The sequence below is a fragment of the Scomber japonicus genome, chromosome 12 (genome assembly GCF_027409825.1).
Source record: "Scomber japonicus isolate fScoJap1 chromosome 12, fScoJap1.pri, whole genome shotgun sequence".
NCBI classification, from domain to species: domain Eukaryota; kingdom Metazoa; phylum Chordata; class Actinopteri; order Scombriformes; family Scombridae; genus Scomber; species Scomber japonicus.
Genome location: NC_070589.1, coordinates 28,159,460 through 28,277,419, shown reverse-complemented (window position 1 = coordinate 28,277,419; position 117,960 = coordinate 28,159,460). Strand labels below are relative to the sequence as shown.

Sequence of the window (117,960 nt, the reverse complement as noted above, 5' to 3'; positions counted from 1 at the left end):
GTTTCGGACTGTGACGTTCAGAAAACTAAAACTTTGGCGGGAGTTTTCGTGTGGATGAAAGGCAAAAACACATATCAATATATGAATATATGAAAATATCAGTTTTTCCAGATACCTGGCTATGTGTATATGCCTGGTCCTCCTTCACTTCAGATTGTCTTGTGCAGTACTAGTTTTGTGGCACTATTGAGATGCACGTTTAAAAAAAACAAACATAATGTCTACTCTCTCTGTAGGGACAAACATGAGTAATTCCCTCCAAGTCATCATGCCAGATATTTTATTGCGTGACTATTTTGGTACAAACCTTAACCTGACAGTGTGGTAGATAGCTTTCCGAGATTTATGCAACCGAACGGAAATTCTACCCAGACTTAGCGGCTCGAGGATGTTAATTTTGGATCCTGACCACAGTCTTTAGGATTGGTGGTGGTCGTCTGGAGACTTTAAATATCTGTAGCAAATTTCATGGCAAATCAATAGATCCTGAGACATTTGCCACAAAAACCAAAACTCTCAACCCCACAATCCCCCTAAAATCACTGACAAACCAATATTACTAGTTTGGTTAAATAAAATATGGATTAGTAGACCTTTTCAACTTCACCGTTATCCAGATCTTAACAGGCAACACATCACTAATCCACTCATAGTTTGGTATAATGTACAGAGAATAGCTATTTGACCCAATCCCAATGTCCCACCTCATGGACTTAATTGACATTACCTGGCAAGCTTTAGTGCAAGAAGCTGCAAGGTCTAGAAATAGTACATAACCTTTTTTTTAAAAACACCTTTTGGCTTCCCCTACTAATCCTATATTTAACATTACAACACTTGTAATTCCCCCAGGGCAAAATCTGCAGAAATGTGTACTTACTAGGCTTTACACCATCAGGATTTTTGGGGCCAATCACCGATCAGTGAGTTTAAATAAACCGATCACCAATCCGATCACATCTTCTTTGTCCACGCTCCGTTTCTTAAACTCGGCATGCTCCTCCTCGTGTTCCCTATCCAGGTACATTTGTGCTGTTGAAACATTTTGCAGATGCTTCTCCACGAGGTTCTTTAGTGTTGCACAGATTGTTAAATAGCTTGTGTTTTATCTGTCTGCCCACAACACCCACATGTTTGTTTGAATCCGACAGCTAATGATTCAATATTCAAAAAACTTTATTGTCCGTCACATCGTGACAGGGCTCAAAACTAACTGTCGGATTCAAACAAACATGTCGGTGGTGTGGAACTTCTTCAGAATAAATGAGACAGATAAAACACAAGCCATCTGTAATCTATGCAACGGGAGCATCTGCAAAAAGTTTCAACAGGACGACATTGATCAGATCGGTGAATTAAGACATTGCAGCCGATCTCACACATTGCATAAAATGCTAAATATCGGACGATCCGATATAGCCGATCACATCGGTGTAAAGCCTAGTACTTACAGAAAGTGTGCATAAATAAAGAGCTCAAAAAGTCTGCGAGAGAGCCCTAAACCCTTGAGGACATAGTGGGAACATGCCTCAAAGTCCGCAAGTCTTTGAGTATGGACAGTGGGATTGATTGGGCTTGACCCTTTTTATGTGAAAGTGTAGGACCAACCTCAACAGGGAGCTGGGTTTTAGTACTCACTAAATCTGCCATGAGTGCTACAAAGACTGAAAAAGGAATGATGAAAGTTTAGGTGACTATTAAGACACTGCAAACTAAATAAATCAACTTTCAGGGGGCTTCACTTTACAAAATATTGCTTTTATCTGGTCTTGAACACAGCCAGGTGTGGTCGTTGGAGGGCTAGACCAGGCAGACAATTGAGACCAGGTGCTGGATGAACCTTTTTTTTTTTTTTTTGGTCTTGGCTCCACCCATGAAATGATTACCCAAATCTGCTTTAATCAAGAAGCAAAAAAGACCTTGGTTGGGTTTCTGTTTTTCTCTTTTAAGCTCCTTGTCTGACTGTTTTTGTTGCTTTTTGTCAATTTCCTTTCAGGCCGTCATGATGCAGTCAGTGGATTTAATGGATTTAATAATGAAAAGCAAACCTCAGTTCCCCTGGGAGGACCCTGGCTAAACCTAATGTCATCAATGGGTAAGGTGTTTTTATTGATTGTGAAGTATTAGTCTGACCTTGATAAATGTTATTTGTTAACGTGGTGGACGTCTTTGGCTCTGGTTGTGTTGTAAAGCCTCAAATCTGTGGGGAAATGGCAAAAAACAATGTGTGAAATATACTGAATTACAGTTTTTTAATTCAGTGAGATGAGCTTTGTGAGGGTTAAAGCTGGACTGGTTCAGGCTGAATAGTGAATGCATTTGCAGAGCTGCAGTATTTTATATGTAAATATTCGGTGTGTGTATGTGTGTGTGTGTTTGTACTCTATACACACGCCATGTTGGCTCCCTGAAAGATTGATCCTTTGCCTCTCAGGCCAGAAGAGGGCGACATTGTTCACATGGTGGAAATGAAGCGCCTCACCTGGAATAAGCATTCATTTTTACTGCGGGCTGTGTATATGTATAATACATATATTTAGTGGATTGGAGTTGTTTTTTCAGGTTAGTTAGCAGAAGCTGATACATCTTTTGGTATTTGAGGTGATTGCCTGTAATGGATACTGTGGAATTTTCCCCCACACCCCCTCGTTAAGGATTTCAGTTCCCCAATTTTACACCAAATTCATGAAACTACCACAAAATAAAACATAATAGGATATAATAGTGTTTTAATGAAATGGGTAATTGTTTTAAATTAGATTAAATATAATCTTTTGAACTGTGTGTATTGTTTAAGGCGTTTTAGGATAGTTATATTTCCTAAAAATAACATTTAATGGACCCAGAAGACACCCTAATTGGTCATTTTGATAATATCAATGCATTTCTAAAGAGTTAAAGTTAAAGGATAGAATATTCAAAATGAGCCTTATTGGATTTTTAATGTTTTTGAGAGATGTAGATTTAATATCACATCATAAACACATTTAATTTAATGAATATTTATATTTAACAGGTCTTTGTTTTATAAATAATGCTCAACTAACAACACTTAGCATGTTTATTGAAAGTGACTTTTTCCCGTATTTAATCTATACTTTTATTTATTTGGTCTCTAATAGTTCTTCCATTCATAAACTACAATATAGGTTATATTATTTTTTGTGTATATCTTTTTTTACTCAACTAACATTAAATTTGAATAATGATAGTAGTAATAATAATAATGCATTTTTACCAGTAGAAATCACACATCTATTAAAAAACGTGACTTTATTTTTTCCCTGTTTTGATATCTTCTCTTTAATTTTATTTATTTGGTCTCTATTAGTACTTCCATTCAAAAAATTACAATATAGGTTATCAACTAAACACTAAATTTGAATAAAGATAATTATAATGCATTTTTACCAGTAGAAAATGCATAATTACCAAAAAATGTGACTTTTTTTTTTTTTTTTTTTTTTGTTAAATATTTGGTCTATTTTTATTTATTTTATCTGTATTAGTTCTTTCATTCAAAAAATAACAATATAGGTTATCAATTTCACTTTTTGTGTATATATTTTACTTATATTACTCAACTAACAACAAAATATTTGAATAATAATAATTTTAAGAAAATGCATATTTATCTAAAATGTTAAATATTATGTTATATATATTGTTTTCCATTTGATATTTGCTTTGATCCTTTATTAGTTCTTCCATTCATAAACTACAATATAGGTTATAAATCTTTTCTTTTTTTTCTAAATCGTTTGTGTATATATTTTAATTTCATATTTTTTCCATCTTCATATTTTTATTTGAATTTTTCACTTTAAAAAAAAACAATTCCTTTTATTTACTTTTAAATTTATTTATTACATCTCACCAAACGCATATATATATCTCAGTCAGTCATGCCTTTTTAATGTTTTATTATTTCAATAATTTATTATATATGTGTGGGGAGAGAGGAGTTTGCTAAAAAAAATAAAAAATAACCCCCTTCCCCCTTTTCCTCTCTCTCTCTACACACACACTCACATACACACACACACTCAAACGCGCAAGCGCTCGGGACCGTGTGGGAATGGTCGGTCCACGATCAGGGGGGTTGGACCGCTCCGAGAGAAACAGAGCAAAAAAAAATAGTTTTAAATGTCCGCCATGTTGTCCATGGCGCACTGAACCACCGATAGGGAGCGGAGCATCGGAAAAAAACAGTCCGACAGAGAGCGACCAAGATCCGGGCCTTTTCTCTCCTCCTCCGCCCTTGCCTGCCTCGCCTGGCTCCGTTGTTGGCGACGCCCTAAAAAAAAAAATTTTTACTAGCGAGTAGTAGAGACTGAAACCCTGCACAGAAACATCCATGAAAGCTCCACTCGTTACCGGGGTGATTTTTAGGAGATCGGATAGATTTATATTGCATCTCGACTTGTGAGGAAGAGGTGGAAAAAAATATAATATGAGTAAATTGTCGTTTCGGGCTCGGGCTCTGGACGCAACCAAGCCACTGCCTGTCTTCCGCTGCGAGGATTTACCCGACCTGCACGAATATGCATCCATTAACCGGGCTGTGCCGCAGATGCCTACGGGGATGGAGAAAGAAGAGGAATCGGTATGCTTTTTTTATTAACAATATTTTTTTTTATTTACATGATCTTTTTTTTTTTTTTTTTTTTTTTTTCCTCCTGCGCAAGCTTTCACAAAATGGCTGCCACTTTTTCTTCATCAGGAGAAACACGACGGATTTATGTTGTAAACGTTGCGTACGTGCCACTGAGGTTATTGTTAGGGGGAAGCATGCATGCATTGTGTCGTTATCAGGCAAATTTGTCCCGGTTTGGTCGGGTTTATTTGTGCGTGAGGTGGTTTTCTGAGTACAAAGGAGTCATGTGACTTCAGCCATTCCGACATTTTGTCTTCTTGTCTGTCAGGATTTTTTTGGGGGGGCCTTGTGTTGGCGTAATTGCGAAGGACCGGTGCAAGGGGGAGCTAGTGATTTCAGATTGTGTGGTGGCATCAGTGTATGTGTGTGTGTGTGCAACTAGCTAGACAGAAATGTCAACATTACTTCCCATGCATTGTGGAAAGAGAGAAAATAGAGATGCATGTGTGCTTTTATTATTATTATTTGTTAACATAATTTGCAGTAGAGCAGGTTGTCATGGTTGCACATTACCATGCTCATGCACCTCCATGTTTATTTACCTTAGAGGCTGGGTTGAACCCCATATAGTGTGTGCATGGGTGCTTTTTTACTATTATTATTATTTATTTACATAATTTGCAGCAGAGCAGGTTCCCACAGTTGCACACTATCATGCCCATGCAGCTTCATGTTTATTTACTTAAAGGCTGTGCTCAGACATTGCATGAGTGTGTGTGTGTGTGTGTGTGTGTGTGTGTGTGTGTGAGTGTGAAATGTAGCTGATGCCATTCACTTATTGCAGCTTTTACAACCATTATTTATCACCCAGTTGTTGCTTCCCATGCATTGTGGAAAGAGAGAAAAGGCACTATCTTGTTGTCATATTGAACTGGATACAGTATGTGCATGTGTGCTTTTATTATTATCATCATTATTGTTGTTATTATTATTAATAATATCTATTTGCATAGTTTGCAGTAGAGCGGGTTGTCACAGTTGCACATTATCATGCTCATGCACCTTCATGTTTATTTACATAGAGGCTGTGCTCAGACATTGCATGAGTATCTCTGTGTGTGTGTGTGTGTGTGTATTTGAAATGTAGCTGATGCCGTTCACTTGTGTTTTCAGATTTTGTGTGTGTGCAACTAGCTAGAAAGAAATGTCAACATTGCTTCCCATGCATTGTGGAAAGAGAGGAAAAAACACTATATTTTTGTCATATTGAACCGGATATGGTGTGTGCATGTGTGATTTTCATTATTATTATCATCCATTGACATAGTTTGCAGTAGAGCAGGTTCTCACAGTAGCACATTATCATGCTCCTGCACCTTCATGTTTATTTATGTAGCGGCTGTGCTCATACATAGCATGTTTGTGTGTATTTGGAGCTGATTCCGTTCTCTTACTGCAGCATTTACAACCATTATTTATCATCCAGCTGTTGTACCTGTCAGCCAGGTGTGTGTTTAATCTTGTAAATCTGACACCACTAACCTAAGGGATTGATCTTTTGTTTTTTTGATGTATTACCCCCCCAATGCTGGCTTGTCAGAGCAGGTTACTGGATATAAGAGGAGGGGGCAGGGGTGCAAGGTGGTTTTTTAGATAGCTGTAGTTTCGATATTTACTTCTTCTTTCTTTTTTTTTAAAAGTGGATTGAAAAATAGATTTGCTGCATTTATAGTCTCCCCCGTTTGCAACTACATGTCACCCATTCATACATATATTCATTCATAACGCTGATGCCAAGCTGCTCATTCACACACTGATTGCACCGCGCAGCCTTCGGGAGAGATTTTTAGGGTTTCAGTATCTTTGTCCAAGGACGCTTTGACATGAGGGCTGGAGGACCTACCTGTTTTTAAATTGGTGGACTCCCCCGCTGAGCCACAGCCGCCCCCCTTTTGAACAGTATTAAACCCTGCTGAAATCATCTGGTGCTAGATAAATGTCTGTCCTCTTGTTGTTGTTGTATTTTGACAGTTGAAACAGTGATACATTTAAGGTGGAGTTTACTAGACGGGTAGAGTTGTGTAGCATCCTGCATCAGAGTGGAGGTTATTTGTAAATTATATGGACCCTTTGGGATTCGTAGTGTGCCGTTCCTCCCATTTTATTCAGATAACAGTGTAAACAGAGAAGGGCCCCTTTATTCTGGGTCAATTTTTAGCGATATAAATGGGTCAATGACGTGATGTAACTCAGTGTCAATTGGTGTAACCAGTATTTTTTTCATGAAAATCGGATAAAACATACAGGAAAATAAATGTGAACTAAAATGTGGAATAAATGTAATCCACTTTTAGCAAAGCAACACTGTTTTGCCACACACTTTTACATAATTTGTCAAAACGTACATGTTTTGACATGCTTTACATGTTTTTGTCATGCTCAAAATTGATAAAATGCTTTTAAAATTTATATGGAGAAATACTCCAAAACCTTTTCTGTTCATTTAAAGTCTTTTTAAATGAAGTAATTATATGTATAAGTACACTTAAATACACTGTAGGTGGATAAAATATTTAATATTTATGCTTTTGTGGTTACACCAGTTGACATTTTCAGCCGCATTCGGTCTTACTTTTGGTTAAAATGGTTTTAAAACTTATTTTTTTAATATTTTTTTTAATTGCTTATCTTGCCAACCCTTATTTGTCACTGACCCTTATATAAAAAAAAACCTTTACATCCTTACTAAAGCTGTGAGTAGTAAAGAATTGCTATAAAATATGTACAGTAATCAGAATAAAGACCTTGATATGGTTGATTTATTTTTAATGTATCTGCTTCACACCTTCTCTAAAAGCTGCTGTTTTGTCGCTGACCCAGCAGTCTCGACTCAGGTGTGAATTAGAGTGGGGGGGCGGGGGTGTAAATGGGGAATATCTCCAGACGTTTCCTCACAGATATAGCTGCTGTTTTTTTTTGTTTTGTTTTTTTAGTAGTATGTCTGCATGTTTTGGAGCCAGTCTGCCTTTTTTTTTTTTCTTTTCCTCTGCTTTTATGGAGACTTGGAGTCAGGGGTTCAGTGTGTCAGATGGCACAGCAGGCTGGCAGACCAGCGGCACGTGGCGCTCAGGAGGAGATCAGGGCAGCAGCAGGAGAAGAGGGGGAGGAAGAGGAGGAAAGAGAGGAGGAGGAGGACAGGGCCGGGAGGGGGGGGGGGTGCTCGCTGTCACTTTAAAGTCTGTGCTCCGCTCAGCTGGAGTGCTCGTTATGTAACAGTCATATTATCATAAGAGGTAGGCCAAGGTCTGCCGCTGCGTGCCAACCGCTCCGTGTTTACAACGGCAAGCTTTTCAATCCAGTCAAGATTGTTTTAATGCCCAAAAAACAAGACGATATAACCCTTTAAATTTCTTCTTACTGATTTTGATGCTTTTATGGTGCAGCTAAAGGAAGTAAGGGCACACTGAGTCTGGTGGTTTTGGAGTTTTGGAGCCGTGCTTTGACCTAGCCGAGCTGTTGTTCCTCGACCGCATCGCCAACCCCACGCTGTGTTCAGCGGTCTGTGGGGAGAACGTGTGGTTTACCCCCCACCCACCCCCTGCTCTTCTTTCAATGTCTGCTTAAAAAGAGTTGTTCAAGTTTCTTTAACCCCTACACACTGCTCAGGGTCTAATTTGACACGTTTGTTTTTACATTTGAGAGGAAAAAACACTTTAAAGTTTAAAATTTAACACTTTGATGACTTTTTGTTGAGTGTTTGACTCCATATTTATTTAAAACATCATAAAATACTATTAATTCATCATTCGATTGAAAGTGATCTCCAGTGTTAGTTTAACGGTAGATTATTATGTAGTGTGATTGCAAATACTTTCTCTATCAACTTAAAGTGTTTGAAATTAAAGATTACACTCTCTCTGCTCTCGCAAAACCAATTTATGAACAACTGAGGTATTCATCAATGATACATGGTTCCAAAATTATGTATAGAGACTAAACTATGAGGCTACCATGTGAATAATAAATAATAATACATTTAATTTATAAAGCACTTTACATTTTCAAAATAAAAGTCAAAGTGGTACAAGATAAAACATAAACCTTGAGAAAATAACTAAAATATGGAAGATCTATTAAAAATGTTTTTTTCTCTGTAAAGCATCCTTGGGTTTGTGAAAGGCTCTTTTATAAAGTTAATTTAATATTTTTATTATAAATGTGAAGTGTGTGTGTGTGTGTGTGTGTGTGTGTGTGTGTGTGTGTTGACTGCGACCACAGTTGATGATCGCAGGCTCAGTCCTTCCTCTGTTCGCTACATTTAAGCAAGACCAAGGCTCGTAGTCGGGTCCTGCATGTGGTTTTGTAATTTACAGACACTCTCTCTGTGTGTGTGTGTGTGTGTGTGTGTGTGTGTGTGTGTGTGTCGTGTCGTGTAGTGTAGTGTAGTGCGGTTTGACTAAAGAGCTGTCATCGCCATAACTCCCCGAGCACGTGCTGCCGTGTTTGTTTTGGAGCGAGACACTTTGTCTTGTGTTTACGTTTGGGTGAAAGTGAGGTCAGTGTCTGCGGCCCTGGTGGGAATCCACAGGCATCTGTTGTGTTTGCCCTTTTTTTTTCACACACACACACACTCTTACACTCTTAATCTGGCCGGCCACCAGTTTCTCACCGTGTGTGACCTTGCTCTGAGTTTAAATGTGTGCAGCACGTCACCTGTTCAAAGTCTGAGTCGCTAACAGCTTACATTGGAGGTTTTTGACGTCACCTGTGTTTTCTGTCTCACTCCCTCTCTTTCTTTCTTCTTTTTTTTTCACTTTTATTTCGTTGTTGACACTCTTTTTTTTTTTTGGGGCAGCGTGGGAAATTTATACCAGCTTCTTCTTCTTCGTCTAGTTTGCTAAGCTAGGAAAGTCCTGAAAATGAAACCGCACATCCTCCTCTTCTTTTCTTCTTTTTTTTTGTGATAATCGGTTTCACTGCATTAATTACGCAATAGTGGGCTTATGTTCAAGTTTGGAAAAGATTGTGTTACCTTGTTTATAAGCTCCATATTTATTTGTGAAATGGAGAATAACTTTTGAATTTAATGATAATAACTTTATTTATCCCTCATGTTGTCTTCCCAATGACGGTGCAACTTTTGTTTTTCCGGGTCAAAATTGACTGTTTTTATCAATCATATAGGTCACATAGGTACAAATGATCACCCCAATTGTGTGTTAGACCTCTTCAACCAACTTATTACCTCCAGGTTTTACACCTATGTTTGGAAATGATGGTCATTAGGCCTCATTAAAATGAAATTATAAATGAATTTGAGTTAACCCCTAGCCTCCTGGGTCAAAATTAACCCAAGGATACAGGAATAGTTAAATAGCACCTTTTTGTACATAAAAAGCAGCTCAGTGTTTTTACATTTAAAGCAATAAAATAACAGATTAACAGCATAGATGAAAAAGAAACACATTAAAACAAATAAAAGTTAAAAAAAACGATTTAAAAAATGAAACTTAAAAACAAGTTTAAAACACAAGCGTCATTTTCCAGACATTGGCCCACAGAAGGAAGACCGTACATTAAGTTTTACAGCAACATTACACATTAATGAGCCTTTTTATTCAGGTTTGTGCAAAAGTATTTTGGCTTGTAGACACAGTTTTTAATATCCATTTTGGAAAATGTCTCAGTTCATGCTCCGTTACTTTTAGAGTTAATTTCCTCCCCTGCTTTACACACACTGGGTGTTTATCATCTGCTTTGTAGTGTAGATATACGCATCCCTCGACACGACGGCCCCCCCCCCGCAGCCAGACGTTTACCCCCCACCCCCCCTCTCCTTTCTCTGACTGTCTGTCATGTTAAGTGGCATTTACTGTGTCTGGGACTGTATCTGTCAGAGGTGAGACTGGAGGAGGTGACAGTGATGGATGTGTTCATTTTAGACGGCTATTTCTGGACGTGTGTGTGTGTGTGTGTGTGTGTGTGTGTGTGTGTGTGTGTGTGTGTGTGTGTGTGAGAAAGTGTTGGCGGCTAATGCTACGTGTTTTCACCTCCAATATAAAGTCTTATTTATTCTCAGTGAAACACTCATTCTACTTGATTACGTTTGACAGCTGACATGTTATTTTTTATTTATTTATTTTTATGAGTCCGCTTTTATTGTGGAGGGGCCTGAGGATGCGGAGGGTTCAGGCACATTCTCCGGGGGAATTGGAGAGGAACATGGAGGTTATGCAAGCGTACATGCACTGTAGGCGGAGGGGGGAGGAAGAGGAGGGGGGGAGGGGGGGGGGGGTCACAACAAATGCTACAGATAGAGGTTGTATTATTATGTTTCATAAGCAGATGCCCGTCGGGGGGAGAGATCTGAAATGTTTGTCCACATCCTGGGATCAGCTCAGTGGAGCACATGGCACACTTACTGTAAAATATAAACGACCGCCTCCGGTGTACAAAAGCAGATTTTCTTTTTCTTTTTTTTTTAGAGGTAATATGTTCTCTCTCGCTCTCTCTCGCTCTCTCCAGAGGTTTTATGATATAAAATATTGTTGTTATTGATGCGCGCTTTGCTCCTGGACACAATAAAACAGCTTTAATATACAGTAGATTTATTCTGAAAGAGATGATGACGAATGACACGGCGCCGAACTGAAGGTTACGAAATATAAAGGTTGACTTTATTCCCGCTTCTCTCTGCCAGATTACAGCTCTGCATCTTGTATTGTATTGTATTGTTGTTATTATGAGGTGGTTATTGTGCTACACTGTGCTCTAGATGATGATGATGATGATGATACACTTATTTTATAGATTCAAAGGCCAATTGAAAACAATGCAGAATAAATGAAAACACTATCAAAATAAAAGCAATGTAGAGAGAAGAAAGAAAAATAGAAAACAACAAAATAATCGAATATTAAAAGCAGATTTTTAAAAAGGCGGGTCTCTTTAGAAGAGATTTGTATTTGATTAGGTCAGTACCATCAAGATATGTTTATTTTATAACCCTTTATTATTGTATTTGACCCATTTTTTACACTTTAGAGCTGTAAAAACACCACATACACATTATAAATCTACTATATACATAATTTCCTTTATACTTGTGTATATATAATTTTAATGTAATTATGTTTGTAGCTAAAATAGTTTAAAATAATTAGATTTCTGTGATGTTTTCTTCACATTATTGCAGCTCTGTTTAGTAAATGAATGTAAGTGCTGTGTAGTGGAGCAGTATAGAGACTGTACTGTGTGTGTATTTAAGGTCTCAGTTCCTAATATGAGAATAGCTGGTCCACCTTAAAGGTCAGTCCGCCTCTAGTCAGTCTGGGCCAAAGTTGTCTCGACCCCTTCAACCTTCAACCCTCCCCTTTCACTTCAGCTGGGGGGCAAATGGGACTCAGGAATTTGGTTTTGGTCTTTAGGAGTTCTAAGATGATTAGTTGATGAATGGCTTTAACTATACTCTGTCTCTCTCTCTCTCTCTCTCTCTCTCTCTCTCTCTCTCTCTCTCTCTCTCTCTCTGTCTCTCTCTCTCTGTCTCTGTCTCTGTCTTTTTGTTTCTCTTTTCTTTCTCTCTGTCTCTGTCCCCCCCCCTTTCTATAATAAAACATGTTTAAAAGCCAAACTCTTATCATCTTATCCCCCTGGTAATAATCTGTATCAGATTAGGAGTGGCTGATATGGAGAAGTGTGAGAACCGCTCCCTTTTTTACCGGAGCCACACTACTTCTATAACACATTTTAGTTATTAAAAAAAACAAACATCTTAAATAAATAAATCCCTGGCGGACTATCTTGACTTGTAATTAACTGGCGGAAACCCTGCGGAAAGTGTCAGAGACCATCTGGTAAAAGGCCTCGTAGTATTGAAAAGCTTTGCATGTTTGTACTGTTATAAAAGCAACGCTCTCTCTTACCTGATCTAACCCTCTGAGACAAGTCTGCTGCTTCCTCTCGTCTCATAAACAGTCCCCTCTCTTCTTCCTGCGCTCATGTGGAGCCACAAAGGGGGGGAGCGGGCGGGGGGGGGGGGGGGGGTCAAACCACAGTTGACGTTAAAGGACTAAGCTGAAGAAATGACCTAATATAGTCACATATTGATTACAAATGGAGCCAAATGAACAGCAAAGCCTCTTTTTATACAGTAAAAATGTAGTATGGAAAAATTAAAGCCCGTCTAATAGGCATTTGGCGTTTCCGTCCAAATAACAACCCCCCCCCCCCCCCCCCCCTCTCTCTTTTTCTAGCGTCTGTGTGGAAATAAAGCAGTAAGTGGAGATGTGATTGGAAAACCAGACGTGTTGGGTTTTATTTTGTTATTTAGAGGTTTGGGTTTAAATGAGATACACAGCAACACTCGCCTCTCGCCTCAATGTGGGAACGATTTTTAAATGATGGATAAATGATTTGTTTTTTTACATATGCTGGAGAAAGCTTGTAATTTGATGTTTTATTTGTGGAGCCTGACCAATATTTGAGGTTTTTTAGGACCGATATTAATATTTAGGGAGAGGAAAAAGTCTATTGATATATTAGCTGATAATATATGTGCACAATATTTAGATAAACACATGGTCCCTCAAATATAATGAAGGTAGGATATTTTACAGTTTGATAATAAAGCTTACTGTATTAAATTACATCAATTTAATGATTAAACTAAAACAACATGCATAATAAACAAGCAGTATGAAACTTGAATTAAAAAGTGTCAAATATACATAAAATGCTGCCAACATAGCTTTTAGAAAATAAAAAACATTATCGGCACATATCAGACAACATATTCGTTGATACCGATATATCTGTGCTCAGTCGATATCAGCTGACTGATACATCGGTCGGACTCGGTCGGTTTATTTGTGGAGAGTAGATAACTCCAGTATAGTTAGATGGTGTTAACACGTCTCTAAAAATAGTCACCAGCTGCCCTTAAAACAGAAGTGCTGCTTATAAATGGTGAATTTAGAGCTGACGGCTACTTAATTCAGTATATAGGGTACCAACAGATCCTTAAAAAGGCTTAGAATGTCTTTAGAAATGTTGATTTGTGTGTAATTATATTTGCTTGGTTTATGTTATGTATCATTATTTGCTGATTATTTTACATAACCAACCAACCAATCAACTTATTAATGAAAGTAAGAAAATAATCAGCAGCTGGAACTGCTAATGAAACTAATCATTATAAATAACTTCAAATTAAGCTCCATTTCAACCCACTGCAACAGTAAAATCCTGCATGTGCATTATTATTATGTCTCATAATGTATTATGTATGAAAACCTAACCTCCACCAGTGTTTAACAAGCTATTTTAACATAAGAAGCAGCAATGGTATTTGGTCTTAAGTCATTCAATTTGTACTTGAAAATGTGCAGATACCCTGAGTATAGTATCTAGCTTTGTGTTGTTTTTTGTTATTGTGGTGTCTCGTGTTGGCAAAAAAAAAGCCTCACATTTCCGATTTGACGTAACTGTAGTTAGCACGCATTAGCCTCGAGGGCTAGCTTAGTTTGTTTACTGTATTGTGTGAATGTCGCTGTCACCCTTAAAAATCCGGCCAATCCCGTTCAATAAAGTGTTGCTAGTTGCCTCACATGTAATATTCAAGTAGTGAAATTATGTTGCTGATCATGATCCTTAAATGAAGCTCATGTCAGTGGATCTTCTTACTGCTTGTGCTGCTGTTGTTTTTACATTAATGTGATGACGTTTAATTCAGATTTGAGCACGTTTACATGCTGACGTTTGCTCGCTAACATGACTGGCTAAATAGTGATAGAATAGAGTAGAATAAATGGTGGGAAATGGTCTTTTTCTCACCAATAACAGACATAGAATAGACAGAAATGACATAAAAACCATTAACATCATTCTTAAAATAGATAAAATAAGTAAGGTATACAAATACAAGTGCATATGAGCTCCTGTGTGCATATTGTGAATGTATTATTTTTGGCTCGTCAGTGTGGTTGCTATATCAGTAAACTGTCAGATTTTTACCATCTGGTTTATAACATGGTGTTGAAGTCTAATGTTTCTTGTTGTATTACATCATTGAGAGACTTTTTCTGTGTTTTTATCTCATGTGACTGATTATTCCCAACTTACTCGTCTGCCTGAGGGTTGTCAATGTCTTTTTATGAAGTTACTTTTGAAGTTAGTGCAGTCTCAAACTGTTAAATACAACTCTGAGATAACGAATTACACCTGATCGTCATGTGAAACACTATTATGAGTCATTTAAAGCAGAGTTGGGAGCGCTCGCCTCATGTATAATGGAACATATGAGATCAGATATCAACAGCAGAGTTTCATTCTTACAACCTGTATGAAAGATCTTATCATCTGTGAATAAGAAGCTGTGACTTTTTGTAACGCTTTTACTGCATTGATTGTAGAAACTAGAAGTACAGAAACTGATTTTAAAATCTACACCCCCACTCCTCTCCCTCTTCATAGAAAGGCTGAATCTAAATCGAGCTGTCCTATATGTGGCTAATGTAACACATCTTCCTCTCATATATCCTGTTAGAGAGCCCGTATTTAAAGTCACATGGTTGTCTTGGTTTTAAAGAATGTGTGCCATGCAACCCCACACACACACACACACACACACACACACAGTGGCACACTTATTAATCTACACACTCATACTCATTCATTCTCTCCGTCTACCGTCTCCAGGCGCTGATATTCTCCTCCTCTCTCTCTGCCCTCGCTTATACCTACACTTATGTGTCTGACAGCCTGCAGGGAGGTGTGGGGGGAGAGGGGGTGGGGCGACAATAACCACACACACACACACACACACAGAGTCGTCTACACAGAGCTGCAGCACGCCGCCTTGTTGACAGATTGCCTGCCAGTGGGCTCGGTGCCCAGCTCCGGGCCAAAAGGCTTCTGCTGCTACTACTACTACTACGACTTACTGACTGACTGACTGACTGGGGCTATTAAGAAAAGCAGACTGCCAACAAAACCAGTTAGTCAGCCTCGTCTGCCTTGCCTGCGGCGCATCTCGTCTCCTCTTCCTCTCCCCCATTTAGCAGGTTTGGCAGCGTCAGGTTCGAGCAGCCATCATCACGCTTTTGGCGGGTAGATAAGACCAACTGACAGCAGCAGCAGCCATGAGAGGACAAACACAGTGTCAGGTTTCCCATCGTGCGTTTTGAGCTCTAGATAGATAGATAGATAGTCACTTTGTTGATCCCAATGGGAAATTTAAGTTCCCAGCAGCTCAATATAGAAGTATGAAAAGTAATAAAGCGATAAAACTACAGATAATAAAAACACAAGAGGTGTGAGAGTAAAATAAGGCCACAGCAAGATAAAAAAAAAACAACATATGCATTGTCTAAAAATAAATAAGGTTACTGAAACTGAAACACATGACCTAATAATAAAGTTAAAAAGAAAACCATTGTACTGGTTCAAAAAGTGCAAATGAAGTATAAACCATTTTCATCTTTTTTTTTTTTTTTTGGAAGTCAAGATCAGATTAATCCTCACACACTGTTCATATTCAGTACTCAAATAATTAGACTCAATAATAAACTTCTGAACCACAAATCATTCATAAATACCTCTTCAATCACAGATAAACATGATGTATCCTTAATGAAGCTTTCAAAGAGCAGAAAGTTTGTTTGTTTTAATGAGGAAAAACTATATTAATAAAACACTAATGGTCCAAATGTTACATAAACCAGAAGAAACTTTTTGGATGAATATGTGTCAAATATATTTCCTCCTTTTGTATGTGCAGTGCTTTAAAAAACCCCTTCAAAACAGGCAGGAGTAGGAAATCAGATGTTAATTAGTTCTTTTTATTTACTTTGATGTTACTAGGCATCTCAAGTAAAACATTTCCACTCATAATTTTAAAGATTTTTTTGTTTACTTTGGACTTTATGAGTTGTATGTCCACCAGGATGCAATGCCCCCCTATTAAGGTATAAAAAAATGTCTATATGCTTGTATCTTCTGGTGCATGTTGCCTGTTAAAGGGTTAAATTTCAGCCTTATGGAGGGAAACATGTTTTTTTACTGTTCTCAGATGTAAAAATGGACACTATGTTAAGGGTTAAAGTCGGTGATTCCCTCCGCACGTTAAAAACTGAAAAATATTTATCATTAAGGATTTCCAGTGAAGCTTTTAGCGTCAGATGTTTTTAATATGGCTTTGTTGTTTTTCCTGTTCAGGCTGTTTGGGGTGTTTTGGGTTTTCCAGTTATCGTAAGGTCTGGATGCCAAATGCTCCTCTCATTGCGTAACTGGATAATCATCCGTTTCCTCCTCCTTCCTCTTCCTCGCAGCTCAGTTTTTGCAGGTGTACGTTTTTGGCTCGTATTTATGTACATGGGTTATGGTGCGTGTTGTCCCCCCCCCCCCCTTCCCCGATTCGGCGTGACAAAGTTTACTTGGCTCGGTGCTTTTTGTGTTTGTGGCAATTACTTAGAAATCTGTCTTTAGTTGTGAGCTGTTTGAACTGAGAGAGTTGTTTTTGCTCTTTAAAAACCTTTGTATCAATACTATGACTGTCACACAGGTTGTTTTTCTATTATAACTATAGTGGAGCATTACAAGAACACATAAGCTTGAACTTTTCTACACATTTAAGTAGAGATGTGTAACTTTGACCCAGTTTTTTAATGGCTGTAGTAAAAAGGGTTAACTGGAACGTAGCATCCAGCTATTTCAGGAAACTACCATAAAGTTTTATCTGTGATTAATATAAGCTGTATCTTTTCATGGTGTAACGATCACTACGCTCATTCATGGCTGTGTGTGTGTGTGTGTGTGTGTGTGTGTGATAGCAACGGCTGTTAGTAACCCGATCCCTCAGCCTCTTTTATGCTCTTTATTTTAGTATTGATTTAATGTAGGTGATAAAAGGTGGCATCAGTTTACTTTACAAGCTCCCAGCTTCTTCTAACAAGTCTTAACTGTACAACTGTTGGTTATACACGGTCACAGCTTTGACTTAAGTGTGTTTTCAAATCTGTTTCAGATTGTTTTAAAAATGTTGTTTTTAAGTCTTTTTAAATTATGAAGCACCAGCCTTTTTTTATCTAAAGTGTTTGTATCACAAGCTGTAATCAATCTTTTTTAATGTGCCACTTTTCATACAGACTAGTGTAGTTTAAAGAGCTTTAAAGTGAGCTGATTGACAAGCTGATAATAAGACAGAGCTAGTGACAAAATGAAATAAAGATAATAAGAAAGTGGAGACCAGTGCACCAAAGCAAAATAAAAATGATTTAAAAATGCTTACTAATATGGCTTTTTAGGGCTATGGCCCAATACAGTGTGTTTTTGAGTGAAGGCTTGTTGTGGTAGAGTGTGTGCGTTACCAGTGTTGGTGTTTGGGTACACACCAATTACACAACTTGCCCACCTTAGTTAATAGAAATAAAACCCATGTCATCATATCTTTGAGTTATGAAGCAGCAGCCTTGTTTTATCCAACATGCTCGTGTCACATAAAGCTGTAGGACTCCAGGAAGACATTTGTTGGGTTCAAATTTGGTGTTTTGGCCGTACAATGTGTGTTTTTGAATGTTGGCTCGGTGTGTGTGTGTGTGTGTGTGTGACCAGTGTTGTAGCGTTTGGGTATGCATCAGTTACACAACTTCCCCACCATTGTTTTATTGAAGAAATAAAATCCATGTAGTAGCTTTCTTTTGCATATCAGTGAGGGCTGAGCGTTATAACGATTTATATCTATCGTGATATGAGACTAGATATCACCTTAGATTTTGGGTATTGTAATATCATGATACAGCACAAGTGTCTTTTCCTGCTTTTAAAGGCTGCATTACAGTAAAATTATGTGATTTTCTTAACTTTTCAGACTGTTCTAGCTGCTCTATTATTTGCCTTTTTAAAAAATCTCATTGTGTCAATATTTTGTGAAAGCACAGTAGTTGTAGTAGTTATCCCTACAATATTGGTGTGATATAGATATGGATGTATATGGCCAAAAATATCATGATATTGGATTTTATGTATATCGGCCAGCCCTTTATATCAGAGCCTGAATTCATGGTATTAAAAAAAGCTCTGATTTGTAAAATATTATGTGTTTTATAACAGAGTAGCTACATCAGATTTTACTCATCATGTCAGAAAGAGTAAGAAGAGTTGACTGATTTTGGTGTTTGGGTCTCCTTAAATTAAATTAAAGAGTACAGCGTAGACCTGCTTTATGTGAGAAGCGCCCTGAGATAACTGTTGTTGTGATATATGTCGCTATATAAATAAACCTGAGTTGAAATTGGCATTATTTTGGATTTAAAGCCAGTGCTAATAGTGAACCTGATCATGTTAAACTTTATCTGATGTAGAAAGAAGCAGCAGTATCTTAAGAGTGAAGCATTGACCCTGCAGCAAAAGCTCATCAAAAAAAAGAATCATTAAAAAATAATAATGAACCAAACTTCTAAGCATTCGTATTTTATTTTTTTCAAATGCATAAAAGATCTAACGTCGCAGATCAAAGTGAGCGCTCTGCAGATATTGAACATCATTGACGAATATTTCACCAGTTTATTAAGCAGTGTGGAAACTTCTCTTGTAAAAACACATCCTTCATTTCTTTCTTTAAGAGTTTCTGACCTTCGTTTTTGTCCCCCTCTCTCTCTCTGTGTAGGAACACCATCTCCAGCGGGCCATCTCGGCGCAGCAGGTGTATGGCGAGAAGCGGGACAACATGGTCATCCCGGTCCCCGAGGCGGAGAGCAACATCACCTACTACGACTCCCTCTACCCTGGGGACTACAAGATGCCAAAGCAGCTAATTCACATACAGCGTAAGTCAAGTCTCTTCATCTAATGCTGAATATGTGACGCAGAAAGCAGAGAAAATGAGTTTAATGTAGAAGATTATAGAGACCTCAGCTGTATCATTAATCCTGCTGTTGTCCTCGAGTCAAGGAAGGGAGGGAGGGAGGAAGGATGGATGGAAGGGAGGAAGAAGGAAGGAAAGGAGAGTGGGAGGAAGGAAAGGAGAGAGGAGGGATGGAAAGGAAGGAAAGGAGAGAGGAAGAAGGAAGGATGGATGGAAAGGAAGAAGGGAGCGAGGGAGGAAACAAGGAAGGAGGGAGGGAGAAAGGAAAGGAGGAGGAAGGGAGAAGGAGGGAAGGAAGGACAGATGGAGGGAGGGAAGGAAGGACAGACGAAAAGAAGGCACAGTCAAAACAGACGGGGTCAATTTGACCCGGGAGGACGACAGGAAGGTTAAGTTATAATAAAGTTATCAGTTGTTTTTGTGTTAAATGAGACTTTTGGGTTTTATTAAAAACATAATTTAATGAGTAATATTCCACAGTGGGCTTTTTCTTAGTATGTTAACATCATTATAAACTTGTCATTTTAAAGATTATACTCATATTTACGACTTGAACGCGCCACCCTGAAGTACCATTTTAAACCCACACAAGATTAGAAGTGAAACACTGAATGAAGAGTTAGCTCCACACGTTCACAGTAATGAAATCACAGAAAATGAGTTTGTTAGATTGCTCAGTTCAGAGTGTCTTGTGTGTCACAACCGGCCTTTTCTCCGTGATTGTTTCTCCAGAAGAAAAGTAATTTTCTCAGACCCCGAAAGTCAGGCGCGACCGCTGCTATCAGTCGAAACTGAAGTGACGAATGTTTTTGTTCTGAGAAATTGGCTTCTGACTAATTTGAGAGTTTCCTTTTTAGTGGTCTAGACAGTTTGAAATGTGGTGAAATATCATTTTGAGGATTTGGAGATTAGCGTTTAGTATAAAAATATCAGCTAGCTACAAATACAACAAGCAATTCATGTAGTCATTAACAAGTTTCTGCACAAATATATTGAATTTAATGTCTTTTTAAAAGTGGGTAAATTCATAAAGTTATAGAATAGACTTTTCTGTCATTGCACAAGAAGTACAGCAACATTTGGCTGAATATAAACAAAATAGAAAATAGTAATAAATACACAAACACACACACTTACACAATAATCTGAATCCATTAAATATATTAAAATAAAAAGCATTTAATAGCAGCTCGAAAGCAGGTTACCCTTCTTTTATTAAATCTGAAAGAAGGTTAACATAGTGTTTGCTCTATAATGTTTATTAGAGTAGTTGCACATATTTAATACTGAGGAGCCACGTCGATGCTTTCCAGTCATTCACAGTTTGGAAATGAAGGACATTGATTTTCACGGTTGCATCGTCCTTCATTGAAAAAAAAAATCAACTGTAGATTTGATAGTCGATTTGCTTTTATGTTTTTCCGCCTCAGGGTTCAGCAGAAATGTGCTCAACTTTAAGAGCGTTAAGAAAGGGCAGCGAGTCGTCAACATTTTATGGTTAAACAAACATTAAACTGACGTAACTTTGACCTCCCAATAAATATTCATCGAGCATTAGTAATCGCTCGTACAGAGGGCCAAGTTGGGTCCAGACTTCTGACTCCTGACTGTGGTGCTGTATGTCTCGTAGTAAGGCAGACTCCATTAAAACTGTCTGTCTGATAATGGTTTTACCCTCCTGTTGTCCTCGGGTCGATTTTGAGCCTTTAAAAAAAGAAAAAAACAATATTTAAACTTTGACATATTACCTGTCTGGCATAATCCATCAACATATTCTCCTCTGATCTTCAATGTAGTCCAAATTAATTCATCATTTCTGCTTTGTTTAGCTCAAAAATAAGATATTTCATTTAAATTTCCATACATATGTGTAAAACCTGCAGTAAGAAGTAAGAATGAAGTTGGCCTTAAAAGGTCAAACACAGAAGTGACTCGTGAGGACAGAAGTTTCACCGTTGACAGCAAAGATAAGATTGCTATTTGAGTTACTGGATTATATGGGACTGAATGAATTAGCACAATCAGATAATGTTTCTGTCATTATAAGGACAAATCTAATGTGATTATACCTGATAATCATCGAGTGTGTCCCAACAGATGCTGAGTAGACATTAATCTCAGTGAACTGAACCAATGGTTTGTAGCTTCATCAGTGGTTTAACTGTTGTTGAAAGGAAGTGAATCAGGTTCATATAAACAGACATATCTGATTAAATCTTAAGATCTGCTTTGTTATCATACTAACGGACTGCTCAGCCATTTGATAAAGTTTGTTAAATGCTGTTTATGGTTGTACATGTAATATTTTAATTCCCAGATTAAACAAAATGATCTTGATTTTGACTGCAGCTGCTGTGGAGTCAAAGTGTAGAAGTCTGACTCACCTGATCGCTTCACTAACTTCCTGTGTCCATAGTCCAAAAGCTATTTAAAGAGATCCTTGAGCCTTTTTATTGATCTCATCCATTCTGTATCACTTGGATTAACATATAAACTACAACTCGTATAATGATCAACTTTTAATTGGCTGTCACACAAAATGAAGAGAAACTGAGGCAAATGCATCTAAGATATATTCATCAATACCAACTTTACGTTCTCTGCACCTTGGTGTTCTTAGCCCGGCTAACGCCAGAGGAGCCGTTCATTTCCTCCTATTTGAGGCGGGATCAATGAATGTCGATCAACTGCTCCTGTACACAACTGGACAAACTTGCAGCCAATCATATCAACAATAGACGATGATGTATTCAGAGCCTGTAGCAGCGTGAACACTTCCTGTTTATGAATGAAAAATCATGTAGCGCAAGTTTTGTTCTATTTTCAAAGTGAAGTTGCCTTCCAATTTATTTAGCACACAATCTACTGCTGCTTTGAACGGTTGCTGCACCTCCGTGGCCGCCATGCTGGATGTAAACAGAGTCGCTCTACGTTCGTCATCACCTTGAGCCCGCCTCCCCGTTCTGTGATTGGTTCCCTATCTCAGGCGAATTTTTTTTCTTGGTGGCCATGCTAACTTTCTGAGCGAAGTGGAATGTCACTTGAATGAGAGCATGGGTTTATCCAGGCTATGGTTTTCTTACATTAATTACAAATCTGCACTATTGTCTAAACTCTGTTCCCTCTCCTCCTCTTCCTCTTCCTCTGTGCAGCTTTCAGCTTGGACACGGAGCAGCCCGACTACGACCTGGACTCGGACGACGACGCGTTTGTCAACAAGTTGAAAAAGAAGATGGAGATCAGCTTCCTGCAGTTTGAGGAGATGATTGACCGGCTGGAGAAAGGCAGTGGACAGCAGGTTGGCACTCTTTGTGTCTCCATCGCCATCCACCCCTCACTCCCTCCCTCACGCTCACCTTAAAACACAGCCACAGCTAAAAGCAAGGCCCTTGAAATACTGTACAGACTAATGCACCAATGGTTGCAAAGTGAGATCCACCTTAAAAAAACTGATACATGCATTAATAGTTGATAAGCTTTCATGGTAAGGCAGCCTCAGCGTAAAAAAGCCCCATCATCCATCACAGCTGTTGTTAAGTGCGTCTATGAGAGTCTAAACTCCTGTCTGGTCTCTCAGCTGGTGAGCCTTCCCGAGGCCAAACTGCTTCTGAAGGAGGACGACGAGCTCATCAAGGAGGTCTTCGACTACTGGAGCCGCAAGAGGAAAAACAGCAAGGCCAACTCGCTCATCCCCAACGTCAAGCAGGAGAAGCGGGACGGCTCCAGCACCAGTGACCCTTACGTGGCCTTCCGTCGGCGCACGGAGAAGATGCAAACCAGGAAGGTGAGTAATCTGTTGCTATGCTACCAGGGTTTGACTTCTGGTGCACGCTGGTGAAATCAGGTCAAGCCCCTTCTTTAAAACATACTTAAGAGTCTTTTACTGATTTAATTTGAGTTTTTTTTTAACTTTCCTTGAAATGCCTTTATCTCCTTTTTTAAAATATGTTTTGTCTATTCCTTTTTTTCCTGCTTTGAAATTATTTTTACTCTTTTAAAACACATTTATTTTATGATTTGTGTGTTTTGCTGCCTTGTGAAGCACTTTGTAACATGGATTTGTGAAAAGTGCTCTAACTTTACGTTTATTTATTATTATTAGTATTATAAAGTATTGCTTAACTTTTTGGGAAATGTGATCGCTGAAAGGCTTTGGGGCATCGAAACTCTTAAATGTTTTGAGATTATTTTCTTTTTGGGGTTTTTTTTTTTTAGTAATTGGTGTTTGGCAGGTAGTTTTATTTAGAAGGGTGCTATAGTTCAAGGATTGGGTATCAATTTTATTACGATTCTGATTATTTTTGTTCTCCTGGTTGTAGATCTAGCTTAAAAAAAACACTTTATTTTCATATAATTTGGGCTATAACACATGACTAAAGTTACTTTGTGGATCCTTTGGTATCAAGATAAAAATCGCACAAGCTGCCAAAGTTTGACATGCTGCTAGTTGACTCTATTATGATATGAACTACACCAAAGGGAAGTATATACGATACGCTCTCATACCTAGAGTTGAGGGAAGTTTCAAGTCGTATTAGACGGCCGCTTCCTCATTGCATTAATTCATTTTCACACAGTGATTACATTCTGCTGAGTCATCGTGTTTTGTGGAGCCGTGGCAGATTAGCCAGATCCGGTTTGCCGTATTGTAAACAGTGTTCATGTGTCATTGAAACAGACTTAAACCTGTGACCTAGACAGAGAGAGAGAGAGCGAGAGAGGGAGAAGTTACTCAATACTTGAACTTGATAGGCTGACAAAAGAGGAATGTGGTCAGACACCTTACAGAGACAGGTGTTGGTACATAGTGTTGATCGGAAAATACAAGTTTAATTTCCTCTTTAACTCCCCTTGTTTTTTTATTAGTGATGTAACGCTGCTGAGTACAGTGGAAACACAGCGTGGCTCCATTCATTGTATTGTTTCAACCTTCTTTTATAAAAGGCTGTAGGTGCCACCAAGTGGTCAATTAAGTATTTACCATAGATGTTTAGTTTATGATCTTTGCAAGCAGTTTGCTGTTATACAAGTAAATGTTTTCATATTGGTAATGAATGTAGAATATAGAGTATAGTCATTATATTTTACATATAATGAGATCTACAGGAGTCACTCCATTTGTGCTTTAAAGACCAATAACAAACACATGACAACCAGAGACAAACAAGACACAAGCAGCTAATGAAAGATGAGATGCAGCTATAATAGTATAATCAGGGTTCCCATGTATCCTGGAAAACACATGGAAAATGATTGACCAATTTTCCAGTCATTGTTTAAACACAAGGAAAAATAAAAATGGCTTGGAAAATGATTTCTCCTCCCTCTGCTTCTCTTTGAGTGAACGCAAATGGTTCAGAAGGGTTCATATTGCTAATGTTGTTAGCATAAATGAATGGGATTTAACATGGCAAAATTAGCATCACAGCTGTCAATCACATTTTCTTTTGTATAGCACCTTTCAAACAAATCAAATGCAATTCAAAGTGCTTTAGAGTTTGAAAGTAAAAATGTACTTGGTAACTAATGCACACTGAGCAATAAAATATGAGTAGAAAAAATAATGCAAGATAAAGACTAAAAGATAAAAACTCATTAAAATAGTGATAATAAGATACAGCTATATTATTTACTTGTCTGTTTTACTGTAGCAGCTGAAAACACCTGGAAAATTTCAAGAAAAGAGTGTGAACCCTAATAATATGGAGGATATTGTACTTAAATAAAATTAATGGAATTAAATAGAATAAATAAAAAGCAGCGGTCAAGGGTGTATGGCACAGGATTGTTGTTTGTCACAGTTTTGTGTTATTTAGTATTGTTTGTTCTTTTTCTACCCGTCAACAAACAGAACCGTAAGAACGATGAGGCGTCCTACGAGAAGATGCTGAAGCTACGCAGGGATCTGAGCCGAGCCGTCACCATCCTGGAAATGATCAAGAGGAGGGAGAAGAGCAAGAGAGAGCTGCTACACCTAACGCTGGAGATCTTTGAGAAGAGGTGAGTTCGCTCCCTGAGAGACACACACACACACACACACACACACACACACACACATATACACATATATATATATATACGTATATCACATAACACATCAGTACAGAAATAAAACACAAAGCAGCAGCGTGGAGAGAGCAAGGCGTCCTTGGAAGGTGAAAAGTTGAGTAACAGTGTGAAACTGAGATAAAAGGAGAGATAAAGCAGGGGTTTTTTTCACACTTTGTGGCGTGCTGTGCTATTTGGCGCCACTTCAAAATGACTTTTCATTGATGTAGTTTTAAAAGGAAAAAGCAAACCACTGTGCCAAATTAAGCTGTTTTTTAAAATGTGTTAACAGCTCATCAGCAGGGAGACAGTTTGGTTTGACAATCCTCTCTCTCTCTCTCTCTCTCTCTCTCTCTCTCTCTCTCTCTCTCTCTCTCTCTCTCTCTCTCTCTCTCTCTCTCTCTCCTCTCTCTCTCTCTCTCTCTCTCTCTCTCTCTCTCTCTCTCTCTCTCTCTCTCTCTCTCCTCTCTCTCTCTCTCTCTCTCTCTCCTCTCTCTCTCTCTCTCTCAGAAATGTCATGTCGGACTACAGCGGTTGAAGTGATGGCAGAGGTGCTGGCTGAACGGGCGCTGGTGAGGCCACAGATAATTCCCCTGGTCCCACTCACGAACCGAGTACCGACACCAGGACCACATGGACCTCAAGGACTACAAGTCCAAGGTGCGGACTGCCATTTAGAAATAAAACTCATCTCATTTGGAGGATGTGTGGAAAGTAAATGTGTATATTGTCACATATTTTGAGCTCACGCAGAGTTTTAAAAGGTTGTTTTTGAAATTGAAGTGAAAATGAGGTAATTAGAAATGGTCGCGTTGGGAGTATTTTAGGGAAACAGTGTTGAGAAAAGTAGAGTTTTTATGGGAGACGCTTTCTAAATGTGTTGTTCACATGGTGCTCCCACAGTATCATAACATGTCTTCTTCTTCTCCTTCTTCTTCCCTCCTCTAGCCCGAGAAGACGGAAGTTCCCCGGCAGAAGAGGAAATACGAGAAGAAGCAGAAGGTGCTGCCTCTGTCGTCGAGCACCCCCCACCATCCGGGTCCGGCCGTCTTCAACGCCAAGGACCTCAACCAGTACGACTTCCCCAGTTCAGACGACGAGCCCTTGTCCCAGGTACGAAACAAGCACAGAAAGAAAAAAAGAAACTCCTCTCCGCTTTCTCCATTCCTCCATTCTCGAAAGCGATTTTTTAAAGACACTGACTTGTATCGCTGTCACTGCCTCTGCCCTCTGTCCTCATACATCTGCTCAAAATCACAAAAACCACATGAGACGTGCGGGGTGAGAAATTTTGTTGCTGCACCTCCAGTTGACCCCAAACTGACGTCTTGACTTGTGTGTGTCCACAGCTGCACTCAGGCTCATCAGAAGCAGAGGAGGAGAACGACCCAGATGGTGCCTACGCTTTCCGCAGGAAGGCAGGCTGCCAGTACTATGCTGTAAGTGATGTCATCGTCTACGTAGTTTAAAAACAATGCATATGGCGGGGGCCCGAGGTCGTTGGTGGGTTTTAATATCTGATGTTAGGAGATTTGAAAGTGTGTCCAGCAGATACATTTTGGTGGTTAAGATTTTCATATTTGACAGATTTCATACTGTAGGTTTATCTCAGTGTTTAAACTTCCTGTTGTCCTCGAGTCAAGGAAGGGAGGAAGGAAGGGAGGAAAGGAGGGAGGGAGGAAGAAGGAAGGAAAGGAGGAAGGAAGGAAGGAAGGAAAGGAGGGAGGGAGGAAGGAAGGAAGGAAAGGAGGGAAGAAGGAAGAAAGAAGGAAAGGAGGGAGAAAGGGAGGGGGAAAGGAGGGAGAAAGGGAGGGGGAAAGGAGGGAGAAAGGAAGAAGGAAGGAAAGGAGGGAGTAAGGAAGGAAAGGAGGGAAGAAGGAAGGAAGAAGGAAGAAAGAAGGAAAGGAGGGAGAAAGGAAGAAGGAAGGAAAGGAGGGAAGAAAGAAGGAAAGGAGGGGAGAAAGGAGTAAGGAAAGGAGGGAGTAAGGAAGGAAAGGAGGGAAGAAGGAAGGAAAGGAGGGAGGAAGGAAAGGAGGGAGGAAGGAAGGAAAGGAGGGAAATGGGAAGGAAAGGAGGGAGATGGGAAGGAAAGGAGGGAGATAGGAAGAAGGAAGGAAAGGAGGGAGATAGGAAGGAAAGGAGGGAGATAGGAAGAAGGAAGGAAAGGAGGGAGATAGGAAGAAGGAAGGAAAGGAGGGAGTCTTTTTCCCCCCCAGACAATATGATTAAAAGTGGGTAGAAGTTGAGCGTGTTTTTTGTGGGTGTCCAGGCTCGTCAGGATCGTGTGGGTAGCTGGCCGTGGTGCGCAGCCTGGGACGACGGTCTGGCCGAAACTCGCTATCGCTACAGTCTCACTACACTCACCGTGCCGCGGCGCTGCCTGGGAATGGCTCGACGCCGCGTGGGACGAGGCGGAAGGTCGGCTTCACATCCTCGTTTCTCTCAGATTTTGTTTGTTTGTCTTTTTTTCAAGGTTTTGGGTTTCTTTTTTTTTGCTTTTGTATTCAGAACATCTTTCCCTCTGTCTGCCTTTTTGTTTGTTATTGATTGTCAGGATCATCAGTGGAATACTTGATAATGAAAATAATAAATCGTGGCAGTCCTAGTATGAAAGCTTGATGCACAAACAGCTTATGAAAGACCCTGCCTCTGTAACAATACTTGACAAATGAAACCAGTTGATTCTGACAGTTCTGACCTCCGACCCCCCCCTCCCCCCTCTTCTCTCACAGGGTGCTGCTGGACAGAGCGTACACGGACTACGACGAAGTTTTCCACCGACTGGATCCAGAACTGCTCGACCTGCCTCTTCCACCCTCCCCTCTTCTTCTTCCTCCTACTCCTCCTACAACTACTTCACGCACGCCGGCCACCGACAAGTTTGCCAGTACCTCAGAAACAAATACCTCGGACGGAAGTTCCCACACCTTCAACTCCTCTCCTCTTTCCTCTTCCTCTCCCTCTTCCACGGACCTCAGTCAGATACTGTTGAATATAAAGTCGTGCCGATGGAGGCACTTTAGACCACGGACACTACCACTACACGAGCTGGACAATGCCCACCCTCTATTCAGGAGGCTGAGCCGAGGCCTGAAGCGGCCGGTCTCTGCCTCCGCAGCTGGAGGACAGCCCTCGCGACGCCCTGGGAGGGTTGTCCCAGCACCCCCACCCATCGCTGGTAAGTGGCTCCGCTGCTTTCAGACACACAGGTTGTGGATTCAGTTTGTCGGGGGGCTTTTTTTGTTTTGGTTTTGGCGGCTTCGGGTTGCAGATCACCGTTTCTGCTTTTGGTTATGATCCAACTTACCTCATAAAATATTTGTTGGGTAGAAGTAGGGATGCAAATGTCCAGAAACTTTCCATGGGATTATATGGGAATTAATGGGAATTAACTGGAAATTTGGGCAAATGTATACAAACTGTATACATAAATGCATGCAAACTAATGCAAGTTTTTTTTAAACAACATTTTGACTGATGTACTTGTGATTAGAACTTTAGTTATTCCGTTGAACAACAAAAACATCATTTGTTGATTACCCCCACCGCCCCCCCCCCCAAAAAAGTCCCATTCAAAATGTAAAGAAACCCCTTCCCACCCCAGTCCGATGTGATGGCGGAAAAGCACAGTGCATGTAAATCTGGTTGTTTTAACCAAGATTATTCCGTTAGATGGTTTTTTTCTAACTACATTTAAGCTCCCTGTTATAGGCCAACATGTAGTTTTGTACATTTCCACTTTATTTCCCATGGAAAGTTTCCAACTTAAAAAATTCCCAGAATTTCACAACCCTTTGAACAAGTCATACATACGCCCATCTGTGCACAACCCATTTGTCTTCTGTCTGTGAGTGTGTTTTTTAAAGGGTAAGCCCCTGTGTTATTGTCTTAGTTATTTTAAGTTTTGCTTTCATTCGTCCTGCTGTTCAGATATCCCCTACTTTAGATTCCTTCCATCACTCCTCTACTATGGAGAGGAATTAAATTAGTTTTTGTCCACTGAAAAACAACCCTAAAAAGTCATTTGATAAATATAATGATAGTATTTTAGACATTTCCTTTCCTGGAAAATGTCTAAAATACTTTCCTGTAGAAAGTAATGCCTATGAAAACTATAAAGTAATTTGCATTATGGAGAGACTTGAATTGAGGTTGACTTGGTTTTATGTTTTTAGGTTTCGACATATTCTTGATGAGTAAAAAGAGTCTAAAATGTGTATTTTTGTTATTTGGGTGACTGAACTTCTCTAAGAGCTAATTAGCAACTATCTGTCCATTCATTAAATTATTCTAATTATACACTCATGTCACATTAGCTTCTTTTATTTCCCATTGTGTCTTTTTCCCTCTCCTTTTGTGATCATTGTTCAGTGCTTTATTTGCTGCGAGTGTTTTTAATTATAGGACCGGTCTCTCATCTCGTCCACCAGTTGCATTGTTCAAGTTTGAATATTTTTTTGTTTTTTTGGGTTGTTTTTTTTTTATCCAGCTGTTGCAGCTTGACATTCATGCTGCATCTCCTCCCCAGTCCACAAGGGTTCAATTAAAAACTGGGTTTGACAAATGAATTCATGAGATGCACAGGAGTTGTTTTGGACGGTGATGTGTGGATGAGGATTGAAGAGGTTGTGCGGTGTTGAATACAAACTAAATGCCACCGCTCCCTGGTGGTGTTACCGCGACGACAGGCAGGCAGGCAGGTGGTCAATCGGTGTCTCAAAGCCTTCAGGAGTAGTATACAGGTGGAAAACTAATGAATCTACTTTTCTCCTGCAAAAACTGTGATCTTAGTCTGCTTGAGTTTAATCTTGGTGAGTTTTTTTTTTTTGTGTCAGATACCAAAAAGATGCTGCTGGTGTAATGTTGAGTTTTAATGCTGCACATTAGCTGTCTGCAGCCTTCGGAGAGCCTGAGGCTAAAAGAAGCGTGAATAAATGGTTGTAGATTTTTTTATATAAACGAGACGTCAGATTTGCACGATAAGACTGTTAAGTGCTTTCCAGATGGGACGAGCTATGATTCAAAACTAAATAATCAACAGAAAACTTTTGGTTGCAGCTTAATAATCAGATTTCTTCTTTTTTTATAAATATATTTTTGATCCCAGGCTGGAATATTTAACTCTACTGTGAACGCAGAGTTGTTTGAAGTGCTTTTTCAGAGTGCTAATCAGCAAGAACTAACATTTGGTATCACTTTTTGGTAAGTTGGTAAAAAGGAAACGGCCTCGTCATGGCTTGTCCAGGCCTGACACACTCACATTCATTTTCATAGTCTGACTACAGGCTTCATATCTGTGTTGAAATACTGATACTCACAGAGCCTTAAAGAGTGGAGCAAATGAGTCACAATTGGGAAGCTGACAAACATACAAGTTGTGTTTTTTAATAATTTTCTTTTGGACATTTTTAAAAACACGTATCATCAGTCAGCACAGTCTGATCTAACAGTGAGGAGACTATCAGAGGGTTGATGTTGTGCTAAGCCTCCTTATCAATAGTAGGCAGTACTGGTTGGGCGTTGGTTGCTTGGTTTAGATGTTTTTGTGTCTTTGCGTGACTGTATGAATTTATCAAGCAGCTGTACAAATCACCAAATGTTGAAAGGAAACTATCAAAAAATGGTTGGAAACTTTGAAACATGACTTCACCCCGAAAAGCAATCAGAAAACAAATATTTAGGACTGTTATGTATTATTGAGGGACCTCTTTAGTGGTGTGTGTGTGTGTGTGTGTGTGTGTAGGAGAAACTGGATTTGTGGATCAGCGATGAGATTTTGTGTGAAGTAAAGCTTTTTCTGGGATTTAATATGAGGCGGATGTTCTATTATAAGCGCCTGGAGTTGCCAAAAATTGCAAGCAGGTGTGGCCAAATCAGTCTGACAATAAGAGCCAAAAAATAGACACACACACACACATGAAAGACCCTCGTCACATCACACACACACACCATTGAAGGTCGTGTATAATGGCTCAACGTGTCATCCAACCCTCCTTTTGACCCTCGTCCCGGCTTTGCTTGATCGCCAGTCGAACACATCTGTCATGTCTCTCTGTCGTAGAAGAGAGAAGATGCATTTTGGTGTTTTTTGGGGGGGAAAAAATCCAGTTTGGATCTTGAAGAAATATGTTAACCCTTACATACTGCTCATTTTTTACATTTGAGAGAAGAAAAAAAACATTAAAAACTTTTCTTTTAGCCAGAAATTTGACATCTTATCCCAGAATATTTAAAAAAACAAATACAGCAGATACACTAAATTGTGTATAGAGACTAATTAACAGGAGATACCAGTGTTTCCTATTAATTATATAAACTGTGGCGGCCCACCATAGTCTTAATTTGTGCCACCACAGTTTCATAGTGAGCTAAACATGTCTGTACTAAAGCACAAAATTGTTTAGAATACACATTTTTTATGTTTTATTGATATAACCTCTGCACCAGAATGATGCATTTGACTTAAAAATTTGCCCCTAGAGGGTCTGACTCAGGTCCAACCACCATAGTCTCTCAAAACTCTGTGGGAAACACTGGAGATACTGAGTAATGACTCAATACGATCAGTATGTAAGGGTTAAATGTACAAAAACTAAGTTAATCTGAGGCAGTGTGTGTGTATCTTAAAATTGAAAGAACCTGATATGAAGCTGTATTTAAAAGAAAACAAACAACTGTATATTTCCCACTTTGTAACAAACTTTGTCTCTGTCTCTCTCTCTGTCTCTGTCTCTGTCTCCCTCTCTCTCTCTCAGCTTTCACAGCCGAACAGTACCAGCAGCATCAGGAGCAGCTGGCTCTGATGCAGAAACAGCAGCTGGAGCAAATCCAGCTCCAACAGCAAGCCAACAGCACCGCCACTGCCAACAGCACACAGGTCAGCCTCCTGCCGGGTTAAAGCCGCCGGCAAACAGCTCAGCCTCTTCCAGTTCACTGCTCTCCTTTTTGCCATATTAGTTGTTTCTTTACCTCCTTTACTTAAGTTTCCCTCTCTCTCTCTCTCTCTTTCTCTCTTTCTGGCGACAGGGCCTGGCGAACACGTTGGACCAGAGCAGCGCACAGTTCGCTGCCTCGGCCGTCGTCACCGCCGACCAACTACTGGCTCTCCAATCAAAGGAGGAGCTAGGCCTGGGAGGCGGAGTCAATGGTGTCCTCTCCCCCTCAGGTACGGCAAAACCCCCCAACCCAACCCCCTCCTCTAAAAAGAGAAGATAAGATATTCCTTTGTTAGTCCCGCAGAGGGGAAATGAGTAAAAGTAGAAGAACAAATAAGTATACAAGCAATAAAACAGACAATAGTAGTAAAGAATTGTCTTAGTGTAATTTATATTTTTTACTTTGTTCATCATGTTGCTTGGATTTGTATATTTTTTTTGTTTTAAGTAATTCCTAATGATGTCTTTTATTTTGGAAAAATAATACAACTGCACTTTTGTTATAAAACAACTAAAAAGCACTCCACGTTTCAAGTGCACTTCACCCGAAATGTTCCAACTGAGTGACATTGAACAGAGAAATCAAACAATGATGGTAAACTAATTAGAGTCCTAAAAACAAACTAATGGACCGCACAAACAAAAAGCAGACAGGACCCTCGATGCAAAAGTGACATTTATTCAAGATGATTATGCAGATGGAAACGGTGCACTAAGGATTTGTCCTTTTATCTTTTAATAGAACAGTTTTCACTAGTTTTAACTATAATTTTCATTATGCATGAACTCTCTGATGAATATGTAAATAAACTGAGCTCATAAAAGACATTTCTACCTTCAGCACACATTGAGGTGACGTCTGTTAAACCTGAGCTCTCACACACACGATCAACAGGCTCCTTTTGAATATGTTTAAGATGCTTTTTAAGGCTGAGCGATATAGACAGAATTAAATATCATGATATTTCTGACCAAATACCTCTATCAATGTTTTGCTTATATTGTTGGGATGACTGTCGGTGCTTCCACAAAATATTTACACAATATTTTATGATAAATAATTATCAGTAATGTGTTTGTAATGTGGCTAAAGGCAGATAATAGAACAGTTTAAGTTCAGAAACTGAGTTTTGCACATACAGCGAAAAGAGAAAACTTAAATACATAATGCAACAAAAGTAATACATGCATCTTTTAGATTAAGAAAATAACACAATAATAAAAGAGACACTTAAACATTTAAGAATAAAGATTTACAGACCAATATAAACTTAATATATAAACTCAGTTTAATGTAATGCATCCTTTTAAAACCAGGAAAAGACTACACTCAAGCCATATCCCAATATTAAAAGTCTAAGACGATATTGATATATTTTGGATATAATATTGATATATTGCTCTGTCCTAATGTTTTTTATTTACTTGAGTTGTGGTGTTTTAATTTGCCTGTTAGTGTCATTTTAATGCTTCAGGTTTCCACTTAAATGAGTTTAATTAAAGAACAGTTAATAATAAAAATCCTTCCATCTCCAAATCTCAAACCCCCACCCCTGTAACCACCCAACCCCCTCCCCCACCACCCACCTCTTTGACCCCTCCCCTCCCCCCTCAGGTGTCTACAAGGGCTTGCACCTCTCGAGCACAGTGTCCCCATCCCCCGCTACCACGGCCCCCTCCACCACCGCCCCGAGCCACGCCTCGCTCCACCCGTGCACCACCACCACCAGCTCCACCAGTAACAACAACGGCACCGCCCACCCCGCCAACACCACTACCACTAACACCGCCACCACTCAGGTCCTGCTGGGGAACAACAACAACAACAACAGCCTCCGTCTGGGCGTCCCCACCGGCAAGCGCGTCCACGCCCCGCGGACGCTGAGCTCCACCATGTCGACATCCGCCTTAAAGCTCGCCCACGCAGCCGCCGCAACCGCCAACTGTCAGAAGCCCAAGGTCACCGCGGCAACGGCATCGCCGCTCGACATCGTGCCCAGGTGAGACAAAAAGGTGCCAACAGGTGTGAAGATGCGATGAAGGAGTAAAAATTATTAGAGAGGAAAACATCAGTTATTCTGGTTAAATATTACAAATATGACGTGTATTTGGGCCGTATGTATTAAAAATAAATAAATAATACTCATCTGGAGGAAGGGGGGTTGATATTTTTTAGAAAAAAACTCTGAATTACTGAGATTAAAGTCATTATACCATTATTAGTTTATCATTGTGCTTTTATTCTGAAATCCAGCTGCACCAGATACTAAATATCATCTTAGAGGACAAAGGAAAAACCTCAAGAATATTAGAGTGGAAATGACTTATTCTAGATAAAATATTAGAAACACTACATGTATCTGTGTTGGAAAAGATGTGTTCAGCACTTTATACTGTTAATAGTTTATTATTGTGATCTAAATCCAAATCATCTTTAAGTGGAAGAGAAAGTGTTGTAAATGAGTGTCTTCTCTTTCTAAATGTCTATTTTTTGGCATAATACAATTTTTAAGGCTGTTTTTTTCCATTACAGATTTTCAGGTTTTGAATTATATCATAAAAAGTTATGTGATCTAATGTGATTTTAAAATAGAAAGTACATTGATATTGTCTTTCATAAGTTTTATTCTGATTTTAAATGCTCCATTATAATATACTATATATCATTTATTGACTTAATTAAATCAGTAGAGGGAAGAACAGCAGCAGTAACTTCTTGTAGTAAATGTTTAGTTTGTTAGTTTATGTCGGTGGAGGAGGCACTTGTTCCTTTTTGAGTTGCTAGCTATTGGTGTAAGAAGGGTTGCTAACAGGTATCGTTTGATGGGAGACGTTTGGATACTACTTTGGTATTGATTTATTTGGGTCCATTACCGAGCCTTAATTTCTTAAATGCATATAAAAAGGTTGGTTGCCTTTTTTATTTAATTGTGTGTATTGAAAACATCCCAGTCTGTGAAAAGTGGAAATGTTAAAAACAGGAACCTTTTTAAAAACCTCAGATAATGAATAAATGTTCCTGCGGTGGAAATTAAAAAAAAAAAAAAAAAAGGGTCGTCTGTATGTTAATGAAGATGATTGAAATAATTACCGCCTCATGCTGACTTTGTGTCTTTTTGTGTCTTCTTTGGTCTGCAGGGAGAATCATGAACAAGACAAGCCAGCACTGAACAGTCTATCAGAGAACACAATGGCCATGGAAGTTACGTAGCCTCCTTGAACGCAGCACGGGGGAAACGTAACTCCTCCTTTTTTGTTTTGTTTTGTTTTGTTTTGTTTTGTTTTTTTGTTTTTTTTTTAGGTGCTATGCATCGTTTGTTAGTCGTGAATGCAAGTGGTGGCGGAATGAGCACGGCAAGGCTGGGTTTCCATGGCAACTGTTTTGGGACTTAATTGCAATGCTCGTCTCGTACAATTTTTTCCCCCTCCTCCCCTCTCACTCCCCTCTTCTCCCCCCCACTGCCCCCCGCCCCCCCCCCCCACCCGTATTTCCCTATTTGTTACTGTTAATAAGAGATCGTCTGTAAATTCTTAATATGGCAATTATATGTACAGTACTGCATATTTGTAATACCCCCCCGCCCCCCTCCCACCTCCTCCTCCTACTTCTCCTCCCTCCTTACCCCCCTCCAATCACCCCCTACCCCCCACCCCTCCACCCCCCCACACCCCCTTGTTCTTGTATATAACATTACTTGAATACAGAATTGTTCATTTGTGATGTTTTGCACTCGAGATATAAAAGAAAGAAAAAGAGAAAAAAAAAAAACGACATAAAGAAAATCAAAATTAAAAAGAGAAAACGACAAACTGCAACTGGTGCGAGTATGAGGTGTGAAAGTTGTACCACAGAAAAAACGATGTATGTCATCATCATGCATGGTGAGGAACCTGCTGTTTGATCTATTTATTGTGCCGTGTTTACAAAGGGTTTTTTTTTTTTTTTAGTTAAATTTTCTCCCTTTTTTTTCCTCAGTTTTTTAAAAAAAAGCATTTTTTAAACATTTTTTTATACACTGTACCCCTCACTGGTTCCCCGTGCTGTAGTCAGTGTTAAGCTAGATTTTTAAAAACAAGAACTCTATGTAATTTTTTTTTTTTTTTTGGGATGTTGTGAACATGGCCGGGAGCTCGCCTCATTTTTAATTTCAAATTTTTATTTTTTTTTTTAAATTTCCCCTATTTTTTTAAAATTTTATTTTGAAATTTTTTTTAATCGTTTTTGCTCCATTGGGCGTTCTTCCAAACTGTTCCCGGTGTGTATGTGTGTGTCATGTTGAATCCGTGATGGAGACATACATTCATACAGATTGAAGCGCAGGGCAAATATAATAGAATAAGAAGAAGAAGAAAAAGAAAAAGACGAATAAGAAGAAGAGACGAAAGGTGTGTGAATTTGTTAGTTTGTAGGCATCAGTTTGTCAGTGGGTTCAAATCAGTTTCCACAAAGCTCTTCCATACATATATTATTATTCCTGAGACAAGTAACAAAACAATGGGGATGAAGACTCTTTCCCAGAAGACTTTGCTGCTTCTGACTTATCTAAGCACTATATAATTTGTTTTTAATTGATTGATTTTTGCTGCTTTTGTATGATTTTTTTTTGGCGTCTGGTTTGTATCAGACGGCCTCATTCACTTTGTTTTTTATTTTGGTTCTCTAAAAGATAATCCCCCCTCTCCTCTCACCCTCCACCACTTTATCATTTTCTAAAATAAATATTTTTATATCTCCCTCCCTTTTTTTTTAATTTAAATTTCCCTCACGAAAGACTTCATTCTTTTGTTACTTGTTGATCTAAAAAAAAAAAAAAAAAAAACTATAAGGGAGTTTAAAAATGAAAAAATGCAGTAACTGACATTTATTATCATTCCAGCTTTCTACATAATAAAGAAGAAAACATGTATTAATTGAAAATAATAAGAAGAATAATAATAATAATAATAAAAAGAAGACAGTTTTCTCTACTTTTAAAAACTCTCCAGAAGGCTGCGAGGCCATGAACCACAAGTTATCGGGTGCCTTCATTTGGGAAAAAAGAAAAAAGAAAAAAAACCTTGAACAAAAAAAAAAAGCTCTCTTCTGTGAAGAGTTTGGTACTGAACAAGGCTACTTGTAGTTTTTCTTTGTCTGTACCACAATCCCAATGCCCATTCCAGTGGCCCAGCTGATTCATGAGTATATTTTTTCTTTTGTTTTTTTTTTTGTTGGTTTTTTTGTAGACCCTTCCACCACACACACATGGGAAAGACTAAGAATCCTCTTGAATTGTCACAAAATGAAATAAAAATCCAGGGCATTATGTGTTTGGACCAGCATGTCTCGTTTTTTTATTTATTATTACCTCATTACATGACCGGGGGAACACATTTAAATCACATGACCGCCAACCAACCAACTTCAGCCATGAATATTAAGTCTCTGCCAACCAAGACTTATGTGTTTATTTTCAGGTAAGGACTTTATATAAGATAAAATACCTTTTTATTGTCACTGTACTTAAAATACAATGAAACTGCTAGTTCCCATCACAGTGGTATGATAACATACTAGTACATTCATTCAGCATCATGCACAATCAATTATGACCCCTCATAAACTATATAACAAAGGCAGGTAAGATTAAAAAAAAAAAGTGCTGCGAGTTGAATTTAACTTCCTGTCATTTTGAAATCTTTCTTGCTTAACCTTCGTGTCGTCCTCTGGGTCAAATTGACCCCGTCTGTTTTGACTGTTCCTCCCTTCCTTCTTTCCTTCCTTCCTTCCATCTGTCCTTCCTCCATCTCTCTTTCTTTCCTTCCTTCCTTCCTCCCTTCCTCCCTCCCCCTTCTTTCTTTCCTTCCCCCCTCCCTACTTTCCTTCGTTCTTCCTCTCTTCCTTCCTTGACACGAGGACAACAGGAGGGTTAAAAATGGCAGCAAAACTGTGGTGGTTAAATATGAGGTGAATCACTTCCTGTGTAAACAAGTATCCACATTTAATCAACTTTAAAAGGCAGATTTCTTAATGAGTTTTCCCAATATCTATCTCGAAAGATGGAAAAATAACCACATTTCTGACTCTTGATGCTGTGCAGTTCCTTCTTGTTCACTTTAATGGTCATTCTTGTAGTCAGAAGTCAGTCATGTCCATTTTTAAACAGAGCAGCAGCGGTGTCAGTGTTTCTGATGATCCTGCACTTCATAACTATTATACTCCATTTCCATTTCTACCATCATCTTTTACTTTTTCACAGTCAGTAATTACACAGATGTAGTAGAGCAAACTCTTATTTTCTATCTTCAGAGGCGGCTGCTGCACCTGTTGAGGATAATACTACAGTATATGTTCAGTGTTGGTAGTTTTTCAGTGGGGAAATATAATAATTTGGCATCTGCACAGGTCATTTATGTAATGTAAGTGATTTTATAAGGAGGGGAGGAAGTAGTTTAGGAAGTCTAATAGTAGTGTATGAGCACCAGAGCTTGAGTCCTGATATATAAAGTAAATGTGAAGTCTGCAAACAAGCTAGATTTTTATATTATGTGAATGGGCTTTTTAGGTCAAGACAATATCTCATACACAAGAAGAAGAAGAGATGCATCTGATGCCATAAACAGAATCAGACAAGAAATAAATGCAGTAATATTCATATAACATCAGATAAACATGAGCGTCACAAATCACAGCCTCAGTGGTTTATACACACTGGAAGAGAAGCACTGCACCAGTGAAATGTGACCTGAGTGATAAATCAGACACTGTAAGCTGAGTGAAGGTCTGCATGAGATGATCTGTTTAAAGGCACAATTATTTATTTGACCTGCTTCTCAGTCTGCAATCTTAACCCTCCTGTTGTCCTCGAGTCAAGGAAGGAATGGAGGGAGGAGGAAGGATGGAAGGGAGGAGGAAGAAGGAAGGATGGAAGGGAGGAAGAAGGAAGGGTGGGAGGACAGATGGAAGGAAGGAAGGGAGGGAAGAAGAAAGGAAGGAAAGGAGGAAGGAAGGAAGGAAGAAAGGGTGATGGAGGAAGGAAGAGAGGAAGGAAGGAACAGTCAAAACAGACGGGGTCGATTTGACCCGGGAGGACGACAGGAAGGTTAAACTCTCCTCTCCAAAACTGAGTTAAAACTAGTCATGAAGAACATGCTGTATTGTTTCTGCTCTGATTTAATAAATGACCCCAGAAAGATGCAGAAACTCAAATACTTCCACAAACAGGATTTAGTGTCCATATCTTTATCCAGAACACTTAAAAATGGTCACCACATCTTTTATCATTGGGGGAATTTGTGCTGAGGTTATTTCACCCAGCTGTTATTTCATCCAGCTGTTATTTCATCCAGCTGTTCTATGTTTAAAAAGCAGGCAGACTAACTAAATCTCCACCTCTGCAGGAGAAGTCTTTTGTCAGCAAGTATCACACATTTAACAGCTTTCTGCTCTTAATGTGAAAGTTGGCAGCAAAGCTTCGTCTTAGCAGCGTGTGTGTTTTTTTAATCATAGATAAAAGAAACCAAGAGGATAGGAAAGGAAGGAAGGACGGAGGAAGGAAGGAAGGAAGAAAGAGGGATGGAGGAAGGAAAGAAGGACGGGAGGAAAGAGAGAGACAAGGAGGGAGGACGGAAGGAAGGAAGGATCCTATATGTATTCCAATAATACATATACCCCTTTTCCACCAAGCTGGAGCCAGTGCTGGTTAGGAGCTAGTGCTAGAGCCAGTGCTCAGTTGGTGCTAATCCAAGCACCTCTTACAAACCTGTTGCTTTTCCACCAGCAAGGAGCCACGCGATTACATCACTGTATAACGTAGCCAGCACACGCCTTTGAAGCACTTCCATGATTCACCAGTGAGAGGCAGCAACATGGCGCCAGGCATCTAGCCTGCCGGAAACGAAGAAGAAGAAGGAGAAGAAGAAGAAGAAGAAGATAGCTCTGGCAAAAAAAATGATGAAAATAATCAACAAATCTTTAACCACCACGCTAGTCAGCTAATGAACGTTAACCTCGTTAGCTGGCTAATAAATGTTAACCCTGCTAGCCGGGTAATAAACGTTAGCACCGCCCCCAGTCCGCTAAAGTAATCGGTTCTTGCTTTAGACCAGCAAAGAGTTGGTGCTTGCTCTGGCTCCCGTTCTGAGTCTCGGGGCTGGAGCTTTGGCGGTGGAAAAGCAAAGAACCGGTGCTTAGTCAGGCTCTGGCTCCGAACCAGCACCAGCTCCAGCTCGGTGGAAAAGGGGTAATGGAGGTGTTTTGTGTGTTTATACTGTTACATCTCTTTATGCCTAATATGCACATTTTTATCAAACTTTTTAACCTTTAAACAGGCAACATGCACCAGGAGACACATACATACTTTTTTTTTTTTTAATACTCAATAGGGGCAACGCATCCTGTTGGAGATACAACTCCAAAATAGGTTCAAATGAGAAAACTAGTAACATCAAAGTAAATAAACTCCTGCTTCCTGTTTCAGGATGAATTTAGTGAACAGACTTTCAAAGTGAATTCACTTCAGAAACTTGTTTTTAAAGCTTTGTTCAAACCATAGATGAAGCTGTACGTAGGAGTAGAGAGTACAGGTCACCAGATAATTAAAGCCTATCAAATATATCATTATCACAGCTTTTATTGTAATGCATCAAACAGAAGCGCTGCCGTCCATAAATTTGAACCTCCATCTTTTCACAGAGCGTAACCTTGACTTTATTAAAGTTTAGAAAAACATAAATTTAGTCTAACTTTTCTCAGCATCTGAAAAATACCAGGGAGGAATACTGTAGCTTGTTTACCTGTGGCTCTTATTCACCAGAGTAAACACAAATTGGGTCGGATAAGAGATGGCATTTAAATGTAAATTCTACTTCTTAGAGGAGGGAGAGGGGCGAGTCGATAAGAGACGGGAAATAAATGAGCAGAGCGGAGAGAGCAACTCCTAGAGAGAGAGATTGTGTCCTCCGTGTGTCTGACTTGATCATATTTGGATATTTGCCTGTAATTGCTTCTACCGACGACAAAAAAAAGGCATGAAAAGGAGGAAAAAGTGTAAATGAGAAAAGTTTGAAGAGATACGAGAGAAGCTGATATAACTTTGCTTTGTGTACATCTAAAGGTGGAGAAGTAGTGCAAGACCCAAAACGTCTGAAGGTGATAAATCTGTCTTCAGTTTTAATGCAGCGATGCAGCAAAAAGGAATAAATGGATAAAACTGACTGGAGGTGTGTGTGTGTGTGTGTGTGTGTGTGTGTCTGTTGTCCTCGTCTGTTGTCCTCGAGTCAAGGAAGGAAGGGGGGAAGAAGGACAGAGGGAGGAAGGGAGGGAGGGAGAAAGGGAGGAAAGAAGGCTGGATGGGAGGAAAAGAAGGAAGGAGGGAGGGAGGGAGGGAGGGAGGGAGGAAAGGAAGGAAGGAGGGAGGGAGGAAAGGAAGGAAGGAGGGAGGGAGGAAGGGAGGAAAGAAGGAAGGAAAGAAGGATGGAAGGGAGGAAAGAAGGAAGGAGGGGAGGAAGGAAGGGAGTAAAAGAAGGAAGGAAGGACGGAGGGAGGGAGGAAAGAAGGATGAAAGGGAGGAAAGGAAGGGAGGAAAGGAAGGACAGAGAAAAGAAGGACGCAAGGAGGGAGGGAAGAAGGAAGGGCAGAAGGAAGGAAGAAAGGGGGAGGGAGGAAGGAAAGAAAGAAAGAAAGAGAGAAGGAAGGAAGGAAGGAAGGAAGGAAAGAGAGAAGAAGGAAAGAGAGAGAAGGAGGGAGGGAGGAAGGAAGGAAGGAGGGAGGAAAGAGAGAAGAAGGAAAGAAAGAGAGAAGGAGGGAGGGAGGAAGGAAGGAGCTGCAGAGCAAGAAGTTGAATGCATATTTTCCATTTGTGGGTAGAAATGTCAGAAATTCTGAAAAAAAGAGCAAATAAATTAGAGTTAGGGTTAAAATTGGTGTATATTTGGCGATTAAAACATAACATATCTGCACATCTGTTACTTAAACATCACCCAAACTTCCAATGAAGAGACAAAAGCATCAAATCTGTGTGGAGCGATGAGAACACTAGTGATTTCATGCCACCACCTGTTTCTCCTAATATCTATATTTCATTAATTGTTGGGTTTTTTGCAGGTTTTCTTAACATTTGGTTAAAAATTCTTCTATTTATCCGTCTTAGCATCTAGCTCAAAGCACAGTGTGTACTTACATATAGCATCTGGTTAGCATCTGGTTTCCATTTCTTTATGACGGTATGAGAAAAAATTCCATGCATCCAGATAAACCGTTATTGCAGAGTCAGCAGCTACTTCCTCAAACTCAAATATTTATGGAAAAAGAAAAAAAGAAAGAAAGAAAGAGGGGAAAGAGTTACATAGCTCTAAATGTTTGACTGAGAAATGATCTGAGAGATCATACCTCAACCTGAGACATTTAATAAGGTTTAACCCTCCTGTTGTCCTCGAGTCCAGGGAGGAAGAAGGAAGGAAGGGAGGAAAGGAGGAAGGAAAGAAGGAAGGGAGGGAGGAGGGAAGAAGGAAAGGAGGGAGGAAGGAAGGGAGAAGGGAGAGAGGAAAGAAGGAAGGAATGAAGAAGGGAAGGAAAGGAAAGAAGGACAGAAGGAAGGGAGGAAGGAAAGGAAAGAAGGAAGGAGGGAGGGAGGAGGGAGGGAGGAAAGAAGGGAGGAAGGAAAGAAGGACAGAAGTGAGGGAGGAAGAAGGAAGGAAGGAAGGGAAGGAGGGAGGGGGGAGGGAGGAAAGAAGGAAGGAGGGAAGGAAAGGAAAGGAAAGGAAAGAAGGACAGAAGGAAGGGAGGAAGGAAAGGAAAGAAGCAAGGGAGGAAGGACAGACTGAAGGAAGGAAGGGACGAAAGAAGGAGCAGTCAAAACAGACGGGGTCAATTTGACCCGGGAGGACGACACGAAGCTTAATAATATTCATTAAATCAAGCAGACTGAAGTTTTGAGTCGTATTCTCAGATTTCTACTGCTGACCACTGAGCAGGGTTTTGTGTTGAAGGATATTTAGACCAGCGTTGTTGTTGTTGTAGGTCAGACAATGATTTCTTGTTTACTGCCATGTTTCACCAGATGTTTTAGGATTCAGACTGAGTGTAAAACACAAGTGAAAAGCTTGTAATGGATCTGACCTTCAGACCTTCAGACCTGTAGACCTGTAGAGATGTAGAGGTGTAACAGCAGCTTTAGATAGAAACACAACTGAGGAAGTGTGTGTTATTATGTTATTGAGGTACAGAAGAGTAATAAGAGAGTTTAACCCTCCTCTTGTCCTCGAGTCAAGGAAGGAAGGGAGGAAGGAAGGAAAGGAAGGAAGGAAGCAAAGGAGGGATGAAGGAAGGAAAAAGGGAAGGAAGGAAGGAAATTAGGAAAGGAAGGAAGGAAGAAAGGTAGGAGGGAGGGAGGAAGGAAAGAGGGACACAGGAAAGAAGGAAGGTAATGGGGAGGAAAGAAAGAGATGAGGAGGGAGGAAGGAAAGAAGGAGGGAGGAGGGAAGGAAGGAAGAAAGGGGGATGGAGGAAGGAAACAAGGAAGGGAGGAAAGAGAGAGAGAGAGTGAGGAAGGAAGGAAGAAAGGGAGATGAAGGAAGGGAGGAAAGAGAGAAAGAGTGAGGAAGGACAGACGGAACGAAAGAAGGAAGGAAGGAAGGAAGGAAGGGAGGAAAGAAGGAACAGTCAAAAGAGACGCGGTCAATTTGACCCGGGAGGATGACAGGCAAAGTGCCAAAGCTCCATTTTCCTTTAACCCTTAAATACTAATCTTGTCCAAAAACTGTTAAAACACATCAGTGAGTGACATGCTATTTCAAAAAAGTTTATTTAGACTCAATCCTGTCGCCAGAAATACTCACTAGAGCACCAAATCCGGATTTATCCACAGCTGGAAATAGTCTGTAACAAATGCAACGATTTCCTCCTTTCTGAGTAACATTTGATAAAAACTACTGCTCCCAGCTGTTTTTATAGGAGATTACTGATCTTTTTTTTTTTTATAAATGAAACTATATATTTTGAGCTGTTTTTAAAGGCGGGTTTAGGATTGAGGGCATTGTAGAGGCTTTAAAGTATAGAAATGGACAGAAAGCTTTCTTCCCTTCCTTCATCCCCCTTTCTTTCTTCCTTCCTTCCCTCCCCCCTACCTTCCCCCTTCCTTCTTTCCTCTGTCCTTCTTTCCTTCCTTCCTTCCTCCCTCATTCCTTCTTTCTTCCTCCCTCCCTCCTTCCTTCTTTCTTCCCTCCCTCCTACCTTCCTCTGTCCTTCATTCCTTTCCTTCCATCCTTCCTTCCCTCCCTCCCTCCTTCCTTCTTTCTTCCCTCCCTCCTACCTTCCTCTGTCCTTCATTCCTTTCCTTCCTTCCTTCCTTCCCTCCCTCCCTCCTTCCTTCTTTCTTCCCTCCCTCCTACCTTCCTCTGTCCTTCCTTCCCTTCCTTCCCTTCCTTCCTTCCTTCTTTCCCTCTCTCCCTCCTTTCCTTCCTTCTTCCTCCCTTCCTCCCTCCCTTCCTTCCTCAATCCTTTCCTTCCTTCTTCCTCCCTTCCCTCCTTGACTCTAGGACAACATGAGGGTTAAAAAGGCAAAGGTTATTATTTTGTCATTACTTTGTAAAAACTTTTTTAATTTTTTTAAGTAAAATTTTTTTTTTGTTTTATACTTAAATTAAATTGTCACCACTGACTCAGATAGTTGTCAGTTGTATTGGCTGCTGCAGTAAATGAGAGTTGGCACCTTTTTAAAGAGAGGTTATTTTCTATATAGAGAGCAACAATCAAAGCGGAGGCCAGCGGAGTGATACAAAAGACGCTCTCACACCCCGGCCTCATTATCCGCGCGCTCTCGGCTCGCTCTTGGCTCGCTCGCATGTACATTAACTTAATCTTCCCCACAGCCACCATCGTATCTTCATCTACACTCGCTGCTTTCAATTACCGGGGAGAAGAAAAGCCTTAATGAACAGCAGACATGCTCAGTGGAGCCAGGGTCGGACTGGCAGGCTCATTAAAGGCTGATGAGTCAGAGGCCAAGCTAAGGGATTGATCAAGGTTGTGTGTAAATGTGTGACCGCTTTGTTCAGGTGAGCACGAGCCGCTCTGTTGTCTGTCCGCTATACGATCTGTTAGTGTTAGTGTAGCTTTAATCAAGAGCCTGAAACCCTTAAAGGTCTCAGCATGCTCCTTCTTTCCTCCTTCCGTCTGTCATTCCTCTCTCCCTCCTTCTCTCTCTCTTTCCTCCCTTCCTTCTGTCTGTCCTTCCTCCCTCCCTGATTCTCTCTCTCTTTCCTCCCTTCCTTCTTTCCTTCCTCCATCCCTCTTTCTTCCTTCCTTCCTTCTGTCCGTCCTTCTTCCCTCCCTCCTTCTTTTCTTCCTTCCTTCCTTCCTTCCATCTGTCTTTCCTCCCTCCCTCCTTCTCTCTTTCTTTCCTTCCTCTCTCTTTCCCCCCTTCCTCTCTCTTTCCTCCCTTCCTCCCTTCCTTCCTTCCTTCTTTCCTTCCTCCATCCCTCTTTCTTCCTTCCGTCTGCCCTCCCTCCTTCTCTTTCTTTCTTCCCCCCTACCTTCCTCCCTTCCTCTTTTTCTTTTTCCCTCCCTCCTTCCTTCCTCCTGTCCTTTCCTCCTTCCTTCCCCCCTCCTGTCCTTCCCTCCTTCCTTTCTCCGTCCTTTCATTCCTCCTTTCCGTCCTTCTTCCTCCCTTCCATCTTTCCTTCCTCCCTCTCTTCCTTCCTTCTTCCTTCCTTCCTTCCTTGACTCAAGGACAACAGGAGGGTTAAAGGAATGATGTGAGATGCCCACCAGCTCCCCAATCTCTCTCTCTAAGAAGAAGACGTCTCTCTTGTGTGTGACTCTGTATTTTTTGTCCAAATTGGGCTGACGGTGCACTTTTTGGACAGTTTCTTGTTAAAAGCAGTCGTGGTGTTTCGCTTGATTGTTCACACAAAAAATGGAAAGTAGTCGTAGTAGTTGTGTGAAGAACAGGGGTGGTGCTGGGGGGGGGCTGCTGACTGTTTTTCGTGGTGCTGGCGGCTTTGTTTCTTAATGACACTTTGATCTGATTGGCCCATTTTTGATGCGATGCATTTGATTAGTGTCTCATCCACGACAAGGTTTTTTTCCGTCAATCATTTTAACCTCCTGCGACTCTGCGTCCTCATATTGGGACTTTATATTTTGGCATTGCTGGATCTTAAACTTCATTCTGCTGAACTTTGACCCATTGCCCTTGTTCGTACTTTACCTTTTTTGTGCCACCTAGTGGTCGCTAAATCACATTACATTGTAAAAATCTGTGTAAAAATAATATGGCAGGCATATTCCCTAGTAAAAGTGGATCAGGTACAAAACTATATCCAATTTTATGGTTAAAACTTGTTTATTTATGCTCAATAATGTCTGTAGTTTGACATTGGGAGTCTATTATGCAAAGAGAAGGGGCAAATGTAAGGAAATAAATAGTTTTATACACTGGTGAATTAATTGTGTTATACAGTAAAATTAACTAATTGTCCCCATTGTACAGGACATTATTTTAATAATCCCAAATATCTAGGAGAAACTAAAAATGTATACATGCATAGAAACTTATGGGAATTAACAGGAAGTAACTGTAAATTTGGGGTAATTTATACGAACTGTATCAACTATATACAAACATAAATATATTTTGACTGGCATTTTGACTGATTTATTTGTGATCAGAACTTTAATTCTTTCATTGAACAACAAAAATATGAATGTTGAGTAAAATAAACATATCCCCTTTAACCCCTCCCCACCAAAAAAAGTCCCATGTGATGGAGGAATGCACAGTGCATGTCGAGGCCTCGTCAGATACAGAAACACTGCAGTAAAATCTATTAAACAGAGGCAGGATTTTACACGTCTGGATCATTTTTATCTTTTATCGTTAGTTGTGATGATCATTGATGATGCGTTCACCTAAAAGCATAATATAACAGGAATGTTAATTGGACAACTTTTATGTGACTCTTTTCTCTTTTCTGGTCTGCCAACCACTCAAAGTGCAGGAATGTGTGCCTTCACTTATTTGATTGTCTGACTTGTTGGATCTTGTTGGATTTTGCATGTCGCTGTCCGGCAGAAGTGAAAAAAGCCAGGCTGAACTTTTCCATCTGCGTTGATCGGTTGACTCAAACAGATGATGTCACTGTGTTTTTCCCATGTAGGGTTTACTGTTGTTCTGAATTTTGCCTTTGATGCACTTTGTTTGAAGCATATCGAGGTATTTAAGATGATGATGATGAAAGAGGAAACATCAGTAATCCTTTAGAGCAGGGGTGTCAAACTCATTTTCATTCAAGGACCACATACAGCCCAATTTGATCTCATGTGGGCCGGATCATTAAAAAGATGGAAGGAACGATGGAAGGAAAGAAGGAAAAAAGAAAGAAAGGGAGGAAGGAAGGAAAAAAGAAAGAAAGGGAGGGAGGAAGGAAAACAAGACAGGAAGGAAGGAAGGAAGGAAAAAAGAAAGAAAGAAAGAAAGGAAGGAAGGACAGATGGAAGGCAGGAAGGAAGGAAAAGAAGATGGGAAGGAAAGAAGGAAAAAAGAAAGAAAGAAAGGGAAGAAGGACAGATGGAAGAAAGGGAGGGAGGAAGGAAGGAAGGAAGGAAGGAAGGACAGATGGAAGGAAGGAAAACAGACAGGAAGAAAAGTGGGCCAGATTGGATACCTCGTCGGGCCGGTTCTGGCCCACGGGCCGCATGTTTGACACCCCTGCTTTAGAGCGAACTGGGCCATTGTGTCAGCAAATAAAACAATACCCTGAAGAGGACTTTTCAATTAAATTACAGCAGAAAATGGTTTATAATCATTTTAATAAAAAGTATAATTGGAAGAAGAGGAATAGGTATAATGTATTATTCAGCTTTTAAATGTGAGGCATGAAAACCGCAGCAGGAGATGAAATTGGGAATGAAAAGGTGAAAAGATGAGTGAAGGGTTGTATGAAAAGATGTGACAGGTAAAAGAAATACTAGAATAAATGAAGGTTGAGCCTGGAGGTAGAGTGAAGTCGTCTCAGCTGGTAGTCTTGTGTCAGACCGGTCTAAACTCCTTCAACATTGGGTCATGATTAATGCGTCTCCAGTCTCAAAATAAGACCGATGGATGCTTTGAAAAGTTACGATGTACCACTCGAGAGCATCATTATTCAGAGTATGACCGTAGGGCACATAAAGCCATTTTCCCCTAAATACACCGAAAGAGAGTACAAACTTAAAATCTGTCTCAGTGCGACCACAGAACAGGACTTCAATTACAAGTTTGTAGTTGGTGTCAGCAGAAAACATCCAAACAGCAGCTCTGTGGTGAGGGAATCCTAATTTCACAGACGCCCACGTGCTGCGGTTGGGTAGATCTCATACCACCCCCCCCCCCCTCCCAACCCCCCGTTTCCCTGGAGTGGAGCAAGATGAAGACAGGATTATTGGTTACGTGATTGTGTGTGTGTGAGGGAGGATGTGACAGAGAGGGTGAGGAAAGGAGATATTTTTATGTAAACTTGCTAAATGAACGTGTGAGAGATGAGAGACAGCGTGACTGTGTGAGAGAAAGAACATAATTCATGTTTGAGCTTGCTTAGTCAAAGTGTGTGTGTGTGTGTCTGTGTGTGTGTGTGTGTGTGTGTGTGTGTGTGTGTGTGTTATTGCTAGTCATTTTTGGAAGGACATTTTCTGTTACAGAAAGGATTATGGGATGTCAGGTTGTCCTCACTTCATCTCTGTAATGTTTGTTTTTTGTCTGTATTTTGTTACGAACACACACAAACACACACACACACGCACACGCACACCATTTTAAAAACATTACTTAAATGATAGATTGTTGAGTCATACCGGAAACAGAAAGAAAAATATCCATCATCACATCCATAATCGAGCATGACAGACCGATACTAGATTTTTTTTAAACCAATACTAATTACTTTTTGGGATTTTTAATATTTTTGAAACACATAACCTCCAAACAGCTGTGATGGATAGATAGATAGATAGATAGATGGATGGATAGATAGATAGATAGATAGATGGATAGATGGATAGATAGATAGATAGATAGATAGATAGATAGATAGATAGATAGATGGATGGATGGATGGATAGATAGATAGATAGACAGACGGATAGATAGATAGATAGATATTTATAAAGGGACCACGTACAATATTAAAAATAAAGGTTGCCATTAGGTTAAAGCTAATTTACATCTGCAGTCCCTTGGCAGATCACAAGTAAAACATAATAACAAAGAGCAATACATAACACACACACACACACACACACACACACAAGTCAAGTGTTGGCTGCAGTGAGATGTTTGAAACCAGTGGAGTGAAGGTTAGAACTCACAGATCCTGAGCTCAGAGAGAGTGTGTGAGATGTTTTGGTGCATCACGCTGCAACACTCCTTCCCTACTGGAGCAGCCTGTCTGATACGTGTTTCTCCTGAGATGAGTGTAAATGAAGCAGATCATGTGTTTTGTTTATTTTAACCACAACAGCATTTTTACAACCAGATGATCTGTAGGTTGAATAAAAGGATTTGGCTCATCTCTCTTCCTGGAGCCAGCTGCTAACTACATCCAGTTTACCATGTGTGTTGAATATGCAGAGACACCTTGGCAGGCACCAGCACTTTTTTGGTAGTGGGCATCAAAGCAGCATATTAGTAGCTTCATGATTCATGGGATTTTAATCCCAGAGGATTACATAATCCCACTTGTGTTCGGAGATAAAAGAATCCCTCAATTGAATTATTCCTCTGTGGAAACAGTGTGAAGTAGGAAGGCAACGGCAAGCGTGGAAAATCCTGTTTTAGCCCAAGTGTGTGTGTGTGTGTGTGTGTGTGTGTGTGTGTGTGTGTGTGTGTGTGTGTGTGTGTGTGTGTGTGTGTGTGTGTGTGTGTGTGTGTGTACTTTGAGGTTTTTAATATTAAGAAGCTCAGCAGATGTTCAACTGTCTGTAGTTAATTTAATATCTGGCACCACCTGGTGGTTGAATGAATGCTGTGCAGTCAGTTTTCAATATGAAACACAAATATAACAAATTCCTGTTTTAAAGCAAAAATATAACATTGCTGTATTTTGTTGCTGCAGGATTTTGAATCACACACTAGTATAAAATATTTCAACAGATCCACAGATTTGTATTTCTCATGAAAGGATTGAAAAGGTGAATTTTCTGTATCCAGTATGCATGTATTAGTCAATGTGTGATGTTGGTTTTCTTGATGTTTTGTTATGTTTGGAGTAAGTAATTCAGTCATCTCTTAAATATGTCCATAAGTTATCTATTAAGAACAATTATAATGAAACATCTGTCCTTCAATAACAACCGTAGCTGCATCAGAGCCGTAGACTAGAACTTAAATTTGATTTAATTTGCAAAAATGACTTGAAACTTGATTCGGACTCAATTTTTGACTTGTTTAATTCCCAAAATATGTCTATGTAAGAAAAATGGTAAAGTCCAAAAGCTGTGCCTCTTTTAGTTTTGAGAGATATCAGTTATAATATAAATACATTTGATTCATAGTGCTTTTCAACAATGTCTTGCATATGTTAAAAGGATCACTAAACCCACACACACATAATCTAAAGACTCACACTTATGAAGACTTCTGATTTTGCCTGAATTTCCTCCAAAGTCTTCAAAACTCACGACGTAAATCATTTCACTGGAACATACCAGGAGTGGAGACGAATCCGAATACAGTATTCAGAAAAGCTCAAATGTTGGGATTTTATGAGCGTTTATTTTTTTGTACAAATATCTTAAAAATGTGTTTTGAGGCGTGCAGGTCAGGACTCGTATAGCTCAGCGTCTCTTTGTGTGTCATGGCTGTTTAAATAGCTGCAGGTCTGTGTGTTCAAGCTTCGGCTGAGAGGTCAGAGCAGTTCTCCGTAGTCTGAGAGCTGGTGTGGTTGCAATATTACTTATTTTAATAAAAAAAATAATAATAATACATTTTATTTATAATGCGCTTTTACAAGTGCTCAAAGACACTTTACAGAGGACACAAAAAATATAGAACAAAGTGGAGTAAAAGGATAAAAAACAGTTTACAGGTTAAAAGCCAGTTTAAAAAGGTGTGTTTTTAGGAGTGATTTGAAGGTATGGGGGTCTGTACAGTCTCTGATGGGTTTGGGGAGTGAATTCCAGAGGGTGGGGGGGCGGCAGCGGAGAAGACTCTGTCCCCCCAAGTTCGGTGCTTGGTCCGAGGGGGTAGGGCAAGGAGATTTCCCTCTGAGGATCGGAGGGCACAGGAGGGGTGGGGGGGGTGGGGGTGTAATGGTGGAGCAGGTCTGTGAGGTAGGTGGGGGCCAGGTTGTTAAGTGATTTGTAGGTGAGCATTTCAACTGTCTTAAAATCAGAAGTTTAATAAAAACAACAAGAAACAAGAACATGACTGTTTCGCCTATTTCCACTTTTATTCAAATACAAATACTCTGATGAGCTCTCTGCACAAAAAATACACATTATTATTATTAATATTATAACTTAGTGTGAGGAAAGGCATGCTGTTGCTAGTAAATTTTAATCTTTATCCACTGAGGATGAAATAAAGCATCTAGTATCTCTTCAGTTTCTCAGTAACACTTCCACTGTCGTTCCTTTGAGAAACTGGTCGTTGTTTCAGAACAGCCACAGTCACGGTTTGTTAGATATCGAGCAAGTACACTGAAATATTTAACCCTTCTGTTGTCCTCGAGTCAAGGAAGGAAGTTAGGAAGGGAGGAAGAAGGAAGGAAAGCAGGGAGGGAGGGAGAAAGAAGGTAGGAAAGGAGGTAGGGAGAGAGGAAGGAGGGAGGGAAGGGAAGAAGGAAGGGAAGGAAAGAAGGTAGGAGGGAGGGAGGGAAGGAAGGAAGGAGGGAGGGAAGGAAAGAAGGACAGAAGGAAGGAAGGAAGGAAGGAAGGAAAGAAGGAACAGTCAAAACAGACGGGGTCAATTTGACCCGGAAGGACGACAGAAAGGTTAAAGGTTGGGTGTCTTGCTCAAATGAGACACAAGTTTTTACTTCCTCTTCTCTCTTTTTTGTTGTTTTTTAAGCTTTTATTGATGATTTGTATACTAGTAAAGTGTCTGTGATAGTCAGCTGCTGGTTCATGTGCAAGCTTTCATTGGATTTAAAAGATCATTATATAACAGAGCACTATACTATTTGAAGGGTTTTCTTAATCATTGATCAATCACATTATTCCAATGCGTTCTTCTGTTGAGCTATTAGAAATGTACAAATCCTTAAAATACAAGAAAACCTCAGCCAGTTGGTTTAGATAACTCAACTTTCCCCCTGAAACTTCACATAATTCAAAATGAAATGTGTTAAATATAAAATATGGTGTTTTTAAAAGGATTTTGTCATTTTATGTCTCGAAAAATGCTTTAAAAGTGTTTAAATATTGATGTTAGTCTCATAAAGGCTGAATATGATGTTCACATGATGGTTTCTGCTGTTCACAGTAACATGTAGTGGAGGAGACTCAAGAGTTCATAGTTACAAATGTTTGCTACTGACAATACATTCAAACAACCACAGTATCAAAAGGCCATTTCCTGTCAGAGAAATACAGAAAATAAAACACTAAATTATAAAGTATTTTAAAACAGATGTTACACAATTCCTCCATATTCACTGATGTGTGACTTAAACTTTAAACATACAGCATTAAAAATATTAAGTATTAAAAGAAACCCTCTTGTATGTGGCAGACAGGTACAAATAACAACCAAAAAAAAGTGAGATTTATAGATTACATCATCATGCACTGTCACTGAAATAAGTAAACATCTGTTTTAAGTATTACAAATTACACATTAAAATATACACAGTATTAAAACCTGTTTACTTCAATTTTGCAGAAAGATTCTTGAGATCAGTGAATCTCCTGTCGCGAAAGTTTTAAAGACAAATGTAATTAAATCAATGTTAAAATACATTTTTACTGCTACGCGGAGTCAGTCCCTGTATGGAGAACTCTGTCAGATGGTGAGTGATTAACCCTCCTGTTGTCCTCAGGTGAAGGAAGGAAGCAAGGAAGGATGGAAGGAAGTGAGGAAAGAAGTAGGGAAGGAGGGGAAGAACGAAGGAAAAATTAAAGAAAGAGGGAGGAAGGAAGGAAAGAAGGAACAGTCAAAACAGGCGGGGTCAATTTGACCCGGGGAGGACGACAGGAGGGTTAAAATGAAACGGAGTAACAAAAAAAACCCAAAAACGAGCAGTTCAGTTGGCAACGTCTGAAATCACAGAATAAATCAAGTAAGTAGTTGAATGTTGAATATTTATAGCAGCCTTTGAAACAGAGGTTACAAAAAACCACCTTCAGGCAGGATACTTAAGAAATTAAAGGACCAGTTCAACAAAACCACAAAAAAAAAAAAAAGGATTTTCCGACCTAATCATAACATTATTCATCCATGCGGACAGTTTCCATTTCATTTAGCGAGGTTTTCTATTATATTCTACTCAGATACGACTGCCAGCCAGCGTCCGTCTAACCAGTGAGGTAACGCTCGGAAACAATGTCCCAAGTACTGAAATTACTTAAGATAATTCACAGAGGTTACGGTCATCAATTTTCAGTGTTTCCACATTGAAAACCAATAACTGTTAAACTGTTTTTCATGTGATTTCTTGAGCTTCACAAGCCAAACTCCATTTACCTTCAATTTAATGGGGGAAATTAAACAAGACCAGGTCAAAACCTAGACTGTGTAGGGCCAATTTGTTCCAGGGATAGCCAATAATAGTGTCTATAATGTGAATTCCTGGATATTGAATGTTTATCTGCAGTTTTCTGTAGTGATCCCAGTAATATTTGTTAATAAAGTGTATTGAATTAGCATAGCAGATACTTCTGAGTTGTACATTTAGTCACAAGAACACTTATATCTTGGGATGTTTGATTTGAAAGAGAACTTTTTAATTCTCATTTTAACTATTTTAATTATGTGTCAACTTCCCCCTTGCTCTTTCATCTTGAGCTTCACAAGCCAAACTCCATTTACCTTCAATTTAATGGAGGAAATTAAACAAGACCAGGTCAAAACCTAGACTGTGTAGGGCCAATTTGTTCCAGGGAGAGCCAATAATACTGTCTATAATGTGAATTCCTGGATATTTAATGTTCATCTGTAGTGATCCCAGTAATATTTGTTATTAAAGTGTATTGAATTAGCATATCAGATACTTTCAAGTTGTAAAGTTGCAAGAACAATATTTTTCCACTTATATCTTTATGTGTTAACTTCCCCCTTGCTCTTTCATCTTGTTTTTCACTCTGTATTGAGCGTCAGAGTCAGAGTAGTTGCTATTTAGAGTTACTGTGCACTCTCCCAGATCCCTCTATGCACCTTTTTTCTGCCTCTTTTAGCAGTTACAGTCAAATAAAGCCGCACCTGCAGAGCAGCTGCCCCACAGCTACATGAGTCACATGTTTGATCTGCAAGACTCGTGTTTTAATGCTGTTATGATTGTGAAAATGTCAGAGGAATTAAATCTGCATTAAGCTGCTGTCCTCTGCTTTCATAATCTCTCGCTAATTTTATTTTGAAAGAGCAACGGAGCAATGGGGAAACGAGAGGCACACCTTCATCATTCACTCATTTACGGACAACCGGTGTCATCAGGCCAATCAAGCCAAACAAACTATCTGCATGACTAAGTGAGAAAATATGAATTTGTGGTTTCTGAGTGGACTGGCCCTTTTAAATTTCCAAATGAAAAGTAAGACTGTCAGTGTCACCTCAGATCCCAAAGCTCGGATCAGATCTTTGACAGTATAAATGCTACATGTATGACCAGAATCTGTACCAGAGGTTTTCAGACCACCCGTCTTCCCTTAACAATCTGAGCCCAGTTTACTGTTTATCGTTTTTACTTTTAGGCTCATTTGGCAGTTCCTGTTTGACATGTACCCACTGATGATCACTGGATTACTTTTATACTGACGACAAGTTAAAAAAGTGATAACTGTAGAGGCAGAAAAAGGGTTTCAGGCTTAATTTGACCAACTTCTAATGTGCACAGAGAAGGAAGAAAAACCTAAAGAGGTCAAAAACCAGCAACACTCACTTCAGTTTATGGCCTTTATGAGGGTCATCAGGGCCAAAACGCATCGATCTACCAGTAAGGTTATTCTGTATTGTATATTAGTGTTTATGGATGATTCTCAGGTAAGTTGGGAGTTATAAGAAGCATCATTTTTCTATGTTTTCATATTCCGATATTATACAGATGTTTATTCATGATGGATTAAAATAGATATAATAAACTCAGTAAGTGAAAGTCACACTGAATGTAAAGCTCTTAATCATGTCTGTGTGTTTAGATTGGACTGTTATGACCCTGAGATAGAGGTCAAATTAATTAATTGCCTCCATGAGCTGCGGCTCCAACTGCTGACTGTGTAGATAAGCGGCCAAATCAGCAGCCAATGACTCACTTCCTGTTTAGTTTTTTTTTTTTTACAATACTTACATGAACATGCCTCCCTCCCTTTTAAACTCTACCAAGGGGAAGAACCTCACTGTCTGAAAACCTCTGGTCTATACTGTAAATTACATGATATAATGACAGTAATGTTTCAGAATAATAATAAAATAAAATCACCTGTTTTGATTTGAATAAGAAGCAAATGAAAACCAGTGGAAGGACATGTTTTACTTGAGTTCTTGGAAGAAGTTCACTTCAGCTAAACCTTAGTGGAATTAACCAACTTTAACCAATGTTTCACCAGTTTGCAGAAGATGTTAACCCTCCTGTTGTCCTCGAGTCAAGGAAGGAAGGAAGGAAGGGAGGAAGGAAAGGAGGAAGGAAGGAAAGGAGGGAGGGAGGAAGAAAGGAAGGAAGGGAGGAAGGAGGGAGGGAGGAAAGAAGGAAAGGAGGGAGGAAGGAAGGGAGGAAGAAGGAAGGAAGGGAGGAAGGAAGAGGGTAAGAGGAAGTACAGACGGAAGGAAGGAAGGGAGGAAAGAAAAAACAGTCAAAACAGACGGGGTCAATTTGACCCGGGAGGACGACACGAAGGTTAAAATATATATAAAAAAAAAAAAAAAATCTAAAAGTCTGACATTCATCTCATGGCTGAAAACATTCACCGATCTGAATCAGATCCGATTGGACATCATCCTGGTGTTCAGTTTCAGAAAGAACGACTTCAGCTTGCACAGCTGGCACTTCTTCTTCTTCCTCTTCTTCTTATTCTTATTTTTCTTGTAGACCCCGTCATATTTTCCCTCGTTATCCTCCTCTTCATCCACCCAGGGGACCCAGGCTCCTCCGTGCTGGCTGGGATTGGCTCGCGGGTCGTCGGGTGGAAAGTAAACCGGTACGGCCGTTTGGTTGTAGTAGACGAGGCGGGCCAGCAGCCGTTGCACCACGTCGGGTCTCTGGTCTGCCAGGTCCTGCCGCTCGTACGGGTCGCCCGTGATGTTGAACAGCCACACGTTTTTGTGGATGGGGGATTTGTAGAATATCGAAAAGCCTCGTTCAAGGTTCCACCAGCGACCCGGGAGAGTGGGAAGAACCTGTGGATCAAAATGTTAGATGGAGGTTCTTCATGATTAAGAGCCAACAACGGTGTATTGGGGCCATATATGTAAATAAATAATAAATAAATAAATGCTGACCTTGAAGGGGGGGGGGGGGGGGGGGTAATATTTAGAGGAGAAAAAAAGCAAATTTGCAAGAAAAAACTAAAAAAAAGGTGTTTTATGGTGCTTTTCCACTACACAGTTCCAGCACGACTCGACTCGACTATTTTTTTGTGTTTCCACTAGGTATAGTACCTGGTACTTGCTACTTTTTTAGTACCTGCTCTGCTGAGGTTCCAAGCGAGCCGAGCCAATACTAAATGTGACGTCAACAGACTGCCGGCCACTGATTGGTCAGAAGAGTTGTCGCTGGAAGAGTCATGAGCCGTCCCACACAAGAATCAAACCCGCCATTTTTAAATACCGGCAACAGCGTTACAGCCATACGGCTCAATTTAGTTGCTTTGTGTGTGACAGAAAGCCACATACAGCAGCAAGTACACCATCACCTCCATGTCCTCCATTGTTTCTCTCCATGTCCACCTTTTGTAATGGAAAAGGTCGTTCCTGGAACCGTGTCGGGTCGAGTCGAGCCGAGTAGTGCTGGAACTATGTAGTGGAAAAGCGCCATTATTCTGCCAAGCTATCACATAGCATCACTTTGCAACACTGCAGAGAAGTCGCTCGTCGTGCATTATGCCTGCCGTGCAAGAACTGATCAAATTGTACTTTTCAGTTGGGTTTAGCAATAAGGAGATAGTTGTTATCTTAGCCCAGAATCACCATATCATCCTATAAGCATCCAGACCTTGAGAAAACATTGTATTTCTTCCACACCTCATTCCCCATCGTAAGATCTCACTTTGAATAGGTACTTCATTTTTTTCTTTTACTCTCTACTTATACCAAGTCAAAGTCCTTAATATGTGTAAACCTACTTGGCAGTAAACATGTTTCTGATTCTGACACAGAAGAGTTAATATAGTCAGAATAAATGTGTTATAGTTTTGCTCTTGGCTCTGAACCACCGAATGAGTTTTATTTATACTATCCATAAATAACATTCCATCTAATCAGTGTCGAGATTCATTTCATTCATTTTATGCAGATGACACAGTTTTATAGTATGCACTTGCTTCCACTCCAACTTAGGCTCTAACTCCGCTTCACTCTGCCTCTGAGGCTTTCCAGATATCCCTTTGTTTAGAATAGACATGCCTTAAAGCAATATTTCAACATTTTGGGAGATTACTCATTGTCTTAAAGAGAGTTAGATGATTGATTACTCTTTACTTTGTCTGTATTTAGCACACACACACACTTTTTTTCTCCAAAGGTAACAATCCACTGACCAGAACCTCTAAAAGTTGATTTATTATCTCATTTTTCAGTTCCACACAAAAACCAAGGAGACTTGAAATTCAGCATTTAATGATTGAGATTATATGCCAGACTATTTCGGAGGGAGGGAGGGAGGAAGGGAGGAAGGAAGGAAGGAAGGAAGGACAGAAAGGAGTAAGGAGAGAGGGAGGAAGGAAGGAAGGAAGGGAGGAAGGAAGGAAAGAAAGAAAGGAGGGAGGGAGGAAGGAAAGGAGTAAGGAAGGAAGGAAGGAAGGGAGGAAGGAAGGAAAGGAGTAAGGAGGGAGGAAGGAAGGAGGGGAGGAAGGAGGGAGGAAGGAAAGGAGTAAGGAGGGAGGGAGGAAGGAAGGGAGGAAGGAAGGAAGGAAGGAAGGAAGGAAGGAAAGGAGTAAGGAGGAAAGGAGTAAGGAGGGAGGAAGGAAGGAAGGAAGGGAGGGAGGAAGGAAGGAAGGAAAGGAGTAAGGAGGGAGGGAGGAAGGAAGGAAGGAAAGAAGTAAGGAGGGAGGGAGGAAGGAAAGGAGGGAGGAAGGAAGGGAGGAAGGAAGGAAAGGAGTAAGGAGGAAGGAAGGAAGGAAAGAAGTATAGAAGGAGGGGAAGAACAAAAGAAAAATTAAAGAAGGAAGGAAAGAAGGAACAGTCAAAAGAGATCGGGTCGATTTGACCCGGGAGGACGACAGGAGGATTAATTAATGGATGCAACCTACGATGTACTATAAGTGTGTTTACAGGGTTCAGATAATTAGCAGTTTCCTCCCTTTTTTCCAGTCTTTTTGCTAAATGAAGCTACCTAGCTGCTGGCTGTAGTTTCATATTTACTGTACAAACATTAGACTGGTATCAATGTTCTCATCAAACCCTCGGTAACAAAACAAACAAGCATATTTCCCAGAATATTGAAACATTCCTTTAAATGCAGATTAGATCTAGTGCATGGTTATTCCCTTCACATTCCCATATCGCTGACTATCTATGCTATGAAAACTTAAAATGGGAACCACGACAACACACTTCCTGTATTTGGGATTTCTTGCAGGCTGCCATTCAAGATTCATATTAAACATTTAGCCTCAAATTTGAATAAAACATTGATGTCTGTACTTGATTAGAGTTATTCTGTACTGTTTATCTGAAACGCAAAAAAAAACGAGTCGAGGCGAGCCGAGCCGAGCCGTGCTGGAACTGTGTAGTGGAAAAGCGCCATAAGTGGAAAAAATGGCCGTCTTCCTTCACTATTTGATGTTTTTTATGACTATACTTTCTTGCTTGTTGTGTGATTGTCTCCCTATGAATCAATGAGACTACCTAGACCTAAAATGTAGTACCAGTACCTGTGGTGGGACCCAGTCTCCATGGCCTGGGTCTCCTGTTAGCAGCTTCCAGTCTCCAACTCTGATGGCAGCCTGGACTGATGTGTCCCACACTGGCTGCGGGGGCTGGAACCTGAACTGGGTCGTTGGGTGGATTTGGGGTAAGGTTGTTTCCGGCAGAGACATGTTCTGATATTCGGGTAACGTCCTTTTAGACTTGGACTTTAAATGGAGTTTCATCTGTTTCTTAGATTTTAACTGAGATGGTCCTGATTGTGACAGTTCCCTGTTTTGGGGAATGGTCTGCCAGGATTTTGACTTGAAGTGTGATTGTATCTGAGGCTGAGATATGGGGCGAGACGTTCCCGACACCGACGGGTGCCGGTGGCCGTATGGAGTACCGCTGGAGTGGACCTTCAGATGGACTTTGTAATTGGGCAGTGGCTGATGCTGAGAGTAGACTTTGCTCTTGGGTTTGGGCTTCAATTTCGGGAGGGTCTTGTGCTTCGGTTTGGGAATGGGCTTTGATTTAGGCTTGGGTTTAAGTTTAGCAGCATGATGAGGAAACGCCCGAGGCTTCTTTGTGGTCTTTAACTTGAACGCTGACTTCTGCTTTGGTTGCTGCTTCAGAACCTTCTTCTTTTTCTTTAACTTCTTAAAGGCGGGGTCCTTCGATGCTTTCACTGCCAAATCAAAGAAAACACACAAGTGAATGAGAAATATGAAGTAACCTTTGCTCTCAGCTTTGTTGATGCTACATAAGCAGATAAAATAACATTGATTTTTTTTTTTGTACCACATAACTATCTATACGAGATGGTGCTTACATATTTATCTTCTTAGTCCTCCTTGCATAAATCCTCACTCCCATGTTATCTTAATTTCTCTCTTCCCTTCTTTCCTGTTTTTCATAATTGTGTTTACTTCTTTTCTTGGTTCCTTCGTCTCTGCTTTTATCTTCCCACTCTTCTCCATCTGGTTTGAAAATATCCCAAACTCTGGTATAAGCATGTATCAACAGCTACAGTAGCATCAGCACAGTGACGCTTTGAGCTAAATGCTAACGTCGGCATGCTAACATGCTCACAGTGACAATGCTAACATGCTGATGATTAACAGGTGTATTGTTTACCATGTAATGAGCAGTAAACATAAAGTATAGTTAAGATTAATATGAAAAGTTGTTAGTTTTGCAGATATTTGGTCTTAAATCTTGACTTAACGATGATGCTAGTGGAAAGGTAAAGGATCATCAAGGTTATCAGGATTCACAAAACATTTTAGTCTGGACCAAAGCGGTAGACTGGCCGGCTGTTAGACATCGCCAACCCTAGATTTACACTGCTAGCTTAAAACTGAATATACTGTTAACACTCAAGATGCACTTACTAGCTTTTTTTTAAAGCTTTTTTTTCATCTCACAATGCAGGAGATTGGAGTTTGCTCAGTTGGTAAAGAAATTATTAATTATTATTAATCATGTGCAGATATTTTACTAATATCCATGACCACTGAGAAAACTAAGACATGGTCGAAAACTTTAATCTTGATTTATAAGAGTTCACATTTAAAAAATCATGAATTAGGCAGTTGACAACCCATTGCAGTATATGTGTGTGCTGTTTAATAATTAATCTCTCAATGAGTAAAGAGTTGGGCTTAAAATGACTCAAGTAGCGTCTGAGTACAACAGTATTCTCCTTTTTTTGGTTACCTGAGACTCCCTCTGTGCTTGTAGCATCCCACGTAATGCTTGGAGCTAGGCCTGAACGTTATAATATCTATCTTTCTAGATATGATCGTACAAGATATTAATATTTTAAAATAGCAACAATATGGATGATATCAAATGCCCCCTCCCCCCTAGAGTTTACTAGTTAAGTGCTGTTTACAAGAAGTGTTATAAATCTGTGTCAAAGCAGAAATTACAGCAAAATACATTTTTATTTATTTTAATGCAGCCAAAGACTTCATTTTCACTGTACATTTAAATGTTTAATGTTGCAAAGTAGAGGCTGCAGAATTTTTTAAAATGTTTTATTTAAACACAGCTTAAGGCATGTATTAGTCTGCTTTGATTAATAAACTATTTTGTTGAGTAACTGTACTGTAATGTCCATTTGGTGTTATTATGCTGTTTTATTTAAGAATGCTTAATTTTCACTGTTGCTCCACTTTAAAATGTGAAATCGTAGTCATATCATATATTGAATCGATATCAAGATATTTGGCTTCGATATCGAGATACAATAATTTGTCCATATCGTGCAGTCGTACTTGCACCAGGAGATTTGTGCAGCGGGTCGATGTTATGAAGGATCTCCTGGCGAGGTGAGTCCTTTCCTTCGCTGATGGTGGGCCAAACATCAAAACCATCCAGACCCTGACTCTAACAGAGAGACAAGCACAGAAAACAGAAAGAGCACAAGGAAAAAGTTATGCGTAGGTTAATGAGAGGCCTCAGGAGATTCTGTGAAACCATAAAAAACTGTCTTTATATTTCCTGCGTTGATGTTGCCAGAACAAATACTTACCCATTGGCCACACAGGAATAAATAATAAAGATTTTCTTAGGTAATAGAGGCTATCGAGTTTCTATATTAATCAGATAATGTTGTGATTGAAGCAAAGATAGCTGTGCTTATCTACTTTGGCAGTGGAGCCCATGAAGCATAACAAGCCAACAAAGCTTTTTGGGAGCTGTGCACATACTTGAACATAAAACTAATTTATGTCTGAACTATTAAAAGTTCGCTCATCAAAACAGTTCAACAGACATTTATCCTCATCATAGTAAAAAAAAAGACAGTTTTACAGTAGCAGTGTATCCTGAACATTAGTAAAATCTTAGGCCAAGACAGTTATTCATGTTGATTGAGGTCCTCATGCTGGTTTAACCATGACAGCAAATAAACTCATGCGTTAATATCATTTCAGCGGGAGTCACAGAGCGAGTCAGATTACCGCAGAACAGATCATAGTGGAGTAAAAAATGTTTGGTGAGATAACTAGAAAAACATACAGAACTAAAATCCAGCGGAAAAGCCTTACATTGTTATCTCTGCTCTGTTTTGCAGCACACTAAAACGGGTCAGTAATGCACTCAATGGCAATGCCTTGTTCATGGTATTTAATATTTAATATCCTGTAGTCAAGATGAGGCCTGGCTAGGAAAGCAACAAACAACATGCAAGCAAATACAAAGCCAGACACAAAAAAAAGTGATAAAAAGAGGCAGTAAAATAGAAAAATTCACTGGTTTTGTTGTTCAAATAAAGTTCTGAGTATTACTAACCTGGCTTATGTTTCCCCCCGCCAGGCCCACCAGTGTGGGGAACCAATCAGTGATGTGAAGAAGAGCTTTAGAGACCCGTCTCCTGCGTTTCAGCAAAGGACTGTGTACAAACGCCACTCCACGCATTCCTCCCTCCCAGTACGTACCCTGAAAACACAGTTATCAACTTTGATTGCAGTCTTGTTTATTCACGTTAACTCAACACAGATTTTCATCTTTTTCTTAAACCAGTCCATACCAAGTTTATATCGACTATTACACAATGCCTCTCTAAAGCACTTCCAATGCATGAGATGAGGGATAAATCCAATCCAGTTATCTTTGCAAAAAACACATTCAAAAGTTTATATGAAGCCAATATGAAGTATCTGCAGGCAGGCTGAGTTAGTTAGATGAAGTGGGTATCTTCCAAAGTTACAGTCCTTTTAGTATGAAATTACCTCTTTAATACTATTAATCCACACCAGCTGAGCAAGAAAACACTGTGTGTGGAAATACAAAGAGGTAATTTTTAAGTCACGGCTGCCACAGGGGATCATCAAACTTTGTAAGATTCATCCCGAGGAGAACATGAATGTGTGTGCCAGATTTCATGGCAATCCTTTCAACAGTTGTTAAGACGTTTCAACTCTAAAGCATAAATGACAACCTGGCGACACGAGAGGAAAAGTAAGGATATAACCAAAGATATTAGGATTCAGTGTCGGGAATCATGATTTTCTTCATAAAATTTCATAATAATCCGTCCAGTAGTTGATTCAGTGTGAATAAAAGCAGTCGACCAACTGAATGACCAATCGACACGCCGCCAACATGGATTAAAATCACTTAACCCTCCTGTTGTCCTCGAGTCAAGGAAGGAAAGGAGGGAGGAAGGAAGGATGGAAGGGAGGAAGAAGGAAGGAAGGAAAGGAGGGAGGGAGGAAGGATGGAAGAGAGGAAGGAGTAAGGAAAGGAAGGGAGGAAGGAAGGAAGGTGGGAGGGAGGAAAGAATGAAGGAGGGAGGAAGGAAAGGAGGGAGGAAGGATGGAAAGGAGGAAGAAAGAAGGAGGGAGGAAGGAAGGAAGGAAGGAAGGGAGGAAGAAGGAAGGAAAGGAGGGGGAAGGAAGGAAGGAAGGTAGGAGGGAAGGAAGGAAGGATGGACAAGAGAAGGAAGGAAGGAAGGTAGGAGGGAGGGAGGGAGGAAAGAAAGAACAGTCAAAACAGACGGGTCAATTTGACCCGGGAGGATGACAGGAAGGTTAAACATTTCTAAAGCACATAATAAATGATACCTTGCGTCCTCGTAGCGGCCAGTTGCTCCCGCCTGTGAACGGCTGAGCACCGTTGTCAGTAGAATAGATGATAACACTGTTCCGGTAGTATCCGTACTTTCGGAGGGCGTAGGTGACATTACGAACCGCCTCGTCCACTGTAGAAACCATGGCGGCAAACTTCCTCCTGGCGACGTTGGCCATGTCACGGTACGGGTAGATGTAGGACTTTGGGGTCTGAAGAGGAGTGTGAACCGCCTGGTGGAAAACATTTAGACAGTTAATCTACACATGTTAAAGTTTAACCTTCGTGTTGCGCTCCCGGGTCTGTTTTGACTGTTCTTTCGTTCCTCCCTTCCTTTCTCCCTCCCTCCTTCTTTCCTCCCTCCCTCCTACCTTCCTTCCTTCCTTCATTTGTCCGTCCTTCCTTCCTTCCTTCCCTCCTACCTTCCTTCCCTCCTACCTTCCTTCCTTCCTTCTTTCCTTCCTTCCTTCCTTCCCTCCTACCTTCCTTCCTTCCTTCTTTCCTTCCTCCTTCTTTCTTTCTCCCTTCCATCCTTCCTCCCTCCCTCCTTCCTTCTTTCCTCCTTCCTTCTTTCCTCCCTCCCTCCTACCTTCCTTCCTAACTTCCTTCGTCCGTCCTTCCTTCCTTCCTTCCTCCCTCCCTCCTTTCCTTCCTTCTTTCTCCCTTCCATCCTTCCTCCCTCCATCCTTCCTCCCTGCCTCCTTTCCTTCCATCCTTCCTAATAATGTCATATTTTTGGGGGTTAAACCACTTTCCTCTCCCTTCTGATGTTCCTCTACACATCAATTAGTGATTTCCTACATTTCCCAAAAAGCACACTTCACACACACTTTCAGACAGCGCCTGTCCTAGAAGGCTTAACTTGTCTATGCACATTTAAAGTGACAGAAATAGGGAGCACTCGGGTAGTCGAATAGTTAAAGCACATGTTTCATAATCACAGCATCTCTAGTTTGAATCTGGCAAGGGACTTCTGCTGCAGGTCCTTCCTCTTTCTCTCTCTCTCTCTCTCTCTCTCTCTCTCTCTCTCTCTCTCTCTCTCTCTCTCTCTCTCTCTGTCTCTCCCTCCATCTCTCTCTCTCTCTCTCTGTCTCTGCCCCTCTCTCTCTCTGTCTCTCTCTCTCCCTCTCTCTATCTCTGTCTCTCTCTCTCTCTGTCTCTCTCTCTCTCTCTCTATCTCTCTCTCTCTCTCTCTCTCTCTCTCTCTCTCTCCCTGCTTCCTGTCAGCCTCTATGCCATCTACTATGCTTGCAAATAAAGGCTAAAAATGCCCCCAAAAATAAAACCCTCTAGAAATGGTTGAGTAAAATATTAAATGAGAGCACTATATATTACTACTGCTTACTCTCTCACCTTCAAACACCTGACCAATTACTGCACGAAGTGAGTCTGAGCATGAGATTGTCACTTTTGGAAAGTTATGATCAGACACAGTCACTATTCCTATATTGGAGTAATGTTTGTGGAAGGAGGTTTCTAGAGCTGAGCGTCCATCCAAGTGGCACTTCTGGTGAAACTCTATTCAAAGTGCATGAGCTGGAACTCAGTGTTCCTACTTTCCTACTTTCTACTGCTGGGAAAATCAATTATTTTGCTGTTCCTTGTCTCAAACCCTCCAATCCTCCACACACACACACACACACACACACACACACACACGAGCTGAAATCAAATGAACATGACGGACCACAAAAATCAAGCAAATATTCCTCCTTTAAGTTAAAACACAAGTTATATTTTCTGCATGGCACGTTTTTAATTTAACAGTTAGGGTTCATCGGGCCCTAAATAGTGTGTCAGAATAAATTTCTGGTGCTCATGGACAGCACAGTAAACACTTCAATGTGGCCTCCATGTGTTTCCAACTCTGTTTATTTCCTACAAGCAGACATAAACTAACATAGCATTAAAATATTCAGGCTTCATTGTTCTCTAGAATATGTTTAGCATCTTTGACGGTTCCTGAAACAAACAATAAGATCTTTATAATTCTGAGAGGATTAAACTCATTTCTCGGATGTCAAACACAACTACGACACCTGTAGGGAGAACAGTAGGAAGAGCGGCTTGTCCGTCGGGTCGTAACTCTCGAGGATCTTGCGAGCCCTCTGTGTGAAGAGCACGGTGGAGTACTTTCCTTCCTGGCCCCACGCCACGCCCTCGTCGTCATGGAGATCGTACCCACACAGACCCGGGCCATCGCAGGACCCGTAACTAGAGACAGATGGAGAAATGCAGTATGACTTATGGGAAATTAATGTGGAATGAACCTGTGATGTGATTGATTGTAAATACTGGAGATTGATCAAACGTTGGGTGACGACGTCTTAATTGGTGAATTAAATTCTTCCATTGTCTCTTTCGTGCATCTCTCTTGCGTCACCCACTGGGAGAGGCTAAGACGTGAGGACGAGGAGCAAGTAAAGGAAAAATAGACACATCAGCTAATGGAAAGAACCAATTTTTGGGGTAGTGGCATCAAATCTACAGGCATTTAAACCTGAAATCAATATGCACTCTCATTATCTCCATTCTGAACAGATCTAAACCCTCCTGTTGTCCTCTAGTCAAGGAAGGAAGGGAGGGAGGAAGAAGGAAAGGAGGGAGGAAGGAAGGAGGGAGGAAGGAAGTAAAGGAGGGATGAAAGAAGGAATAGGCTCATTGGTAAGACAGTATGTACTTATATATTATATACTTTTCTAGTCTTTTTGACCACTCAAAGTGCTTTTACACTACATGTCACATTCACACATTCACATACTGATGACAGGGGCTTCCACATAGGCAGAAGGAGCAATTTGGAGTCAAGTATTTTGCCCAAAGAGACATTGATAAGTGGACTGGAGGAGCTGTGAATCGACCAACAACCATCTGATTGGTGGACGACCGCTCTACTTCCTGAGCCACAGCCGCCCTTGGTGACCAATAATCATCTGATTACCGCCCCTGGTGCTAGCGGACGGATCAAGGGAAGCAATGCCATGATCAGGCATCCTAATATAATATTTAGGAGGAAAACCAATACAGCTTCTGCCATTACTTATATGCTCTGTAGCTGTTGCTTCAGCCAGCAGGAAGACACAGACTCAGCCAGGTGACCTTTCAACTTGACAGGATGTAGTCACACTGTACAGATTGTACAATGTGGACCAGACCACCTCCAGATGTGGTTATTCCTATCACAGTGTGTTCTTTGTGTATTTGAACTTTGCTTTAACATGCGTTCTCCTCATCCAGATGGGACATCCGGACACATGTCGCATGTTAAAGCCAGATTAGGAAAGACAGGCAGTGATAATGCAAATCAGTCTGTAGATAGTTCCAAGTCTACGCATTGCTAACTTGTTTATTCCAGTAATAATAATAATGATGATCATACCTGTAGTAATCCACACTTCCTGTTAATGAACCAAAGAAACTGTCAAAACCCTTTCTGGTGGGCAGGCAAGCCTTCCTGGAAGAAAAGTCAAAGAGAAAGAAAGGTGAGCATCAGATTTCCAACATTGTTTGGTAACAGTTGCTAACGATGGCAATCACAATACTAGATATGGTGTTTTCTATTATCTAAATCCATGTAGTACTTCATTTTGAGCAGAGTTGGGAAGATAACGGGCAAACTGCAATTGAAACCATTAAAACCCAGCCTCTTTTTTCAGTGTAAGAAGGTATATTGAGAAGTCCTCCTTGACAACAGTTTGGAAAGGGTGGGCACCTTCAAAAAATACTTAAGGATGAACCATCTGTCTATCATCATATTACCTTACGAGGCAGCTGGATTCAAGAGATCACAAAAAAAACACAAGTATCCTCAAGCTCATAACTTGAAGCCTGATGAGATGAATTCTCATGTGATGTTGTGATCTTGCAAATTTAGCGACCTCGCAAGGTAATGTTTTTGGTGGTGGTCCAGCCTACAATCTATTGACCTGTCAGACTGCTTAGAAAGTAAAGAGCCTTCATATTGGTGCAGTTTCAGTCATGAACTCTGTTGTACTTTTTTAACCTGGGATTATTAAATAATGAAATAAACATTGCTGAAAATCAGCTTTGTTTGCAATAAACAGATATAAAGTTGAGTCGCTGTCAATAAGCAGGAATATCCACCACAGGCAGATCTAATAAAATCTAATAATCAAACACATCTAAGTGAGGAGGAAAAGCTCTGTTGTCTTGGAATCTAAAATAATATAATAACTCTGAAGTCATTCAATTTTTTGTTACTACATTCCCTGATAACATATAATATCCTGTGCAGTCTCTATCTCACCTGTAGAAGCCCAGGTGCCACTTGCCGACCATGTGGGTGGTGTATCCGGCCTCTCGGAGCCTCTCGGGCAGCGTGTCCATGTGTGAAGGCAGACAGCTGGGCTGGCGAGGTCTGATGATGGAGTGCTGCAGTCCTGTGTGGATCTGATATCTGGAAGAAAGGTACAGATGACCAGGGATTCATTTTTACCCAAATACTAAAGATAGAGGTTGGATCTACTGGAGCTACTTTATTCACACCAGAGCTTTTGAACTCAATATCTGTGTTAGTCTCTGGTCCACTTCAGCATCTTTCATGTCAGACGGCTCTGAACTAACAAATACCAGCAAAGTATCAGACATTCAGAACAAATTAAGCTTTTTGATAAACAGAATGAACAAAGTCGGGATTGCGTTAACGCTACAGATGAGCCGATACACGAATCTTCACATCCGCTTTTCTTTAAATTAATACCACAGTTTCACAGTCAAGTAGAAAAATATGGTTTCCTAACTCTTCAGCCTGTTTCTTGTACTATTGTAACATTTGAATTTACTCCCTGAGGATCAATTAAGTCTTATTTTACCTTGAACTAATAATCTTATGAATTAAAAGAAGACATTTGACTAATTTCTACGGCAATCTGACACTGAAACCAGAGCAAAATAAGACCAGAGCTTATCAATTAGCCCTGAAAGGATTAGTTAATTAATTACTTTGTGATTGTGATTAATCAAATGGACAAAATGAGTCATTTAAAGACGCTACTTTGGCCTTTGGGAAATTGTTAAGGGCATTTTTTTTGCTATCAGACCTTTTAAAAACAAAAGAATTAAGCCTCCTGTTGTCCTTGAGTCAAGGAAGGAAGGGAGGAAGAAGGAAGGAAAGAAGGGAGGAAGGAAAGGAGGGGAGAAGGAAGGAAAGGAGGGAGGAAGGAAGGGAGGAAGGAAAGGAAAGGAAAGAAGGAAGGAAGGAAGGTAGGAAGTATGGAGGGAAGAAGGAAGGAAGGGAGGGAGAAAGGAAAAGAGGAAGGGAGGAAGGAACGAAAGAAGGACAGAGGAAAGAAGGAAGGGAGGAAGGTAGGAGGGAGGGAGGAAAGGAGGAATGATGGAAGGAGAAAGGAAAAGAGGAAGGGAGGAAGGAACCAAAGGAGGACAGAGGAAAGAAGGAAGGTAGGGGGGAGGAAAGAAAGAGAGAAGGAGGGAGGGAGGGAGGAAGGAAAGGAAGGAGGGAAGGAAAGAAGAACAGAGGGAATCGAATAAAGGGGGATGGAGGAAGGAAAGAAGGAAGGGAGGAAAGAGAAGAAGGAAAGAAAGAGAGAAGGAAGGAGGAAGGAAGGAACAGTCAAAACAGACGGGGTCAATTTGACCCGGGAGGACGACAAGAGGCAAATAAAATAATTAAAAACAGCTTTAACTAAAATAACTTTAAAACTCAAGACGGAAGAGCAGATGCACACACACACACACACACACACACACACGTATGGCCGCTCTGAAGAGTGGTCCGTACCTGCCGGTGAGGAGCTGGCTGCGTGACGGTGTGCAGATGGGCTGAACATAGTAGTTCTCCAGCTTCACGCCCTCGGCCGCCAGCTTGTCCAGCGTGGGAGTCTTGATGGTCGGGTTATGGTAACCTATGTCGTTGAAGCCCTGTTTATTAAGAGTCACATAGAGACATACAGTAGTTCAGTTATATGTTTCAGATTCACATTATTCACATTTAGTAACAGATCCCCCTACCTTCCTCCCTTCCTCTTTTCCTTTCTCCCTCCCTCCTTTCCTTCCTCCCTTCCTTTCTTTCCTTCCATCTGTCCTTCCTTCCTCCCTCCTTCTCTCTTTCCTCTTTTCTTCCTCCATCCCCTTTCTTCCTTCCTTCTGTTCTTCTTTCCTTCCTTCCTTCCATCTGTCCTTCCTCCCTCCCTCCTTCTCTCTTTCCTCTTTCCTTCCTCCATCTCCCTTTCTTCCTTCCTTCTGTCCTTCTTTCCTTCCTTCCTTTCTTTCCTCCCTCCCTCCTTCTCTCTTTCTTTCCTCCCCCTACCTTCCTCCCTTCCTCTTTTCCTTTCTCCCTCCCTCCTTTCCTTCCTTCTTCCCTCCTTTCCTTCCTTACTTCCTTCTTTCCTCCATCCTTCCTTCCTTCCTTTCCTTCCTCCCTTCCTTCTTTCCTTTCCTCCCTCCTTTCCTTTCCTCTCTCCTTTCCCTCCTTTCCTTTCTTCCTTCTTTCCTCTGTCCTTCCTTCCTTTCCTTCCTCCCTTCATTCTTTCCTTTCCTCCCTTTCTTCCTCCCTCCTTTTCTTTCTTCCTCCCTCCCTCCTTTCCTTCCTTCCTTCCTTCCTCTCCTCCTTCCTTGACTCGAGGACAAAGCATCCTTTATGTCAGATATCTGATAGAGATGTTAAACACAAGTTGCTACTCTTGTGAGAGAGATGCCAAACTGACCTCCCACTATTTTTTTTTTATTCATGCCCAATTTTTTGGCTTTTTTCCTTCCCTCTGGGAACATTTGGGTTTATTTCATGTGAGAAGAAAAACAAACAGAAACAACAAAGAGTCACGAGTCATTACTAAACCTCACAGCCGCAGCTCCTCAGTGGCTTCTTGAAAGCAGCACATAGTCACTACTCTGTGACTTTACTAGATGCTGGTTTTTCTAACCCTGAAGTTATATTAAAAAAAGCTGAAGTTTTAATAAGAGTCAAATTCGCCATGGAGAGCATTGGGTGGGCCGGTCAAATACACATATATAATAATATAATATAAATAAGGCTCGCAGATGAGTGACTTCTTTTAAATCACTTCTCAAAACTCATTTCTACTGACTAGCTTTTATGTGATGTTTGTTTATGTATTGTTACTATGTCTTTTATTTCATTTTATTTTACTTTATCTCATTTATTTTATTTATATATTATCATATTATATTCTCATCATCTCCTTATTGTATTTCATTGTCCGTCAGTCTTTTGCTTTTTTGTCTGCCCAAGCAATTCGTAAACTCTGTTTTTAAAAGGTGCAATATAAAATAAAGTTATTATTATTATTATTATGTAAGTGATCGAGTTTTTTCTTCCATTATAAGAAAGAAAAAAAAATCATTTCTGTATGTGAGAGATACTGCAAATTTTTTAAATATTTTTGACTTGAAAGGATATTTCCAATTTTATGCCATAATAAAAAAAGTTATGTTTTCGCCCAACATCAGCATTACATTATACATAGAAACATATGCATACATAATACAAACATTTTTTTTCCTTTTTTTTTTTTTTTTACTAAATTGTTCGGTTTTTGTTTATTACGTGTAAAAAATATATTTCATGTTCTTAAAGCTGAATAAATGTCAAAGCAGCTTGAAACTGGATCATGAAAAACTGACTAAAATGAGAAAATTACACAATTCTACCACATGTTTTTGTTTTTTTAAATGAAGTAATACATTATAATAGGTAGTATAAAATACATAAACAAAATTGTCTATCCTAATATAAATGTTATTATATAGTTGCTATTTTGGGATTATTTGTAAAATCCTGTATTCAGAGTACTTATCTGTTGTTGTAGTCACATTAACAGCTTGTTATATTTAACATAACTGCTGCAGGAAACATCATCCGAGCATCTCCTTCAGGGACAAACACACACTCCTACTCACACACACTCAACCCTAAACACACCTGGTCGTCAGTGAGGATGAATATAATGTGCGGCTGCTTCTTCTGCTTCGGTGGCGTCTCCTCATGTCGAGCATTTCCGTCACTCTGGTGATGAATCTGGTTGGGTTTGGACCGGTGAGCAGACAGACAGTCCAGGCTGAAGACAGCGCTCAGTACAGTCAGAGCGACGGCAGCAGCCTGCATCTTTCCTACTGACAACCCCCCCCCCAAAAAATACCCCTAAAAAACACAAAACAAGGAGATTTACTATGAACAAAACTACTGTACCAGGGTTGCAGGGCTCCAAAGTATGTCTGCAATGAGTCGGCACAAACTCACACTAGCATGCAATCACTGCAGGACCAACTGTAAATCACAGAACCACATTTGAGCTGGACTTGCCAACTTGGCTGTAACTACAATCTGAAACACATCCATCTGTCGCACAGCTAAAACACTCAGAGGAGAGGGCTCTTTTAACCATTTACACTCGTTTTATGAGAGGAGTAATAAGTGGTGAATATATTAGTACCCGAGAGAGAGAGAGAGAGAGAGAGAGAGAGAGATGCAGAGAGAGAAAGAGAGAAAGAGAGGGAGAAAGAGAGAGAGAGATGCAGAGAGAAAGAGAGAGAAAGAGAGAAAGAGAGAGAGAAAGAGACAGAGAGATAGAGAGATGCAGAGAGAAAGAGAGAGAGAAAGAGAGAGAGAGAGAGAGAGAAAGATACAGAGAGAGGGAGAGAGAGAGAAATAGAGAGAGAGAGCGAGAGAGAGATGCAGAGAGAGAGAGAGAAAAAGAGAGAGAGAAATGCAGAGAGAGAGAGAGAGAGAGAGAGACAGAGAGAGAGAGAGAGAGAGAGAAAGAGAGAGAAAGAGAGAGATGCAGAGAGAAAGAGAGAGAGAGAAAGAGAGAGAGACAGAGAGAGAGAGAGAGAAAAAGAGAGAGATAGAGAGATGCAGAGGGAGGGAGAGATGCAGAGACAGAGAGAGAGCGAGAGAGAAAGAGAGCGAGAGAGAAAGAGAGAGAGAGAGAGAGAGAGAGAGAGAGAGAGAGAGAGAGAGAGAGAGAGAGAGCAGAGACAAAACATTTTAAACGCTGAGCGACAGGATGAGGACTATTTTTCCGTCAGCTTGTGCAGCTGTACTTTATGGATCTTTTTACATTATATAATTCAGAAGAGGGCAATACTGGCAAACTCCTGCATGGCGGTAAATGTCATTTTTATATCGTGGCAGTGACACAAACTGTGATACACTTGGAGTATTATTTATTTTTCTGATTAGGGAGCAGTTTATATTTCTAATAGTTAAAGAGGAATGTTTGTTTTTACCTTTGAACAGCTGGAAAATCAAAAGCACCTCAATAAGATTTATGTCAATTTAAAAGAAAAAAGAGACCTGAAATATTATCTTTATGTTTTAAATGTGTAAGAAAATCTCTGCTGGGTGACAAATTCATATTATCTTCCAGTAGAAATGATCAAATCAGCCAGTTCTTAACTTAACCTTCATGTCGTCCTCCCGGGTCAAATTGACCCGTCTGTTTTGACTGTTCTTCCTTTCTCCCTCCCTCCCTCCTACCTTCCTTCCTTCCTTCTTTTGTCCATCCTACCTCCCTTCCTTCCTTCCTTCCTTCCTTCCTTCTTTCTTTCCTCCCTCCCTCCTACCATGCCATCCTTCCTTCTTTTGTCTGTCCTTCCTTCCTTCCTTCCTTCTTTTCTCCCTCCCTCCTACCTTCCTTCCTTCCTTCTTTTGTCCATCCTTCCTTCCTTCCTTCCTTCCTTCCTTCTTTTCTCCCTCCCTCCTACCTTCCTCCCTTCATTCCTTCTTTTGTCCGTCCTACCTTCCTTCCTTCCTTCCACCTTCCTTCTTTCCTCCCTCCCTCCTACCTTCCTTCCTTCCTTTCTTCCTTCCGTCCTCCCTTCCTTTCCTTCCTCCCTTCCATCCTTCTTCTCTCCCTCCTTTCCTTCCTTCTTCCTCCCTCCCTCCTACCTTCCATCCTTCCTTCCATCCTCCCTTCCGTCCTCCCTTCCTTTCCTTCCTCCCTTCCATCCTTCTTCCCTCCCTCCTTTCCTTCCTTCTTCCTCCCTTCCTCCCTCCTTGCCTTCCTTCCTTCTTCCTCCATTCCATCCATTCTCCCTTCCTTCCTCCCTCCTCCTTTCTTCCTCCCTCCCTCCTTTCCTTCCTTCTTCCTCCCTTCCATCCTTTCTTCCTCCCTCCCTCCTTTCCTTCCTTCTTCCTCCCTTCCTCCCTCCTTGCCTTCCTTCCTTCTTCCTCCATTCCATCCTTCCTTCCTTCCTTCCTTCCTCCCTCCTTTCCTTCCTTCTTCCTCCCTTCCATCCTTCCTTCCTTCCTCCCTCCTTTCCTTCCTTGACTCCAGGACAACAGGAGGGTTAATACACATGAAAAAACACAAATCAGACTCTTTTTACTGGCTCATAATATTTACATTTGCACATATAACATTAATAAATCAACATCTGCTATTCATTATAGACCGTTAGTTAAGTTTTATTTACTCAGAGTTGTGATTAATATCTGTTTTGCATGAATGTTTGGCTTTTACTTTGCATCCAAATAAACCTCATATTGAACTTCTACCATCAAAATATTATTATTATTATTATCTTGAGGCGGCAGTGTGTGATGGCGCTGATTGTTTATAGTCTATCAAATATGAAAAAAACATCATTTAAAAGTCCTGACAAACACTGGCCGACATGTTTTAAGATATATAACATGCATTAATATAAACCAGGCAGGAGCAGTAAATGGTATCATATTACAAAGGATGGAGCCAGATGAATCGTCCATTGAAGAAACTGTGGAGTTTATTTTTCTTCCCGATTGACTGATCGACTAATCTCAACACTTGTGGATTTCATTATGTGTCCTATAAAAATAAAAAAATAAAAAAATCCCTATAAAAGTTCACCATACGCCTCACAATAACACAATCTAATTAAAAAAATAACTAAACAACAAACCTAAAAGTTGCCAAAGAGTTGTTTTTAAAGGGCGGTTTCACCATGTTTCAGGTCTGTTCTTTAAAATCAGAGATCAGGAGATAAAAATGAATATTGCTGTGATTATTCCTCCTGTTCATAATGAGCTTTAAGAGATCTCCTATTCAATTCAATTCAAAACACTTTTATTTGTCCCTGAGGGGCAATTTAAAAGAAAGACACACACATCATCACTTACACATGTGCTCACAGTGATGATGATCAAAATCTGTGCTTCGAAAATATGAGGCTTTATCCATCTTGAGTAAGTCAAATGAAGCAGATATCTTACACATTTACAGTCTTTTTAGCCTCTTTTTTGTCTTGAAGGATAGTGTTTTTCTGTTCAATTTGGCTCTAAAAAGACTGAAATGAGCAAAAATGTATCCTAAAAGTTTATCTGAAGAAAATACAAAGCTTTATCCATCTTGAATAAATCAAATAAAGCAGATATCTTACACATTTACAGTCTTTTAGCCTCTTTTTCTCTCAATGAAACATCCATAAAATCATACATTTCTTGGGTTGCAATCAATTTAGGTGATTAGGGGTTGATTTTGGTCACATAATATAATTACCACAATCAGACTTAAACATCTTTGAGTGACACTACTCAGTCTACCTTTTTAATTGTGAACCCTTAACCTACAACTATATCTGAACTATGTCTGTTTTTCTGTTAAATTTGTCATTAAAAAGACTGAAATGAGCAAAAATGGATCATAAAAGTTTATCTGAAGCAAGTGTAAAGCTTTATTCATCTTGAGTAAGTCAAATAAAGCAGATATCTTACACATTTACAGTCTTTTTAGCCTCTTTTTGTCTCAATGGATAGTGTTTTTCTGTTCAATTTGGCATCAAAAAGTCTGCAAAGTTGATCGATATCTACTTGATTTGACTAATTTGGACGACTAAAGCTTCTTATTATCCTCCATCACATGCTCAGTATGAACAGGAGGAATCATTACAGCAAGAAAAACATGTTTCAATGTTCATTTAAGCACCTGATTACAGTTTTAGGACTTAATACTACAGTATTAACCAAAACAGGAAAATGAAGCTCTTTAAAAGTAGCACTCCACAGGTAATTTAAAAAAAAGCTCATCCTGTTTTCTCTCCGTTAAATGACCCGTAGCCTCCAGGAAAAGGAGTCAGATTGTATACTTGTTCCATGTTTATTAACTTGGAAGCCAAGCGGCAGCATCATTAGTTGATTAGTCATTTGTTGATTTTAATATCTAACAAATGATTGAGAATAGCTGTTTCCTAAAAGGTCACAAAGCTGGAGACCATTACTGCTGCTGCTGTGGCTGTCTGAACTGGTTTCCCAACAGATGAGATACTGGTGCTCATGGAAACAGTACTGGACACACACACACAGACACAGACACACACACACACACACACACCTTTCCATCTACTTGTGTGTGTGTGTGTGTGTGCTGGACTTTGCTGTGAAAAGCCTTGAGTGTGTTCCTTCAGACGGTGCAAGCACAGACTGGTCCTGCATAAAAATGTCTTTAGATGAATCCTGCAGCTTGTATAAAAGTTAAATATAGTCTGCACCCTATTAGAAAACCAGTAGCCTGCATGTCATTTAGTGTTCATTTGGATATTTTTTTTAAAGCCTTGACATCTGATGCAAAACTATAAACACTGCTCCTTTAAAAAATCATCACATTTCTAATTAAACATGCATCTATTCCTCATAACAGCCAGGCCCTATATCAATACCTCGATACAGGATCAATGGGGGTGAACGGTTTCTTCTTCCTCTCCTCTCCTCACCTCTTCCTCTTCCTCTCTCTCTCTCTCTCTCTCTCTCTCTCTCTCTCCGCTTCTTCAGTTCATTCTCCAAGCGTCGGCTCTTTCTTCAGCTCACGAGCGAGAGAGTTTGCTTCTGCGGAAAGTTTGTGGAAGAGACGCCGCATGTCCTCAAGTTTCAACAAGATCCTTCCTTCCTTTTCGGTGTGTGTGAGGGTTTACACACACACACACACACACACACACACACACACACACACACACACACACTCCCGATGAAATACGAGCGGAGTCAAGCAGCTGCAGCAAGCCGCAGATGGCACCGGTTTGACCCGCAGCAGTAAAACACGCAGCAATGACCAAGATTGCCAGATTTTGCAACTTTTCAGATTAACTGTGCAACTTTTATTTTGTCTAGCTGCTTGTAAAATGTATTTGGAACTTGAAAGGTGACTTTAATGCTAAAATGCACGATTTTTTTGGCGCTAAATGACACAAAAATCACTTTCTTTGTCATATAGTCTGCAGCAGCAATCAATTAAATTAAATTAAAATCAGCTAAATTGGGTTTATCAGCATTTAAGCTTCGAAAACAATGTTGCCAAAGCATCAAACTACAGTTTGTCTAAATATTTGGAAAGTACAAAATAACAAATAGTATTAATTATAGTATTTATGGTTGGCCATAAGCTACTTTTGGGGACATATTTCAGACTTTGGACCAGTTAACTGGGGGTAAAAGCTGTTTTTTGAGCCAGTGGTTCAGTAAATGAATGTAAGTCTATGTAGTGTCCCCTAAAAGTGATTGTGATCTAATATGTGTGTTTTGTGTGTTTGTGTAGGTGTGTAAAGACCAGTTAATTGGGGAGGGCTTGTCCAGTTAGAGGGGAAAACTGTGTTTCTAATTGGTAAAAAGCTGATTTTTGGATCAGAGGTTAAGGTTTGAGTTACAGTGTGTGTGAGTGTGTTAAGATAATTCACAGCCCTTCAGGTTGATCCATATATTGGGCAGCAAGATATTCCCTGTCTCCTTCTCCTAGAAGTAATATTATTTTTTTTAGAGTTCCATAAGCTCTTGAACTTGTTAAATAACTTGAAATGCTCTTTATTCCACTGAATGTGTGATGATCAAACCATTAACAGAGGCTCAGCTCAAAGTACACTTATTTCCCACCACAAATAAAAAAATATAGGTGATAATAAACAAATATAAAATGACGATGACCAGTTTGAGGAAACATAATGACATAAATACAGTTAAAAAATATATAGTTGTAGTTGCATTGACACAAGCTGCGGCGTTTTTCTGTCTTCATAAATGAGTCATGTATTTTCTTTTATTCTGAAGGATGCATTGCTTCACATCCGGTGTGCTTTGGTTTTAATTGTGTGTTTTGACGCATGGAAAAACGGTAATAAAAGCCCCCCCTTCCCCTTTAACACCATTTATTTAGCGTCTATTGGTGACTTTAATATGTTTTTATGCTTTTCTGTTGATAATCAGTGAGAAAGGCTGAGCTTGTTCACAGCAGACTGAACATCAGCTGAGCGGTATGACTGCAGCCAGAGAGGAGCCAGCTGGCAGTGCTGAGAAAGCCCAGGAGTTTCTGTCCTAACGCAACAACACACTGTACAGATGCACAGTTTGACGCACTGTATCCAGTCATCCACAGTTAGACAACCGGAAGTAGGTCACATTAATCAAGAAATAACACATCTATTACACACTGGATGGATGGGAGAGAAAAAGAGGATATGATGCAATAAGGGATAGATAAAGGGTTATAAAAACATTGTAGCCTGAGATAATATTTACTCATTTCTGTGGGAAAATTCACATGTATTGGGAGAAAAAAAGGTGTAATTTGTGTGTGTGTGTGTGTGTGTGGGGGGGGGAGGGGGGGTGGTTGTTTGGTAAGTTTGGCATTGCAATGTCAGGAATTAGCTTCAACCATGAGCCAGTTTTTTTTTTTTTTTTACAGCTTTGTTTATTTAGGAGCCACAGTTGTACAGGCACAGTGGGTTTTTTTTAATATGTTTGTGTTGATATAAAACAGTTTTAGGGTTGTTTCAGAGGGCAGATGTTATAATCCACACCAGCACCAACACCAGCACCAGCGATCCACACATAATAAAAACAGAGACTTGCTTCATTTATAGCTGAAGTTGAAGTTCTTCTATAGTCGTATAAGAGGTTATAAGCTCATGTTTAATGGGACATATGTGAGTTTTGTGTGTATATTGTTATCTACTGTAGATTAATGAAGAGTCCAGTAAAAATAAATGATGTAATCTATAAAAAGAGAGAGCTTCAGTTTTCTTTAACCCTCCTGTTGTCCTGGAGTCATGGAAGGAAGGGAGGAAGGAGAAAGGAGGGAGGGAGGGAGAAAGGAATGAGGGAAGGAAGGAAGAAGAAGGGAGGGAGGAAAGGAGGGAGGGAGGAAGGAAGGAAGGAGGGAGGAAATAAGGAGGGAGGGAGGGAGAAAGGAAAAGAGGAAGGGAGAAAGAAAGGAAAGAAGGACAGAAAAAGATGGAAGGAAGGAAGGAAAGGAAGGAAGGAAGAAAGGGGGATGGAGGAAGGAAAGAAGGGAGGAAGGAAGGAAGGAAGGAAAGAAAGGAAGAAGGAAGGAAAGGAGGGAGGGAGGGAGGAAGGAAGGAAGAGGGGAGGAAATAAGTAGGGAGGGAGGGAGAAAGGAAAAGAGGAAGGGAGGAAGGAAGGAAAGAAGGAAAGAAAGGAGGAAGGAAGAAGGAAGGAAAGGAGGGGGAAATAAGGAGGGAGGGAGGGAGAAAGGAAAAGAGGAAGGGAGGAAGAAAGGAAAGAAGGACAGAAAAAGATGGAAGGAAAGGAAGGAAGGAAGAAAGGGTTACGGAGAAAGGAAAGAAGGAAGGGAAGAAAGAGAGAGGAAGGAAAGAAGAGTGAAGGAGGTAGGAAGGAAAGAAGGAACAGTTAAAACAGATGGGTCAATTTGACCCAGGAGGACGATACGAGGGTTAAGGGTCTTTATGAAGGCGAACTTTGGTTCATAAACCACTATTTTCCTTCTACTGCCCTTCCTTACATCCCTCAGACGGGTAAATAAGGAGCAGAGGAAAAGTATGGAGGTGGAAAGATAACATTAAAAAGGCCCAGAGAATATGTTTCACACGTCTTTGTTCGAGTTGCACAAAAGTTTGCACAACTCGACATGTTGCAGCTGGTTAAACAGTCAGCTTTGAATAGAGTAAAAAAAAGCAGAGTAAACAGGAATCAGTGGTGGATGGATAGATGATTCACACCAGTCATTTAAAACGTCAAAGTCTCTTTATTAGAACTCAGAAGGGTAAATTAGTTTAATCACAGCTGTGCAAGATTCAATAGACGTCAAAACACGTTAAAACAAGTATGGCGTCAATAGTATACTGTCAGAGAAGAAGAAGTCATAAAGCTGCTACTACACACACACACATACACACTTATTCAAAAGCCTAAAGCAGGGGTGTCAAACATGCGGCCCATAGGCCAGAACCGGCCCGCCAAGGAGTCCAATCCAGCCCACTTTCCTTCCTGTCTTCTTTTCCTTCCATCTTTCCATCCACCCTTTCTTCCTTCCATCTGTCCTTACTGTCTTCTCTCCTCTTCCTTCCATCCTTCCATCTTTCCTCCCTCCCTTCATTCGATCCCTCCCTTTCTTCCTGTCTTCTCTTCCTTCCATCTGTCCTTCCTCCCTTGCTTTCTTCAATCTCTCCTTCCTTCCTTCCTTCCTTCCTCCCTTCCTTCGATCTTCCCTTTCTTCCTTCCATCTTTTCTTCCTGTCTTCCCTTCCTTCCTTCCTTCCTTCCTTCCTCCCTTCCTTCCTCCCTCCCTCCCTTCCTTTGATCCTCCCTTTCTTCCTGTCTCCTCTTCCTTCCATCCTTCCTCCCTTCCTTCGATCTTCCCTTTCTTCCTTCCATCTTTTCTTCCTGTCTTCCCTCCCTCCCTTCCTTCCTTCCTTCCTTCCTTCCATCTTCTCTTCCTGTCTTCCCTTCCTTCCTTCCTTCCTTCCTTCCTTCCTTCCTTCCTTCCTTCCTTCCTTCCATCCTTCCTTCTTTCCTTCTTTCCATCTTTTTAATGATCCTGCCCACATAAGATCACATTGGGCTGTATGTGGCCCTTGAATGAAGATGAGTTTGACACCTCTGGCCTAAAGTGTCATGCAGGGGTGAGGTGCATTATCTTGTGCTGGCTTTGTTTAGAGTATCATTTTGTTTTCCTTGTAGAGACTACGAAACGACAGCCGGAGCGAAGAGGCTGGAATTCACTGTGTAAATGAAATGATGGGAAGAGTCCTGGAAGAACAGAGCTTTGCTTTACACTGCAAGCTGTGAGGAGAAAAGAAACTGGTACACTGGGTTAAAACTCACCGATAAGCTTTCTAAACCACCTGATTATTTGGTTTTTGAGATTTTTTGTTTTTGATACAAGATTGATTCACTAAAAAGCCAGATAAATAGGATATCATGGTGTAGTGACTATGCCCTTAAACTTTAGCCACTAGAATTCACACTCAATTAACGAAGGCTATTCAGTCTCAATCCACTGAATCCGATGAAATGACATATTTAGTTTCTTACCAAATGTCACAGTGCACACTTTCCGAACACTTTGTAATCCTTTTATATAAATTACACAATAAAACAAAAACTAAATGTAAGGCAAGGCAAGGCAGTTTTATTTATATAGCACATTTCATACACAATGGCAACTCAATGTGCTTTACATAAAACAGAAAAACATGTAATTTGAGAAACATTAAAACATACAATTACCCCTCCCCCGCCCCCCACCACACACACACACTAATAATAAAAACAAAGTACAGAAAAATAGAGAGAGAGAAATAAAATGCTGGAATAGAGCTTTAAATATAAGATTGCAGCATAAAATAATGATTAGCTTTAAAATCATTAAAAGGACATAGAGTGCAAATGAAAGATTAAAATGTAAAGTGCTTTAAAATAAAAGAGCTCAATCATAAGCACAGGAGAAGAGAAGTAGCCCTTTTGCTCCTGAGCACAGTCTACAAACTTTTTGTCTCTCACCATCAGTCATCAGCGCACCTGTGATGATTGGCATGACCGTAAATAAACCTGTGCCCAGCCGGCCTTGTACCATTTTCCTCCGTAGTGTTTGGGAGGAACACCACCACTCAACCAAATCAAAATCAAATACATCCTATACTCCTATACGTGGTTTTATTCGACAGGTTTCTAAGGCAAACTACTTTTTTACACATTTCCTCTCCTATATATTCTTCATTTCAGAGTTTGTGACTCTCCGAAAACACACGGTCCACACAGGCTGGTATTTAACTATCGTCGTCTCATAGTCTGAAGTTCTGAAATCTGTGATCATATCCTTTGTCCTGGCCATGTTGAGCTCCAAGAAAGATTCGTCACACCAGGTAACAAACTCATCAATGGCTGGGCTGGACTCTCAACGACTGAATCATCTGCAGATTTGCAATACAGCCTTGTTCTTATTCTTACTTTTTTGTTTTTTTTAGAGACAGGTTACCTAACCATGGCACAAGATTGATGCACTAAAAGTCTGATAGTAAAAAAAAAGGATATCATGGTTTAATAAATGGCAAAATTCGACAGGTTTCTGAGGCAAAACAAACACTATAATATCCCTTTTGACACATTACCTCATAATTCTTCTTCTATATATTGTTCAATTCTCTCAAAACTCTCCCAAAACACACAGGCTGGTATTTAACGATCGTCGTCTCATAGTCTGAAGTTCTGAAATCTGTGATCATATCCTTTGTCCTGGCCATGTTGAGCTCCAAGAAAGATTCGTCACACCAGGTGACAAACTCATCAATGACTGGGACATGGCTGGACTCTCAACGACTGAATCATCTGCAGATTTCAATGCAGCCCTGTTCTCATGCTTACTTTGGCTGGCGTCTGTGTTCAGACTATAAAGTAGAAGGTGAGAGAACACAGCGCTGAGGTGAGCCAGTAGAGGAACATAATGAATCTGATACAAAATGTTGTTCATTTTCACACTTTTGTCCCAAAAAAAAGCTGCCAGACTGTGACTCAACTCAAAATGTTCTGTCAGCTTCGTGGCTAAGATGTGGTGTTGGGGTTGGATGGTGTTAAAAAAGCAATAAGTAGCAGGTGTGGGTGTTTGACCTTTGTATCGTCCTCCCGGGTCAAATTGGTCAAACCGGTTTTGACTGTTCCTTCTTTCCTTCCTTCCTTCCTTCTGTCTGTACTTCCTCCGTCTCTCTTTCTTTCCTACCTTCCTTCTTTCCTTACTCCCTCCATCCCTTTTTCTTCCTTCCTTCTGTCCTTCCTTCCTCCTTCCTTCCTACCTTCCTTCTTTCCTCTTTCCTCCTTTCCTTCCTTCCTTCCTTCCTTTCTCCCTCCTTTCCTTCCTTTCTCCCTCCTTTCTTTCTTTCTTTCTTTCCTTCCTCCCTCCTTTCCTTCCTTCTTCCTCCCTCCCTCCTTTCCTTCCTTCTTTCTTCTGTCCTTCCTTCGTTCCTTCCTACCTTCCTTCTTTCCTCTGTCCTTCTTTCGTTCGTTCCTTCCTTCCTTCTTCCTCCCTTCCTTCCTTCCTTTCTCCCTCCTTCTTCCTCCCTCCCTCCCTTCCTTCCTTCCTTCTTCCTCCCTTCCTTCCTTCCTTTCTCCCTCCTTCTTCCTCCCTCCCTCCCTTCCTTCTTCCTCCTTTCCTTCCTTGACTCGAGGACAACAGGAGGGTTAAAGAAAAGGTTAAGTAGGGTGATTGTTACATCCTCGACTTCTCTGTGTGTCTGACCGGATCGAATGCATGTTTAGTTTCTATTCTTCTTCACAAGCTTTTCATTAACCTTCACATAAAAATTCCTGCACAACAAATCATCCGTGAATACGTCATCAGTCACAGATAATAAGCGAGATTAATCTTTAAGCTTTCCGAGAGCTGAGAGAGTTTATTATTTAGTTTTTACACTTCTCGTTTATGGAAAAAAAACATGAACTATATTAAATATGGGTCAAAAACTCTAAAAAGATAATATGTATCAGCTACACTTAACCCTCCTGTTGTCGTCAGGTCAAGGAAGGAAGGAAGGAAGGAAAGAAAGAAAGGAATAAGGAGGAAGGAGGGAGGAGGAAGGAAGGAAGGAAGGGAGTTAGGAGGGAGGGAGGAAGAAAGGAAGGAAGGAAGGAAAGGAGGAAGGAAGGAGGGAGGAAGGAGGAAGGGAGGGGGGAAAGGAGGAAGGGAAGAAGGAAGGAAGGAAGGAAAGAAAGAAGCAAGGAAGGATGGAAGGAAGTGAGGAAGGAAGGAACGAAGGAAGGAAGGAAAGGAGGGAGGAAATAAGGAAGGAAGGAAGGAAAGAAAGAAAGAAAGAAGCAAGGAAGGATGGAAGGAAATGAGGAAAGAAGTATGGAAGGAGGGGAAGAACGAAGGAAAAATTAAAGAAAGAGGAAGGAAGGAAGGAAGGAAGGAAGGAAGTAAGGAAGGAAGGAACGAAGGAAGGAAAGAAGGAACAGTCAAAAGAGACGGGGTCAATTTGACCCGGGAGGACGACAGGAGGGTTAAATGTTTTAAGGAGAAGTCATCAAATTTCAGGGTAATAGTAAGAAGTATTTAAAGTGTATTTAAAGCTTTTAAATGTAAACATGGGGCAAATTTGACCCTGAACAGTTTGTGAGGAGTTAACGAGGATCAGAGTCTGCTAGGTCCACATTGTAAAAAATCAAACTTAATTGAACTTTAAACCACCGAAACATAATCTTACTTTTGTAAGAAGATCTTCTGTTAACATCTTCCTAAACTCTTAACATATTTTGACTTATTTTGACTCATTTCAAATCATTTCTCCTTATTCGAACAGTCCAAAACAATCTGGACTTGAGTGGGACATTTCGACTCTGTTGGGGAGCTGGCAGTACGTTTCACTCCCAAAGTTTCCAAAGAATGATGTGGTGAAAGAAGTGGTGTGTGATTTATTAAAGCCTGATTCACTGGCAGTGAGCAACACACGGAGGGAATGATGCCAGACATTGTTGTATAGCTCCTTCAGAGGGGGAATAGCTCTTCAACCACACTTAAAACACACAATTTTAGACTTCAAATGTCCCGTATTTCTCCCTTAAACTGATATTAATTATGTGTTTAAATGACATAGATTTAAGAATATATGGTTATAATCAACAACCTTTAACTCAGCAGGTCAAATTTGGCCAATTTGGCAGTAAAAAACCTTAAACATACATCGTTCAGGAATTTATTTATTTTTTTTCCTATAGTGAGTCAGAATATGGCGCCAGCAAGTTTGCATGTTCTCCTCGTGCCTGTTTGGGTTCTCCTCGTACTCCAGCTTCCTCCCACACACCAAAAACATGCAGGTTAGGTTAATCAGTGACTCTACATTGCTCATAGCTGTGAATTGGATGGTTGTCTGTCTCTATACAGACTGGCATCCTGTCCTGAGAGTGGTTAAAACTCCCCCACGACCTTTTACAGCAGGGCTGTTATTTTAGTTCAGGGGCCCAATTTGATCCCAACTGCGCCTGACCAGTAAAACCATTGCATAATAACTTATGAATAACATATTATAACTCCACTATAATAAACCATCTATAGGCTTACCCTGCTAAGAGATACTGATAAAATGTATCAAAGCTTACTCAGGAAAGATTTGACTTGTAGTGTGATTCAGATTTGAAGGACAATTTTCTCAAGTTGGGCAGAAGCTCAGAAAATTACATAATTTTACTGTAATGCAGGATTTAAAAGCAGGAAAAGACATATCATGATACCCAAATTCGAAGACGATATCTAGTCTCATATCATGATATCGATATAATATCAATATACCGCCCAGCACTAATTGCAATGCGTGTTTTTAATACAGGCTACTTGGGTTGCAGTAATAATAAAACAATGAATATGAAGCTTCCAGTGTTTTCTTTACACAGCCTGCAATTTTATTTTGACATAATAAAATTATTATTATTATTATTTTCTTTCTCTGTAAAGCGTTTATACATTTTTACTTATATTTATATATATTTATTTATTTTTATTATTATTTATCTTATTTTATTCTTTATTTATTTTAATTGAATTTATTATTGTTATTTTATTTTATTTTATTTTTTATTTATTTTAGTTGAATTTATTAATATTATTTTATTTTATTTTATTTTATTTATTTATTTTTTCTTATTTTTTTATGTTAAATGTGTCATAAGTCTATTTTCATGAGGCAACAAACATAAGATGCTTTTGTAGTCGTCCCCTTTAAAAAAACAACAAGAAAAAAAGACTCCACTTCCCATGCTGCATTTCGAGGGGGGCGTCGTCACCGCGCATGGGCTCACGCTGCATATCGAGCATGAACTGAACTGTTAATAAACAGGTTAATAATATTCCACATTTTCTCCTCTTTGCTCGTCGTGTCAGTCGGTGTAGTGGTTGCAGCATGGCCTCAGAGGAGGACGACGCTCTGCTCTTTTTAATATATCAACACCTTAAGGTGCACGGCTACCAGAAAGCTGCCAAGGTGCTGGAAAAACACGTTACTCAGGTAAGAAGTTTCACCTAATTCTTCAACATATACACCAATTTTCAATGTCGAGCCAACCTGAGTGGAGTTTACTGCATTAATTCGTGTGTAATTTGCTCATATTTGTCATTTTATTGTCATTTCTTGGGCGGGCACGTGCCTATTACATGATTTATAAGACTGTAAATTAATAATAAGTATGAATTAAAGATGAATTTTGCTTCAGTGTGACTGTCAGTAAGCTGCATGTCAGTCCTGTGTGTGTTTAAAAGCACATGGCTCCTCGTCCAGGCCTGCTGGAAGAAAAGTACATGATGTTACAGGAGGCTGCTGCAGGCCTGCTGCTGCTGCTGCACACTGACCCTCATTCACTACCTCCTCACATTTATACTAGTATTTAATGATAAAAGTCACTGCTTTGTACTTAAATACCCTACTACTCTATTAATTACTCTATTCGTCGATTAACAGGAAAAAATAGTCAGCAGTAATTTAGATAAGTGATTAACCATGTGGTTTATGTTTCAATCAGAAATGTGAAACTTTTAATGTGTTCAGGCATTTGCTACTTTTCTTGTTACATTGTATTACAGTGAAGATAATTTAATGTTTTATGGATGTTTAATTGTTGATTTAGATGAAATAAGATGTTTTTTGGTCACTTTAGACTAAAAAGCTATTAATTGAAAAATATAATTGGTGTATTAAATGATAATAAAGAAAAATATTGCTGTGAGTTGCAGCCTAAAATATCCAATTAGTGCATTGATGATTCAGTCAGATATACTCTAGACTACCCAATTAAATCTGTCCAACTATCTGTAAACTGAAAAAAACTTAAATCAGATATAAACCTATAAGTGAACTCTCTTTATTTTGGTTGCAGCTATAATATAATATAAGTTGTTCTCTTTACATAACATCACTTTTTTTGTGTTACTACTATGTGATTATAAATGTGCTCTTTCTTATGTTTGCCATGGGGGAGGAAAACTGAGTCGTAAGTTTCAAGTGTCAGGCTGCTTGGCTAAAAATACCCCTAAATGTTGCTGACAAGGGTTTTTTTTTTTTTTGGAAGACCACAAAGAATTAAAAAAAAAAGAGTTATAAATCCTTTTTAACCAAACATTCTCAAAAGTTCAAAGCTATCACTTTACTCTTGAAAAAGAGGGAAGTTTCTCTCAAACAGAGGCCACATTCTTTTAATATTGAGCATCATTTCCCCATCTGGCCTTTGAATCCCTCACACACACACACACAGACACACACACACACACACACACACACACTATTGATTGGTTTGCATGGATTCATTTCCGGGTGTGTGTTGCATCAAAGTTGGAGCATTCCTAACCTAATCCTAATCCTAAGGAAATTTGGCTCCCCTCCCTTTTTCCCCCCCTGACTTACACCACATGGTAGTAGATGTAACATTCAGGGACCTGGTCCAAAGTGGTAAAATACGCTTAAAACACTGTTCTTCATGTGTGTTTAGGTTGAGACGCCTGAAGAAAGCTCCAATCTGCATGATATCTACACAGGCTGGATGAAGTAAGTTGGAAATGTCACACAGTGCTGGAAGTCTTGATGTATTGTTGAGAAGATGCACATAAATATCTTTGCACACCCACAAAGAGAAAGGGTGTAACGGGTAGCTGGGGTCGTAAAATGCTTGCAAAGGAGCTGACCTGCACCTCTTCTTAAATGTCAAAAATGCAGCATGTGGACTTTTACATCAAGCCAAGTTTAGTCTGAAACTGAGATAAAACTAACCATGCAAAATGAGTATATGTTCATCTATAGTACAGTGTGCAGCTTTACAGGTTCAAATAAGAGGTAACATAATCAATCTAGTATCATATAACACATTTTAAGAACAAAACTATCTATTAATGGTATGCAAGAATCTCACTTAGGTTTTACCTACTTGAAACGAAACCTCATAGAGTTAGAGCTGCAGCATTAAATAAATAGGAATTAAATGAATTTGCAACTATTTTGATAATCTGTGGTCATTTTGAGTTATTAAGTTATTAAGTTATTAAGACAAAAATACAAATTTTCTACTTTCTACCTTCTTAAATGTGAATATTTCCTGGTTTAGTCCTCTATGATAAACTGAATATCTTTGAGTTGTGGACTATTTCACTATTTTCTGACACTTTTTAATCCAAACAACTAATTAATTTACTCAAGAAAACAATTGACAGATTAATCTATAATGAAAAAAATAAAAGCCAAGTTTAGTCTGAAAGAGAAAACACATTTAAACACACAAACATACAATTGTATATAAAAGTATTAAAGAAACAGCCATGCAAAATGAGTATATGTTCACCTACAGTACAGTATGTGCAGCTTTACAGGTTCAAATAAGAAGCAACATAATCAATCTTAAAGTATCATATAACACATTTTAAGAAGAGAACTATCTATAAATGGTATGCAAAAATCTCATTTAGTTAGTTTTTACCTCATATAATTAGAGCTGCAGCATTAAATCAATAGAAATTAAATGAATTTGCAACTATTTTGATAATCAATGGTCATTTTGAGTAAATTATTAAGAACAATATACCAATTTTCAACTTTCTACCTTTTTAAATGTGAATATTTCCTGGTTTAAACTGAATATCTTTGAGTTGTGGACTGTTTAACTTCCAAACAACTAATTAATTACTCAATGTTAGTTGCAGCCCTGCAAAGAATGTTTTAATTCTTTCGAGTAAACTTGATGATTTAGTGATTGTGATGATGGATATAAGAACCTCACTTAGCTTTTACCTACTCAGAAAGAAACCTCATAGAGTCAGAGCTGCAGCATTAAATCAATAGAAATGAAATGAATTTGCAACTATTTGGTAATTAATGGTCATTTTGAGTAAATTATTAAGAAAAAAATACAAATCTTCTACTTTCTACCTTCTTAAATGTGAATATTTCCTGGTTTAAGGGTTTAGACACTTTTTAGTCCAAACAACTAATTAATTACTAAAGAAAACAAATGACAAGTTAATTGAAATTGAAAATAAATGTTAGTTGCAGCCCTGTAAAGAATGTTTTAATTCTCTTGAGTAAACCTGATGATTTAGTGGATGATGGATATGAGAAGGGTTGATAGTTTAAACTGGGATTAAACCAAATGTACAGTATTAAAGTAGCTTGTATTTGCTCCAGACTTCATTAGTCAGCTCTTTCAGGGGTTTTTAGCTCACTCACACTTTTTTTTTTTTTTAGTTTCACTCATTATCTCGAACTCCTCTGTTTGTTTTTCGTCACCGGATTATTACGACCTTGCTTTTTGGATTTGCGTTAGCTCAGCAGGTAACGCAGCCCAAAGACACACAGATTAGATGGACTGGAGACTCCAAACTGTGCACATGAACAGGATGCGATTAGTGTGTGTGTTTCTGTGTGTGTATATGTGTGTGTGTATGTGTGTGTGTGTGTGTGTTCTCCCTGTAAATGACTGCCTGGCTCTCTGCCCAGTGCATTCTGGGACGGGCTTCAAATCCCTGCCACCGTGAAAAGGATTAAATGGGCAGCAGATGAGTGATTGAATGAATGACATCACCTCATGTCTGTGATTTCCTTCACTGACTTGGATAGGGAAAAAAAGTAGAATTCATGAAGTTGTTAGTTTATAATTGTCAGTGTTAGAAGAGTCCTGTTAGGAAAAGTTTCCCCTAAAATACCAGAAGATTAGACCTCATCTCTGAAGATGTTTCTATGGTAACAGTAAACTATGAAATATTTCAATTAAAGCAGAATGTAAAGGACACGTATCATGCTTTTTGTGATTTCTCTTTTTTTAAATACTATTATAATGTTCAAAGTTCCCAAACATGAGGTGAACATATAGCAATGATATTAATAATAGTAATAATAAGCAATAGGTATCATTTTATTGGTACCAAAAATGCTTATCGATACTCTAATTGATGCTATTCTCCATAATTTGGTGCAAAAAAATAAAAAATATGTCATGATATGATGTGAAAAGATTCAATAGTTAGTTTATTATTACTTTTTTTGCATAAATAAGTTGAATTGTTTCCTGTGTGGAGCAGTTGCTACAGGAGTCTAGTGGTGATGTAACGTAATGCTGCTTCACTATCAGAAGATAAACTTAAAGAACAATAACAATAATAATAATAATTAATAACCAATACCGATTTAATACCGGTTCTTGATATCCACCCATATTATTGTTATAATTATTATTATTATTATGAATATCATTATATTACATCTGATTTGTACTGTAGTTCTCGTTCATAGTGAAACTTAAAGCATTACAGTACAGTTAATAACACAAAACTTAAAGAAAATAAGTGTTCAGATGAAAAATGAACAGAAAGGTATTTGTGGCTTTTTTTAGAAGAGACGAGGGTCTGTGCTGCTCTCAGATGGTTAATGAGGCCGTTCCAGCAAACATGGTGCAGCAGAGCAGAAGGCTCGATTTCCCTCATGGTGCAGAGCTTAGAGCTGGGCCCCGTTTCAGAAAGCGGGATTAGTGAAAACTAAAAGTTTGTTAACCCTGAGATGAGGAGAAACTCTGGGTTTGCACTTTGCAGTCCCAGAAAGAGAAGTAATTAAAACTTTAGGTCAATTACTACTCTGTGAGCTCATTAATTAGCAGAGGTTTCATGTCAAAATCCTGTTTGGATATTAGTTTAGTTATTCAAGGACTTTCTAAAGTTACCTCTTTTATTCACATCAGTCATTTCTTTGAACAGTCATTTTCTGCTTTCACATTTAAATATTACACAGCATGAATTCAGCCTCAACTCAGAATAAAACCTCTGTACGTCCTTCTGTTATAAAACTGTGACTCTGTGCACACATGACAGCTGTCAGATAGTTATAAAAGCTCCTGCATTGAAATTACATCATGTGTGATATCAGTTTGAATTTAGAAAATGGGTATGAAGCTTTAGACATGTAGGGTTCCTATAATACTTGAGATTATATGTTGATATTTCTGTGTGAACATTTATATATATATACATTTAAAATCGACTGTATTTTCTAGTGGAAATCACCAAACATAATATTAGTAGATCAGACTGATACCCCTTTTCCACCGAGCTGGAGCCAGTGCTGGTTCGGAGCTAGTGCTAGAGCCAGTGCTCAGTTGGTGCTAATCCAAGCACCTCTTACAAGCCTGTTGCTTTTCCACCGGCAAGGAGCAACATGATTAAGTCACTGTATAACGTAGCCAGCGCTCGCCTTTGAAGCACTTCCATGATTCACCAGTGAGAGGCAGCAACATGGTGCAAGGCATCTAGCCTCTAGCTTTTTGGGGAGGAGGCCTTAAAGAGACAGCAGGTAAAACGGCTTGTTTCAAACAGAGGCTGAACTGAGGGGCCGACGTTACAGGACAGTTAAAACATGGACACAGTTTTTCTTCTAAAGCAATAAAGGCTCTAAATGCTCCAAAAACCTGATCCTGTAATAACTGCAACAACAATTTTGAGTGTAATATTAAGTGTGTTATGTGTTTTAGTTCGTTTTAGTGCTAATTACTCATTTATTTTATTCTTTTATAAGCACCTTCTTTCTTTTTTACTTAAAGTGCAGTACCATAAGGATTGCATTCAATTTCGTTGTGCATGTACAATGACAATAAAGACTATTCTAATTCATAAAGGATCAGTATAAGATAAATAAGCAGTTTTTTAAGCTTTAAATCATGCAAAGATATTCCAGAGGAGCCCCAGAATATAAATACAGATGTGGAAATGTGCATGATACATCTCCTTTTAAGTCAAATTACAGATGGCCTGTGGAGTTTATATTGAGTGTTACTCACCACTTCCTCTCCGCTTTTGCTTGTTTTTGGTGCATTAGATCATTAGTATAGAGTGACACAATTAGCATAATTGTGCATCACGTCACCTGCGTGCATGTGAGTCTTCATATGCATGTGTGAGACAAACAGACCCACTTTTAAATTATAAACTAAACTGCTTCATACCACTACTAGAGGACAGAAACTCCACAGGGTGATTTTTTTTCTAAGCTCATTCTTCCCATCTGCTTATCAGTCACACGCTCACACATTCCCCCTGTTGAGATGATTGTTTTCTGGCTCTTATCACTTTTTCAGACTGTTTTTAAGCAGCTCATCATGACTTAAAAGTGGCAGCTGTAATTCTTGGCTGCTTGACAGATGTCTCGGTCCCCGGTCAGTTTGTTTCTGCAGCAAAGATGTCAGGAGATGCTGTCAACTTGTTTTCACTCGTCAGGAATGTATTTTCTCTTCTCGAAATGTGTCACACAAGAAACTCCTGTAGGACTTCTTTAAACTCTTTTCGGATTGAAAAACTCCAAATAACATACTGTACATGACCCTCAACTCAATAGATGATCAATAAAGGCTACATAATCCAATATAATAAATCCTCAAATATAATAAAACAACCACTTTTTTAACATAATGTTCAGAAAGCAGTGTTTTATAGTCTGTCTAAATCACTTTAAGTGTCTCCAAATTAGTGATAAATGTAATTGAAGTGTGTGTTTTTATGTGTGTGTGTGTAGGCTGTGCTCACTGGCCCAAGATGCCAAGCAGGAGACGGAGACTTTGAAGAAGAAGAACATCAAACCAGAACCAGCCACCAGCGAAGAAGACGAAGGAGAAGGACAATGTGCGGAAACCAAGCTGTCCAACTCGACAGCAGAAGATCATGTGGATGCCAAACCTTCACTAGGTAGGCTGGTTGATTATTTTTCATATATTCTGCTTTAGGTTTTTAACACAACTTGTCAGAAAGTACTTTTTCAGCTGTTCAGGTGGTCGTGATTTGAGTTTTCCCCTCAATTTTTCATATGCTTCAGAGTCCGTGACAGATGTTGCAGAGTCGTCTGAGGCAGAGCTCCCCAGTGTGGAGAAAGATGCTGAGACTGTCTCAGAGCAGCTGCCGGATCCCGCAAATCAAACCAAAGCTACAGACTTGGACAACGAGAAGCCCAAATCCTCCGAAAGCGAAGAGGAAAAAGAGAAGACGGAGACAGTAGAGGAGGAAACAAAAATGGAGCAAGAGGTGAGGAGTTTGTGGGTGCCAAATAACAACTAAAGGCACATAATTATATATAAGTAAGAGAAGCAGGTAATGATTGATGATTGAAAGGTCACCAGTTTGAATCCCCTCAACTATCTGAGAAAGTGAGGGTAGTAAAAGGGAACAAAAAGCTCCTGAGCCTCTAGGAACAGCACTGGGCTTTGAAGTCAGTTTTATTTGGCGGCCAAACTGTGTTATGACAACATCAGTGTCCAGATTGGGTCCAAAAAGACTTTTTCTCATAGACTTACATTGTGAAACAGACGTATTGGGTCACAATAGCAGTGAAATAACTTCACTACTAGAAGTAGGGTCCGACCAATGCTGGATTTTTAGGGCCAGTGCCGATGGAGGAGTAAACCAATATCAATATATCACCTGCTAATTTTCATATATAAAGAATATATAGGCTTACATTAGCATACTTTTTTTTTTGCAATGATCCCAACTAAGTTATGTTAATGAAGACATGATATTTTACCATTTGACAATAAACTTTATTGTATTAAATGTGTAGAGTTTCAGTGCACTGAAACAGTAAACTTCAATGGGAATTTGATAATTATAAATAACACTAACTAAGTAAATAACAAAAAATATATAACAACGTATGCTTTTTGGACAACATATTTGCCAATATCGATAATCTGATAGGTCAATATCAGCCGATAGTATAACCTAATTAAACATTTTCTTATTGACTTTATGGTATCAATCACGAGTTTCAAGTCTATTTCAACACAGCATGATCATCATTTTTTAAAACTATGGTCCTATAGACCAATAGACAAAAATGCAGGGTAAGTTTTAACAATAGGTAGGTAACTATGTTGTAACCCCAGATTCACAGAGCTGAAGCCATTTTCTCATTAAGTACATTTAGTATTTTAATGGTTTTAGCCTGTTTTTTCGGCTTGTGAAAATCAGCATTGGCATTATCACAGTTATCCATAGACTGCAAATGCACAGCGCTAACCATGCAAGCAGATAGCATGGGGGGGTTAACTCCAGCCTCTCATCCAAATATGGTCACTTCTGGCTCCAAAAATCCAAAATGGCAATGGTCGAGGCTTCAAAACGGGGGTCCACAAACCGATCAGTGGCATCACAGTGTTTGTCACTTTTTGTTATTTTACATTCTATGGGAAGGAAAGCATGGCGTTAAACACTCTGCTGCTTCTCATCTAGAAGTCACGTTTTACTTCAGGCTGTTTGCTCTCTGGGTTCGAGTTTGAAGCAGAGTTTGAAGACGTCCCCCTCCCTCTAATCCCCTCTAACTGGTTCTGGCTTTCACACTTTTTTTATTATCCATGTACTGCTGCTGCTGCTGCTGCTGCTGCTTGCGTAGTCTTTACGTCAACAAGGTCCAGCTGTTAACCACAGTTTCCAAGGAGATGAGACTGGCACCCGTATTAATATATGCAGGAGAAAAAAAAAAGGGAAACAATGAAAGGGGCAGTCGTGGCAACATCTGCAGAAGTAGAGCTAAGAAGTCTTCATCCACTATCCAAAAAAAAAGTTGTGTGGCATCATATCAGGCTTGGATATCAAATGTTATTTAATTTCTCTTTCTTGCTTCACCAGAAACAAAGAAAAAGGGGAAAAAAAGGATTATTACTCATGTGTGTCAACATAACTTGACTTTGCTTCTTGTGAGAGAACACATTGCATTAGGAGTACCACATGCCACGTTTTAAAGGAGTAGTTCCACATTTTGTACTATTTGGACCTTTTCTTCACCCATTTCATGTCCAGACAATCAGTGGCAAATCCAGCAGCTTTGCACATAAATGCCCCCTCCCCCCATTGTTTTCACACTTTGGCTTTTGTACAGTACAATATGTACTTATTCTAAGCTAACTGGCTACAGACATACATGATAGGTGAAATAATTGATGCCACTATTATTATATTATTTAATTTCTCTTTCTTGCTTCACCGGAAACAAAGAAAAAGGGGAAAAAAGGATTATTACCTGTGTGTGTCAACATAACTTGACTTTGCTTCTTGTGGGAGAACATATTGCATTGGGAGTACCACATGCCACGTTTTAAAGGAGTAGTTCCATATTTTACACTCACGTCTGTATATTAAGATGAACTGAAAACAGGAGGGGGGAGGGGGGGGGCAGCAGCTAACTGTACATTAGTAATAAAATACAGGTATTACCTTATTTGGACGTTTCCTTCACCCATTACATGTCCAGACAACAAGTAGCAACTCCAGCAGCTTTGCACATAAATGCCCCCCCCCCCAGTGTTTTTACATTTTGTTTTTTGTACAAGATGTACTTATTCTAAGCTAACTGGCTACAGACATACAGTTCATGATAGGTGAAATAATTGATGTCACTATTTATTAGCAGGGGAAAAAAGTGAGTAAGTGTATTTCCTGTTAAACCATTCCTTTACATATGAACACACTACAGCCAGCAGTCAGTTAGCTTAGCATAAAGACTAGAAATAGGGGGAAACTGTTAGCCTAGCTCTGTACAGTGGGAACAACTCCACATGCTGGTTGTATTTCTTGTACCTAACTTATTACAATAAATAATTGTATGATTACAGTTTAGGTGCTTTCATACTAGTTTCTGAGGTAGTTTCTTTTGTTTATGCATCATCTATATTTGATTTCTATCGATATATTAATGTTTATATTTTGGTTTTGTATTGTCAAAGCTAATGCTACAAACAAGCTAAGATAATGAAATGTAGTGGTAAGATTAGGAAAACCCTTTTTAAAAGTTAAACATGGTAGTTTTTGATGTATGGATTCAAACATGAAAGTAACTCGTCCTGAACATTTCAGAGCAGCAAGAAACCGCCGCCGTCGTCATAACATGCACAGACAGACACAGAGAGGCACAGAGAGACACTCACACACATAACTGTTGTCCAGTCACTGTAATAATGTGTGAATGGACGGACAGTAGCTTCAGTGTTGTTATATGCTTCTGAAATACACACACACACACACACTCTCTCTCTCTCATTTCTAGTCTACTTGTCTGTCCTTTATCTATTAGTTTGTGTTACGTTGTTCTTTTTGTTATTTCAAGTGTGTGTGTGTGTGACTTTAACTCTGTGTGTGTCTATGTGTGTGACTTTTAATTGTGTGTGTCTCTGTGTGTCTCTGTGTGTCTGTGTGAGTGTTCAAGTCTTGTCTCTGTTCTTTTATGTTGGCCCAGTGATGCAGTGAATAATGCTGTTTGGACAGAAACTGTGTGTGTGACAGAATGATAATCTTCTGAGACAAATTGTGTGTGTGTGTGTGTGTGTGTGTGTGTGTGTGTGTGTGTGTTCCTCTGTGTAAATGGCTCATTGTGGTTCTGTCAACAACAGTTTTGAGGCTCTGATTATTTTGTTTTGTGTCTGACAGCAAAAATTGTTGTTGTTTTTTTTTATACCTCCACGCTGGCGACAGACGGAGCCGCAGGCATTATGATTTTCGGGTTATCCATCCGTCTATCCATACATCCGTCTGCGTCTGTACATCCGTTCCATTCTCATGAATTTCAGGAATGCCTGGAGGGGAATTTTCATAACATCCGGCTCAAACGCTAACTTTGAATCAAGGATGAACCGATTTTAAAAAATATGGTTGTCAGAGGTCACAGTGAGCTCGCAAAAAACATTCTTTTGTTCTTTTGGCCGTAATTCAAGAATTCATATATTAATTAATCTATTTCAAAGGAGAAAATGATGGAGTGATGACATTTTATATCCCAAAAAGTCAAATGTCAGCTTCACTGAGATGACAATGTTCTGAAATGATACTTTTCTGGCCATCTGGGGGGGATTTTTATATTTTCTTTCAGTAAATATATTTCCAATGAGGATATTAACACGTGTAAAGAAATCAAAACATTTAAGTCCGTAAATAAAGTTAATGTGGAATCAAACAGGATAAAAATGATCAACCCTGATTTCTAGTTCTTTCCATAAATGTTGCCCCAATGGTGGTTTTTACTGGAAGGTTCAGAAGTGTTGAAATACATCTGTAACCAATTCCACTGAAATGTTTTACAACAATAAGGTTGCAAAGGTCTTGGGAAGAGCTCTCTGCTTTAACCCATCATGATGTTTCTTATGTGGCACCTTGGTAACAAAAAAATCAATATGTACTTACCCAGTTTATATTAATCTGTACAAATAGGAAGTTGAATTACTTTGTAACTACTAGCTGGTTTCTTGCCTTGGTGTGTTGCTTTTTCTTAGTGTGTTAAATATTTTTTTCCTGTTTCATTCCATTTTTTTTTTACACATAACTTTATTTATTTTGTTTTGACTGTTCCTTCCTTCCTTCCTTCCTCCCTTCCCTCTTTTTTTCCTCTCCTACCTTCCTTCTTTCCTCTGTCCTTCTTTCCTTCCTTCCTCCCTTCCTCTTTTCCTTTCTCCCTTCCTTCCCTCCCTCCCTCCTTCTTTCCTCCCTCCCTCCTATCCTTTCTTCCTTCCTTATTGCCTTCCTTCCTTCCTCCCTCCCTTCTTCCCTCCTTCCTCCCTCCTTTCCTTCCTCCCTTCCTTCCTTCCTTCCTCCCTTCCTTGACTGGAGGACAACAGGAAGGCTAAGGTGTGAAGCTGTGGTTAATGTCTAGTTGACTTGATTAGAACTATGTAAAGATCATGGTTTGGGTTCAAATGATCACTGGAGACAAGTTTTCAAATTCCTTTAAAGATATGCAACCTTTGCTGTCATGGCAACAGTGAACACCACCATTAATTGACACGAGCAAGATTAAGTCAATTAGAGTTTCTAAAAGTCGGTTTTGATTATTTTTCGATTAATTGCCCAACCCTAGTAATGTGAAGCATCCACGTTTTAGTGTGTGTAGCTTCATCGCAGCAACATCTGAAGCATCATCTACTGTCATGATTACAACTTTGTGATCTATCAGAATGAACTTTCATTGACCAAGCATGTGGTCACATTCAAAGAAAAGCCACTTTCTTATTTAACTTTATTAAATTCTAATTTGACTGGTTGGTGGAGTCGTACAACAGTGAGGTTTGGTTCCTGGTCTTTCTTTGCTAACGGACTTATAACAGAACAAAGATGTTTCTACTTAACAGAATTAAAAGCAGACAGAGTTTTGTTTCTAGTTAGTTTTTTTTTCTTTCTCCTGCCTCGAGCTCGTTAATGAAATCAAACTAAATCTAGCCAACGTGCAGATGACAGAATTAACACAATCTTGCCAAACATTATTTCACGTCATGTGTCTTGAAACATTTTAATTTTTGTGAACCACCACCCCCCCTGCCTCCCCCTACCCGATTTCTTTTTCTTTTGTTTGATTTGTAGTTTAGACTTAGTTCCAGCTCTGACTCCTCACACTCTGAGGGAGTAGTTAAACCCTCTCAGGTCGACCCCAGCCAAGCTGCTTCTGAGCTCAAAGAGGACGCTAATGATGAGCCGAAGCAGGTTAGTGACCCAAGGCTGAATCCCAACTATGTGGTTTTGTGAGTTCCCCAAACAGCGTGAAAACATGTTTTACTTTTAAAAGTCTTCAGTCAAGTCCTCTCTCAGGTACCTGCACGTATCACGAGGCAGTAATTATAACAGTCTGATGTTGCGTTTCTTATCAAAAAGTAGAACACTGTAGTCATCACTAAAACATTTCCCTAAATCGCTGACGACGGCAGGTTATTTTGCCCTGCTTTTCTTCCACCTCTAAGAGTCTAGCAACAAACCTACTTCACTATCTGTCCAGTGTATTTTCTTCCTGCTCTTCTAAACTGCGCTGAAGTGTGAAGAAATGAGCAGATATATATGTAAATCATGTTTAACCATGACCCATAAAAACAGGAGTAGTTGTTGATTCTTGGCATGGTGAACCTTTTCTCCCTCAGCTCACCCACAGCTCACATCTGAAACTTATTTTGGAGGATTGTGACTGGTGTGTTTGTGGCGGTAGTAGGCAACACTGAAAGCAGAGGGGTTTTTATTTTTTTGTTGTTTTTTGCTGAGTCAGGAGGTTTTCTATCAAGTATAAATTTGGGATTAAATGTCACTAGAGATTAGGCAACTAATCAAGGAGCTTGACAGGAAATTAATAATATTTTGATAATATTTTTAAACTGAAATGTCAAATTTCTTGTGATGCATTGAATTAAACTGAATATCTTTGTGTTCATTTAAAGATGTCACCTTGAGCTGGAGGCATTTTCACAATTTTTTTGACACATTACAGAAAAAATACTGAATCTATAGTTATAGAAAATAATCAGGTGATCAACTGATAATGCAAATAATCATCAGTTGCAGCCCTTAATGTCACCATATCTTATTAATGTAATATAATTAAAATGCAATTGCTTTTGACAATACAGTGAATCCCAACGAACAAGCTGCTATGGACACAAATTAACAAAATTAATTATATCTCTCTCTCTATATGTGTGCTTATGGTTACTTAAAAAACTAACTAACTAAAAAAACTACACAGAAGTAAAAAATCTGCAACCATCAACTTCAGAGAGTCTGGCTTTAAGTTGAAAAAATATCACTTTTTTCTTGTTTTTTTGCAGTTTCCAAGAATTATGCTTAAGATCAGTTTTTCTCTCAGTTGTCTACATAATTTATTTTAGCAGCTTTATCATATTACTGAATCTACAGCAGATCTATTTCATCCCTGTGGCACAGAAATAAACAGACTATTAGACTATTATTATTGTTAGTATTATGACCCAGCATTAACTGATCTTCACTCTGCTCTCTTTTCTCTCTCTGCAGGAGCCAGAAGCTGCTGTTGATGCCTCTGATGAAACCTCCACATCAGAGCAGACAGCCGTCAATCAAACGGAGGCCACGTCGTCTGCTCAGAGTCCAGAGGTTGAGGCTGAGGCTGAGGAAGCGAGCGACGCAGAGGTGCATTATGGGGAATCGTGGGTGGCAGATATGGCAGATAGAACTAAACCTGTGTATTAGTTTTGTTCCACAGTATCGCAAAATCCACTTTAGATGAATAAAATAAAACTTAATTAATCACTGCAAAGCCAGAATAATGTTCTAGTTCTGGTTTTGCATTTCTGGTTCTCATTTTGTGTCTGACGTCTTTAAAATCAGAACTTGGAAAAAAAAAATGAAACTTACTGCAGCTTGTTGTTGTTTCAACTGAAGAGAAAACATTAAAAAAAAACAAAAAAAAAACCCTCACATAAGGGGGAACTTGGCGTCTGGTTTTGGAGACTGTGGCTTGACCTGTAATCTCTCCTGCAGAAGCCAAGCCCAGCCGAGCCCGCCGCTTCCTCCGACCCGACAGCCGAGGAGACCAATGACGAGCCGACAGAGAGCGAAGCCCCGCCCCCTGCAGGTACGAACCACCAATAGTCGAGCGAAAGCAGGATTGGCCTTTACATGCTATGCTTGGCATCTTTTCTGTGTCTTTCTCACTGCGATGACAAGACTCACACGCTGTTGTGAAGAAACCTCTCGGAGGCCGCTGTCAGGGTTCAGCGTGGCGGACTCTCACTGCACATCTCAGACCTTCCTTCCCTCCTTCGTTCCTTCTTTCCTTCCTTCCTTCTCTCCTTACTCCCTTCCTCTTTTCCTCCTTACTCCTTTTCTTCCTTCTCTCCTTACTTCCTTCCTTCTCTCCTTACTTTCTTCCTCTTTTCCTCCTTTCCTTACTTCCTTCCTCTTTTCCTCCTTACTCCTTTCCTTCATTCCTTTGTCCTTTCCTTCCTCCCTTCCTTCATTCCTTACTTCCTTCCTCTTTTCCTCCTCACTCCTTTCCTTCCTTCCTTCCTTCTCTCCTTACTCCCTTCCTCTTTCCCTCCTTCCTTCCTTCCTTCCTTCCTTCCTCCTGTCCTTCCTTGACCTGAGGACAACAGGAGGGTTAAAAACTTGAGTATTTTCCAGAAAAATCACATAAATTGTGTCGCTGTTCCTTTTGGAGAATCCAGAGAGCGTGCAGCAGCATTTAGAGAGACTATTACCTCCAGTCAAACATGGTTCCAATGAAAAGGTTTCTAAATAATCCAGAGTGACTAGGACACAGTTTCTGGGAATATTCATCACTTTGAGGTTTTATTAATGTAATTTTTCAATGCTGTAAGCCTCAAAATTCCTTTTCATTTCTATTGTATCGGGGTGGATATCAAAGAAAACAAGTTTTTTTTTTTTTGTGATTTGGATGCAAGTTTCCTACTCGGCCTTCTTTCATTTTACAGCAAACACTTACAAGTAATTCTGAAGGAAAAAAGAAAAAAGAAGCATACTCCCTTTTTGTTTTTTTGTTCCTTTTTGCCTCTAGTAGCGAACCCCTTGGATCATTTTATTTGAAGCAAAAGAAAGTAAGTCGTGAAGTTTAAGATTTTACCTCGAGGCACTTGGATTCAACGCCACTTGTTAAAGAGTCTTTTTTTGAAGGATTGCTGCCAAAGCTCAGAGAAGCGGCTCTGTTCACAGCAGTTTTCAAATGTCAGTCATTTGTTTTAACTTCTCAAAGGGGGTTTGTTAAGCTTGTCACAGCTTGTTAAGAAAGCTGGAGTGATGACTAGCCTGAGAATTGCAGTCATTTGGAGCACAAATCACCTTATTCACTAATTGTTTTTTGTGATGTTGGTGCAGAGATGCAGGAATCTGACACTTTAGGAAAGGTGACAGGACTTTAATGAGTCAAATCTAAAACTAGATACTAGGATATTGTATTTTAATTCTGTATCACTGCAACATATCCTGCCTTTGTAGGAATTATAACTGAGTTCTTGTTAATGAGTCGATTCTTTAGAGGTTTTATTGATCCATGTTATAGAGCTGTTGTTGTAAGCCTGGGTAAAATGTACTACGTTAGATATCTGAGGCCAAGAAAACCCATCATTTAAGTTATTTTGATGAAGGATGAAGAAAAGGAACAGTCCAACATTGGTAGTGACTCCCTGGTGTCTCTGCTGGTTGCCCGGCAACCTCACAGTGATGACGAGAGGCCAGAAAGTTATTGCACCCAGCCAAGAAATAGTCCAGCACGAAACCCCCCTATAAAGGAAAATGTGTAGTTTTTTAAAAGTATGAATTAAACAAATAAGATTTAACATGTTAATCATCATAATACTTTTTATATATAGAATGCTTTTAACAATACTCAAAGATGCTTTACGAATCAAAGACAATTAAAACAATAAAAATTTGAAAACATGAGTCTTGAGAAGAGATCTGAGTACAGACTTCATTGCACTGTGTCTCTATGAAAGGTGACAAGCCTCTTTTTGCTCAAGTTGAGAGCAGACAGAGATTTTAGGTGCATTTTCTTTCTTTAGACTGTAGCAAAAACTATTAAGATTGTATTTTAATCTGTCAGAAACCACATTAAGGTATTTTTCTTCTCTTTTGTTTTTGTTAAATGTGTTTTTATTTTCAGTTTATTTGCTTACTGTCTCGTCTCGGATTGTTTTTGCAAACTGCTGTGAGCAAATTAAAGAAAAATAAACGAGTTAAAAAAAGATCTCCAGACACAGACTCACATTTTAATATCATGAGTAAATAGTTTAAATGCCTGCTTGTGCAACAGTAATAACTTTTCCTAAGATTTCAACAAAAGATAACGTGGTGTTTTTGTCTCGTCTAGAGCCTGACGTTGTCTCCACATCTGAGAATTTAAAGGAAGAAGAAGAGGAAGCAGAAAAAGAGGATGAATCTGAGGTACTAAAAGACAAAAAACTTATCTATGAGGCTGAGTTTTGTTGGCTGAACAAGCCCTCAGAGTTTAATTGGAATCAGAGAGACAGTAAGAATATTAATAAAACAGTCTTTTTATGTATGTTAACGTAGAAGACAGAGGACGCTGACCTCACATCCTCGCTGAAGCCTGAGGACCAGACGGAGACGCCAACAACCACAGAAGAGCAAGACGGCACTGATGCTGGTAAAACAAGATTTCTGTCATTTCAGTTCTTTCTCAGAGACAACACTGCACACTGTGAAAGGAAAAGAGGAAGGGAGGAAGGAAGGAAAGAAGGACAGAGGGAAGGAAAGAGGAGGAAAGAGAAGCACAGAAGGAAGGGAGGAAAGAGAGGAAGGAATGAAAGAGAGAAGGAGGGAGGGAGGAATGAAGGAAAGGAGGGAGGAAGGAAGGGAGGGAGGAAGAAGGAAGGAAAGGAAGGAGGGAGGGAGGAAGGAAAGGAGGGAGGGAGGAAGGAAAGGAGGGAGGAAGGAAGGAAGGGAGGGAGGGAAGAAGGAAGGAAAGGAGGGTGCGAGGAAGGAAATGAGGAAGGATGCTGTGGTTAATGTCTAGTTTACTTGATTAGAGCTGTATAAAGATCATGGTTTGTGTTAAAATCCTCACTGGAGACAAGTTTTCAAATTCCTTTAAAGATATACAACCTTTGCTGTCATGGCAACAGTGAACACCACGATTAATTGACATGAGCAAGAGTAAGTCGATTAGTGTTTCTAAATGTCGGTTTTGATCATTTTTCGATTAATTGCCCAGCCCTATAATATATTATTCATGATTTATTTAAATTCATACATGCTGTGTTTCCACAATAATGTCAAAAAATCCTCAATTTGTTGATTTGTCTTCCAGAAAAGGTAACTGTGGAGGAGCCAGCAGACCCAGACGCCTCCATCACCCTCAACATCCAAGTGGAAGACGAAGCTGAAGCAGTGGAACAAGAAACCAGCCAACTGGTCCCAGAAGAGACTGCTGACTCTAGTGAGACCCTCCAAACTCCCAAGAAGAAGAAAAAGAAGAGTAAAAAAGATGTGGACACGCCAACCATAGATTCGACAAGCACAGACACATCTGCTCTAGATACATCCAGCGATGCTCCTCTCTCCACCAAGACTGGCAAGAAGAAAAAGAAGGATAAAAAGAAACAGGAGGAGGAAGTAGTGGTGGAGGAGGAGGAGGAGGAAGTGGTGGTGGAGGAGGAGAAGAAAGAGGAGGAAGAGGATGTGTCTGACGTCACTCCATCAGAGAAGAAGAAGAAGGCAAAGAAGAGGAAAAGGGAGAGAGCTGAAGTGGAGGAGAAAGACGAGGAGACTCCCGCCACACCTTCTGAAATTAAGACCAAGAAGAAAAAAAAGGTTAAAGCTGTAGAAGAGGAAGCTGTAGAAGAAGTGGAAGCTGTGGCGGAGGAAGAGGAGGAGGTGGAGGTGTGTCCAGCAGAGACAGTGGAAGACAAAAAGAAGAAGAAGAAAAAGAGAAAGAAGGAGGAGCTGCCGTCTGATGAACAACCAGCAGAGGGCGACGACGACAAAGAAAAGACACAGGAGGACACAGGTAGAACATTTAATAAGTACTTTTATATTTTAAAGTGGCCTTGACCCTTCATCATTAGTAGTAGTTAATTATAAAGGAAGACACCTGTAATTGTCCCACTGGTTTCTCTCTCTTTCTTCCTCTATCATCTGTTCACTGATATTTTCTCTCCTGCAGATGGAAATTCTTCTCAGCTCTCCTCGGCCAAAAAGAAGAACCGTCTCAGGAAGAAACTCAGCCTGAGGAAGAGGTTGAGGCTCCAGAAGAAAGACCTCCCAAGCAGAAAGTCAGTGCAGTATTGTATTGCTTTAAAACATCAAATTTACACCTAAATTAAACAACTTCCCAGTGCACAGATGCCAGTGCAAGATATTTTGTGCTAAAAAATGCTCAATACACATTCTAAAAATACTATTTACAGCTGCAGAAGATATGAGAGAATGTGCAATGTTGATTATTAAGCTATCATTAAGTAAACAAAGCATCCTGCTCAACTCAAGTGAAAGTTAAAAGCATGAAATGAAATGAAATGAAAGTTTTAAAAGGCTTTATGATAAAAACAAAATCCACACATATTAAATGCACACTGGTTCTCCTCAGGGTCAAACAATAGTAATAATACATGATGCTTAATGTGAATATTTAATTAAAAAAAAAAAAGTGTTGCAAAAACAATTTAATATATTTAACATTTTTTTCAGACCAAAACCATCCAAAAGACCCTCGTCTGACCCGGACTCTACCGTGGAAGACGACACACCAAAGAAGAAGAAGAAAAAGGTGAAAATGAACACTGAACAAGAAGAGAATTCCTCAAAAGAAAACCAACCTCCAAAGACGAAGAAAGGGAAGAAGAAGAAGAAGAGCGTAACGACTGAGGAGGAGGAGAAGGAAGGAGGTGTGGTGAGCGACCAGAACGACGAGCTTCCTGAAGCCGCCGTCTCCTCTCCGCTTTCAAAGGAGGGGAAGAAGAAGAAGAAGAAAAAAGGGAAGGCCGGTAAAGGCGAAGAGACGACGGAAAACTCAACTCCCATCACTCCAACTCAAGACGGACCTGCAAAGAAAAAAAGTAATATTACACATTTCGTGACTTTTTAAACTGAATTTTCCAATTTTATTCCAAGTTCAGCTATTTTAGACCAATTGTGTTATTATTTGTAGTCAGAAGTAAGTAAAACATCCTTATTGTCACTGAGAAAAGAGAAAGAAAAGTGTCTTGTACCAAATTCTGCCCATATTACAGATTGCTGGGAGGGAGGAAGGAAGGGAGGGAGAAGGAAGGAAAGGAGGAAGGAAGAAAGGAAAGAAGGAAGGGAGAAAGGAAAGAAGGGAAGGACAGAGGAAAGAAGGAAGGAAAAGAGGAAGGGAGGAAGGAAAGAAAGACAGGAAATAAGGAAGGAAGAAAGAAAGAAAGGAAAGAAGGAAGGACAGTGGAAAGAAGGAAGGTAGGAGGAAGGAAGGAAAACAGGAAGGGAGGGAGGAAATAAGAAAGAAAGAACGAAAGAAAAGACGGGATCAATTTGACCCGGGAGGACGACAGAAGGGTTAAGGCATGAAGGAAGGAAGGCAAGGAGGGAAAGGAGGGAGGGAAGGAAAGAAGGAAGGGAGAAAGGAAAAGAGGAAGGGAGGAAAGAAGGAAGCGAGGAAGATAGGGGGAGGAAAGAAAGACAGAAGGAGGAAGGAAGGAAGGAAGGAAGGAAAGAAAGAAAGAACAGTCAAAACAGACGGGGTCAATTTGACCCGGGAGGACGACATGAAGGTTAAACATATCATTTTGTCTTTTATGCAAGAGGAACATTATCAATATCTCCTTCACAGTCGCCATGTTTGTTTTTGAGTTTGTTGTTGTTGTAAACTGGTGGATGTATTGGTTAACATCCATGCCAAGGTAAAGGACGTATGGAAGTATGAGAGCAGTGACGGTAACATTGTTTGAAAAGAGAAAGAAGTGTTTTTAGTGGATCATATTGTTTATGAGAGCGAACTACAGATGCTGCAGGCTGTCTTGATTTATTTTGTAAAAGAAGTGCAGCTCTTCCTCCTTTTTGAAATGATTTATGACTTCATGGTGTGCTCATATTCATGCGATGCTGTTTGCAGAGAAGAACAGACTAAAGGAGAAACTGGAGGAGACAGAACCGGCTCCAGATGGAGGCACTCCAACGACCGCTTCAACGGTGAGACGCCAACTAGAAGAAAAAGAGACAAACATGTTTGATTATTGGCTCATATTTTTACACTCCTGAATGTTTTCTGCTCACATGAAATCACACTTTGACTCACAATAGATACATGATATGGTATTATGTTATGTTATTCTTCTTTGGTCTAATTTTAAGCAACAAGCTTTTGAAAGTTTGCAAATTCACAAGAAACTAGTCATCAGATTGTGTTTTTGATGGTAGCTAATTTTAACCCTCATACTTTCAAATTCAACACCATCACAGTAAGAATCATAAAAATTGTCTATGCTACAGACTTTCTTATATTATTATTATTTCTTTTATTTATAGAAAAAGAAGTCAAAACTCAAAAAGAAGATCTTTGACTGATCTTGATTTGGGTAAGTAGCGACTCCTGATTCTCACCTAAATATGACGTTTTATGAAAAGGTAGGTATGACGGTTTGTTTCATTTAAAGACTGTGTAAAGTGAATTCAGATATTTTCTTCTAAACACATTAAATAGGTCATAAATGTATTTCTAAAAAAAGGTGTAAAAAGCATTTCAACCATTTAGATTTGAATTGTGGAGCTAGGCTTCACAAACTGTGTTTCAAGATTTCTGTGTTCAGGATTTAGTGATTAGCATAAACCCGCCCCTGCTGCTGTAGAGGTATAAATACATTCAGCTCACACTACTATTATTATAGTCTACAGTTAGCCAGTTAGCTGAGTTAGCCGCCGAGCTACTGTAGCTGCTGAGTTAGCCGCTGAGTTAGCAGCTGAAAGCTCTAAGATGTAGTATCCATGTTTCTGGTAGAGGTGGTCACTTTGATTGACAGGTGACACTTGGTAGGGGGCGGGGCTTCAGCGAACTCGGCAGGAAGCGTTTGTCAGCAGAGAAAGTGGCTGATTTTTACACAACTTTGAAGCCTAATTTCATATATTTGGCGATATTTTTTAATCATTCAAATTTGGCAGGGTGGTTAACAACACACTTTTCTGTGGTATGTCAAACTCAGAACATATTTATTCTTACTTTACACGGACTTTAAGAAGAGTTGGCTCTGAAGCTCTTCAGCACACAATGTTTTATTTTCTATGTGTTTCTTTAAAGTGTTATTTCTGCTTTTAAAGGCTCTTCAGATGTGTTACTCCAGACTTTTTTTTTGTATTTCAGTTCGATCCAGCTCAAATTTCACAGTTCCCGGAGGAAGTGTTGCTTTTCAAAAAATGTTTTACCATGAAAATCTAAGCACTAAAATAACATTAAAACATAATGAAAAACTTAACTGATAGCCTCAAAACTTAAATAAAAAGTTAATATAGTGCAGCTACAGCAAAAATCTAAGTTTCTGTTCTTTCTCTCTTCAGTTTAAACATCTACTTTTGCTTTTAGGTGATAATAATTGAGTTTTTCTTCTTTTATTTCACCCCTCAGTGTATTTCTCTGCTGTGACATCGATGGAGGATGATAAAACTTGGACCTGAATGACCTTAAATAACGAGACAATCTGGATAATGTTCGTGCCTTTTTTTACTCCCGATGTGTCTGAGACGAAAGGATCCCCTCCTCTCAGAAACAGATGTTTGAGGGATCGTCAGGTTTCACTGTCTTCTGTTTTTAAAGCTGTGAAGAAAAAAATAATAATAATACAACTCGCAAACATACAGTTGCAGTTCGTTCATGTTTACATTTTTTAATAGCTGTTCATCATATTGTTTAGTTTGAAGCTTGTTTTTTTAAGAAGGGAGAGCTTCTCAAGAGGAAAAACATAATTGGGAGATTTGAAATGACAACAAATAGTCAAATTATGACACAAACTCAGCTGATGGATAGCATGAAGCTGTAGTTTATACTCACTGACTTCATTATTACGAACACCTATATAATCTAATTCAACAGTTCTGCTTTAAATTCAACTTTATGTTCATTACTGAGGTCGTACTAAGTGGTGGTGGCCTACTGAGGTGTATGTTAATGGAGTGGACCAAAATATTAGGAACACCAGCCAATATAATGCAGCCTAATACAACACCATCACCCACCTTGACCTCAATAATAAACATAAAAGTAGAATTGTATGCAGAGCTGTTGTATTGGATTTAATTTGGGTGTCCCTAATAACGAGGCCGATGAGTGTAGTTAACATGTCAAGTGCCAAATAATATGAGCTTCCAACTCTCTGTCTTTTTTAACTGGAATCACCTCCAATGTAAGTTTATTTCAATATGTTATCTTTTAAGGCTGCATGTAGTTTGAAATCACAAATTCAGATTTCTTGTTTTATCTGACAAACAGTCCCAAAGATATTCAGGCTGCAGCAGAATAAATACAAGCAGCATATCGAAGCTGGAACCAGCAGAAATTTGGAAGTTTTGCTCTATTAATTACTTATTATTGGTGCTTAAGCTCTTAATATGAGTCAGGCAAGACATTCAGTTTAGAGCTGCAATAATGAGTCAATCAGAAAATTAATCAGCAACTATTTTAATTGGTTGAATGCATTATAATTATTTTTTAAAGGGGAAAAAATGACAAAATTCTGTTGTTTCAGCTTCTTTTCTTAACTGTGAACATTTTAAGGATTTATTTTATCCTTAAATCAGAATAATCTAAATATCTTTGTGTTGTGGACTGTCAGTCAGGATTAAACAAGCATCAAATCAATTCAATTATCAGCAGATTTAAATCGATAATGAAAATAATCTGTATTTGCAGGCCTAATTCGAAGCCAAAATTTAGACAGCATTGAAAAAAATGATTAAATAAAGAGTATTTAAGCTCAATATTCAGCTGTAATTACTTTTTCTACAGAGCAGCGCTGCGTCTGAGACACGTTCGCATCATCAAAGCTGAAATCTGCATCTCATGAGAAGAAATGAAGTGAGGGAAACGTTCATAAAAATCAAATCAGTCGTCTTTTTTTGGGGGGAATATAGTTCAATAACCTTAAAATGTTATTGAAGTTTTTCTTTCTTTTTCCCCACATTTAAAAGCTTAACCTTTGCAGATTACTTTTTTACAGCGCTCAACATTTTCTAACTTTAAATACACTCCTGAAATGAGCTTCAAGGGAACAAGCTGTGAAACTAAAACTTATCAGATGGTTTTTACTGTTTTCTGTCACTAAAGTGTTAAATGAGTTTTTTTTTTCTGTGTTTGAGCTTTAACAAAAAAAAAAAAAAAAAGAAGGTAGAAACATAGTTGGTCTTTTTCTTTTTTGGGGGGAGTTAATCTCTGTCATACATTATTATGTCTTTTCTTTTCTATCAGTTACAAAAAGCTGTGATGTTCTTCTTTTATTTGGAAATGGTTGTTTACAGTTCTGTTTATCCTGTTTTCTTTTTCTTAATAAATAAATAAATAAATAATCCTGTTGCTGTTAGGGAGGAAATGTTCCTACGTTTCTCTACTTGGATCTGTGTTTGCTGTTCCCGAGGACCAACATGTGTTAGCATCTGTAGGGACTAGAAAATAAACCTTTGTAGCATCTTTAATTCTTCTGTAGCACCGATTTGTTTTTGTTTAAACTTTCACTCTGCTGCACTGCTGTCACGTTGATGTCATAGGAGAAGACTTTTCTAGAGACCTGCCACTAAATCTGAAAGCCTCACAATTAGCAGAAAAGGCTATTATTAAAAAAAAGAAGGTAATTAACCCTTTGTGTCGTCCTCCCGGGTCAAATTGACCCGTCTGTTTTCACTGTTCTTTCTTTCCTCCCTTCCTTTTTCCCTCCCTCCTTCCTTCATTCTTCCTTCCCTCCTACCTTCCTTCCTTCTTTTGTCCATCCTTCCTTTCTTCTTTCCTCCCCTCCTTTCCTTCCTTCTTTCTCCCTTCCCTCCTTCTTTCCTTCTTCCCTCCTTCCTTCCTTCTTTCTCCCTTCCCTCCTTCCTTCCTTCTTTCCTCCCCTCCTTTCCTTCCTTCTTTCCTCCCTCCTACCTTCCTTCCTTCCTCCATCCATCCTTCTTTCCTCCCCTCCTTTCCTTCCTTCCATCCTCCCTTCCATCCTTCTTCCTCCCTCCCTCCTTCCTTCTTTCTCCCTTCCCTCCTTCCTTCTTTCCTCCCTCCCTCCTTTCCTTCCTTCTTCCTCCCTTCCATCCATCCTTCCTCCCTCCTTTCCTTCCTTCCTTCTCCCTTCTTTCCTCCCTCCCTCCTACCTTCCTTCCTACCTTCCATCCTTCCTCCCTCCTTCCCTCCCTCCCTCCTTTCCATCCTTCCCTCCTTTCCTTCCTCCTTTCCTTCCTTCTTCCTCCTTCCTTTCCTTCCTTGACTTGAGGACAACAGGAGGGTTAAAGATAATAAATTATAGTATTGTCTGGACTCGAATGCTCTTTAATAAAAACCAACTCTCCTCCCATATGATGTGAACATGACACAATACAAACTGTTGAACTATGCATCTGACTTCACACTTCATTAAAGACTATGCATGTTAAAAAACAACTATCTGCTCATTTTACAGATATGCAACATCATTTGAGGCTCAGGGATTTAAACTTTACATGGAATGATATTTTAGAGACTATCATTCATAAAAACATCATTACCCTAAAAACTTTTTTGTGCATCTTATACACCAGTTTTTACGGTATATATCTACTGCTTCCTTCCTTCCTTCCTTCCTTACTTTTTTCATCCTTACTCCTTTCCTTCCTTCCTTCCTCCCTCCCTCCTCTCCTAAATTCCTATAGTAGATATTTACGCTGTGATGCACGGCAAAAAAAGCTGTGTTTTAATCCTTAAACAAGTCACTCATTTACCAAAACGAAATTTTGGAAAAATCATATTAAATATATTCATCATTTCAACATTTATGACTGTACACTGATTGATTTTGATGCAGCTGTCAAATTCAATGAAGGCTTGTTTTGTCTTTTTAGTTCCTTTTTCTATGAAACACAAACAAATCTGCAACTAAATTCAATCTGTGCCAAAATGTTAAAAACTTCACAATCCTTAAAAATTGATGCTGACACTAAAAAACTGGTGGTAGTTTATTTTTGGCTTCAAGCTTTAGAGGAGAGAAACACTAAGAGAGAGAGAGAGAGAGAGTTTGAACTTGATGCTGACATTGATTCATAAAACAAACAGTACACACACACACACACACACACACCATCAGTATTAACTCACCAGCAGTATTTAACTGTCCCTCTCACACCAGACATGACTACCTGAAACAGAAAACAGAAAAAGTGTCAATATGTTGGACTGTTGGAAGTGTTTGTGAGCACAAGTTGTCTCTTAGATAATTTTAAAAAAGACCAAAGAAGCTGCTTGAAATAAAAAAAAATAAAGTTCATACGACTGTAACTGACTTTTCAAGATGATTATTCAACTGTTCCAGATGTTCAGACTTACAGATGTAAACAGTCATGCAATAAAAAGACTCTTTTGAAATGACTCCTGTTTTCTCAACACATCCAGCTGTTAATATGCAGACTGTGTAAAGTTGAGTCAATCACTTCAAACAGAAAAGTGATCTCGCAGATGGAAGTGTGAAGCCATTTAAAAGGCTCGACTCAAACTGCAATTACCACTAACGAGAAGAATATGTCAACTCCTGAGACCACATACCTGTCGCCTTGTGATTCCACACAATCAGAGATCGCCGCCTGTCAGAGTCTGGAGAGTTCTGGTGCGCAAGGTATTTAAAAAGGGGCGAGAACAGCCGCTAACAAACCTACAACCCTCACAAGGACAAGCCTGATGGGAAATTATCTTCCTCTCATTCTCCTCTGTAGTAAACTTCATATCACTAACCCAAAATGAAAGACTGCATTAACCATTCTGTTGTCCTCGAGTCAAGGAAGGAAGGAAGAAGGAAGGAAGGCAGGGAGGGAGGAAAGGAGGGAGGGTAGAAGGAAGGTAGGAAGGAGGGGAGAAGGAAGGGAAGGAAAAGGAGGGAGGAGGCTTTTTAAAGCTATTTCTACGAAGGCTGACAGATTGTTAACCTTTGTGTCGTCCTCCCGGGTCAAATTAACCCTGTCTGTTGTGACTGTTCCTTCTTTCCTTCTGTCTGTCCTTCCTTCCTTCCTTCCTTCCTTCTTTCCTTTCCTTTCCTTTCCTCTCCTCCCTTCCTTCCTCCCTTCTCCCCTTCCTTCCCCCCTTACTCCGCACACATTCAGAGCAGCATTGTGCATGTTCCCTTTAATTTAAACATAAATATTAAACTGAATTTAACTCATAAACTTAATCTCATTTTTCATGACCCTCACCTCTTCATGCTAAATTAAAAAAACAACTTGCTACAAACTTTCTATCAAATGATTTTATTTCATCTTACATAAAAACTCCCACACAGACACAAGGTCCAGCACGATTACAGAGTGACACGGTGTAATTGGATCTGTCTGGGTCTGATATGGCGATGATAGCAGCAGACAGGATGTGTTTGACTGTGATTATATATAATTACATGATGTGACACATTATATATTTCTTTCATATATAACCGTGTTCACAAGGCGGAGCTTTCGGTCAAAGGATCAAATATACATACATAAATGAGAATAAAAAAACCAGAAGGCTTGTAAAGTTAACCCTTACATACTGTTCACTCATTTTGACATATGAGAAGCAGTAAAAACGCCCTAAATACTGTTTTCATTTACCTTTAAATTAGCTGACTTCTCCTATTGTGACCCAGAATGTACAAAAATGGAAATATTTCAACTTCTTATGAACATTTTTATGCAGCTGATATACATTTCTGTCGAGTGTTCGACTCATATTTTAATTACAACATTCATACATTACTGTTGTATTCTTCACATTTCACCCTCCTGTTGTCCTCAGGTCGAGAAAGGACAGGAGGAAGGAAGGAAAAGAGGAAGGAAGGAAGGAGAGAAGGAAGGAAGGAAAGGAAGACTCCCTTGCCAGAGTCTACTTCATGCGGGTTGCCAGTTGTTGGACGTGATCCTGCATATCCTCCTCCGTATCAGCGGGTGCAGCTGAGTGCTGTACGACGCTGTAACCGTCTCCATGTTTCAAAGGCATCTCCTATACATCCCCTTGTTTTGTTTCTCAGATTGTCACAACGTATTTGAAAGTCAAAATGAGGTTTTTTTGTAACATCAGACATTATCTGCAGTGTTCCTAGCTGCAGCTCAGTGGCAACTGGCAACCTGGATGCTGAAACTACTGACTTGGTGATTAGTAGCTAGGTGGTGGGTGGAGCATCAGTACTGACTTGGTGATTGGTAGCTAGGTGGTGGGTGGAGCATCAGTACTGACTGGGTGATTGGTAGCTAGGTGGTGGGTGGCGCATCAGGCCAAAACACAGAATGACAACATAAACATTACTTGAGGGCTGCAACTGAGCTTTTCAAATGTGAATATCCTGGCTGGACTACTACTGTCAGTGATATCAGTGTTTGAAATGAACATGATTCCTTAATGTCTGATAACATTTTAGGGCCATTTTATGATTATTTGGAATATATTTGTTACATACAGCTACTTTAATATAATTCATTTAACTAAAATGAAGCTTGCAGATTGTCTGTGTAAAGAAAGCAGGTGAGTGAGGTTTGCACATTTCTACTGACATTTTCAGTATGATTGATATTTCTGGTCATTTCATTTCATTCTTGTGTTGTTTCACATCACTGTAGATCACTTTCCAGCTTTTACAGACAAGCAGTCATCCTCATCTTAAATGTCTTGCTCCACAGTTTAAGTTTTGAGCTGTGATGATTAGTCGACCAAAAGGGAGGGAGGAAGGAAAGATGGAAAGGAGGAAGAAGGAAGGAAGAGAGGAAGGAAGAAAGGAAAGGAGGGAGGGAGGAAGGAAGGAAGGAAGGACGGACAGAGGAAAGGAAGGGAGGAAGGAAGGAAGGAAGGACAGAGGGGAGGGAGGGAGGGAGGGAGGAAGAAAGAAGGAAGGAAAGGAGGGAGGAAGGACGGACGTTGTTTCACATCACTGTAGATCACTTTCCAGCTTTTACAGACATGCAGTCATCCTCATCTTAAATGTTTTTCTCCACAGTTTTAGTTTTGAGCTGCACTGACTAGTCGACCAAAAGAAAATAATTGATTCATCATTTCAGTCATTACTCCAGAATAAATCACATCTGTGGTTCCTGAACTTCAAATTTGATGATTTTTCTTTTTTCATACAAGACAATAAGTTGAAAGTGTTAAGTTTTTGGACTGTCACCATGGAGACTGTTAGGTTCATCTTCTGGTTTATAGTTTTGGCTTGAGAGGTGTATGACTGAAACTTTTACTTTGCTGAGGGAAAGATCTCAAATCAAAGAAGCGGAAAGTAAAAGTTGAATAAATCTGAAAGGTTTAGCAACACAGATGGTTGCTCTTTTTTTTGTATTCTGACAAGATTAAAAAGTAGAAATTGAAGAAATCGAGCATCTGTCCTTTGAGGAAATATAACGTTTTTATTTTTCATGGCAGTTTAGAGCAGCTTTTAAAACAGTTAAGTGATGCTGAAGAAGCAATTTGTTCAGATCTTGACAGGAAGTGCAGCATCTCGTAGACTCGGAGAGGTCACATGGTGCTGATGTTGCTGCTGATGTTTCTTTCATGAGATCTAAACTGTGAAAAAGTTTTAATACAGAAATGTGTCGACCATGCAAATTACTACGTGTTTTATAGATGTGTGTGTGAGGTTTCTAAGCACGCTGACAGACTGTAATGATGCTGATCTCATGTGTTCAATCAGCAAAAAGTGAAATAGACAATATGGTAGCCAGCTGTCTGAAGAGAGCACTACAGCTGGAATATATGCAGGAGTTAGAGTTTTAAAGAGTTTCTATGTTTTACATATCTATTATAAAAAAGGAACAAACATTATAAAGTCCCTCAAACTTTAATAAACTATCAGGGTTTGATATGAAATGCTTTGATAAGGATGCAGCAAATTATTATTTTTATAGATTAATCTGCCTTTAGTGGATAAAATGTCAGAAAATAGAGAAAAAATATCCATCAAAGTTTCCCAAAGAACAAGATGAAGTCTTTAATTTAATTGTTTTGTCCAACCAAGAACCCAAAATCCAACAATATCCAATTTATTGCCACAAGAGGCAGAAAATTACCAATATATGTTCTAATTAGTGATACTAGAACCAGATGAAAGTATGTTTTGTCTCTTATGACTTCAGTAGTTTCTGATTCATTTTGTAACCCAGATAAATCAACTTATTGTTTATAATAATGTCAATTAAAGAGGAAAACTTTAATTATAGCCTGGAGCTCTTTGTAGGAAAAATAAAGAAGTGTAAATGGAGACAAACCAGTGTAGAAAATATGAGTAAAAGTTAACAATCCAGAAAAAAAATTAAGGTTGCAAGATGAAGAAAATGTTTTAAAGTCAAAGAGCAACAACAAAGGAAGTTTGTAAAGTTTGTTTTTTTATAGTTGAATGAATTTAGAGACAAAACCTGGAAGTCTGGAGGGACTTTGGGGAGTTTGGTGCTGAACATTTAGTGTAATTGGGCTTTTTAAAGCTTTTTCTATGAAGGCTGACAGTTTGTTAACCTTCCTGTCGTCCTCCTGGGTTAAATTGACCCTGACTGTTCCTTCCTTCCTCCTGTCCTTCCTCCCTTCCTTCCCTTTCCTTTCCTTTCCTCCCTTCATTCCCCTTTCTTCCTCCCTTCTTTCCTTTTCATTCCTTTCTCCCTCCCTCCCTCCCTTCCTTCCTTCCTCCCTTCCTCCCTTTCAATTCCTTTCCTCCCTTCCTTCTTTCTTTTCCTCCTTTCCTTCCTCCCTCCCTCCCTCCCTCCCTCCCTCCCTCCCTCCCTCCCTCCCTCCCTCCTAACTTCCTTCCTTCCTTTCTTTCCTTTCCTTCCTTCCTCCCTTCCTTCCTTCCTTCCTTGACTCGAGGACAACAGGAGTGAATAAAGTATTTCAATGCACATGTAAAGCTGCCACATAGGGAGGGACTTTGGGGAGTTTTTTTTCTCTTTTTTCTTGTGGAGTTCCTGCTCTCCACCTCCTAGTTGCTCCAAATTGTGATTTATTGCTTGTGTGATTAGATTTGAATCATTAAAAAGCTTTTTTTTTGCAGAAGTGAAAACAGCAGCGTGAATGTGACATGCATGTGCTGGAAAAAAAAAATCTGCCAAGCTCCATTAAAGTGTAAAATCTCTGTAATCTAACATTTCTCACTGAGACAAATGAGAGATTATCAGCATGAGTGAATTTTGGTGCAGAAAACCAATTATGTGTAATTACAGAGGAAAAAAAAGAAAGAAAAAAAACAGTGAGTAGATAGGGAGGTGGGAAAGTGAGAAGAAGCCAGAAGAGATAACAGCAACCAGGAAAATAAAAAAAAGTGTTAAAGTGCTAAAAAAAAAAGAAAAATCAATGTTTTACACAAAGTTACTTTTTTATCTGAGCAACTATTCCCTGAGGTGACTGGAGTAGTGCAGGTAATGAGAATACATGTTCATAATGGTCCGTCTGTTTCACTCCTGCTTTTTACCCGAAGCTAAACGCAGCACAATAAAAAAAAAAGTATAAATATGCAGAGTGGGCGTTTTTGTGCAAATCGACTACTTTCTGCAGCTATTATGAATATTCATGATGAGTCATTTTTGCTGTCGGCTTTCTCTACAGCTAAACTACAGTATGTGTATTTAAGTGGAAACTTCAACACATTCACTGTTTTATGTTGAAGTAAAGAAGCTGCAGGCAGATTTGATTTGATGCTGAGCTGCTCTGAATGTCCATACACGAGTGATGAAAAATACATTCTCCAACTTTAAATGATGCGTCTACTGCTTTTTCTTTTGTGTGTGTTTATATAAAAAGAGTCCTTGCTTTTTTCTTCCTGTAAAAAACATTAAAATAATTAACTTAAAAATGTCTGTAACACCAACTATGCCACTTCTTTGAACAATTTACCTCAAAATTTAAACTTTAGAGGAGGAAGGAAGGGGGGAGGAAGGAAAGGAGGGAGGAAGGAAGGGAGGAAAGGAAGGAAAGGAGGGAGGAAGAAGGAAGTAAGGGAGGAAGGAAGAAGGGGAGGAAGGAAAGGAGGGAAGAAGGAAGGGAGGAAAGGAAAGGAAAGGAAAGAAGGAAGGCAAGGAGGGAGGAAGGACAGAGGGGAGGAAGGAAAGGAGGGAGGAAAGGAAGGAAAGGAGAGAGGAAGGAAGGGAGGAAAGGAAGGAAGGAAAGAAAGGAGGGAGGAAGGAAG

The 117,960-nt window shown here is 39.6% G+C and overlaps 2 protein-coding genes across 3 annotated transcripts; one reads left to right on the top strand and one right to left on the bottom strand.

The window, feature by feature from the left end:
- Window positions 1-4,102: 4,102 nt before the first annotated feature.
- Window positions 4,103-35,907, top strand: LOC128369408 (enhancer of polycomb homolog 1-like). Its single transcript, XM_053330446.1, is given in 16 exon segments — window positions 4,103-4,606; window positions 19,260-19,419; window positions 22,610-22,755; window positions 23,035-23,241; window positions 25,309-25,457; window positions 26,016-26,040; window positions 26,042-26,115; window positions 26,117-26,165; window positions 26,454-26,618; window positions 26,855-26,944; window positions 27,775-27,923; window positions 28,238-28,683; window positions 32,261-32,382; window positions 32,532-32,670; window positions 34,056-34,440; window positions 35,579-35,907. Coding segments are annotated over 16 exon segments (2,532 nt in total). The 5' UTR covers window positions 4,103-4,453; the 3' UTR covers window positions 35,652-35,907.
- Window positions 35,908-56,517: 20,610 nt separating this feature from the next.
- On the bottom strand, window positions 56,518-72,287 carry LOC128369419 (arylsulfatase I-like). Of its 2 annotated transcripts, none has more exons than XM_053330457.1 (10): window positions 72,101-72,287; window positions 69,941-70,080; window positions 68,450-68,599; window positions 67,562-67,636; window positions 66,222-66,396; window positions 64,179-64,415; window positions 62,905-63,051; window positions 61,858-61,998; window positions 59,631-59,735; window positions 56,518-56,937 (listed from the first exon to the last, which is right to left on the bottom strand). In XM_053330457.1, exons 1-10 carry the CDS (start codon window positions 72,281-72,283, stop codon window positions 56,518-56,520), a joined length of 1,773 nt encoding a protein of 590 aa, XP_053186432.1. In that variant the 5' UTR covers window positions 72,284-72,287. The 2 variants fall into 2 exon arrangements, with proteins under 2 accessions (XP_053186432.1, XP_053186433.1); XM_053330458.1 differs by having other exon boundaries at window positions 59,631-59,726.
- Window positions 72,288-117,960: the final 45,673 nt, after the last annotated feature.

What these genes read in the sequence shown, in the direction of transcription:
- LOC128369419 (XM_053330457.1), bottom strand. Translation starts at nt 72,283, where the DNA reads ATGCAGGCTGCTGCCGTCGCTCTGACTGTACTGAGCGCTGTCTTCAGC. An exon ending in AGCCAGCTCCTCACCGGCAG is followed by an intron (nt 68,600 to 69,940) that starts GTACGGACCACT and finishes CCTTTCTTCCAG; the next exon opens with ATATCAGATCCACACAGGAC. An exon ending in TGGCACCTGGGCTTCTACAG is followed by an intron (nt 67,637 to 68,449) that starts GTGAGATAGAGA and finishes CTTTTCTTCCAG; the next exon opens with GAAGGCTTGCCTGCCCACCA.